General features: G+C 38.7%; 4 protein-coding genes across 8 annotated transcripts in view; all 4 read right to left on the bottom strand.

The window, feature by feature from the left end:
• Positions 1–3890: 3890 nt before the first annotated feature.
• Positions 3891–48744, bottom strand: met (MET proto-oncogene, receptor tyrosine kinase). Of its 3 annotated transcripts, none has more exons than XM_066705145.1 (21): positions 48315–48719; positions 44859–46047; positions 32592–32783; positions 28002–28136; positions 26672–26845; positions 25678–25838; positions 25132–25234; positions 24898–25034; positions 24181–24345; positions 23533–23632; positions 20140–20358; positions 18588–18734; positions 14515–14671; positions 13526–13666; positions 12945–13175; positions 9007–9087; positions 8033–8214; positions 7726–7835; positions 7090–7255; positions 5888–6024; positions 3891–5272 (listed from the first exon to the last, which is right to left on the bottom strand). In XM_066705145.1, the coding sequence occupies exons 2-21, from the start codon at positions 46038–46040 to the stop codon at positions 5062–5064; spliced, it is 4131 nt and encodes a 1376-aa protein (XP_066561242.1). In that variant the 5' UTR covers positions 46041–46047; positions 48315–48719; the 3' UTR covers positions 3891–5061. The 3 variants fall into 3 exon arrangements, with proteins under 3 accessions (XP_066561242.1, XP_066561241.1, XP_066561244.1); XM_066705144.1 differs by having other exon boundaries at positions 48186–48718; XM_066705147.1 differs by lacking the exon at positions 13526–13666 and having other exon boundaries at positions 48186–48744.
• Positions 48745–60289: 11545 nt separating this feature from the next.
• cav1 (caveolin 1) lies at positions 60290–67995 on the bottom strand. Of its 3 annotated transcripts, none has more exons than XM_066705170.1 (3): positions 67849–67995; positions 66637–66804; positions 60290–61959 (listed from the first exon to the last, which is right to left on the bottom strand). In XM_066705170.1, the coding sequence occupies exons 1-3, from the start codon at positions 67873–67875 to the stop codon at positions 61618–61620; spliced, it is 537 nt and encodes a 178-aa protein (XP_066561267.1). In that variant the 5' UTR covers positions 67876–67995; the 3' UTR covers positions 60290–61617. The 3 variants fall into 3 exon arrangements, with proteins under 3 accessions (XP_066561267.1, XP_066561266.1, XP_066561264.1); XM_066705169.1 differs by lacking the exon at positions 67849–67995 and adding an exon at positions 67558–67713; XM_066705167.1 differs by lacking the exon at positions 67849–67995 and adding an exon at positions 67516–67700.
• Positions 67996–69023: 1028 nt separating this feature from the next.
• Positions 69024–73780, bottom strand: cav2 (caveolin 2). Its single transcript, XM_066705171.1, has 3 exons — positions 73500–73780; positions 72783–72970; positions 69024–71079 (listed from the first exon to the last, which is right to left on the bottom strand). Exons 1-3 carry the CDS (start codon positions 73644–73646, stop codon positions 70929–70931), a joined length of 486 nt encoding a protein of 161 aa, XP_066561268.1. The 5' UTR covers positions 73647–73780; the 3' UTR covers positions 69024–70928.
• Positions 73781–120509: 46729 nt separating this feature from the next.
• tes (testis derived transcript (3 LIM domains)) overlaps positions 120510–124925 on the bottom strand; it is a 14547-nt gene continuing 10131 nt past the window's right edge. Inside the window, exon 7 of the mRNA XM_066705159.1 lies at positions 120510–121246. Within this exon, the coding sequence (XP_066561256.1) occupies positions 121055–121246 (192 nt within the window). The 3' untranslated portion in view covers positions 120510–121054. The remainder of the gene's footprint in view (positions 121247–124925) is intronic.

Below are 124925 nucleotides of genomic sequence, written 5' to 3'. Positions count from 1 at the left end.
TCTGGTGCATTTCTGGTGTGTTTCTGGTGTGTTAACCTGTTGTTGCACGATGGTGTCATTGCATGTCTTAAAGAAGTTATACATGTTTTTTTCACAAATTCCACTTCATTGTAAACGTTACAGTAATCAGCGGTTGCTCACTACCACAAGCTCCCAAAGCTAACTGCAGAGCAGGAATGTGTAAGGAGTACAACAGGAGGAGACTGTGAATGGAAACATTAGTCTGGGGAGATGTCTATGGACAATAAAAACTCACATCAGCCTACAGGGAGACATTTAGTTTATCTGCATCTGTCCTGACACCAACACATATTTAACCACACAGTTCTTTAAATTAAATCTCAAACTATGTGTGGAATTAATTTAGGGTTGTAGCACGATGAGCAAGAACAGCTTACCGGAATGTGATAGTTAAGTGGTGTTATAAGAATAATTTTGCGATTTGAGTTTTCCTTTTTCTGCAACACATGTAAATATTCACTTGGATACTTTAAGATCAAATTATCACAATATACAAAGTGTACAAATTCTAGTAACAGGCTCCTGAGCAAATTGAAGAACACTCTGAATAGAACTTTGAAAACAAAATTATTTTCAGAAATAGTCTACTGTATGCTGCTCTTTATGTGTAAGATTAGAATATTCCACTGTTTCAAATATTCAACTGCAGTAATACAGCCAGACCAAAAGAGGGCATTTCTGCACTGAGAGAGTCATACTCTGGCAAACAGATATTGTACTACATAAACAGACACAGATGAAAGTAGTGGCACCCTTCATTAACAATGCTATTTACTAATTAGTTTGCTTATTTCAGTGATATAGAAAATGATCAAATAACATAGATAAAGTAGATAAAGTGCAATATTATGATTAAAAAAGGAAAAACAAATGTATACATATGCACTACCAGTCAAAAGTTTTAGAACACCTCAATTTTTCCAGTTTTTATTGAAATGTACTCTGAAATTAAAGCATAAAACAACCAATTGGGGATAAAAAAACAAATCATGGAATCGTTTTGTTTAACGAAATTTAACCCCTTAAGCTGACAAACCCCTCTGGTACCCTTAAAAGGACACCAAATCCATGAGCTTCTCTTTAATCCCATGTATACTCTTCACTGTTGTGTTGTTTGCCAAGTGTGGATTCTTGGTCTGATTAGGAATACAAAATGTCAGAAAATATTGACAATTATGACATATTCTGGAAGCAGACAGTCTACTGATCAAATAAGACCATCCACGTTTTGGTAGAAGCAACACACAACTCATAGAGAGCTCAAAATGTCAAGATGGAAAACTCTGTTTACAGTGTACTAATACACAATGATTTTACACAAATGGATCTGAACATCTCTGTGTTTGATAGAAGATCAAATAATATATACTGGATTAATCGTTCGGTTGTTCTGGCGCACTTGCAGCCAAGAGAATAAGCTTTCCAACGACTGATGATTCCAACATTGTAGGAATACACTGTAACGTTCGCATAACACTGCTAAATAATGCTTAAGAGGATGTAGTAACACAGTATATAACTCTGAAATGTACATTATTTTTCAGTTTTCAGTATCCTAAACTTTTATTTTTTAACCTTACTGCTTACCTTTCACTGGACTTAAACTGCTTAAATTTTAATAAAAACTGACAAAATGGGCGTGTCCTAAAACTTTTGAACGGAAGTGTAATTGGCTACTGACTGCACGTATGTCCACCAGAGCTGGAGACAGGTCAAGACCCTGGTGAGGACGACGAGCCACAGATGAGCTTCCTGAGACCCTTTCTGACAGTCTGTGCAGAAATTCTTCAGTTGTGCAAACCCCCAGTTTCATCAGCTGTCCATGTGGCTGGTCTCAGATGACCCCGCAGGTGAAGGAGCCAGATGAAGAGGTCCTGGGCTGGCCTGGTTACACATGGTCTGTGGTTGTGAGGTTGGTTGGATGTACTGCCAAATTCTCTAAAACAACATTGGAGGCAGCTTATGGTAGAGAAATTAACATTCAATTCTCTGGCAACAGCTCTGGCGGACATTCCTACAGTTAGCATAGCAATTTAACGCTCCCTCAAAACTTCTGAGACATCTGTGGCCTTGTGTTGTGTAACATAACAGCTCATTTGGCTTTTATTGTCCCCAGCACAAGATGCACCTGCGTAATGATCATACTGTTTAATCAGCCTCTTGATATGCCAAACCTGTTAGGTGGATGGATTATCTTGGCAAAGGAGAAGTGCTCACTAACAGGGATGTGAACACATTTGTGCACTATATATTAGAGATCTAAGCTTTTTGTACACACAGATTTTATTTAAGTCACACTTTTAGGATCAATGTAAAAATTAAAAGGGAACTTTTCTGTACATCTGCTTAGCAGTAATGTTAATTGACACACTTTTAAATTAAGTCAGTTTTTAATTAGTTACTCTCTCTTTACACTACCACATTAGAACAGCCAATTAAAAAAGAACAAAACTTACCTCGGAAGCCATCATGGCAGATCCCTGGTCATGCATTATTACATCGTGTTAACAATCACGTACAGTATTACTGACAGGAAGCTGATCTGTGTCCTGTGCCAAGCACTCAGGTAGAAAATACATTCCTAAGGAAGTGACTTGCTTGATACATTGTATGTGTTCTTTGTTTATATATATAATTATAAATACTAGTGAATTATTTAGATCAGCATTGAAAAAACATAACGGAGCATGATACATATTTAACTACTAGTGTGTTCCTTCAAAAACAATAACTATTGACCCAGTCCTCCATCAGAGTAGGTATGGAAAGTTAAAAAAATAAGGAGTGTTTTTGTTCAGAAACTTTTTACTCTATTTAAATGACAAAATCATGAGTCACTGTGTATTCATGCGAACAGAACCGGAAAAAAACATGTCTGTGTGCGATTCTCAACTGTGAAAAAATACATGTTTGAGCAGATTTACATGCTCCACTTAGTTTTATGATCAACCCAGCTACAGACTTTTTTTTAATCATCAGTGAACAAATAAAATCAATATTTAAGTAGTCTGTTAAACAATCAATTATTAATAAGTTAATTACTGGTGTTGTATACCTGCACAATGATTATGTACATGGATCAAGTGTGTCCTAGGAATAGATTGTTAAGGGACACACTGGGGCCACACAGCAGCAGAGCCCCCAAAAAAGGAAGCGATTCCCCATCTCCATTGCACACTACCTGAGTGGAGGTGCAGGAGGGTGTAAGGAGTGCTGAAAGAGCAATCAGTGTTTGAATTGGTACACCGGATACCCCCTCCACTATGTTTGAGACCCCACATTCACCGACCCTGGACGGTCTAACGACCCGCTTACGGTTACCCGAGCCTGGATTTATTTCTGTGTTTCAGCTTTTTAGAAATATCCTTTATTTTGCCGACAACTGGCAACCAACCCACGGCTTTCAACTCCAATACCAGGACACACCTATCTGGACCAAAAGAATAGGTAATAAAGCACTAGGTATAGGGATTTAATGCTAGGACAAGCAATATATTGGTGTTGTTTACTAAGTGGGTTTCAGAGACTTATGATATTGCATGATATTACATTATCCATGAGTCTGTGAAAGGTATCAATAGCATCCATCAAGGGGACAGTGATTCAAAGAAAGCCAATGATTAAATAAGTGTAATTCCACTGGTCAGTGTCTTCACAGGACATTAAAGGTACTTTTAACACTTTATAGGAAGTATTAATTATTTTTGGTTCAAACAGTAACCTATATCATATTCAGTGAGGCCATGGTTGATTGTTGGAAAGACGATCACTGGTCAACACAAAAACTTTGAAGTGTCATGGCTATAGTCCATTCCTTGACACGCATGTTCTTATTATTCTTAGTCAGATCTTAAAACAAACGTACACTGTTAATGTAATATATATTTTATTACACAAAGTCATACTGAGAACATCATAATAATAATAATAATAATACACCAATGTACCATTATCCATAGATCAGTTGCAAAAACATAATGCAAGCAAAATGTTGTATGTATGTATGCATGTATGTACACATTTGTATATATATCTTCAAACAGTACACACCAAATACAAACTCATAAACCTTTCAATGCAATTATATATCTTTGCATTGCGTAATTCAAATACAGTAGTAATATGTACCACTGCATGTAAAATGCGCACAGTATGCCTGTGGATTGATTTAACTTTTTTCTTAATATAGACTTTGTATTTATTATAAAAAATATACTTCTTGCAGAATGTAAACAAACATTACAAACTTTGACACAATATCGAGCTAAACAAAACAGCAGCAAGCCCAAAAGATGAAGGGAAAATAAAATATATTTTTCACAAGAACACCAGCAATTTCCTTGAAAATCACTAGTGAGTATTTACAAGACGGCACTATTATAAATCGCACATAGAAACCTAGTGACTGTTAATAGTACATATAAAATATCCAGTGTACGTCTGCATATATCTTTTGAAATGCAGTGAACTATTCCAGAAATGTACACTACCTCTACCAGTGCATCATTAACTTCAACTCTGCGACAGAAAACAGAAAACAGGAATCAGTTAGTCTACAGGTACATGCTGCAACATCACTTTTTAGATGTATTCAGGCTAATACGAGCTCATGAAGAACACAATAGTGAAGTCTGTCTCACCAAATACATTCAGTGATGAACACTGTTAGTTGTGCCTCACTGAGGATGAGCCCATGTTGCTCCTTACAGCTTCAATCCGCACAGCTACAATTAGAGTCTGGAGGGTGGCAACACGATCGACAACTACAGCGAACCGCTCGGACAAGGTGGCAGTGATCATGATCTCAATGCGGCCTCCGTGGAGTAAGTTCTCTTGAGGTCGAATGAAATTCTCCAAAGTTCAAGGAAGAAATAGGTCCTCTTTAACAAACACCAATAGCAGTTTTTAGTTACTGTCGCCTCCCATTGGCACAACCTCACATGCCCATCGTTATTCCAGTGTGCACAGGACAGTCAAAACAGGAGTCAGCTCTTGGTATTTCACACACATCTTTATCGCACGTACCAAGGCCTTCCTGCCTCACGTGCAGCATTCTCGGTCCAGGTTGCACTGGGAGGAGATGAGAGACGGGTAGGGGGTGAGCCGGTCGATGTTGACGTAGGTGGTGTTCAGCAGGATGTAGTGCTCTCCACTAAAACTGGAAAAAATAGACAAAATCCTGGACACCAGTTCGGAGAATGTGGGCCGGCGCTCTGGTTTAGGGTGCCAGCACTCGATCATCAGGTTGTACCTGTATGCGAGACAAATAAAACAAGCAAAAACATAATATGGGAAGATCAGATGGTAGAGCGGAGAAGAGAATAACCACGTGAATGACAGCACATTTGTTTTTATTGCGCTCAAATTACAACCCATAATAAATGACAAGTGTGTTTGCATGGCTTACTAAATTGGAGGCAAGCATTTAAATGGCTACAAACAAATCCATATCGCTTTTTCCACCCAACTATTGCATCTCTGGGGCTCAGCACGATAATTATGTAAACTGGTTTGAAGGAGAGAGAAAAAAATAAACTGTCTAAAATACCCTCTTATTACACTTCGTCAAAGTCAATGCAGTAGAGCTGCAGTGATTTCTGCCATGTAAATTGATCAGCAGATTATTTTCTAGATGCCGTCACATACGAGTGATAACGTATGCTTTCCTGTGCTTTCATATAATTTCCGTGTGTTACATTTGAGAAGATTTCAATGCTCCCCTGATTGCCAAATACAACGCACCCTTTCAATTGCCTAACTCCAAGGTCAGCTTTTGCTCAATAAATGCCAAGCAGGAAGGGTGCGTGGAATTTGCCCCAGCCCCCCACCCCTGCATATGCGTCAGCCAGGTTGAAATTATACTTACAGTGAGTCAGGGCAGAACTCAGGCTGCAGGAGCCTCCTACCCTGCAGTAGAAATACAGTGATGTCAAAGGAGTTCACATCGGAGTAAGGAGGGGCTCCCCTTGTCATGAGCTCCCACAGAAGCACGCCGAAGGACCACTACATTGAAAAGAAAGAAAACATGAAAAATAAGAACTTGTATAAGGATCGGTTTTAACTATATAAAAGAGTACAGTTATGCAAAAGGTATTTTGGAATTCAGTATGTGAAAAAGGGCAAAGGGAATTACCCTGACATAAATTAAGTTATGTACAGACATGATAGGACTGTGCCTTGTCTGATGTGTAAAAAGGAATGCTGTTTAGTCCAACACTGCATGTACCTCTTAACAGGTTTAGCCTTCTTAAAGCAAGCAATGACTTAATCCACAGAAATATAGAGACTCAGTTTTTTACAAATGCTATTACATGTTGTTCTTAACATTTCAGTGATCTGTACTGCAGAAATACGCAAACCAGCAGAATAGGTTCTTTCAATTGTAGGGCATAAAACCTCACAGTACTGCACAAAGTTGTCTAATAGTATAATATAATAGTATAGTATAATAGTTACAACAAGATCATTTTGGGCTATGACACTAGACAACAAATCTACAATTAATGTAAGAAAGGACAGACCCATTTGGGGTACTGTGAATTTTGGGCATTATATGTATATGCATATATGTTTATGTGGAGGGAGCTGTATTTATTTATTTATCCACAATAAATTACTTGTTTCTGCTGTGTGTTTTGTGATCTGTTTAGAACAACTGTATAAATGAATTAGCTCTGAGGCTAGAGGCTTTAGCGACAGATAGGACTCTATTCTTACGGATCAATACATGCATTTTCATCTTCAACTTAAAATGGCAATATCAATATCCAAGACTTAATAATAAAGAAAGTGAAACACGTTTCAATTAAATACCCAGCCAATCCTGCCCAAGTACTTTACAATGAGTTATGTCCTTCATACCCAATAAACGATAAAACAATAATTCATCATATAATAATATGAGACCTGATTTTATTGTGCTTTTTAAAAGTAGAATTTAAATCCAACTAATGGGACTACAAGAGCTTTGCGTAAAAGCCATCAACCAAAGTTCAACCAAATAACATTTTCAATTATATACCAGAACATTAATTGTAATGTGAAAGTGCAGGAACTCTAGTGCATTACCACATCAGACTTGGTAGTGAACTTGTGAGTCTGTAGGCTTTCCACAGCCATCCATTTCACAGGCAACTTCACCCCAGTTTTGTTGTGCACGCTGTAATACTCCTTATCATAGACATCTCGCGCAAGACCAAAGTCGGCCACTTTGACAATGTAGTTTTCATCCAGCCTGAGTGAAAAAACACAGACAAGTGATAAGCAGTGTCGGTGTGACATTTGTTTTTTGGTCGTTCTTAGCGGATACAGGCTGAGTGAAGTAGATATATAACACAAAGGAAATATAGCTGCACATAGTAAAAGAGATGAATCAGTAACAAGAAGGTGAACAGCTGTAAGCACTGGCACTGTTTACAGTCTTTGATCCTTTTTCAGAGAATGAAAACAAATATAAACTGCATACATCGTGAGGGAGAGGGAGAGGGGGAAGGAGAGACTTTTCTGTTTTGTTAATTTGAAACTGAAAAGTAAATCTACCTTTAAGACTGTTAGAAAGTAGACATGCATTGTTCATCATTACAAAAGCAAAGCAAGACTAATATTTTTCCAAGAATCAGCCTTGATTGATTAATTTATATGTGTAGCAGCTGAAGATAATTTTCTAACCACATACCATTGGGCTGTTTTAAATGTCATACTTACATGCAATTTCTTGCAGCTAGGTCTCTGTGCACAAACTTCTTGCTGGCAAGATATTCCATACCTTTGGCTACTTGTAACCCAAAGCCCATAAGATCCTTGACTGTTGGATTCTGAAAAATATTTGAAAGTATTAACAAATACAGAGGAATTTATTATGACAATGATTTATAATAATGAAAAGAGAAACATAAATGAGAAGAAAGAGAAGATGAAGAATAAACATAACAGTTAAATTTCCATTTTCAAAAATATGATACTGGTACAGCTACAGGCTGGGTATTGTGGATTTACACTTGATTGTACTTACATGGTGCTCATCTCGAATGAAGTTCCTAAGGTCCCCATGTTTCATGTAGGGCAGTACAACCAGTGGAGACCCTTCACTTGGAAGGCAAATACCCATCAGTGAGAGGACGTTAGGGTGGCTGAAGTCTTTCATGATGATTCCTTCTTTGAGAAACTGAGAGACTTCCTCGAGGTCTGTTATCCCTAATCAAGATAAACAAAGAAACTAAAATAAATCCTTTCTTGCATACCATAGAAGAACCAAATCCTTCTGTGGGTTATTAAAAATGTTTTATTTTCTTCCCAAATAATACTGAATCTATGAATCATCCACATTAAAGGCATTTACATTATTAAAACTGGCCAATGATGTGCTCCTGATGTCAAGGCACATTACCTAAATGTGTTATAATCCCACAGAGAACAATGTAATTCTGCATCACAAAATGGACTTCTCTTTCACCTTCCATTGTAGCTATTACAACCAACCAATTGTAACATACTGCATACAAATTGAGATACACTGCAACTTCTTAAAAGTTTATTCTCTTCTGTAAACATACATTTGGCAGAATTCTTAAAGTAAAATACATACAATTTGATGGTTTTTACTTCACTTGACCTAGATCTAGTATCAAATCCACACAGAACGTTACAAAAGAGAAAATGTGCCTTTTAAACAATTTGGCTGCAGCATTATCACAGAGAATGGAGAAACCCAAAGCAGTAAAGTGTTTTGCCCACAGACAAAAGCTATTTGGTTTATGAAGAAAAATTACTGTATAAAACTTACATCTAGAAGTGACATATTTAAAAATTACAATAAATCACGGCGTAATATCCAAAGAAAATAGGCCATTTGTCACAGAGCTCATTTTCTCGCATACCCCTACTCCAAATTACAGACATTTTAAATACATTAGACATGGAGATTTTGTATAGACTAATCAAATTCAGCACTGCTATAAACATCACATTTCTCAATCTGTTACTTACTGTTAAGAGATTTTACTGCACAGTGAAGTTTCAGTCCGTCTTTATCCAGAAGTGTTCCATGGAAAACACAGCCAAAATGCCCTGTTTCATAAAAGAGAACCAGTCAACATTTTTCAGTAGGAAAAGCCTCCCACATATGTAAATATGAGTTGGCTAGAATTTGACTGTTCAATGCAGAATGATGAAGAAATCTGGCATAAAATACTAAACACACTGAAACGGAAACAGTAAATGTATGTGCATATACACATACAGCACTGTGTAAAAGTTTTAGGCAGGTGTGAAAAAATGCTGTAAAGTAAGAATGCTTTCAAAAACAGACATGTTAATAGATTATATTTATCAATTAACTACATGCAAATTGAGTGAACAGAAGAAAAATCTAAATCAAATCCATATTTGGTGTGACCACCCTTTGCATCAATTCTTCTAGGTACACTTGCCAGATTTTGCAGGCATATAGTCAGGTGTAAGATTAAACAATTATACCAAACAGGTGCTAATGATCATCAATTCAATATGTAGGCTGAAACACAATCATTAACTGACACAGAAACAGCTGTGTAGGAGGAATAAAACTGGGTGAGGAACAGCCAAACTCAGCTAACAAGGTGAGGTTGTTGAAGACAGTTTACTGTCAAATGTCATACACCATTGCAAGACTGAGCACAACAACAAGCAACATAACTACACTGCATCAGCAAGGTCTCTCCCAGGCAGACATTTCAAGGGGTTTCCAGATGTGCTGTCCAAGCCCTTTTGAAAAAGCACAAAGAAACGGGCAACGTTGAGGACCGTAGACGCAGTGGTCGGCCAAGGAAACTTACTGCAGCAGATGAAAGACGCATCACGCTTACTGCCCTTGGCAATCGGAAGATGTCCGATTGGCAGAAAACAGTGGGACCCTGGTACACCCATCTACTGTCCGGAGAAGTCTGGTCAGAAGTGGCCTTCATGGAAGACTTGCGGCCAAAAACCCATACCTCCGACATGGCGACAAGGCCAAGCGACTCAACTATGCATGAAAACACAGGACCTGGGATGCAGAAAAATGGCAGCAGGTGCTCTGGACTGATGAGTCAAAATCGTAAATATTTGGCTGTAGCAGAAGGCAGTTTGTTTGCCGAAGGGCTGGAGAGCGGTACACGAATGAGTGTCTGCAGGCAACAGTGAAGCATGGTGGAGGTTCCTTGTAAGTTTGGGGCTGCATTTCTACAAATGGAGTTGGGGATTTGGTCAGAATGAATGGTCTCCTCAATGCTGAGAAGTACAGGCAGATACTTATCCATCATGCAATACCATCAGGGAGGCATCTAATTAGCCCCAAATTTATTCTGCAGCATGACAACGACCCCAAACATACAGCGACAGTCATTAAGAACCATCTTCAGCATAAAGAATAACAAGGAGTCCTGGAAGTGATGGTATGGCCCCCACAGAGCCCTGATCTCAACATCATCGAGTCTGTCTGGGATTACATGAAGAGAGAGAAGCAACTGAGGCTGCCTAAATCCACAGAAGACCTGTGGTTAGTTCTCCAAGATATTTGGGCCAACCTACCTGCCAAGTTCCTTCAAACACTGTGTGCAAGTGTACCTAGAAAAAGTGATGCTGTTTTGAAGGCAAAGGGTGGTCACACCTAATATTGATTTGATGTAGATTTTTCTTCTGTTCATTATATATATATATATATATATATATATATATATATATATATATATATATATATATATATACACACACATATACACATATATACACACACACACACTACAGTTCAAAAGTTTGGGGTCACTTAGAAATTTCCTTATTTTCGAAAGAAAAGCAAAAGCAAATTTTTAGTACATTAAAATAACATCAAATTGATCAGAAATACAGTGTAGACATTGTTAATGTTGTAAATGACTATTGTAGCTGGAAACAGCTGATATTGTAATGGAATATCTATATAGGCATACAAAGGCCCGTTATCAGCAACCATCAGTCCTGTGTTCCAATGGCACGTTGTGTTTGCTAATCCAAGTTTATCATTTTAAAAGGCTAATTGATCATTAGAAAACCCTTTTGCAATTATGTTAGCACAGCTGAAAACTGTTGTGCTGATTAAAGAAGCAATAAAACTGGCCTTCTTTAGACTAGTTGAGTATCTGGAGCATCAGCATCTCATACAACGCTGTGTACTACTCCCTTCACAGAACAGTGAAAACTGGCTTTAACCAGAATAGAAAGAGGAGTGGGAGGCCCCAGTGCACAACTGAGCAAGATGACAAATACATTAGAGTGTCTAGTTTGAGAAACAGACGCCTCACAGGTCCTCAACTGGCAGCTTCATTAAATAGTCCCCACAAAACACCAGTCTCAACGTCAACAGTGCAGAGGCGACTCTGGGATGCTGGCCTTCTAGGCAGAGTTCCAAAGAAAAAGCCATATCTCAGACTGGCCAATAAAACCAAAAGATTAAGATGGGCAAATGAACACAGACACTGGACAGAGGAAGATTGGAAAAAAGTGTTGTGGACAGACGAATCTAAGTTTGAGGTGTTGGGATCACAAAGAAGAAAATTCGTGAGACGCAGACCAAATGTAAAGATGCTGGAGGAGCGCTTGATGCCATCTGCAGGGGACAGCAATGTGATGGTCTGGGGGTGCTGTGGTGGTGGTAAAGTGGGAGATTTGTACAGGGTAAAAGGGATCTTCAAGAAGGAAAGCTATCACTCCATTTTGCAATGCCATGCCATACCCTGTGGACGGTGCTTGATATGAGATTATAATTATTATTACTACAATAATTGTATTTATTTGGTAGGACATTGTACAAAACAATTTGTCCCCTCACACATTGTTTAGACCAAAGCAAACATCTTAGACAGGGAAAACCCCAATACAGATATGACAAATTAAGTATCATTACTTAATGAATTGAATACCCCTAATACAGGGCATTACAAAATGACACTACTGAAAAAGTGACTCTGTTTTAAAGAATCACACACACAGTCTTTAGAACCATGCACAAAACGAGAAAATAAGTGAAAAATACATTCTTCCAGATGGCTGTGGGATAGGATTACCTCTTTGGAGTACTCAGACCCTAGTCAATGGAGTCGAAATTTAAGACGTGTACAAAACATCTCACACAGAAGAAATGTTTGGATTTCTGACACCAAGCCTTTACATGTCTATGTCATTAATTATTTAACACTTTAGTGAAAAGGAAGAATGCTTTTCAGCACACTGATGTGGATGTGTACACTGGCATTTACATCCAATGGCAACGATAATGCCAGTACTTTCTGCCCACAACTTTAGAAAGGAATGAGCTGACAATTCACAATATACCAGAAAGCTCTTGAAAATGTTAAATATAAAAATATCAACCACTTATTTGCCAGATAAATACTCTCTGTTACACAAATGCATTGGATAAAAAGGATGATAAAAATATACCTAGTTTCTTTCAGGTGTCTACATTTCCTTTAGCAACTGACAAAGTTAAAACATGACAGATGTTTGCATGTATTATTATTTTGCATTCTGGTGCACTGCATCAAACATCTGTCAGTGATAAATAATGAGTCATCTGTATTTTTTGTAATGTTGGCTTGTTGGAGTTTCAATCCTACTTTAAATGTTTGTACGGCTCAGAAAATAAAGCTAAATTACCACCTCCCACCTCTCAATGTATAAAGATTATAGAGGGGGTAAATGACTGATCTACTTTTTTGAAGGTGAGCAACTTCCAGGACACATCTGTAGTGATGGACTTTATAGAAATTAAGAATTAATTAACAGCAGAATTTGATGACGCACACAAAACTTAATACGAAAAAGGAATATTAAGGGGTTCATAATTTTTTTCGGGTGAAAGACGCCAAAGACTTGACAGGGAAGACCGGCCCTTGATCTGGTTTGTGCTTGAGATCAGTCGCTGCACTTGCCTCTTCCTATGACTTCGTTAAGGTGCAAGAGGAGGTCATCTCTGGCTATGACCACATGCTGGACTTCTTTCAGCAGCTCCGGGTTGAGGCTGTTGATGTCGATGTGAACTGAGGAAGGAAGCAGGGGCGTGGCCAAATCCGTGTCTCCACTGGACAAAATGGGAGACAGGTCTGTGTGAGGGTATGGAGGCAGGCGGCAGGATTCGGTCTGCGAGAGGGTCTGACTCTGGTCTGGAACACAAACCACCAAACAGAGTCAGGACACAAAAATCCCTTTAAAAAAAACACCACCACAAAGATGACAGAATACATTGGCACAATTAAATCAAATTAAGTGGATGTGCATCTTTGCACAACTGGAAGTTACTGAATGGCTGTCCTGGTAAAGACCTGAGCTTTCACCCAACCCCCCCTCCCATCCCTGGCTTGAAAATGCAGGAGGATATGGAAAATGGGCATTAGTGATGGATTTGAAATGCATATATGAGAGAGCACAGAATGAAGAAAAATGTTGAAGGTGATCAATTTGATGGTCTAACACCAAAATGGTTTTACTGTCATGAGAAAAAAAAAAAACGTACCCTCGAGCAAGGTAGTTCTATAATCCACTGATTCATGGGAAACCATTTCATTGGTTGGGCTCACACTCCTTGCATTTGCCAGCATGTCCAAGTGTGGAATATGTGCTCGTCCATCATACCAAACCATACCCTCATCTAAATCTATAATTATAAAACAAAAAGGAAGCAGACGTTTTATGGATAATTAAAAAAAAAAAAAAAGACTGCTCCAGCCATGAACGAGTACAAGGGATGTCAGTGATAATTTCTGAACCGAAGCCTCGAAAACTGAGACAAGACGACAAACCTTCTACTGCGGTCAGGTCCCAAAACAATCTTCTTTCATTAAGACTGCAGAACCAAAGTCAATCATAATAAATACGGCTTTAAAAGTTCCCCATAAGTAACATCGTTTTGCAATGGCCAAATAACTAAATTTGAATTGAATCAGACTCGGTGTGCTTATTCTTTCCAGAGACAACGATTCAAATCATTATTTTGAGTGAATGCAAGACTGGCTCTTCAGTTATACACAGACACATACAGAACTGTGTAAAAGCTTCATCTCACATGTACATATGCATGGTATGTAATCTATTGTGGGCACAATGACAACTAATTTACAATACTAAACCAATAGCAATGCAAAACAAAACAGTAATTGATACAATATTGTATACAGCTCTGGAACAAATTTAGAGACCACTCCAAGTTGAGATATCAATGTTAAGTGGTCTACATTTTTTTCCAGAGCTGTATATAATATCTATCTAAATCGATCTATACACATCCATATCTACATATTTGTATCTGTATCTAATATGTACAGCTTTGGCTTGCCACAGGCCTTGTCAATACTTTCCTATGTTGTAAAATGAAAACAATATATTTCTTGTAATCACACTTCTTAAAAATATATATTTTTTAAATCATAAAAAAAATATGACTTGAAAAACACATAAAAAAAAACTTCCACACGTGATTAAGATTAGCATTATAATGCAACATACCTTCAATGTGTTTCTTCTTCCTCATCCACACAAAGAGAGACAAGATGACAAGAAGCAGGATGCTTACGGACATTACACTTGCAATGAGGCTAGTGTAGTCCTGCTCTTTGGCAAGCATTACTTTCCCAAGGACAACGACCGACGTTGCTTGCTTCCACTAATTAGAAAGGAATACAGACAAACACACACACACACAAATAACAAGAACATGTTTAACATACAACTTTCAGTAGGACTAAAAGCTGGATTTAGTGCATAATTCCATATCACTAAGTCATGATCTGATACACAGACTTGTCTCTGGATGCAAGAGGTCATGTGCAAATAAAATCAGAAAAATTGTTCACAGTAAATTGAATATACTGTCAGTTCAATCACTGGTGTGACACTGATGCCAGAATTATATTCCCCATGAACTGGAATGCACACCAAAGGGGGAAATTTGATCAAAGTTATTGCTTTATTTCATATTAAAGAAAACCTTATTATGTTGTTTAGATTTTAAATTACATTTGTTATTATGCATTGCAATGCAGGCACATGGGGCACCCTAAAATCTGAACAGATTACCAAAAGAGCTAATGTCAGGAGGTCTGTTTCGTTCAAATTTCTATCCAGTTCATTGAATATTACCCATTACATAACTGACCTTTTTGCTAGATAATTGTTTTACATTTAAGGTGAGGGCATTTAACATCAGTTCTCTGGGAAAAGCCATTAAGAATTAAACTGTTCTGCCGCATAATTTCACATGACAGGTTTGGACTGCTTAGAGTACAAGTAAACACTAGCTCAAGAAGAGTCTATTTAAAGTATAGTAAAGTTTAACAAGTGACAGCCAACAAATATACACATAGAAAAAAGGAAAATATGAAGGTCATCATATTAAACACGATGATACTTGCACAATTAAAAAAAATTAAAAAGCATATTTCGAAAGTTGAGACACACAAAGAAAACGTAAAGGGGGTGAAGCATCACATAGCTTGAAGTGGGTAGGAAAGGGAGACGGTAACAAAAAAAATTAAAGAACACCAGTAGAAAAAACCAACAGCTGAAATTTTGAATATTTTAGAGTTGGAAACCAGAGAGAAAACCAGCGATGGGCAGAAAGAGATCAACACGTTTGCAATTCTCACTCTCTGCATTCCACCTTTATTTATTTAATTCCCCACATACCATATAGATTAAGTAATACAAATAAATACTCCCTTTGAAAACAGAAATTAGTACAAAATAATATCTAAAAGTGCATGTTTTCCCACCCCTAGTGTGTATATATATATATATATATATATATATATATATATATATATATATATACACACACATACATACATATATATATATATATATACACACACACACACACACACACACTAAAAGGCATCTACTGTGAAATGTTGTGTAAATATTTTGGATATGGAAACTTATGTAGCACTTCCAAAACTAATATGTAAAATATAATCAAATTAATACTCATTTGAATAATTTGTGCCTTTAACTCAGCAGTTATAATGTCAAAGTAAATTAATAAAAACTCAACTGTTTGGAAAATTGACACATTGACAATTGAGTTTTCGAAAAATCAGCACATTTGCCAGATATTACCCAATCAATACGCCCTTTTTCAAACACAACCCAAAACCCCTCCCAAAAAAACAGCCATCCTGGGAAATTAGGAGTAATGTCTTTGCTGATAATAAGTATCCAGTCTTCTGTCTCCTTCTTACAATGAGAGCGCACTTCACGAGATCATTTGATAGCATGACCTCACATACAGGATTATTACCGCTGTATTATTTTCTATGATACATAGCCTATATGCTACGGTACTTCAGAAAGCATGCGCTAAAACACAAAGTTCTTAATATGAATTTGGCCTGTGTCTGTCAACCTTATTACACATGTTTCTAATTGTATAACCAGAAAGATTAATACATGAATAACACCATTGGTAGTCCATCTTGAATGTGTGTCCAGCTCCCTGCAACTGATTGTCTTATTTTCTCATTTTAGTATTGATTTAATTATCTTTGTTAGTTTGTTTTGTTTCGCAATGCATGACTTATCAAACTCTGAAAGGAATAATTTAGACAAGTTTTTATCACCATTTATCATATTTACTTTTGATTAAACATGTAATATCCTCATGGGATAACTCAAAGAAAAACACAAAGATGTATTAGAAGCGAATAACCACAGAGCTACACAAAGCTACTGTTGAATCACACTCGAACACTGTAGGTCAGGACTCCAAGACTCCAAGATTCCAATTCCTCTGTTGCAACTCTGTGGTTTTACTTTATGTTTAAGCAGGTTTTGATGAGATGTTGTACATACTACTAATTTGAACTAACAATAGAACTGTAGGAGATGTTGGCAAATGCAAAAGTATCGTATAACAAACTTTCTGCCTTTCTGGTTGTCTCTTGTTTTTTTTGTTGGTTTCCACCACCTTAAAAAAGGTAAACATTCCAGCTGTGGATTGGCCCAAACATCATTCATTTTACCTTCCCACTTTGCTCCCCACTTTTGTGACACATTTCTCTGCCCCTTTCAAATCATTAAGACATTTGTTTTAGGTTGCGCCAATTCGGACAGGAACCTGGGATAAATTAATTGCCTTTTACCTCAGACACAAAGAGTAAACGCCATGATACATTTACACTTTTATTGTGTTGACCATGTCTCCATGGGCTGATAATGTATTTGTTTTGCATAATGCTATTTTACAAATGTTTTCATTTTATTTTCATGTATTTAGTATTTGCAATTCAATAAAATATATTTTCAGCAACAACATTATATTAATGTTACATACTTTATTATTAATTGTATTATTATTATTATTAATTCATAATGTGATATCATACTACTTGCCTTGCGTTACTAGTACTCTTATTGTTATTTTGATTTCCCCTTTGCTCCCTTTCCCTTGGCCCTTGACTGTGACCTAACATCTTGTCTGCACTTAGCTTTTACAATCCAGGATGTTAGACCTCATATATTGTATACATTTGTGTACATATTGTGTAAATTTGAATTTGAAAAATGTATTATGGTTTGAAATGCACTGTAATATGTAAATATGTGGATAATAATAATGAATGTTTTTGCATCGACCTGAATGGACTTTGTTACAGTTTTATTCCTTTTTCGACCGTATGGAACTGAGTTATCGCTGAGGATTCTTAGATCCCCACCCAGCTAAAGGGAACCAGTGAAACTGCTGATTTTCAACACAAAAGTAGTTGGATTTGATCCCGGGATATTTCACAGGTCTTTTTTTCTTTTGATTTGTTCCTGGGAAAGTGATCGCTTAACTATCACGGCATGCAAAATTTAATTCGGTCTAGGTCTAAGTGTGAAATTATTTTTGTGCATGTTATTTTTGAGTTTATGTGTTTATTGGTTTAAATAATGTTGATAAATCTCTACTTCAATTGATTCCATTTGGGAATAACTTGGAAAAGCCAACCAAATTTAAAGCAGTGGATTAATGCTATCATCATTTACTTCAAGATGTGGTAATCACTAATTAAACTCATATGTCCTTGAGAATACAAATGTAGGTGTGCCCACTACTCAATACACAAAATAAAAAGAAGGATGTGCACACCACAAAAAGCATTAGGCTAAAGTAAAAGAAACACACACAAAAACACATTCAAAAACAAAGTACTTAAAAAATGTATGGAACATTTGTAACTTGAAACTTGTGCGCTGGCATAATCTCTGTTTGTATGAATTTATGCATTTTGTAACATTTTTGTTTTTGCATGATATTTAACCCTTTCTATCTTCTTGCATTGTGTATATTATCATCACTAACCATAACACATTTGGTCAGTTTCTTTAATGAATGTGAAAATGGCATTTCTGTTGCTTTTAAACAACAAAACAAAACCAGAACAATAACGAAACCCCTCCCACCACCAAAAAAAAAGAAGAAAAAGACACATAGTACGGAAAGAAATTCATTTTAGCTTTAAACACTTCATTCACAATGGGCCATTGATTCTTTTACGTGAATACTGAAAAGAAGTGAATCTGAGACAAGAGCCTCTTACCTCCACTTCAAGTTCATTGGTGCCAGCTTGGAGCTCCATGGGAACAGTGCATAGTATACTGTTTCCCACCAGAAAGATATTCTCACAGCTCCTGTTGCTCACTTTAAGCACTTCACCTTGAACAGCCTCAAAGTCCACTTTGGATACCTAAAATAATAACACAAAAAAGCTGCCCTAAGAGTGACTTCATGGAGGGAGAAAGTTTTGCAGTTTTTGATCATGCAAGCTGTACAAAGTCCACTTTTTCCATCTTCGATTCAGTGGTTTTATACTTTATTATACTTGGTTTTGCCAGGAAAATACACTAACACCATATGTATTTATGTAGGAGCAGAAACATTGACAGAATTTGCATGTTACACTACTTTTCATAATAACTGCTATTAAGATGCTTTAAAGGCTGTGCATAGAATACTTCACTAAACTAAACCAGGCAAGGTGGATATAGAAACAAAGTAACAGGAACTTTATTTACAGATACAGAAAATAAAACAGTTGTAGATTCAAATGGCTGTGATCTGTCTGCATGTAGTAGCAGGGAAGTGTACAATGAGTTCACATTCCACACATTACAGCCAAATGTTTTTAAATTAGACACAGAATCCTGAACTGCACCTGTTTTTGAACAGCACAGATCAACTGACGACTTGAAAAACATGTACTGATGACCTTTAAGTGGAGCACTCTGTTCAGAACACGGTCAAATATTTATTAAGGTACAACAGTCTTTGTTTACCAAGATATCTGACATTTAAAAACAACAAAATCTGCAGGAATGACATTGATTCATAGGCTATTAAAATCTGCTCCCTCGGATATGTTAACAGAGTTTACAGTTTTGTTCTCTAAGATATTGTTTGTTTTGGACAAAGGAAAGAAAAGTATCAAGAGACCCTGACATAAAGGAGTTATTATGCATTCTATAATCTGTAATAAAAAAAATGCTTAAGGGTATATTGAGGCTATTTAATTTATTGTGTTTTTTCTTGTTTTATTTAATTTGATCCCCTTGTGGTATGTGGTAAAAAAGAGGCCAAAAACTTAAGCCTAATCTAAATATCAATTTCATCACTCAAGAGTAAGCACAACATACACAAGGTAAAGTCAATTGCGCTATGGGATGTTTCAGTAACCCTGTGGTCATTATTAAACCACCTTATCAGCAAAGTAAATGGGTTTTTCCCTCTAGGGTAATATAAAGGCAATCATGGGCTTAAGATGTCTGTGAGAATATTGGGTAATCATTTGTGGTGGGAAATGTAAGCCCTGCCTGATATTTTATACACTTGTCCTTAGTATACAGCTGTTGTTGGCTGGATTACTATAAAAGGTGTATTAAAGATACCTTTTCACTATCAAAAAGAGAAAGGCAAACTGTAAAACAATAAGTCTATCCTAACTCAGGATAGGATAAACCGTGAGAACTAAAATTCACCGATTTCGCAGTTAAATCATTTCAAAGGCATCTGTTTTGGGTATTTTTTCAGTCATTTCTATTCCCTCACCCAAAAATAACCAGAACTAGCTGAAGCACAATGACACACTGACTTACCTTGATCTCTAAAATGTGTTTATTGCCTTTGGAAGTCACTTTTGGTTTGTCAAACTCTTCAAACTGTGGGTCCTCCACGTAATACAAGTCAAACTGCCCTGTAGTGAACCCATCCAAGGTGAAGAAGACCTTCGTCAGCACAGGCAGGTGAAGATGAAGATCTTTCAATGAGGGTGATGTACAGTGGATCACAAGCTTATCTTCACCTTTTGAGCATTCCTACAGACATACAATCATGTTTGTTTTCAGTTACATCATACTGGTTAAAACAAGCTTAAAAATCTAAGAACCCCTTAAATGTTCATATCCTATCATCTGATTATTTCGAATTTAGTAACCTATCATATAGTAAATCCTATCCTATCCCGAAAAACAGGATTTTTTGCATTGTCATTCGTTACACTTCAGGTTCTGGAATCTCTTGAGGTATTGTACAAGATTCATTTCTGCTGTGGGTGTAGGTAACTTATTTCAGAGGTATTGCAGTCAATGGAGGTTTTAAAGCTAGCCGCTCTATACCAACTTGAAAGGCACACAAATTCACATAATCCTCACCAATCCTTTATTGCCACCCCCTCCTTCCTACAATGGGAAACATTATACAAAATAACACTATGCAACCCCAAAAGCCAGGTTTTTTAGGGATTTTCATAGAGGCCTCTATGCTTTATTAAGAGTTATGAAGAACAATTATATAGCCAACAAAGGAAATTGCAATTGCCTTTATTCCCAGAGGTGAAATTTATAACCGCAGCACAATAACCTGAATAAACGTGCAGTTAGTTTTCCAACATCCTGTCAACATCTTTTAAAGCAAGTCTCAAGACTGTTGTCTAGAAAAATCGACCACGGTTCAAGGACATTTATCCATTGCTTGCTTGCATGCTTTTTTAAGATTTTCCTTTTAAAATTACATTAGAATGATCTATTTTAATCTCAAATTACAGGGGAGGGGAGAACGACCAGAACAAAACAGTTTTCCATGGAGGCCAAGTGAATCCAGAAAAAGAACTCAAGTTACCACCTGAAAAGCAAAACCAAAAGCGATATTTCATCATTGAAGCATTTTTTTTTTTCAGAAGCTCTGATTTTATTTGTTGACATAAAGTTGCTGTTTTTTCCCTTGTTTGCTGTATTGCTAGTTTTGCCTTAAACTGGCTCTGCCTTTAATATAGGAAAAATCTTATAGCACCAAAGGCCTTCTTAAAGATATCTGAAAGATTCAGACATCAGTACTGTGCATTATGGCTTTACATGACCCTTGCCCTCATAGCCAACAGCTTTGTGACCTTTGCCCCACTACATAATGTTTTTTAGTACCCGTCACAACACTTTCAACTGACCACAATCACGGTATTATTTACACTGAAATCTATCTGTAACAAATGTTTAGCCATGCCCCAGTTTTTATTATATCTGGTTCAATTACAGCTACTCACACTACAAATTAAAAAACATTTTGTCTCCATTAAGAAGGCAAAGATCTGTGTTCAGCTATTACTTTGGGAACCCGTGAAGAGACAGGGACCACGCCTCTCCGCAGAAATGAAGGAGGTTGCTGTGGTTACTGTCTACAGAAAGTTCCTCTGATGTTTGCCAGATGTGTGCATGCTATTCAAATGCGGTTACAATCGAGCCTTCTAAAATCAGACCATATAGAATCCATGCAGCGATTTATGACTTTCTGAAGACATATATGCTTGCCCATCACTCACATACATTCTGGTGCATTACTGAGAAACCCAGAATGTTTCTCACATGGCCACTCATCACCTACATTGTTCGACCTTCCAAGAGTCACGAGTGCTACCCAACAACAAACCGAACCTACTGCACAAACTTTCCTTTTATGCACCAGCACATTCCTATGGATTTAACCGAAATTCACTGTAATTGAGAGAACAGATCCAAAATTGGAAATCAAGTGTATTTACTGTTCTGTAAGAATGTCCCGTTTGTAAATCTTTAACAGTAATTTCCTCCAACCTTCCTTATCTCAAAATTTTCCACATGACTGATGCGCAGAAATGAAGAGGAAGTAAAAGCAGTATTTGTTCGGAAAGACTGGCAACCGCTTACAAATCTCCAGGAGTTCAGAGTCACAGGATACGTAAATTGGACAAAAGAAATCAAAAGCTTTCAGAATGATGCTGACTGGAAATGGCCAAAAAGATGAATATATGGGCTTCGGTTAAGCGACAGCAAAACCCCATTCTTGCAGCACAAGAATGAAATCCAATGGATAATCCTCTGTGTGGCTCGGAGAATAATCACGTTATTCATGACTCAAAGCATCATTCATTTCTGTTGTGAGCCAGCCTTGGCGCTGATAAGAAAATTAATGTTTTCAGATGGCAGTTGTGCTCAAGCTTCTCATCACATTCTTTGTGATTTCTTTGAAAATAATTGTATAAGAATATCAACCTTAAAAACAGGAAACAAAGAAAAACACCCTAAGTATAATCTGGTTGGAATATATGCTATGCAATTCGGATGCATTTTAATTATTTAAAATGTCTGAATTTAACTGTCAACAAGGTGGAATTACATTTCTTTATGAACAAAATTGAAGCTTTGATGTTTAAATCTCATGCCACAAAAACACACACATTTTGTTTCCCCCAACTTCGCAGGTACCACTTTTCCTAAGTTGATTAATTGATTTAGAGGATTAAAAATAATTGCACCTCATTCTGCATTCTTTTGCAGGCTGCTCCCATCATCAGCTGGATCTCAGTTAGATAAAGACTGTGTCCTCAGGGCCAAAGCAACCTTTGTTTACTGTTTATACAACAATTAAGCTCTGCATGGCACAGAACTGATGAAAGATGTAATGTGTGGGTGAAGGTTTTCATTGCAAATACCAGTCAAGATTGAAATGTGCCCCAAAGGACGTCACAGCTGATTTAGATAAGGGTTTATGAAAACTTCCCACAAAAGGTGTATCATCCTAATCAAGATGAAGCTTACTTTATAAAAAAAATAAAGACCTTAGGCAAAGACCTAATACAGCCTCCTATAAAAATGAGGTTGAGGTTATACTCAACTTCCATAAACTTTTTTCAGCTAAAGAATGTCAGTATTGGTTTTGTTCGTTTGATACATTGTTTTATACTTTTTGCGTTTGGTTTTCTTGTTTTTGAAGAAAGGGAGCCGTGGGAGTCAGTATTTCACATATGTATCACAACCAACTTCTGCTCAAAAAGCTGTACAAATTAAAGAACTTGATGTTAATTATTTATAGTGACTGCTATAAAGAGACAAGAGGGGATTTCTCCACATTTCCTTCCACTCTGCACTTGAGGCATTTTTGTTCAGGGAGTAATAGTCAGAAGGGTGTGACAGCGTGCGATTGGTATTTGACACAAGTGAATCTTTAACCGATACACTCACCACTCGAAATTCCTTTCCCTCTTGTGGTGGAACAACAATCATCTCTACTGAGCTCACAGAGTCCAGATAGGTTCCATGTGCGGACAGCGTGCTGCCTCCACTGTGCGAAAGGGGATGAAGAAAATTTGCAGTTACAAACTGCCACCTGACTGCTCTGCTGCCTGTGTATTTCAGCAACTGCAACAACCCCAACGGCTCATTTTATAAAATGCATTTGTTTTTGTTTTTTCCTAATGTGGCGCTTTCCCCTCTAAGAATACATCTATTAAAACATGACCTTAAGCCCTCTTCATAATCACACAAGATCCAACAATAGATTTCACTTGAAGAATGGAATGGAATTACAGGATGAAAGATGATTGGAGATCATTTGTAAAACGAAGACCAGATTGCCCTTAATTAGACATGCTAAATTAATGAATCACTGACCCCCATGCATTCCCAGTCTTTAAAGAATGGAGATATAGAATGGCCTATTAATATAAGTGGCTGGGGAGACTCCCAAGTTTGGCTCTCTGTGAAGTAAAACAAAACAATCCAAACAACTGAAAATGTGAGAAACAGTTGATTATGCAAGATAAGACATTTTCTTTAGTTTCTGAACAGCATTCCAGAACAAATCTCTAGATCTCTACTGGCCGAACTCACCTGAAAAAAGTTCTTGATGGTTGAATGCTCGAAATGAAAGGATTTTCAGTACATGTGTAGAGAGTAGGTGCATCAACTACAGTAGAGTCAATCTGTAGCTTCACTGGGTATTTTGCAGGGGCTGACTGGGGTGGAGTTTTACACTTCAACACAGTGTCTGAGACACTAGACAGAAAATAAAATTTGTTTAATTATGGCATGTCAAATTAAATTTAAAAACATTTAAGAACATACTGATTAGCTGCTTTTGGTCTAGTAAAGAGGGATATACCTTATATGTAGTATAAATATAAATACAATACAAATTATTGTAGGATGTGGTCTGGGAAGTTTTATTAAATTACTTATTAGCTTTAAATAAAATGTTTTTAATAATCTAGAGTGGCAGTTAATTAACTATGTCCAATCCACAACTTAATTATTCTAAGGTAACCCCAAATAAACAACTGCACAACACTTGCCAACTCCAAAGTCTAGCTGAACCCTGCAACAATATGATGCATTGAAATCGCTGTTCAATATACCATTCAGAATAGTTTTTCTTCTGGTTTTCTACCAGCAGTGTCCTGGAAATTCCAGTGCAACTCTGAACTGTTTGAAACCCGACATTGAAATACTATGAAGAATATTTGTACAGGAGAGTGCTTCCAATGGATTTCAGTCAGTGCCACAGACTTCCCAATATATTGTCACAAATTACCCAAAAATATGTCTCACCTCTGCAGTGTGCACACGGATTTCCCAATTATGACTTCTGATCTGCTTCCGCTGTCCAAGAAAGCACCTTTCAGGGTTAGCATTGTTCCCCCAAATTTAGGCCCACTGGTTGGAATGATTTCACTGATAACTGGATTCTAAGTGCAAGGGAAACATGCAGGAGGTCAAATGACAAATGTAAAACACTTCCACATACATAGTTTAAGTGCTTTGCAAAGGTTTTTCAAATCTCACCACGTATGAGAATCCTTGTTTTTCAGTGACATGCTTCCCACTGTATACTTTGATGATCGTATTACTGCGATTTGAATTGACTGCACTCAGTAAACAGACCAATCTAGAAAGATCCAGAAAAACTTCAGTGAACACATAACCACAGGCTGATGGATGCTTGTGTGTATATATGTATTTATCCCTTAAATGTCCTGGGTGATGCAAGAATAAATTAAATCCCAGAATGCAGTGAAAGTGACTATCTTGGCCAGTAAATCACCACAAACCAGCACAATACAATGAACACACGGTGAACTTGGGATTCTAAAAATACTGCTTCAGGTTTTGAGTTAGCAGTGATTCACAACTATATGATTCAGCAGTAGATTATGGAAAAGAAAAAGCACAATTTTGAGTCTCGTTTTCCCCCCTTCACCTCACTATAATGTGCTGTCAAATCAAGCATGTGGTACAATGACTCTCCCTCCCTTTTAAGATCGCTTCTAATGAGAGAATTAACTTTACATTTGGGTGCCACAAATAGTATTTGAAATCGTGACCTCTTACCTATTGCTGTTGCTGAGCCCCGGGTCTAGTTTGCAAGGAGATTCTCCCATTTCGATTTTTATTTGACTTGAATCAAATATCTCACTTTTATTGAAACCAAAATCCCTCCCACAGAGTGTTAGCTTTGTTCTGCCTCTTGTGGGAGCTGTAAGGGGGTATATCTAGAAAACAATAACAATACAAATAATGATAATGGAAAAAAGAAAAAAAAGTTGCAAACATTTCAAAAACTTATTAAATCTGACATTTTAAAATGACCCAAATACCAAAGTACTTAAATTTCTGCTCATTTTCTAAACTGAAAAGAATGGCTTTCATTTGCCATTGTGTTCCCCACTTGCGTAAATGATAATATGAGCATTCCATCTAGCTCGTTTCCCAGCCATGTATTTATCTTGTGAATGCTCTTGCGCACAGCATGGGAGCATTCCCATAGAAAACGACACGCCACACAGACTAACAATGCCATTAGGGAGAGAGCTGGCAAAAGTCGACTATTTTACTCCCAGCCTGAAATATATTCAAGAGAAGCAGAGTCATATGGGAGGTTGGAGAGTTCTTCACTGGGTTTTCCTCAATATGAACGCAGGCCAAAAAAAAAAACAGAGCTTCAAGTAATAAAATGTTGCCTTTACAAGAGTCATAAAAATGAGTAGCTAATAAAAACATTTCAAGGAAATCTTGCATTTTAGACAAGGAGAGTGGCTGTGGAATAACATCTAAAGTTGTATTGCTTCCTGAAAGTTAAAGCCCTTGATGTCCCTGTTCCAGTTCTTCCTCTGCGCTTCCTGCTCAACCTGCTTTCTCCTCTATCATTTTTCCTTTTATAAAGTTTTCCATTAAGCTGTACAATGGCAATGTGTAACACTAAATCACCTTCAACACGGAGGACACAAAACGATAGGCATTTCAATATACAATTCAATGCAATGCATCCAAATGTCCAGCCATTCTCAATACATGTACAAAAACGCAGGCAGGTTGTTTTTTTCACCTTTGTGATAGTGGGGCTGCAAGATTCCTGATTCCAGGGACTGGACTTGCACTCCTGGGCTCTGGAGCAGCGGTTAAGACACCACCCGCACTGCATGAATGCCGGGGCTAACAGGCACGTGGTGCATGATGGGAAATGATCGCAGCCTGGTCCTGATAAAGGCATCTTTGAGATCTGGAAGACAAGTAACACAAGATCAAAACACAGCACAGTTCAAACAGCAATTTGAAGCAGACGGGAAAGCTTTTGCGGCCAAGATACAGATAAAGTTTCTTAATGCACTGTTACCTTGACACACACCACTGCAGAGTGTGTAAGCATCTTGCTCATTATGTAAGCCATGTATTCTGTCCATTCACCTCAAAGACTATTATGTATGTTTTGTCCCCTATTCCCCAATCTCTCACCCCACCCCACTATTCTAGTAAGCTCATCCTATAACATTTATGATCAATGGTCTGGAGGGTGGAGGAGGGTGAGGGGGTAGCAAATAAATTATATTCCCCTGTTCCCCTTCGTATGTGGGCAGTTTAGGCTCCATTAGGCTTGGTTTAGGACCATTATCACATTTAAAACACAGTTTCCTTGAGTTTGTGGGACGGCAGTGAAAAACAGAATGATTTTGTCCCTTTACAGTAGCACAACATATTTTACTGTATTCCCTGATAATCTGCAAAACACTTGATGAGGAATATTGGCAGTAAAATGTGTGAATACACATATCCAGTTTTCTGTGAATGAAAAAGATACATTTGACTTTCACAGTACACTTTTAAAGAGGTTTAAAAAGTGCCATTTGTTTCCAATCCTCAAATACAATGCAATTCAAATTATACTAGTATACTTAACTGAAAGTCTATACAATGTATTTGTCTTTTCTGCTACTTTTCTTACATTGTGTGTTGGAAGATTTGTACTTTTAATAGATTCCTGGTATTTTTATCAAATATCAAAGCTTTTTTGCTATAGAACAAAAAAGGCTTTGAAAAAGATAACAGACCATACAGTGTGTTGAAGCAAAACTATAATGTTTTAGCAATATTTAGAATTTAAAAAAATATTCTTGGGAAAGTACACTAATTTCAATTTCAATTTAAAAAATGTCATTTAGTGGGGACAGAAGGATTTAAAAAAAAAAATACATTTCATCTTGAGGAAAACAAATCAACGAGGAAACATTAATAAGGTATTGCAGTCTGTTTTCTGGGAAAGGGCTGATTTTAATACAATACCTCTATTTAAAGCTAATTACTGGCTTGACTAAAGAATTTAAAAAAAACACACTTTAAAAATAATCACAAATGTATTTGAGCTTATCCGATCCAATCACCTTATTTCCTGTGATCAACAATATAAAGCCATCCGGTTTCAAAGGTGATACAAGGGCAACTTCAGGAGATACTGGCAAAGAGTCCAACTGGAAATTCACATGAGGAGTCCTGGATCTTGAGCGCGAGATCACAACCTTAACATTTCAAAACAAAAACAAACTCGCTGTAAGACAGTTTATTTGTCCGTGCAACATATAATATGGATTTTTAATATGTGTAGACCCACAAAGATCAAAAGGGAATGAATGTATGAATAAATAAACAAAAAAAAAAATGAATGTCAGCAAATAAATAGATAAATAAAAGTGATGTAAAGCATCGTCTTGTCAGTCCAATGACTTCTATTTTATCTATCAGTTGGAACCCTGCCTATGTTCCCTAGGCTGAATCAGTGATTGCCAAACTCTGAAAAGATAGCATTTAGAAACATGATCAGACTAATAAATTATATATTCAATCAAATCATTAATCAGATAACACTGATGCACCTGAAGGGTGTGTATAATTTCAAGTACAACTGTACAGCCAAGAGGAAGATACTGAAAACCTTTAGCTTTAGCAAATGTTTTGTAATGGATACCGTATATCCATTACAGATATATGGATCTAACTATAAGTTATAGTGGATTCCCTTTAATACATTTTTCTTCTATTGCAGTGTGAGAATACCAGGAAGTGCTGTGCCTCAAAGCTCAGGATCTCCAAAATCTGAATCAGTAAAACTATTCTGTTACTATAGTTTACATGTGTGACTCTGTTCTTGGATGGACAACATATTTGAGAGCTCCCTTTGCCCCAGTCTTTTGAAAACAACTGCAAGCGTGTAAAGGCACACATCTGGCAAGGGGCAACAGTTATGGATATAAATGCAAATCAGATTGGATCCGCTTAAGCAGTTTTAGGAAAATACGTTGGAATTGACATGGCATTGGATAAAGTGGAGCAAATGTTGGACTGGAGCAAAAATGTTTTTCATATATTCTAGAGGCCAAAATACAATGATTGTTAATAATATATATATGATTTACTTATTTATTTGCTTAATTTAGGGAGTAAGAAACAGCCGCAATGAAACATAGTTATCATTTTAGACACCAGACTGATATCAGACTGAAAGGCAATTCACTATGGTTTGTGAGTTTCCTCCCCCCCCCCCACCCAAAGCACTTACCACAGACCCAATTTGTACAAATGAAATTACTGCCGGGGGCGAGATTTAAGATAATGTCCTCAGATACGAAATCTCATCTGTCAAAGGCTTCTCAAAAGGTAGACCCAAACAAAAAGGTATAGACATGCAACAGCCCTGACCAGAGCACTGTCTGGGAATAACCCCCACAATTCAACAGGACAACATATAAAGAATTCATGATGCAAGACCAAAGCCAAGCAGCTCTGGTAGCCACCCATGGACAGGCAGTTTTGATGGTTCAGGCCTACGATCTGGATTTGAGTTGGCATTCATTCATAGCTGTATTTCCATGGTAAGTTTTAGTAAAATAATAATAATAATATCCAGTTTAGACAATTGTTCGCACAGTGACCAACATGCTTATTATTATCTGAAAAACAGTAATATCCTGACAAAATACTGTATCCTAGCAGTGCATTTGACTTACTAAGCTTCAAAGACTGCTTTAGACTACTTGTTTGTGCCAATGAGGGTTTGGTCATTTACCTAGGGAAGGAACAACCATTGAATATTGAATATGAATATTATCACTTTGAACAGGGAAAGAAGCTCTTGGATAAGTATACAAGTTACACTTATGTGTTGAAAATATAAAAGTCTGTCTTTGAACCAGTAGTTAATTTAACAGTTAACAGAAGTTGAATGGTATTCTTTACTCTTTGAATCCTTTAAGATGTTAACCACACATTTATTCTTTGGACTTTGGTAGACTCGTTACTATTTCTTGGATATAGTATCTTTGTAGGTGGGTATATTTCCACTGAGGTAATGGAAAAGAAAACTCAGTATTGCATCAGAAATCCTTACCCCAGACAGGCTGCGAAGAATGGTAAGGATATCATGCAAATTTTTGGATGCTTACTGAAATAGTCAGTTTTAGATTTATAGGTGATGACAGTGTCACAGAAATATGAGCATATGAAGTAATGACAATTAATAAACTTCTTGAGGGCTTAATTAATGATGTTACATAGCTTTTATCAGATTAATGGTTTGTGTGTACAGCACGTGTTAAGCTTGGTGGGACTATCTGCTCTTAAAACAACCCTCATTTAAACAAGACACAATGACTCCTTTGAAGAAGTCGTCTTTTGCATTGGCATTGTCAAGGTTTACTCCAAATCAGATGTCAGTGATGCATGCAAGTGGTCACTCGTCGCCTTTTCTGAAGTCGGCTACAAAACCAAGCCTTACCATTTTAACAGAGGGTCACAGTTCCTTTTAGAACTGACTCAAAACCTCAGTCTGACAGAGATTTGGGCTTCTTCTAACTGATAGAAAAGAATGCCTGAATCCTTCTACAGTAACAGTTGCCAAAACAAAATCTGCACTGTTCTCCAGGCATAAATACACTAAATACAAAAAATAAAATAAAACAAAAACAGAAGGAAAAATACAACTGGGATTTGGAAGGTCAGCAAACCTTTTTTGTTATTGAATGTATATATGAATACATAAATATGTAGGTATATATGTGGCATTCAATAATACATGTATACATAAATAAAACACACACACAAACACACACACACAAAGTTATATTAAAAAATGTGATTGTAATTTATTTGCCCGGGGGTCTAAATGCAGGAATTATTTATAATGTCAATGTATTTTATTTTCCAGAAGTATAGAAGCTTAACAAATAAGTATGCTTGAAAACTAAAGTGAATTGGTAAGTAATTGAAATCTACAGGTGTTAAGAACTCTCAATTAAAGTACACACATATACACAGTATCTACATGATAATGATACTGATGGGAACGTATCCACTTTGCATTGAAAGTACAGGCTGGTGTGTGATGGTCGCGATTATGCTTGTTGCAATACTGAAAAGACGTTTCTGGAGCTGAATAGAATTTCCTCTGGCTAAATAGAGTCGCATGAGAGAATTTCACAATCATTCTTGTTCTAAAGTTTTTTTGTGTTTTCTTTCCCCCCCTAACAAAAGGGAAATAAATGGCACTGAATCGGGACCGAAACAGTTCCTTGCATTCTCACAATTTTCAAGGCTAAGTTCTGTTTCACTGCTGGAGAGTTCCCTGCACTTAACAGCTGTGCCAATTCTGCTTCCCAAAATCCATCTGAAACAATGGAGAAAAACAGCAACAGCTGCTTGGGTTCTGTAAAATGCAATATGAAAACTTGTCATCAAAGTGTCACACTAACTATTAACACCGCATTAATCTTTAATTCCACTTCCTTGCAGCTGTTCCTTTTTTTTGCCTCCTCATGATTTTTACAAATTTCTAATATTAACAAAATATGAATGAAAAGGGTGCTGAAGGCAAAGTAACCTTGCAAGGAAAAAATCAAGATGTCTTCCCCGTTTGTCACTCAGTCTCAACATTTCTTTCTTTAAAAAAACATTTTTAAAGCACACAATCAAAGCTTGTTTGGGTCACTAATAACATCAGCGTGGGCGTGGAGACATAATTATGCTAAATTGTGCACCGCCTCATCTTCTGAACTCGATTGATAAACAAAATAGCCCAAGATATTGAAATGTATGGTTAGCACACTTTGATTCAAAATATCCTGTGACATGGTCAAAGCATCTTGTGGGCAGGCAAACAGGAAGTGTATGGTTCCTCACCGTGCACCTGGTCATGTTTATTCCTTTGATTGAGTCAAGATCGTCACACAAAAAAGCAACAACAAAAAATAAAAATGCAAAAACAAGGAGCAGCATCCTGTTCATTTACATATAACAATCTAAAAGGCAAACTACACATGGTCTCATAAGCTTTGGGTTTCGCGTGTGGTTTGAGAGCAATCTAGCCACAGTAAGGCCGGTGCATTGTTATACTTGAAACCCTTTATTTACAAAATGGGCAACATTTGTCATCTAGAGTGGTGCTTCCTTCCTAATTTTACTTTTCTCAGAAGGTCATGCCTGGAGATTTGTTGTTTTCACAGCTCAGCTAAAGAGATATGTTTTCCTCTCCACTTGTGCACTACTTAATAATCCCACAATGTGTTATATAAGATTGCAAAAGCTGTGTTTAAATAATTAATCTCTCTTTCAGCCTGGTCACAGTGAGTTGCTAAAAGTAACTATTTATTGGTCAATTAAATCTATCCTCCATTGTAAATTTACACTCAAAGTTCAAAAAGGTAGCTCAGATTTCCTAAAGGTGGTAGAACCATAGAGAACAGAAAACTTTTGACTAATTACATATTCTTTATTTTCTTATAACTACTTTTGGTAATTTTTATTTTCATTATTGTGATGAAGCTGTATTGATTCTCAAGCATCTTTCAAACATGCACAGATTGTATTGTAGTTTAAGAAGGCCACAATAGCTGTATGATCTGAATCAAACTCCTGGTCATTTCAAGGAATGTGGTGTTCAGTTATTCAGATCTGGCAAGGGAATCCCAAATTGGAATATTTACCTGAATTACTCTGCCTTCGGATGTGCCCAGATTGGCTAAGGTGAGATCCCCTCTGGTGAAGACAGCGATGGACGTCAGCAGGACGTTACTGAACTTTCCCAGGAACAGGTCGAGGCGCCGCAACACTGTGGAGACTTCCAGCTGGTACCCCTCTCCGTGTTTTCCACACCCAGATGCATCATCAGGCGAACTCTGCAAAACAACACATCAAATCACTATTCTTCAACTCAGACCAGTGAACACTGTTTTTGAAGATTTACTATACTTTTATTTATTATCATCATCATCATCATTAGTAGTAGTAGAAGTATTTACAAGACAATGGGAATACAAATGCTCTGAAGAGTCATTTTAAAACTAGTCTATGTCTCCGGACTGTTTTAGGTTTCAGAACTGACCTGAACTTTTATCAAAAGTCATGCTGTTCCCTACTGGGAATGGACTATACCAAAGGTCATGTGCAAATGTGAAAAGTTATATATTTATTTTGCAGGAGGCACAAAGACTGCCAGTAAATATTGCAATATTGTGCACAGTGTTCTGCAAGCATGGCTGGAATGTTATGATCAGCGCCCATATAACGAAATAGCAGCATAGCTGGGAGTGAACAAACAATGATTCAAAAAGACTTAAGTATTGAAGACAGCTGTTTGTTCCCTTAACTAGCATACGGACTTCAATGTGCCGAGGAACTGTGGACAACACCCTTGAATCCAAATATTAAGGGGAATACAAATGGGAAACTTCTCTTAAGAGGTTTTTTTCAACTGGTAACAGACCTCTAAATAGTGCTGTGGGAGGACTGGCACAGTAGTCGTCATGTATCACAAGCACTGGAGCCATCATCCAGGCCAACACCCTATTAAATACATTGCGAACAGCTGGCATTTGGTTATTTTTTCTGTTGTACTAATACTTCTGGTACTATATAGTACCCGTGGGTATCAGACTGCTGCAGTTCAGTCAGAATGCATCAAAATGTCCCTCTGCTCCTTGTATATTTGCTCAACAAACTGTGTCGGAGAAGTGTTTGTTGACCTGTCAAATATTAAGACTTTTCCCTTTTGTAAAGTTCAATGACTGACTAAAGATTTCTGCGGATCTGTGTGAAATGCAGTAAACAAATATAGTGTTCATTCACTTTGCACAGAGTTCCATAATGCAGCTCATATTTCCCTCTTGACTTGTAATTAAGATGTTTGGGAGATGCTAAAAATAAATAAATGGATAACTATTAAAATTTAAATCAAAGGGATCATGAAGAACTGGCGCAAAACTACAGAAGAAAAAAGAACTTTCATATGATAGATGTGGAAAAAAGTACTGTAGCCAAGCACTTCCTGTAGAAGACTTCATTAAGGAAACACAAGTTATCAAATAATTAATGGATTAAAGGCAATCGCAGCAAAGAATCGACCGATTAAACAGAAAGACTAGAGCTTTCAGCACAATACACAAAAAGTTAATGATTAAGTGGTAACAAAAAAAAGGCATGTCCTAGATTATCTTTGCAAAACAATCTCTACTCAACTGATATGGAACAGAGTAAAAACAACTATTTATTGGCATTGATTTCAAAACACATCAGTAATAATCAAATGACTAATACCTCTAAAGAAGACTTATCGGGTGTTAATTTGCACAGGGTTTAATACTAGGGAATTGGCTTACAGTACAACAAAGAAAGTTTCCTTGAGGAAAAAAAACACCTTTATCTTTTTATAACTGCTGGTAGAGAAAATAATGACTAAGATGTGTGACTCAGTACATATTTGTGGTTGGACAAAACACCAGGCTGCTATGCATATTGTATTATTCCAAGCCAGACTGAAATTATCTTTGTAACCATATATTAATACTGCAGTTATTACACATGAGCATAAAATTGAGCTATTACATGGCAAAATCAGTTTACGCTGCTTGAAGGCAAGACAGAAAATTGAATGGTTAGATAGGCTTAATGTATTCATGTTCTAATTAGATAACTCTACTTAGAAGTGTAAAGCTACAAAGCTGTTGTGAATCAATAATGTGGGTGGCCTTGAAGAAATGTGTCATTGACAAACTTACACCCGAGAAGGTTGGGAAAGTTACTTCTGCAAAGCACATGGGAGCGCAGAGAGATGTTCAGAGGATGTACAAAAAGGAATCTCAATCCACTAGTGAAACATCCGATTTTAATTTAAGTAATATAGTCAAACTTAGAAGAATTTCTGAAGACACATCAACCTTAGCTACGAAACTCCTGTTTTTTGAATATGAATAATACAATTATTTCCTTGTTCTACTCCTACTCCTTCTACTCCTGTCCTTAGTTTTTAAAATTACAGCTGGCTAAAAAAAATAAGTTTGCCCGGAAACGTTATACCAAAGGCTCAAAGGTAGACAAAATAAAGCACTAATGTCTAATACAGCCTGTTGTCTCCTTCTACGCTTCCGTGAAGGATCTGTGGTTCTCCGGTTGGCTCCATCTTATGTAGTGGAGCCGGTGACACAGCCTAGTTATATAATTCTGCTCATGCCGGTCTTCTCAAGACATTAATAAGCTCCCAACTATGCCACAGATTTCTCATATGAGTCTGTTTCCAAGACACACACAAAAAAGGACAATTTATTTATTTGGCATTCATTTTAAGTTGGATAATTTTTTTGCCATTCCCTTGCTGTGAGGTGAATCTTTTTGACATATACATTTATATGTAATGTAATTTTTTGTTATAATAATTTTTAAATACTTGTATGTATATATATATATGTATTATATATTATACATTATATATATTGTCATACATAGAGGTTTGAAAACAAACAAAGGATAACTCAAATAACACAACAACTTGTTCATGGTTGTAAGAATTGGTACAACATTGAAATTTCCCAACCACATCTTATGAATAAAACCTGCAGATGAGTCAATAAATAACTTAATAAATCATGTAAATATTTGTACCCTTTCATTTAAACTTCAAATGTAGAGAAACTAGAGAAATAAGTTTACCAATTGCAAAATAACTGGCAACTTTTACTCTCAAAGTTTCCAATGGGTATAACTGCGATCAAAATCAACATTGTGATGGTCCTTATTCTGTCATTGTGATTAAACAACTTTTGTATAGGAGGGGGGGTTAATTTTGAAGTCTGAAATAAAATTACAGTCATTCCTTCAGGATGGTAAGGTCATTAATTGCAATTGAACAGGAGTGTGCAATTTGGTTGGGGTTTTGTCCAGTCTATGAGGAATTTATAGAAGAAATTGAATCCTACGACTCCCAATTCAACGTAGTGATTATGATGAACTGGCGAGACAAGTCTAGCTTTCATAGAAGGTTTCAAAACCGAAATCATTCTTAAGAACAATACCGTACCAGTGTTTCATTGAGATGCAGTTTATTTATGGAAACATCAACACCATCAGAAAGCTGAGCCATATGTCTTCAAGGCATCACAAACAAAGAGGTGATTTAGTGTGAGGAATTGTGAGCATATTAAACCCTCAGGACAAAAAGGTAACTGTGAACAAACGTGACCTAAGATGCTAGTTACAATTGTGTACATTTGTATACAAGTAAAGACTCAAGATAAAAAACCAAAAAGTTTTTCACCAACTGTTCTGTCCATATAGAAGTGAAAACGTTCAGAGTTCTTGCCATTTTAAACCAATCATGCTGAATATACATGACAAACAGTATTTATTAAACTAAATCTGTCCCTGAATAACAGTTTCAAATGCAGGGAGTAATATAATTTGACTACATCTGTAGCTGCTCAATTAACAGAGAAACCTAGGCCCAAAAGAAGCCTTCCACATCTACCGTGGAATCTGCAGGGAAGTACAATAAGCAACCATGCAAAAACAAAATATGGCAGCAGTGTAGATATTAATTATTCTTTCATTTATTTTAAGGTGCACTACTGCTTCAAATCTACAATCTACTAGTGCTGTGAATAGTTCCAGGACTATCAACACAAAGGTAAATTTTTTCTTTCATGTTTGACTTTTTTTCATCCCCCTTCTTTGGCAGAAGTTAAACATTTAAAGAAAAACAAACGATGGCAGAACAAATCTGCAGGATGACCTTCCACAGTGTTGTCTTTTATTATTTAAATGCAATTCCAAGCTGAACTATTCCAAGTGACCTGTTGCCTGTAAGGGGATTCTTACAGACAAATAGCTTTTTTTCTTTTCTGCTCTCATTTCTTTCAGCTTATCAACCGATCTCTGGAATTCCTTGTAATGTATTAGATAAACACATCAAACAGTCAAAGTAGTTTCAAATTCATATTACTTGTCAAAAAAAAACGTTAAATCCCCATTTTAAGATTTGTCACAAATAAAAATTGCACGATCAGCCTAAAATAGAAGACTTGTGCCATTATGATGCACTCTCGTATGGCTGGAAATGGATGTTGCTGGTAGAAGGGACAGTTTCAGCAGCCCACCTGGCTTGTGAATTGCACGTTATATTGCAACTTGATTCCTGAACTGTGCTCGGGCTGGGGTCATTTTATGTAATTGCAAAGGCATAGGGTTATTACTGAAGAGGGAATTGGAGAACCTGACAATAATGGCAGATTAGGCCCTGCTAACTGAGCAGCTGCTTTTGGATTGTCCTGCGGTATGCAACTCTCATAACGGAACATACTGGCAGGATATGGCCAAATGGATTACAAAAAAAAAAAAAAAAAAGGAAAAGACTTGACACAAAAGAGACGTACTCATGAGAACAATATTACAATTTTCTACTTTTTTTCTGAATTGCAGGAAAATTATCAAAAATAATGGTTATGTGTTCGAAGCCCACAATGCACCTGCTGCAAGGAGTTTAAATTGAGCCACTATTATGATATTTCTTAGTAGACGCCCTTATCCAGGGTGACTTACAATTGTTACAATACATCACATTTTATGAGTCCCCCACTGAACCAACGACCCTCCACTCTGTTGCCTAGTATATACATGCACGCACGCACAATGTCCATTCTTATTCTTACCCGATCTTCTGTCAAGTCTAGAACTCACTCTGATCACTCATCTCCATGTTTATTTCTTTAAGGTAAAATGCAGATGGATGTTGTACCACAGGCAAACTTTTTGTTCTTATGAACATTATTTTAAGAGAAAAATTACTTATTTTGTCCTAAGAAAGATTTAAAACTTTGATATTTTTCTTTGCTTTTGCATTTGTATACAGTAGTGTGTGTTGAGATAAGAATTAAAATTGTATCTGTATCAATGGAGCTCTTTTTAGTGTGTAGCTTCCTTAAGTCCATGGGCTATACATGCTAATTAAATTGGGGGGGGGGGGGGGGGGGTATAGGAATTGTCCATAATTCACTGTCACGACCATTGTGAGTTATTCATTTTCATTATTTACTACTGCTTCCTCAGTCTTCTCTGTACATTAGTAGCAAATCCTATTGATTCGGACGGAAGCAGCAAGGGTACTGAATCATTCTCATGATGCATTGCTTCCCACAAAACGAAAAAGAAAGCCTTTGTTGTTTTGACGCATCAAAAGAAGACCTGTACCAGTTAAGTCTTGTTGAAATGCAAGAGATTATACCCACTTTATTATGATTCAAATGCACAAAATTGCCCATTACCACTGCCAGTGTAGCACCACCTCTCAATGGGGTAATGAAACAGAACTGACTCACTCTCTCTCACGCTCGCTCAAAACATAAGCTAATTATTCTCTAAGCAATAAACATATCTGGTTTGCTTCGCATATCTTTACAAGAGAGGGGAAAAAATCCATTACGGCCTGACACAAAAGAAAATGCCTGCTTACATTTTCTGAATCAAATGGAAGAAATTAAACCAGTCCATCAACATACTGTAGCACTATCAACTACCGCCAGAGACCACAGGAACACCCCTCTCGATACACAAGGGATCAAGGACTCAATTACTGCAATCTGGTCCCTCATAGTTTGGATGAGCAGCTTATCAAAGGAAAAACAGCAGCTTCAGTATCATTCAGAACAGATTCTAACAACAGTCCCTTGTTTTTAACATTATAATCAGTTAGGTTAAAAAAAAAAAATCTGCCCTAGGGCACTTGATTTTTTGAGCAACTGCTGCATGACTGCTTTTTGATACTCATGCGAAAATACAGACCAGTGCCAAAACATTACCCAAAAAAACAATACATATAAATAAATAAGCCACAGGGCACAGCTGAAAAAAAAAAAAAAAAAAAAATTCTGCCACTCAAAACAGGCTTGGCAGAAGTGTGCTAAAGACAAAATCCTCCCCCCATCGGCAATAAAATCATAACAACAAAAAAAAATGAAGAAAATAGGACAAGGAGCTTTGGGCAGGCAGACAAGAATGGCGCAAGAAAAACCTGAGAATCAGGGGGAAAGGAAAATACTTTCAAGTACTCACAGACACACACACAAATTAAAACAATGCTTTACAGTGCACTCACAAGGGCCTGTAATTGTAGCAGGAAATGGATAAGGGGGCCAACCTGTTTTTGTGGTCCTGTGATACAAACTTTTTTTGACAGGGCTTTAGCAGCAGGAGCCACTCAGACCATGCAGAAAACATTTTAAACCAAATAACTTGCATCAGAGCAGTCAAACAGAGGTGAGGGTCACTAAGGAAATAAGGAGGCTGTTTCTGAAATGAGTTCACAAACATTGCATGGTACATTTAAGACTGTGAGCTACAAACATGTATGAACAGAGACCGTTATGAAAAAATAAAGTGCTTTGCAGTTTTAGAGATTGGGACAGCGTGAGGCAAATTAGGAATCCGAATTCTAGAAGATCGTTCGGGTGCGTTAATGATCTCCTACAAAATGGTTTATATAAAATGTATAATATCTACTTTCTTCAGCACATTAATAAATGAAGTGAAATAAATTACTTTGCAGTTACATTTCTATTATGTGCCTTTTCAAAATCATGCTGGGAGTGCACAGGTGTGTATACAGTATTTGGTATGTAAATTACCCTGTTGCGCAATTTTATTTTATTTTTAACTGCAAGCTACACTTTAAAGTGTCCATTATCTAACAAAGCAATCAGCAGCTGTAACCTGGAGTATTAAAAACCAGTGTAAGCAAAATTGAAAATACAGCTGTAGATCCCTCTGGTGAAAAGTTATTCTAGGTTATTTTGTATGCAAGTTTAAATTAAGCAAATGCCTTATATGAAAAGCATCAGGTTTGTTTGTTCATCTTTACCGTTTAATTTAAACTATTTAAAAATAGGCTGAGTTTTTTTTTCCTTCCACAACTTCAATGCAAGGAGACTGAAACCAAAGAATATAACTCAAAATATTTGAGGCCAAAACATGCTATTGATTCAATGCTGCAGCTTTCTTAATATACCATTTATTATAGTATTAAATTAGTATTAGCTTGCTAACGATAATCATAATCATTCTAAAGGCTTTAAACATTGTAACAAAGGTCTTGTCTAAAGTCAAAGATCAAAGACACATGAGTACTGAAGAACTTCTTTTTAGCCTTGCCAGTTGTATGGCAAGAATGCCTGCTAATTCAGTGGGATGTGTTTCGATGCCTCTGAAGTAATGTAATAGCTGAGGGTTTTTGTATGTTTTAACACTGATTGAAACTTGGTATATTGTATTTTTTTTTTCTTACAGTCATTATTTAACACAAGCCAGCAAATAAGTATACCACAAGGGATTATTCAGAAAAGACAGGAAACAGAGAGGAAAAAAACAATGTTTTACAACAAATTTACCCACCTGAGGTGTGACACTCAGGAAATACACAATGCTTACATGTTCTATGAGCTTCTGTGGGTTTCCTATTGGAAATTTATAAAAATACAAATCTGAAAAGGAACCTATCAGCTAACACCCACACACAAATTGAAAAGGGTCCGGGACTCTTTTGTCCTCAACTTTACTTCCTAACTACCAACAAATGACACTAGAGCTGTATTCAATCTTCACTTGAGGCGTCCCTTTAAGGTTTACTCGCACAGGTTGAGTTTACTGGATTTACTAGTGCAAGGCTGCATATGCTTTAGTAATGTTTAATCAGGGCAGCATAAAGTGACAGAAGACATTGCCAACAGTGTGAACAATGGGAAATCTATATGTAGCTGCTCCCACAACACTGTGTGATTGTTCTCTGAGGGGCAGTGAGCTTTGCAGGGCTTGTTTGGGCATTCTGATATTAAACCAGGATGTAGGCGATAGTAAATGGTTGCAGTTAGTTTCCCTTGCCTTTAGGAGTCTCCCACTTCTTCTGTTTGCTTCATGTCCATGCAATGAACAGAATAAAGAGTAATAAACTAAAAAACAAAATAGCTTTTCAGGTGATACCAGCTGCTTTTAGTTCACCTTTAGTGTACCTAGACGTTTTGTTCTTGTCAAGGCAAGGGAGTTTGATGATACAAAATGAATCATTAAAAGACATCCTTGAACATACTTGTCTGGCTAAACCTTAGGGTTTTAGGAGTTTTTGAATTACGGTCTTTCTAGGTGACTCATAAAAAAAAAAAATACTGCAAAAAAAAAAAAAAAAAAGCGAGGGCAGGGTGATCTGTAGAAAATATAAATTTAAAAGAAAATTATGTCATAAAATAGGTTGGTTCTGTCAATTCCAGACAGACAATGATTTGATGCTTGTCAGTAGTTAAGCAGCTTTAAAGAAAAAACAAATTGGAATGTATAGGATACTATGTGCAATACATCTACATTGCAAAATATAGGCTAGATGCGGTTTTTAAGAACATACATTTTTCAGAAAGTTCTTATTGGACAAAATGTACATTGCACTAGTTAATTAAATATTCCAAAAAATGTTTTTGGAAGATTAAAAGAAACATTATCATTAAAAATATATTTCAAGTGATAAAAATGGAAGTGTAACAAGGGAGAAAATAGATGTATATCGATTCTTTTTTTTAAATATTCGAATTTACCGGGCCGTTTTGTTTTTACCACTACATAAAACATCTTAATTTACATGGCAAAATGGACATAATTAAAATATTTGCTGATCAAAAAACTCTTCTGTTGGAATTACATTACAAACTCCAATCAATCAAGCTTCAGATTTCATTTAAATTCAATAAGGCCATGGTTGTTTTTAGAAATCAATTGTAATTAAATGATAATTTTGACCTTAAATGTGGCTGTTTGTTATTTTGAGACCAATGCAACCCCCCACCCCCACCCCACATGAAAATGCACTGGTCTTTTGGTAAGATTCCAACTTTTAAGCCTCTGTAGCATGCAATTATGCTCCAAATCGAGGTATATTTCTGTCTGTTTATTTTATTAACTGATCCTGCCAGAGACCCAGAGAGACTTTAGGATCAATAGTCCTTTTAAGAGACCCTTGCATTCTCCCACCACCATCCCCCGCCCCTTCTTCCCAACGCAGTATGTAACTCAATTACAAAGACATTTAATTTAGCTTTCATTAGTATTCATAATGAATTTGGGTTTCATGCTAACAAGCACAACCTGTTATGTCAAATGAAGGAAAAATATGTAATCGGTTTCCAACCAACCTGTTTTCTGATTACAAGAAATAAAAATATTAAGAATATTGGAATGAACTTTTACTAAAAAGGTGAAACATGGGATTGAGCACTGATGAGATGCACTGAAAAACCAACAAGCCTCTTCTGGCCTCAGTTATCATGTTATTCTATCCTAATATGGCTCATCAATACTGACTTTAAGCAAAGGAGTGCTGTACAAGACACCTAACATGATAAGGAGTCTTTTATTAAGATCTCAATATTAATCTAACTGGATAGCTTTGGGAACATAAGACAATACTCTTTCCTAAACAATCTAAAGTAATGATTTATTAATCTCCCATCACACATTTAGTGGTAAATTACTTATCTACCATTATCTGCTTTCCCTCCGCAATCTCTCACAGCACATACTTCAGCTCATTTCCCCGAATGTCGGCAGGGTGAGACAAGTGCAGTTTCAAAATACAGCCTGCATCTTGACTCATCTGGGAGCATTGCTATTTCGATGACAGCGAGCCAAGGATCGTCCGTACGAACTCACATTGTGTGGTAAGATTGAGACCATCAAATGTCATGTCTAGATCAATGGGGATCATCTTCTAAGGCAGGGATGTCACTCTCCAGTCCTGGGGGGCTGCAGTGTCTGCTAGGTTCTGTTCCAACAGGAGGTCTCCAATATTCAATTAAATCGGACAGACTTATCAAAGACTTTCACAATTTAGTTTTACAGCTGATATCTTACAAATATGTTGATTACTCATAATAATGTCCGCACAGAACATTTCAGAGCCTGATGAGAAGTGTGAAATTCATCCATTTAGTGAAAACCAACAGAGCCAAGAGCTTGGCTGGAACAAAAACCAAGAGACACCCTACCCCCGGGACTATGCCCCGTTTGCTTGTGATGGCACAGGTGTGGGGAAAAAAACTGTCAGCTGTGCATTGTTTGGAATTTTCTCTGTGGGTGTGGTGTTGGGATGGCCTTGTTAGGGTTCAGACTAGGTTCCTTTGTTTTCGGCGAATGGCACCATGACTGCATGTACGTGACGTGATGTTTCAGACAGCACTGTCCAGCCAGGACTGATGGAATTGTCCAATGGCCTCAGCATGGACCAGCCTGATAGTCATGTCACGAAGCTGGGAAAGCAGCACCACGGGTCAAGAACAAGGCCAGAAACACTGCATGGTTCTCACCTCAGTCTCTCAACCACAGGCCACTTCTAGCATGACATGGGGGGGTCACAAAGACCACCATTTCCTTCTGCAATAGAAACTGTGCTGCATAAGGAATGGGGGGAATAGGGCAGACTGACACTATGTGATTCAGTGATTCAGTTAAGCTACCTCCTCCCCGTAGTCCAGTACTAGGTAAGAAGCAGGGCCAAAAATTCACAGCCTGGTTCCAGGTCTGGTCAGATATGTCAGTAGAAAAGGGGTAACAGAACCAAGAGTGGGCCTTGCCTAAACCCTGTTAAATTCACTGTGACCATTGTGTCTTATCTGGTTAATGTGTTGTCTCAATACACTGAAACATACAATATCTGTAATGATCTGAAGTTCATAGTGCTGCCCTACTATCAACCCTGATCCACAAAAATCCACACAGACTATTTATTTTTATCCACCAGGATAAATAATGCAACCCCCTGCCTCCATGTAAATATGTTTCTAATTAATTATCAAAACAGAAAAAATGCAAAGTATTCGGGGCAGTAAAAAAACAACAAAGTGAATTTTCCTTGCTAAGGATTTGCCCAGAAATCGTTTTCCTCCACAACCTCATTTTACACATCCATTTAGCACATTTCTGCTGACCACTAAGAATGATGATAAGTGATGGAAAAGCTTTCGAGGTCAGGAGTAGTGCAGCCTTCAGTAGAGGACCTACTCCTGCCATTAGCATATGGTAGCCAGACCCATAGAGCACCCCAACAATAATTAACCTCAAAACCCCCTTCACTTTATACTCAATCTCTCTGTGACAGTTCAGGGTTAATGACTTTCAGTTATTCCGAGCTTGGATACATTTTCATCTCCGGGTATAGTCTTCCTGTAGAGATTATCCTATAATAAGTAATTTTGTCTCAATTTCTCAATTTTGATTTGATTCCGAAATTATAACTGTCAATTCATACATGTTCTCTAATTCTCTGTAAATATCTCAACTCTTTGAACAAGTTAAATACTTTCAAACTGGGGGAAATCATTACTCAAATTCTACCTACAGTGAGTTTCCTCATTTGGTTTCCATGGATCCACATAACTCACCTTCTTGATTTGTAATCATTAAAATCATTGCTATTTTCAATTAATGGAGCGAAGATAAATGGAACTCTGAACTGCTTACACCTATATATCAAAAGATACATGGTTTGAAATACTACAGAAGCCAGGAGTCGACAGCAGTTAAATTCATGTCGTTATTGATCTGATCGTTTAAAGATTTGTGGGATCAATAGTGATGTATGGGAGAAACAGAGCAAATGTACAAGGAAATATTAAACAATCCCTCCCAGGGGCTGATTCACTTCTTTAAAGAGGGTCTGGTGATTTAGCTTGGCACTCTAATGAGGAAGGAGAGTCATTGCAAAGTGTTCTTATCTGTTCTGTTCCCTTCCCTGCAGAATTCCTCTACTAATCAAATCCAGCTGCTTTGCTGTATTGACACTGTATACTGATTAACCTATGTGCATTTGGAAGATAGTTAAGCTGTACATCCATGTCAACTGAACACAATAATCAACAGAGCCACATGGTTACCCCTGGTTTACCATATCATCTTACCCTGTTGTAGCACTGCTTCTCATCGGAGCCACTGAAATGGTAAGGTTGCTTGGTGTGACACCGTTTCATGTGATCGTTGATTAAGTCATTGGCGACTTTGAGGGGTAAGGCGCAAACCGCAGACCTGGCGATAGGCTCTGGGGAGTCGGGCTTGCTTTGGGAAAAGACGCCAAAGAGCACGTCCTCATCTGGGGAGAGACCCATCTGTTCAGCAAGGGCCGCCCCCGGTTTGGTGACATACGCAGCCTGCATGATGTTGAACACTTCAATGCCCGTGGAGCGCTTCCTCCGCTTGTCCGTCATGATGCACTCCAGGGGCATCTCCACGTACCGGCGCAGCTCCGGGTCGGAAGAGCACATTCGGACGAGCCTGGTGTGGAAGGACTGTGGCCCGATCAGCTGCTTCTGAACGGTCAGGAAGAAAGCATAGGGCCCACTCTGAAAGGCGTGCACGTATTTAATGAGGTAGCTGTCCCGCAGTGGGGGGACAATGTCCAAATAGGACTGGTCCGAGAAAAAGCGAAAACCGTCCTGCGTTTCTTTCATTTGCCGCACCGAGATGGAATGGTGCTGGGGCGAGGACGAGGTCACCGTGTTCCCCACAAAGAACTTCACGATCCCTTCGCTTTCGATGTTCAACACCTGCGCTCCCGACGGGCTCACGATGCAGTCGGGGCAGCCCAGTGTTCCCCTGTTGGTCTTGGGAGAATACATGCATTCTACTTCCACGTCGGCAAGGCCGTCCGCTAGCACGCGGCGCTGACACACTCCACTGCTGACCGTACCGCAGCTGAAGAGTTCGTCGTCATAGTACGTCTCGACAAGCAGGGCGACGTTAATGTTGTCCCGCCAAACGCCAGCTGTGGAATTGCTCTTATCTTTACAATCTCTGCACGGCAGACAGTCTGGGCTCTCGAACACAGGCCCGGTCTTGTAATCCGAGAGCAGCTGGAGGTCCTCAGTCAAGGTGTAAATTCTGTTCACAGCTCCCACGTAGATGCGATCCTTGAAGACCACAAGTTTCTGTATTGAGGTGTCCGCCACAAAACTACGGAGGTCGTACTTTACAGTCAAGTTTAGGTTGGAGTTTCTCGCTACCTCTTTGCATTCCCTCTCATTTGGCACCACCGAATCCCAGAACACAAGAAACATACAAGCGGCATGTAAAAGGCGACGCCTCATTTTGCTCCTGCAGAGAGAAACAAACAAATACAAACAATACATAACATAATATATACATACAATATTTGATTACATTCAGCATGGTGTGATTGAGGACAGAATACTTGGCATGGAAAGTAAGCCAACTACACTAGACTATCACTTACTTTGCATTTCTAATATGACTTTTGGGTTTCTAAGATATGTATGGCTATAAAATACTGACCTCTAAAAGCAAGTTTGTCTTCTCTTTTCTCTTTTGTAAGAAAAAAATAACAGTGCATGGCGATTAATATTTTTGGGTAGTTTATATGTAGAAAGCCAATTATTGCATCAGAATGTTGTCAGCACTGTGGGGGGAAACAAAATGCAATGCCTACTCCACTGCATCAACATTGCAACATTTGATGTGAAACAATCTTATTTTATATTTTAAGAAATCAGTTGGATTTCTGTACATTTTCCCATCCCAGCTATGTGGCATGGTTTAGAAACAGCCAAGGACAGCAGTCAGTAGCAGTAATAACCCACTTATATTAACCAAGCAACTCCGCTCTGGCTGCTTTCCTTTGCTCTGGTTTGCACCACAGTGCAGAGTGAATCACCAGGGACATTGTCCTTTTTAGTGTACTGTAACCACAAAGCTAAGTTTAGAAGTCATCCTAGGGGGAAAACAGAATAAACTGAATTAACAGCAGAAGCCTGAATATTTCCTAAAATGATCGATTGGAGGTCTGAGAAGATGCAGCAATGATATACAGTTTTCTAAGATTGGACCTGACTGTAGGCGCAGTGCACTATAACAAGCTCATATTAATCCATAACCACCCCTGTGATCAAGCGGAGCTGCAAGAACACGGTTCCATCAAGATTTCTGCACTAAAGCATCATAACCGGCATTTCATTTGAGGGAATGCAAATCCATAACGTTCATCATAAATATATACACATGTATTTGTTCTATTTCACAAAGACACTGGTTTACATTAAACTTTGAAACGAAGTATATCAGCCGTCCAATGCTTAAAAGACAAGAATCTCTAGGAAAGGAAGGCTCTTATATTTAATTACAAATATACCAGATAGTCAAGGAATATGCTGAAGGATTAACGATGTTCATATAACTTTTCCTATATTTCAGTAAGTGAAACTATGCTATTCCCTCTTCTGGGGATTGTAAATATTTTACAAATCTCAGTGATCATCTGTCCCTACTATGTATAGCAGTACAAATCACACATTTATTCTTCAACTCAATTTATATATTATACACACACACACATATCTGCTTTATGGTTTCATTCAGAAGTAAATATAGCATAGCATAGCTGAAATAGCATGTGCAGGGAAATGAATAAGAGAAGCTTTGCAAAAACCATTACTGAGGTCAAAAGAAAACAATAGCAGATGTCAGTATTTTGGGTACTTTCAGAACCAAATGAAAGTGTGAGTCAGCCTGCTCAACACACATTTCATGTCCTAGTGCAAGAATGCACCTGTGTGCGGAAGACATTTACTACACAACGCTAAAGCATGCCTACAAAAGAGGGGGGAGAGAAAAACAACCCCTTCAAACAGGAACCCTGATAGGATTTCTTTCCATGAATGCGCATTAGTTGGATGGACCGAAAAGTAAGGAAGGTGACTCATTCAGGGCAAATGTTGCTGGCACTGCCGGCATGCTTTGTGAGATTAAAAAAAAAAACTCCACATAGTAAGAAGTTTGACGCGTTTTTTGTTTGGTTTTGTTTTTTTAACCAAAGTTAACCGAAGTAAACTGAAGGAGACATAACACATAAGAGGCATGCAGTCCCTGGAAAATCAAAAACACAGTGCCGCAGCCAACGCGAAACGGGTTATCACTATGCAAACCTCTTGCTTTTCAGAAAGACGACGCCAACATTTGATTGCGTTTCAGTGCTCTGTATTTATAAACCAAAAAAATACATCACCAACACCTCGATGGTTAAAAACAAATCCATGACACTAAAAAGACACTGCATCCACTCCTCAACTGCGCAGGTTGCTTTATAAATAACGAGGCATCTGTGCGGCAGTGCAAGCGCACCTTCAGCCCAGGTACCTCTGAACACTTACACGCGTCTTATAATGCTCCGGCTCCCCCTCGAAGCGGACATGCGGTAAATACGCCACAAACACGTTTACCTGTTTCCGCAACCGTCTCCCCCAAGTTCAAACCATGTCAGCTAATCCACATGCCCAGCTCAGTGCGCCCGCAGACCCTCAGTGGGAGCACGGCCCCTCGGGATGCGCTTCCCCCGCCGGCTTGCCCACCTCCGTGCGGGGAAAAGTTGCCCCTTATTCCCGGCGCCGCGGCGAGTCCTTCTGCTTCACAGGATGCGGACCTGTGACTCAAGCTGATTCGTGCTGGCTCTGCGAGTTACCCCGACCGGCTGTTTCCCCGAGTCTGAGCTGGAGGAGGACACAAGTGCGGGCTGAATTAGCGTGGGCTGCGGCGCTGTCCCCCCGGCCCCGGAGCTCCCGTCTGCGGCGCAGTCTCAGGTGTGTGGCACAGGTTTCCGTGCCGGGCTGACGTCACGGCGGGTGAAGCGCTGGCCCGGGTCCGGTGGGCGTATTTGAGTAGGAAACTGCTGCGGTCACTGCTCTGGGAGGATTGCGACCCCGATACCGGTAATGACAACAGTAACATACACATCTTAACTTGACAAAAACAACTTTGGGTATGTTGTGAACGCCATCCATACCATGGTTTTCTTTGGGATGTCATTCCGATGGTGGAGGAACCCATAGCAGGTCGTACTGTTGGCTGCTCCTCAAGGGGTGGAACAATTACGCGGTTTCAAAGGAGTAATGAGCACACACTTATATTTCAAATTGCTGTGACACTTCTTTGGGAAACTTACTGTGAGGCTTGATGTGCAGCTGATAGGGATGTGGTGGTAAGAAACCACGACTGTAATGTATGTATCTGGCAGTGTGCTTGTATAGCTATAGGCTATATATTGTATGACTTTAGACAGTCAGTTAATCCTACAGTACTTGGACTGGAAAACAGTAAGTAAATACTTGATTCATAAGTAAAAATGTATGTAAAGATTCCTTGTTGTTTTTTTCCTTGACCTTTTGAAGAAAACCAGTTTCAGATAACTAACTAATATTAAACTATGAGTATCCAAGTATTTGTGGGGGGTGAGGAAAAGGGAAACATACGGGGGGGGGGAAAAAACAAGCTCAGAATTGAAGGTTAAAAAAGGCAGGTTGTGTCACCTTTTCAAGGTCCCATTCTGGCAGAAATCAAAAGTACTTGTGTGGTCCAGTTATTTACTGACTGTGTCACCCAAGGACTTTAATCTTTATTCCTCCGTACTACACAGGTGGAAAAACAAGGGCTGATAATTGGGTGGATGGGTGGGTAAATAGGCTAAAACACAAGCACTTTGTCTGGACAAGGGCTTAGAGGCCTTACTCAAGTAACGACTGCAGTAAAAGTCTTCAGTTCGAGAATGAAAACAGACCGTCACAGTTTTGAGATGCAATAAAGCCCTCCATAAATGCAAACAAACAATCTCAACTCAAGCAGAAGTGTATGTGTCAGGCCTGATTCATCACTGAACCCTCACCCCTCAGCAACCTGAAATAGATCAAACGAAAGCACCCTGCTCTACTCGACAAGGCAGTATAATGAAACGTATTAATCTACTGCAAGTAACCGCATGAATTAAATAGTTGTGCCCCAAAGACTTTACCATCTGCTGAAGTCCAGATCTTGACAGCCGTTCTCCGCCATCACACCTCGGGATCGGACGCAGCCTGAAAGAAAAGCAAAGCTGGACAAGGCATCTGCATTTTATAAGAGAATTAGTCAGGGTGCTGAGAATAAAGGCAGGTCAGATTTACAGCCACCCTCTGTAAGACTAGCTCTCTACTCCTTTCAAAGCAGGTGGAATAGTATCAAAGCTTTTATTTATAAAAGTGCAGTCTAAAGATGGGGAAGAGGGGGCAAAGCTGCAGTTACTACAGGAGGATTGCATCTGTAAATGACCTATAAACTGTGTTGCCTTTGGAGCCTGTGCATTTGTATATCTCCATATCCAAGCAAGTGATGGTCTTTGATGTAAAGACTTCAATGGTAAAAAAGAAACCACCAAAATTGAACTTCTAGTTGTGCTTTTACTAGCCTGATGTAGTCAATGACATTTTAACTATTGTTTTTCTCTGAATTGCTACTGCAAGTGTGCCAAGTGGTAATTTGTTTTACATTGCTTAGTAATCAATGGGGTATGATGTACATGCAAACATGCATTCATTTCTAATAATCAAAGACATATGAGCATTTTTGGTTTAATTGATTATACTGCCCCCTGCTGGTCACAAGATACCTCACTAAAAATTAAGGAACTGGGTAATTGGCTGCTCCTGGGGGAAGTACACTCTGAGTAATAATGGAACACCAATAAGCATAACACAGCACTATTCTGATTAGACTTAATTAACAGGCTTAGGATCTATCTTTAGCAACTAACTAGAATTACCAGTATTATTTATCACCCGAATGTCAATAGACACCTGAATTAACTGCTGACAACGGGGAATATACCTCTGTCCTAAAGACTAGATTAATGTTTTAACCTTTAGCAGCTTTGTGCGAATTCTCTGCCCCTTTAACCTATCAGTATGCCATTTACTGGGGTATTTTGTTTCAGTGAATGACAGCAAGGAAAGCCATTTTAAGTGGCTTCTTAGACAAACGACTGGAAAGAAAAGATAGGTATCAATGATCTGATTATACAAAATATCAGTTCGGATCATTTTCCCATTTCAGATTTTATTAACTGTCTTCACAAAATTGCAGGAAGGTGTTCTACTAACAACTGGGAAACGAGACAAGGTCATACGATGGGTAGGAAATGTCAAGATGAACAAGAATTTAATATTTTATACCTGGTGAAATGTTACTCCTATCTTTCATGCCTGTAATGGATAGGAAATTAGGTGATACTTATCTGCAGATCCATATAAAAATATCGGCTTGAGAATACAAGCAAGTTTTTATATTATACTCGCTATCTCAGTGTGCACATTCTGGAGTTCATTTTAACTTCCCCCTCCCATACCTGACCACAAAACAATATATATAATAAAGGTTTCATTACAGCCTGTGTCACAATAATCTCCCCTTTTATCTGACCACTGAGGGAATCAAAATGTAGGCAATGTTAAGGGTCATATTCATATATCCATAAGCACAACCATGTCAATAAACATAACTACCATAGCACATAGCACATATAGTGAGATCTCTTTTTTTAATAATTTTTTTAAGTCTGTTCACATATCGATGAGAAGGCTATGAATACCCACATTTGTTTAACAAACTTTTTAATGGAAACTGTCAGCTTGGAGGACATTCCTCCTCATGTGATTATGAGGCGAAGTAGCAGAGGGATTTATTATGGAGAAGTGTGAAGGAAATGTTGTTTGAATTAAATAGCTGAGGTTTAACAGGCAGGAAATCTCAGGGTTTTAGCTTGAACAAAGGAGTAGCTCCTTTTATTCGTTGTGAAGTGCTTTTGGGCCAGAGGGGAATCCTGTGAGATAACATGGATTGTTCTCCAGCAGTTTCTCCCCACCTTACCCAGCCTGTCAAAACTAATACATTTTGTTGTACAAAGTGCACATTTCCATGTTTGGTAGGTAGGTAATCTATTGATGTAATATGACGAGGCAGACTTACTTAATCTAAAATGTTTTGTAGCATATCAAACTTTGTTTTATTTGTCATTTATTACTGATTTTCTTCTCATGTGAGAATTGTCAATATCATTCCATAATTCCATATCACACAGATTTATCCCTGAGGGTACACCAGTAATATTAATTAGATTCCTTAGGATTTCAATTTAGCATTTGCTCTGTCATTTAAATTTGTACCCAGTATGTGGCCTGTTGACAGATTCATGAAGGTTAATTGGGCTGATGCCTTTATTTAAAAGCAAATAAATAAGTACCTATTTTTTTTTTTTTTTACTGGAGCATTCAAAGGTACAACAACACCTCTGCTAGGTTTTTAACTTCCACCCCTATATAGGTCACAAACCCAGAGCTCTAACAGATTACTCCCTCCAAGATTTGATAAAGGGTGTGACTAAATTGCAGGATTCCCTTCTACAACTAGAGAAAACATGTTAATTTTCATCACATTCTCCTGGACAGGCTCTTTGTCTGATTGAAGCACAGAAGTTAGTCTGTGAAATTGACGCTTAGCTGATTGGAACTTTTAGGAACAGATGTGTCCCCAGGAGTAGCCGTTACCTTTGATTTGACCTCATCTTCTTTCCGCGTCTTCTTTGTTGGACAGCTGCTCATCAACCCAGAGAACAGCTGTTACTGCCCAAGCTGACTACCATAGTTACCTCATAGAGGATAAAAAAAGCACATTACCTTAATTTTCCAGGCTGTGTGTCTGGCCCGGTCCTATTAATTTGCCTGCAGCATTTTGTACAAATAAGTGAGAACATAAATCACAGGGAAACAGTGCTTGAGGAGGTACGCCAATTGCAGACAGAACACACCTTGTACAAACCCATGGATAAATGAACAATACTTTGCAAATGATGTGTTTTCAGCCATGTAGCTTCAGGTAATAAAACATAGGTGCAGACTTGGTGTTGTTCTTGTTTCATTTTGTGGGTATTTTATATAAAAAGATGTATTCATGATTTCAAACATTTCAAAGAGACCTTTTTGGAAATGTATGATGTATTATATTTATTGTAAATATTATAAAACATCTTGAAATTGAAGTGCACTTTCCTTTTTCTGATGTTTGTCATTTTGTACCCTGATATAATTACTTTCCTGGTAAAACTTTCCACTCTTTAAATTCTATCTTTCCTTTCCATATTACAGATTCAGTATATTGACAGCTCTGATTATTTACTTTCCTCATCCCTGGAGTATGAACATTGCTTTATAAGGCAACCCTTCCATGCCTTTGCCACAACACTGTGATGATACTCTCATCTCGTGAAAATCAAATATTCTGCACACTTATATTATATCTATAATATAAACTAGACTGTGATAATGAGCGTTATTATTGTAGTCCAATAATGACCTAACCAGTTTCTGTTGTTATACATGATATACATGTTATAATGAAATTTGTATTTGCAGTTTTATTTTCCACTGACTCTCCAACAAAGAAAGATACCTTTCTGATGCTCTTGACACAACAGTGTAAGGGATTCTTTCACTGGGAACAAGAAAGCATGTCTGTGTCAGTATAATTGGTTTGGACTGGCCTAGAACTTCTTAAACAATCTCACTTCAATGGATCTACAATTACAGAGCATGTGTGCTGGACAACTGGACCCTCTGACAGCCACAGATGGATGCCTCTCAGTTTTGATGCTATTCAAAAGCCTAGTGATATTTTAAGTACTATGAAGGCATTTATCCAGAATAAAATTAAAGAAAAAAAATAGAAAAAAAAACATTTTCAAAAGACAATAAAAGAAAGATACTTGGACAAACACAAGAAAGGATGATATAAGACAACAATAAAGTCAAGTCCAAATCCACAGGGTTCTCTTACCCTCCCAGTGCACACACACACACACACACACACATCCTCACAGGCTGTACTAGAAACTGTGCTATGCAAGAAAGACACAGTATTAAAAAGCTTGTAATATGTATGAACAAAAAGACAGACCCTCCATCCTATTGAATGCATTGTGAGCAGCCACCTCTGGTATTGTGTCCATTGACAGAAAACCTTTGCTAATATGTACTGTGTTTACAGCAACAGAAGAACTGTTGAAAATAAAATAGGATAGGGATAGGCTCTGAACATTCAAAAGGTGGGGCGAAATTTACCCGTTTTGTTTTAGAAAAGGAGATTACTGTTTGCTGTGATATCCCTGTCAAATATAATAGAGTGCGGTGGGACTGAGTTTGTAATTACCCAGAAGATGGCGCCAATCATCAAGTTTAACAGGCGAGAGAAGTGCCACAGGAAGCCAGATTTGACTTGATAAACTCGCAATCTGTGCCTTTAAAGGGACATGTATTTGAATGAGGAGATGATTAAAGCCAGAGATATAAATATAAATGAATGATACTGTACGTTGATTGCTGTAATTGCTGACCTTTAGTATTTGAGTATTATTTTTATGTTTGATATGTCATGAAGCTGTGAACTGGAGGGTTCTCAATTTGGAGTAAAAGGTTCATTGAAGTATGCAGGGTATTACAGAAGGCATCTCCTTGTTCCATGTACTCTATCTATTTACATGTAACATTTCAACAGCCAGTGTAGTCTCTACTTTGCTGAGCCTCTTTCATATGGGGGGCCAAACAGGCCATAATATATCGGTTTGCGTGTGTACTATGTTGGTTTGTGTGCATATTGGTTTGTGTATGTGTGTGCGTGTGTAACATATCGGTTGTTCACATGACTCAGGTGGGCGGAGCAGGACTAGGGACGAAGAGAAACCCAGGTGGAAGCAGCAGTGACTTAACTGAAAGACTTAACCATATCATCTGAGCAAAACATTACATATGACTTTGTATGTATTGATCACACCGTGTCCATGGCTGACACTTATAGGGGGCTGTTTGTGTCATACATAATTCTGTGCACACAATAGGGCTCCATTTTTACCTCTGAAGGTTCGGAACAGATTACCGAACGAAGGTTCTTTAGCTTCATTGGTGATAATTTGCATAATTTAACTATGACGTCACAATAGCTACTAGTGTATAGTCGTCAGGGCTGATCAGCTGACAGAGTAAAAACACAAACTCGAGCGAATGAGTCCTGTACACTGTGAGAAACGTTCGATTTCGCCAGCTGTAGCTCAGGCCAGGAAGCCCCTACATCGTTTGAAAGCTCCCGGTCTATAATTTATCTAGTCTCTAGTGTATTTTGTAGTTTTGATAAACTAAATTTCTACAATGATCTGAAAATTAGTGTAAAGTGTTAAGTTTAATTAATTAGTATGCATTTTTATATCAAAAATAAATGCATTTTTGACATCAACAATTCAATTTCTGATATGAAAAATACAATTGATACCAAGAATACAATATTTGATATCAACAATTGGCAGTTAATTCTTTATCTGCAATTGTATTTCTGATATCAGCAATTATGGATTAAAAGTCACAACAACTTACCATACATTCATACTTAAAAAGTAATCTGTAATGTATTGCTCAGATGACATGGTTAGGTCACTCAGTAATGACGTGTTGCTTGAGGACAAAGCTTGCACTGCTGATTCCACCTTGGTTTCCCTTCGTCCCTAGTCCTGCCCCACTTGAGTCACGAAAACAACTAACACACACAAACCAATATAGTATAGTTTATTCCAGGTCTGAAGGGAATGTCCTACTGAGATACTGAGGTACTGAACCTTTTCACCCTGGAACAGATGAGACTACGTGGGGACTTGATTCAAGTCTTCAAAATCATGAAAGGCATCGACCACATCAAACCAGAGGAGCTTTTCCAGATCAGCAGGGACACACGCACCCGGGGATACAAATGGAAATTGGCCTTCAAGGCATTCAAGATGGAAAACAGGAGACACTTCCTCACAGAGAGTTGTCACAATCTGAACAAACTCCCCAGCGATGTGGTTGAAGCTGAAAATTTGGGAACATTAGAAAATAGACTGGATAGGATCCTTGGATCACTTAGTTATTGATGGACACCAAACGAGCACGATGGGTCGAATGGCCTCCTCTCGTTTGTAAATTTTCTTATGTATGCATGTGAAGTTGTGAACCAATATAGTATGCAAGCAATCCAATGTATTATGGCCTGTTTGGCCCCCCATAATTTAAATTATTTGACTGAATATCCTTGAAGTGGAGCAGTATAATTGAGACTAATACACACAACACACAATGCTCACAAAAGCAACAAAAGAGCCCTCCTATTAGTATTATTTTCATATTACCTCTATAAAACTCTTTCTTAAACTCATCACTCTGATCACAGTATTGATGATTGATTCATTTATTAACTGTTTACACTCAAAGCATTTTAAAGGTACAGTAGTAATCCGTCTGTTTAGTTGTAAACACCTGCAGCGGTCTTTTAAATTAAATTAACTTTCTGAAGTATAAAATAGTGGCAAATTCTGTGTATAAACTTTGCCCCTAACCTCTTCAGATTGAAACCAGTTCCTTTTATTGACAAGGTGTCAATTTCACTCGCTTCAAATGCGATGCCTGTTTTATTAAAAAAATTAAAATAATAATTATATATATATATATATATTGCACAGGAGTCTGGAAGGAAGTCTTTCAAAGAGATTGCATGTTGTAGCTTCTTATTTGACAAACAAAGAGGGTTTTAAAGAATTATTCTGTTTCCTGTAGGATATCCTCATGGCATTGCCTGCCCCTGATTGCTCTAAATTCATCATATCTTGACTTTTGGTATCTCCCAATAAAGACAATAAAGAATAAAGTTACTGCCGATAGCGCAGTGGTAACTAGCTGTAATTATAAGCTCCTGCAGAGGGACTTTATAGGCTGGGTGAGCAGAGATAGCGGGTCCATGTTAATCAGATCCTCTGATTCATGTGGCAGATGAACTTTAAGCATTCTGGGATAGCAGTGTGGAAAACAGTACACAGCTTTTGGCAGTCTCTTTTCACCCCTCCTGTAGAAGTACTGAAGATATATTTCAGTTCCAGAATTTGACTCCAAAATCATGAAGAAAAATAATTGGAGATTCTAAAGTGGATTTCAATGTGTGTCTCTTGATTTGGTATTTGAAGTCTGACAGGCAGGGAAACTACTGAATACGACTACCTTTTTTGGGGAAAGAAATACTATTAATAAAATGTCTCTGGTGTTTTCATATCCATGTTGCTTTTTAAACAATGCGCGGTGGGGCACAATGTTGACTCATATAGCACAATAGCAGATGTAGTCAGTACAATTCTGATGACTGTTACTTCAGCTGCATGTTGAGCGACAGTCACAACAAAACATCCAGACGGGCACCAGGGATAGGCAACTCCATCAATTCCTACATTTGTGGAATTCACTTGGACTTGATTTAGAATTGACTTTGAACTTTTAAATATCTAAGTGAGTGTTCTTTAGTACAGACAGAATAATATAGACTTCTAAATATATACATACACACTCTCAAAATTATTTCTATATAATTCCACCCAAAAAAATTCCATCTTGAATCAAATTCCCTATTCCCTAGTAATAGTATTGCTGAATTACATTAGTCCTATCCTTCATGTGATCTAACATTGCCTCTAACATTTACTTTCCCTCATTACAGATAAACATGCGATACAAACAAAGTTACAACATGAAAAGTGAAACTAGAATTTAAAATATCTGAAGATCCTTTGTCTGCATTTGACAGTAGTAGTTGTTTCATGATATATCATTGGATATGTATTGTATGGCAGTGTGCAGGTTAATGTTGGTGATAGTTTGCACTCGAAGTTGTAGTAAAATGTAGGTTAGAAGTAGTATGCATCAGCAATAGTATTACATATTAAGCAGGTTAGTAACTGTAGTATAATAGCAGGTAGTTTACCGATTACTATGAAAACCACTACTTACAGCAAGGTAGCCCAAGTGCTGCGGCGGAGGTATTTATATTTAAGAAACCATTACATGTAAGAGTGATCTGGTGAAGTTTGACAATGCAATAAAGCCAATCAACTGGGACGAACTCCTGTCAGGGGAGAGTGTAGAATTCAACATCAGTGTGTTGAAAACGATTAAAAACTCACTAGTAACATTTACCAGGAAAGTAAAAGGCAGCAAGGTCAAAAGGACAGCCTGTCATGGTTGAACTCAGATTTATGGAAGCTAATGAGGGAGCGACACTTTGCACTAAAAAAGGCAATGAAGTCCGAAGTAGAGTACGATAAACAAATATTTACATTGCTAAGGAATAAGGTTGTTGCGGAGTTGAGGAAAGCTAAGGTTAACTTTTTCATTAATATTATTAGTGAGACCAAGGGCAGTGCTAAACTGATATGGGAACAGATGAAGAAGCTTGCAGGGAAAGAGCATAAAGCAGGAAAACAGCTAGAACTGAACCTGAATGGTAATCTGACACAAGACCCAGCTAAATTAGCAGAGGCCTCTAACAACTATTTAATTGACTCTTTTGCCAGTGTCGCACAGATTTTTTTTTCTAGTCATCGAGATCTTGTCCCAATTGATGTAAATAGAGCGACTTTCAAACTAACTGTGAATGCAAGGTACTAGATATCATCAGTTCACTTAAATTATCAAAAGCTAAAGATGTTTATGGGATGGACTCTTTTTATGCTTAAAACCCATAAAGAGATCACTAAGGTCATCAACAGTTTTATCCCAAGGGATTTTCCCAAGTGTCTGGACGTCTATAGTGACACCCATTTTTAAAACTAGTGACTCCATAGATGTTTGCAATTACCGATCCGTCTGGGTCCATACTTGGGCCTCTTCAGTTCAGTTTATGTCTTGGTTTTAAAAATCCTACATGGACTGGCTCCACCTCCACTTGGGGCCTTCATAACACAGAAGTCACACAAAAATCAAACAACCAGAGATGTATCTAGAGGGGATTGCGTCATACCACTCAGAAAAAGGGCATTTTGTCTTCTCTGTCAGAGACTCTAAGCAATGGAATACCTTACCAGTCACCATAAGAGATCTCGCCAGCTTCCAGTCATTCAAAAAACAGTTGAAATTTTGGCTCATTGAGAACCAAGCATGTGAACACTAACAGCAGCACACTAACAACCATTTTCCATTCAGCTGTGTAGTCATTCGTACCATATCTTGTCCACGGTAATGTCTCTGTAATATAATTGGTCTCGGTCTAGTGTCATAATACTGTCCTAAGTTTGGTTTGAGGTTTAATGTTATGTCATTGTTTGTGTGTTTGTTTTTCAACTTTGTTATGATTAGTAATTCAGTGTATGAATATTTGATCACAGATACCTGCCTTTTTTTAAACTGGTGAGGGTCAACGTATGAAAATTTACATTTATTTCAATGTTGATTAATGTGTACTGTCCCTGTGAAATAAATAAACCAAAATAAAAAATAAAGTGTAATGTGGTCTAGTATGGTAAACATGTGGTGGTAAAGTATAGTTTACCATGGTAAAATGTGGTAGTATATGGTAATATGTAGCATGGTAAAACATTTTGGTAAAATTGGGTACAAAATGTGATACAATAATGTTAAAAATATGGTAAAATCCTGGTAAAACCAATGGTAAAAATGTGCTAGAATCATAGTTAAAATGTACCATTTCAACTTCATCAGTAACATGGCCTGTTGAATACTAGTATTGTTTTGCTTTTGCAAGGAACGCAAGGTGTGAACATTGACACTGTAAATGTATGCAAAGTATTTAAACCCTGATTTGTTTACATTACGTAGTACTTTATATGGCTAAACACAGCACAGTAACGATAAAAATATTTACTTTAGTGTTTCCTAATGGTTCAACTCCTGACATCTCAGTTTTTCTAGCCACTCTCAATGCTGAATAAATGGCAACGATATTCCCATTGTTTGGAGATACAGTTCATCAGTGGGACACAAAGCAGAAACCCAGGAAATCTGAGCAAAGAGCTTCTCATTGTATGTGGTGGATGGATGTGGTTTCACTTTCAGTGCAGAAACTGCCACCTGCTGGCTGTATGTTAAAAAGCAAAAGCATGTCTAGGATACAAAAAGAAGGATTAGCCTCAGGCTTGGGAGGTTATACACAAAAAGGTAAACAGCAACTTAACTGGTGAACTGAAAAGAAAAATCTAAAGAACAACAAGAACAGAACAACAACAAAAAAACATCTACTGGACTTCATTACATTTAGTCATCTTTTAGAACTATATGTAGGAACAAAATTTAGTATACCTAGGACAAACAAAATGCTATTGACAACTTTTACATGTTAAATACTCAGTATAGCATAAAACATTCCTGTTTTGCTGTCAAGACTCAACCTGCCTGTTCTATAAATATTCCCAGTTTATCCTTATTCTTTTCACTTTCCTTTTCTGTGTAAACTGAATATACACACACTCACATCAATCAAATTACTCACTTTAGAAAGGCCAATGTTAAAAGAAACATTAGTACACCATTTCATCAATTTCATGTGACATTGCTGTACATATTTAAGATGTGTGTGCCTATTACTTATTTTACAAAACAATATTTGCTATTTTTACAGTCATTATGAAAACAACCTCGACAACAAAAAAACACCAAAGCCAACAAAACCATGGGTTTGTTATTAATTTATTTATATTTGTAATGTGTTCAGCATGATATAAGATTTTACAGTAAAAGCAGGGAAAGGAAAATTGCATTATATATCAAAAATATTAACTTTCTATGTGAAAAATGCTTTCAAACAACGTGTTATAGAGCAGAGACAGCAGTTAGTCAACCATGACCATGTCAAATTGAGCTTGCATCACCAGTATAAAATATTGTTGTCCTGTTAGATGGTTCAGAATGCAAAATTTCAATTCCTTTACATGTACAGATTCTCTGTGCCAGTGTGTATCTTAGAGTAAATTGGGAAGTCATGAAAACTGGAGACTGTGGGATATTTAAAAATATTACATATTATAGATACAATGAATAACTTCAGGGTGTTTTAGCTCATTCATACATATTAGAAGGCTGGAGAAACTGAAACAAACTCGAAGTTATTAAATACAATTCATTTGCCTAGTATGATTTTCGTGGAAACAACAAAAATAAAATGCATTCCATTCCATAAATTCAGCATTTCATTGTACTGTGTTCATATATTCTAATACCTAGCTATGGGTATACAGTTCAAGGGTAATTTGTGGGAAAACAACAATAACAAAAAACAATCATTGTCACATAATTGCTTATGCTGTAAACTATGCCTGGTAGTTATCATAAAGCTGTTTAAAATGTTCTTGGAGTCAAAAATGTGAAATGCATGATGTGCAAGTTTCATCCAGCGTCCGGTGACATTCTGTTGGCTATGTGTCTGTTTATTAAAACCACCATGAATAAAAACAACAGCATGCAGCACACCAGCCAGCAGGATGGCAAAAAGAACAAGGAAAAGAAAAACAAAAGTTCTCCTCAAAGCTGCCAATCTGAAAGATCACAATGCTGTGGTGGCATAATCCACAGGCATCAGCACCAACAGTCGCCTGCCTAGTGTCGCACGCTAAAGGAGCTCTTCCTCTAAATACACCTCTGGACATCTGACAGAACTAAATGAACGGTATTGTACACATTCAGAGAACGATGGAATGAGAGAGTTAAAAAAAAATAATAATATACTGAGCAGTCTCCAAAGGCAAGCTACCAAAAAAGGAGAGCACTCATTCCTGCAGACATAAACAACAGGGTAAAAATCTACGCAAGCCAGGCATTTTATTTGTATATTTTTTCATTTCTTTTCCTGTGCCAGTGTTCAAAAGAATGGTTGCTGGAGAGCAACTGTGAGCTTGTAGGAGGCAGCAGGGTGCTGGAGCCTTACTAGCTTGGGAGCCTTGGCTCGAAGTGTCCTCTTTATTGTTAAATATTATATATCTATATAGATACATAGATATATAAATTAAATCTCTTTGGTGATAGAAATCTTGACGCTGCTGAAGACTTTCCCCATGGCTTCGAATAGCGGGTCGCAGAATGTGTGGATGCAGATGGAATAGACTCGGCTGATGCACTGGATCTCGATCAGGTAGCTCTTGACGCAGGGCACCACGGCCCATATGTGGATGAAGGAAAGGATGGCGAAGTATATTCCCCAGATAAGAGCCAGTGGGATGCCCACTAGCATGGTGAGGAGGCGGTAGCACCAGTACTTGGTCACAGTGAAGGTGGTAAAGCTGGCTTTCCACACACCATCAAAGCTGTAGGTCCCCTCGGGTTCCGCGATCACATCCTCGAAGTCCACCTACGTACACAGAGAGAGGTGGGGGTGTTGAGAAGCCAAAGACTTGTTACGACACCACAAAACAGGGGGGCACACGTATGGTCCTGGTATTTAGATTTTATCCCATCCGAGAAGTAGATGTACCATGAGTCTGATTTTCCAAAGCTGGCAAATGATTAGCTTATGACCAGCAGTTTAATTTGATTTATTAGATTTTTTTATTTTTTTCTAAATTAAGATAATTAATGCGGGAGGGGCATCCATTTTGTAAGTACACACGTTATCAATATGTTACAGTAACTCTACTAAACATATGTACTGCCCCCACTAATAAATCCTATATGTACTTGGCATGTCATAATACCACAGAAGGCGTCGCCTATTAACATTCCCTTTATCTGCATGACATCTTAAATTCGGCTGCATTTACACTATCTTCAGGAGTGAAGATGGCAGTGACTGTTTAGACCACCCTAAACTGGTTTATAATCATTCCAGATACCCTGTATAAACCCACCAAAAGAGACAAACTATAGTAGAATTTTTTTTTAAGTAAACTGTCTCTACAAGAGAACAATGCATGTTATACACCTTTTATCAGTTATATTTGTAGTTTATTGTACAGGAACATCCATACAATGCTAAGCAATGAATTGAGTACACAAACCACACTCTTTAAAGTCAATATTGAATCTTTCCGGCACAAGCATTTTGACATTGCATCAGCATTTGCCTTCGTCCTTCTATTATATGGGAATTTTGCACACATCAATACGAAGAAGACAGGGAAGGGAAGGCTAAGAGGTCAGACTAAAGCACAACAATCCCCTCAAAGTAAGCCAAAAAGCAGATTGACTGGAGGGATTTGTCTGTGCTGTACCTGCACTCAGTAAAAATGTGTCCAGATTAACATGCTCTTCAACCAGTTATTGAAGAGACCTATAAACCTGGGTGTGCTCTCTGTCCCTGGGTGGGTACTTCAGCTAAATTTGAGCTCACACTGTTTGTTTCATAGTCTGCACTAATACAAAATGGCAGTTGCAAGACAAGGCCAGTTTTTTTTAATTGGTTTAAAGAGTCCCAGAGCTCCTGCTCAATGCAGTAACAGATAACTAGGCCTTAAGGCAGCTCTTTTCTCCCTTTTCACACAAACTGACTGTGGCTGGAGTTAGTCATACCTCTGCTGTAACCAACACATCCTACAGGTACATTATTAATGATAATGATTAATTTAACTGGCAGTAATTTAAATTCTTTCTACTACTGGGAAATACCACTGCTGTCCTACCACCTGGATAATTTATTCTTCTTATTCACTTATCCATAACATTTAATTAACCAAACCCCACAGTTTTTAACTTGCCCTTGGATTGCTGTGGAAGCTGTGCTTTCCTAAAGCATTAACTTAAACAAACACAGTTTTTTGGTAGATTACACATGAAATGAGACTGAAATTGACTTTGGTGATTTTTATATCAACTTTCCCTTACACATTCTAGAACTGGAAAATGACAAAATTACAGAAATTAACTTGCAAGAATACAAGCTTCAAAGACAACAAAAACTGTGTATGTGTATATAATATGTACATATATATTTGATGTATGTATGTGTGTACTTATTCATATATAGACATTTAAACAGTAGCTATATTCATATGAAGTAACTGCAATATTTCAGCCTTAATGATACCATTACAGAGCCAAAAACGAGTCACTTATCCATTTGTATTTTTCTGACACCTTTCACCCTGCCTCCAAACAAAACTCTGCTTGGGGTGCTGTTATGCGTATCAATTCTAGCTAACTTTTTCAGGCCCCGTGTCCTTCTGGCCCTCTAGCTGTCGCGTGCCCCTTGCATTGTGCTGCCTCTCTTGTGTTTCCGGATGGACTGCAGACTCTTCTTCCACTCACATTCTTCACATCACCACTGTCTCTCATCTATGGAGTCCTACGACTAAATATCTCCATTAAAAAAGGATCTGGATCCCCCCCCATAAAGGAAATTTTATTTATTCTTTCTTGACTGCATTGGTGACATTTTTATTTCTAGCAACATGACACTTGCCTGCCTTCCCCTTCATTCCATGACATACAGTTTGTGTCCATATGTATTTCCCATCATGCAATTCAGTAACAATGCCAGTGGTGTTGCTCAAGAGCTGTTGTCTGCCCTTGACATTTCTGTTTGCCTTAGTTTTCTGTTTGCTTTTGTACTTGTACTCAAATTACTATCCTGTTTCTTTGGCTGTAACTTTCATGTGATAAGATTACTTCCTGCATGTAAGCTGCATAGCCCTTGGTTCCTCTCACCATTTTAAGGCAAAACTATATTCTGAAAATAGTAACTCAGACTAACTTGAGTCCCATTATTCTGCCTAATTTCCTTAAAGAATTGATACAGTATTTTTAAAATGTGTTAAGCGGTTCTTTCAACCCTTTTAGCAGAGAATTCTTAAAACTCACTTGGTTAACTTGTTCCATCCGTCACATTCCAATTTCTAGTGAATACAGGCATTTCCCAAGTCATCTGCATGCATTATGTCATACTAATATGAAACACGTGGTTGACTTTCATGCAAGAACTAAAAGACATAAGAAATGTGCAAACAACAGATCATTCTGTCATGGAAAATTGTTTACAAGTGTAGTTACCACATGAATTCATATCCTCCCCCGCTGCCGAAACAACACATCGACTATATTTCATATTGTATTTTATTTGGGTTATATCTGTATAATAATTTGTGTTGCCCCAGCTTTCACTACCTATGAAATGCAAGTTTAGAAGTCAGAGAAGTCCTACTCAGCTCTCTGATTGTGTGGCTAAAAAGCAGACAGGAAGCCAAGTCTTATACAGAGCATGCGTTAGCTGTCCCTGACCACTGCCTGCAAAAACTGGCCCAGTATTTCCATCGCCTGGGACTCCAACATACAGATGATGTGCCAAGAGTGAACTGCAATTACACAGAAAAGCATTGCTGATCTCATTCCCACTCTGCACAAGCACGCTGCTGTATTGGCTCAAGCAAAGTCCAACACCACAAAGTATTAACGTTTGTATTAACAATATATTAGTGTATGTGGCTCCAACATAAACAGGTGTTCTCTACAAATAAGGGATTATTGAAACCTTGTTCTAGTGTATAGAAAAATAGTTATGTGTGTTTTTTATTTATATTTATGACATTTATATAGTGTTATGAAGATTCTAGATTATTTTAAATGATGAAAATACACACTGAATTAAATAAACTAGGCTGCCCTTTATTGTTTCAAGTTCTTCGCCCAAATTACAGGTTGGGTAATCTTTAAATATACATCTGCAAAACAAATACAGAAGTGTTTCCTTACTCCTACAGCTGAAGCCAACCTAATCTTGAAGTTTAAATATGAAATAGACTGACATATGACTTGCAGTGCCTGTTGAAACTCAGACTTGACTAACTTGTCCCTGGTTTATAAATTCTCTTTCATCATTTCACTTGCATTCACTTTAGAAGGAACATGTCGGTTGTTGCATTATTTATTTTTTTCCATGACAGACTCAAATAAAATATACACTTACTGTAGTTATATAAAATATAAAACAAAATAATAGTGAACTGCGCTTAGCCCCATTTCTGTAGTGTTTGTATTCTTCACCTGGGTGTGTCACTTAGGAAATATTCAAGAACAGTCAACTTATTGTTGAAAGGAAAAGGAAACATCTGATTACATTTGTAATGCAGAAAAAAAAGGCTTCCAAATAAATAATAATGTGATATTCACCGGATGTCAAAATAGGCATTTTTCCATTGTGTGCCTTCAATTGCAAATACTCAACTAATTTGCAATCCGTAAAACCCCAGGCTGTTGGACTGCTGCCGACGTCACAGCAATCAAATCCTGAAGCCTATAGACTGCGGCTTTACTCTCGATTAACCCTTACTTCTCCGAATGCAGCTCACAACGCATCTTCACATTTTCACACGGGCCAAAGTGAATATAAATATAGCCATCCAATATATATATATATATATATATTACAGCGTGATAGAATGGAAATGTGTAAATCAAGGTGGTCGTCGTTGTATTGCAAAATGACTGCATTGTCACCGGGATGCTCGGACGCGCTGCGCGGTGGAGCGTCTTTTCACTGCGTTGCTTACAGCGCACTTTTATACTCCGCTGCTGAATAGCGCATTAGTTCATGGGCGATTTGCATCCTCTTTTCTATCATTTCTTTCTCACTGACAACTGACTAGCAGCAGAGATGCGCACTGACAACCCGTTTTGATTGACAGCTCGTATGCAACAAGCTAATAAAAGATGTTGTCAAGATGAATGTCTGATCTCAAAGGCAACCTGTTGATGGACTAGTCGAGCTGCATACGTATTGGAAAGAACAGAAAAATCAACCTACTGAACACATCCGCCTAGAAAAGCGCACCTAGGAATAAATGCCATCGTCACATGCTGGCTGTGCAATGAAACTGAAGTGCAGAAGAGCTCACAAACTATCCTACCAGTTCAATCCGGCACGTTTTATTACATTAAACACACTCACACTGCAGCACGGCTGGTTTCAAACACAATTCAACCACGACTATGAAATAACCCCTATAATACATATTTCATTAAACACGTTGACAGATGTCGGAATGCATACGAAGAAACACGCAAAGCTGAAGCTGAAAACACGATTCATCCCACCCACCTTCACAACATCGTCATTCAAGTGTTTGGGGTCCCGGTTTACCAAGTCGATTTCCTTGGTGTGGACATCATGCATTGCCTTTTCGTTCATACTGTCGTTATCCATGTCCTTGTTGTTCGGTTTGTAGATATTTCCTTGTTTCCTGATGAAGGGCGACTGCAGAAATCCCTGTAAATCCCGGTGCACGAAGAGGAGAGGAAAGGAAACACAGAAAGAGGTGTATGAGCGGACAGCTGGCAGACCGGAGCAATAGTTTGCAGCTTGTCCCAGGCTGGGATGGTTTTAAATGAATAAAGGGGCAGCACCACACCCCTCTGGTCTACCCTTCCCCGGCTCTCGCCACAAGGGGTCCTCAACCAGCACTGCAGGCAATAGAAACCTGCACCCGTTTGCATGCCCACGAAGCAAACCTGATTCAAAGTAACAACCTTTGATTTCAACAAATCACTTTTTTTCCCCCCTCTATCTGAAATATGTCGCACATGCGTTTTTGGCACTCTTGGGTGACGGGTGTGTGTTGTTGGGTTAGGTGCGTACCTGACGTAATGATTAAAAAACTGTTTTAGCGAAATGTACGAAATAACAGATACAAATGTGACACTTTCACTATAAGTCAATAGGTCAGCAACTGCATAGCATAAATCTATAGCAAGCACAGTAACAGTAACAGTAAAGTAGCCACTATGAATTCATTTGCAAAGAATAAACCAGGGCTGCATGCTCCGAGCCCCAAAGGTCAAAAAACGTTTAGATGACCTAAACGGAAGTCTGTTCATATCTAAAAACCCAATTCTCTATAAGAAATGCATCAGGTGTATCATCTGACGAAGGCAAGAGCACTTCTCGGATGCGAGTCTACTTCGTCTCCTGGAAGCGCACTTGTGCGACTCGAACCCCGGCTGCGGCACAAAGCGAGCAAACCTCCGATTCCTCGTCCTTGATCCCTCCAGTCATGCTGTCCAAGGCTCAGCCTGCAATGCGACCTGGTTAGGGGTGCGAGGCACTCTTACAATCACTTTTTAGGAAGCAAGACCGCCACACACACACACACACACACACACACAAAAAGCAAGGAAAGAAAAAAAAAAGAAAAAAAAAGGCGTGGGGCTGAGTAACCTGGCAGCACTCCAGTTCTAGTGCTGTGCAGTCTGGACGACAGCAGAGAAAAGCACATTGTACAGACGGCCAGACGCAGGATGCTCAGCTCTGTACCTCATAGACACCAACTGCAAACGCCATCAGGATCCTGTCACTCACCAGCGCCGCATATAAACCACTACGTGAGATTCACGAAACTGAGCTGCCGTGCCCTCGATTGGTGTCTGTAACACAGTGTGATCAGAGGTTCACATGTTAATAAACCTCTTGCACTTCGACCTCGCTGTGTATCAAGTGTTTTCTTTTCTTTTCTTTCCTTGTTGCTCCACTGGTGCGGCCACTTTTACCTTTGTCCTCTTTCTCTTTTCTCTAACATGCCTGAAAAGTGGTTGCTACCCAAATGTGCCCCATGTTTTCCTGCTTACATCGATTGACGTCTTTTAATCATCACCAGATGATCTGATATCAGATGATCAGGATCGCAATAAATTCGATTGTGTTTAATTGCAGTGAGGCGTATCAATGTGAGACAGCTTGTTGTTTCTTTCATTTTCATTGGTTGTGGATGGTAAATGTAGCTAACAATCCTGGGCTATGTTAAAATAACCCTAGATGTTTAAATATGACGTGTGAGTTTGAATCAAATAATGCAATACACAGTCACTGATGATACAATGCATAGGACTTTTATTATACCTTTGTTATTAATATAATTCTCACAAATTAGTTGGAACAGAATACAGTCACTCTATGGATTGGTTCAGCATAATGCAATTCAGTTGTCGAAGAAAGGCTAAACTTAATTTTCAGTTATGAATCAGTAATTATTTTGATGTCTAACCTGGAAGTGCCCCAATAGCTGCACAGTTGAACATGAATATGCACGGGAAAGAGAGAGAGGTGTGTTTCAGTATTAGCCACACATTAAATCAGTGAATATGTAAACAAATAAATACTTTTCCTATATTTATTTCCTGTAAGTATAATTAATAACACATTTTCAAACCTAATTCACTCAAAATGTCATAGATTAATTTAGCCCATGTATACAATGGGAAAAACAATTAAAGTAATTTATTCAAACATTATTCTAGCCTAAGCTGGTGAACTACTTTTGTTCAGTCTATGAAAGAGGGGTGAGATATCTAATCAAAAGATCAACACAATATTCAAAATCTGGACAGAAAGTGTGAAGAACTTTAAAACCATAAAACTAAAAATATAGTTTCACCTAAACATGCAGTATATACAGAAGAAATCAACAAAACGACAATACACCAACACACACATTCATTGAAATTAATAATTTATTTGGTTTATAAAAGGCATTGTGACTTACAATACTCGTGAACATTATATTCTTTACAGATAAACTTTAAAGATAAACTTCCACTGTAATATACACACCTGACTGATAAGAGCATTTGATCTTGGAGTCTTATGTTAAGCTATTTGGCTTTATAGCACTAGCTTTAATATTAGCATGATTACAAAATGTAAAATTAAATGAGTAGTTATACAAAATAAGAAAGCACAGCAATCTGTTTTGTATTAGTCTACCAAGATAAACTGACTTTAACTCAGAGAAAAACTAGGCCAAAAAATAACTGTCCAATTTGGGAAGTCTTCCTACTCTTATAGCAAACTGGTGTGCAGTTTATTCACATTGAAATACAAAAATAAAATGGTACAAATATAAAGTCAAATCATTCCCCCTTGTTAATTTGCACAAAATAATACCCTTCTTCCCCATGTGGACCTGAGTACTAATAATGTGAGCTCTGCAGACATTGTACCTTGGGTGAACAATAATTTTTAATTGTTAATTGTATTTATCAAGTTAGTAGCCATTACCTTTATTTTTTTCATATATCCCCAACAGATGCAACAAGTATCATTCTGGCTTACAAGATGTTCTTGTTGAGATTTCATAGTTAGCTACTATAAACACCCATGCACTGCAAAATTGCCATGAATGTTTCATCAGGTGTCATTGCCACAGATCCAACTTAAAATAATGCTGCAATCAAAAAACAACACATACTCGCAGCAAACCGGCAACCTAACGTAGGCATAACATTTCCTGGCCATGTTCACACCCTACAGACATTTTACTGATGCTTATTATCCGAGAGCTCAGTTTTGTACCAACCTGTGTTTGTTATATTCTTATTATTCAAACTCAGACTACTTGGTACTCTTTAAATGGCATAGCAGATCAGTTGCAGAACAAACATTACAGTTTAAAGGCTTGAGGATCTCAGAAAAAAATGAAATAATAAAATTATATATATATATATATATATATATATATATATATATATATATATATATACACACACACACACAAACACACATATATCACAATGTAATATCCCTGTATTTGAATGGCTAGGTCCATATTAAAAACTCACATTTTAAGCATGGAGCCTAGAACATTCTGTTTGTGTAGACTCTGTTGGGCCCAATGGTAAGAAAAGATCGGTTATAAAATGTATGTTCTGTAGGCCACTCATACTAGCAAAAGTATATCAATATTTGTATAGAAATAATACCAAATACAAATAAATAAAATTGCTGTAAAAACAAAACAACTAAAAGCAAACACCCTGGTATTATTGTATTCTGCCGCACTCCCTTGTGTCTCTAATTAATTTAGACGGCATACATTCAGATTTTTAAATGCTATTCCTTAATTTGAGGGTAGTCAATGTGCTAGGTCTGTTGATACATGAATACCAAATATTTTGTTTTCCCAATACAGAACAAAGAAAACAAAACACACCATGTTGTCCACCCACGTTTCATTCAAATGTATTTGTAAAATCAACACAGTAACAACAAAAAGATGTCCGAATCTGATCTATAGGAAATACTAAATATATTAAATTATACATCAGCATACAGTGGATTCAATATTTACAGTCTTTAACAGAAAACCTCTTCACACATCCATAACCAGCCCATGTCTCCAAATAATATTAATAAGAACTCAAAGCTGCTCATTCCAGTATTGCACACATTATAAACTTCTGGCACTTGTTTCCATGAGCCGCACTTTCACTGACATCAACCACAGTGCCCATGTCAATGAAAATGCTACCTGCTTCAAAACAAGGGAACGAGAAGTTCTTGGTCACAAATGAAAGATTCAACCAAAAAAGGTCGCAATTAATTATCTTAGTGGGATTTGCTTATTGGTGCAAAACCTGGACATTGACAGCTGAGAGACACTTGGCCATGCTTCGGAACACAGGGGTAATAAACATGTCCACCACACTCCTCCAGACAAACTGAACAGAGGGCAGCGCCATCATACAGCTCTTCACTAATGGCATCACGATCCTGCAAAACAAAATACTGTATTAAAATCAATGGCCAAAATGATACTGGATACTTTAAGGCTACAGCTTGATCATATTATGTCAATGATAAAAGCTAACAAAGACCCTTTGCCCTGAAGGAAGATGTCTCTGTGAAGCTGTATTGCAGATGAGATGAAGATCTAGTTAAATTATGCACATCACCCGCAACTGATTTACTGCACTTTTGTAATGCTTTAAATCTAATTTTGTATTGATTGTATTACTGCACTCTTGTTCTACTTTACAATGCATATTGTGTTAACTGTAGGTTGCCCTGGATAAGGGAGTCTTTTAATAAATACATAATAATAATAATAATAATAATAATAATAATAATAATAATAATAATAATAATGCAGCCCAATCCCAAACAAATGAAGAATGCAAACCTGTATTAAATAATAATCCTTACATGTATGTACTGAACCTGCCTAGCTTAATCGGATATTAAAAGCAGGGCTGAGATACTTTATAGACAAAGGTAAAGGGCGAGGACCCGGATCATTGTGATACAAGTCTGTGATGTTTTTTCATGGATTATGAAGAAAAATACTACGTGACATTGTAATACAAGTACTATGTAGTACTGGCTTGTTTTTACACGAGGACTTGAACACGAAATGTGAAGTGAGGACGTAAGAACTCAACAGGAGAGTCTCTTTGGGTATCAGAGACTAGGCACGAGGGAGGTTGTGTTTAGGGAGAGAGGCGGGGGGATGGGAAACATTAAAAACGAAATCCTGAGGCTAGGTTCTCAAAATGATACACCCAAAGGTACTGCATAAACAGCAATGGTGAGCCAAACCTTAGTTACCACGTAAGTCACCTGGGATAAAGTAAATAGTAAATGGCATTATATCAGTAATTATTCTACCACTAGTACTACTACTACTAGTAATAATAATTGCATGTAGATGATTTTAAATATTTAAATTGTGCAGAATATCCCAAGTACCTCCCCAGCTTAACAAGGATGTACTGTACAGTCAAAATAAATTATGCATGTTGAAATCTGCTGTACAAAAACCCTAGCTTATCTTTTGGTGCCTATTTCCTATTACATATTTGTAAATAACAGACAAGTGTTTTTTCAGGCTCGATTACTGGAACATGGCCACATTTAAGATTGTTTTAAAGTAATATATTATTTTATGTTAAATAAATATTTCTTAATCCATCGTTTGTTCTCAATGAATCCTGGTGATTGGCACTCAAATATGTTGCACATAGAAATGCTTACGGCTGAGCTGTTTAAAAGTAAAGTTTTTTAAATTCACATATCTAATTAATTAAAAACATTACATTGGAAAGCCTTGATGTACATATATGGTTGAAGATCAATCCCTTATCTAGAATCCAATTTAATTTTTCAATTTTTCAATTCCTAATTTTTCAACACTACATGTTGATGCATATATCTACATGTCTCATATACCTTAGGATCTTGTATTTTTAATTCTGTTTACAGTCAGCAAGAAAATGTCTGATTAAGATGTCAGACATGGTAATCCTATTCTTTAAAGAGCCAATTGCTTTTTTTTAAACTATTTTTCCAACTTTATTTCTCCTGGGCCTTCCTGTATCAGGTTCTGTGAACAACTCAAGTGAATAAGTAGTAAATTACACTACAGGGAAAATGCCTTAGAGTGTGCCAGCTAAAACAACAAGATAAAGCATTCATACCAAATATGTATCGAGCTCAGGACTGCGAACAAAATCCCAGCCACGAATGCCAGGGGGACTGCGAGCAGCGCAGTCAGCAGCCGGTAGAGCCCGTATTTAACCAGCTCAAACACAGCATGACTGCCGATCCACACTTTATCAAAACTGTGTGAAGTGCTGGGCTCCCCGATGACATCCTCGAAGCCGACCTGCAGAGACAGAAGCACACTGCACTGTCAAACTGCGTTATTGTAGCGCAGCTGTCCGCAGTTCTGCGCAGATCTGCAGCCCCACCGATCCCATTGGTGGAGCCGCGCAGAACTGCGGACATCTGCGCTTCCACTGCGGGTATAAAATGTCATAAGCTATATATATATATATATATATATATATATATATATATATATATATATATACAAAAGTTACAAACTGCTGCAGTCCAACAGCATTGCACACTTTGGTCTGTATGACGAAGCTAAGCTTAAGTTAAACGCGAACCTGCAAAACCTTCAAAAACTTGCCCATTGATTATGGTATGCAAAACGTGCCCTGCTGGACATTATTGTGAAGGCGGTATTAAATAATAACGAATATCAAATGCGTAAAACAATCACGATGTACTTGTATTTGTATTTGTAGTAACGGGTGAGTATTAAAAGACTATGTTAAACAGAGCTAGTGAATTGCATTAGCAGACACTTGCAGCTGTCCGGCTCAGCTGCGCTCCTGCCCTCTTACCTTCAGGTGCGAGTTGATGTCATGGGGATCCCGGGTTGGAGCCGGGCGGACTTTATCCTTCTTCGGGAGAATCGGCTCGATGGATCTGTTGAACTCCTCCTCGTCCATCATAATACTGGTCTCCCGTTTCTCCTTTTCGACACCCATTTCCCCCGTGAACAGTGCAAAAGCAGAGTGAGCTGTGCGCGGTAGCTGCTTTGGCACTGTGGCTGCTGGTACGCAAGCTCTGTCCAGGCCGGCCCACGCCCCGTGAGGGAAGCAGCGCCGTGTGAGGCAGACACAGCATGAGCCCAGTGCCAGGATCGAGCTCGCAAACAGGCTTTTTTCCCCCCTCTTTCTCTTTGGGATGCACGCAGTACATCATAAAGGGTGTATGATGCACAGCTGGAAGTCATTGCATTTATAAACTAAGACACCTAGCATAACTATTTGTAATCAAACAGGGCAACGCAAGACGCAACTTTGATTGAACACTTCATCTGCATCTTGATTTGCAAGACATATAGGCCCTGAAATAGTGATCCAGATGAGGATTTACAATTCATGTTTCCGTTTTATTACCTGATCACCCTTTAAAACCAGTCTGTGACTTGTTTCACCTCCTTAAAGAAAATAAAGCATTAATTTGGTAACACTTTAAATAATGGTCACCAATTCTTAAGGAATCCCCCAATAACATATGAATGCCTCATGCACTTCCACTGAGTTCTGTTGATCACATGTATGAGCCCTGATACTCACCTTGTTATATATGTGATTAACAGCAGAGCTCAGATAAAGTACATGAAGCATTCATGTGTTATTCCTGTGGTATTCATACATCAGTTCATCAAGAAGTTGTGCCTGTTATTGTAAAATGTGACAATTTTAAAGCAATAACAATATGGAATGGAGAGAATAATGTCAAATGAGAAAAAATGTAGAACAGGAACACAATAAAAACATTATTTTACAACTATAAAGTAAAACGATCCTCCTCATTCAAATAACCAGTTTGTTTTTAAGTTTGCCTTAACTTTATTTTCTGCTTTGGGAAGGAAAACCAAAAGTTCCTGGTTGATTATCAAGACACTTGGGTTGAATATACTGCAAGTACTTCGCAAAAACCTATTATCACATAAAACAAGTATTTCTCAAGACTTTTAGATAAACTTACATTCCAAGGGAAACTACAAGTATGCACACAATCCAGAATAGGGAATATGCTGAACAGGTGAGTATCATGATCTTTCAAAACCTGTTGACTACCATGACACGTCTCACTGCCCTTCCTTCCTATTTCCTAGCGTGAGTGTGTTTTCACTGTGTCATATCTCTTCATGTGGGACTGGTGCTTTTTATAGATTGGATTTAACCGTTAAGCATTAAACACTTAATTGTACACTGAATTGAGTGTGTTGGTGCCACTGATAGTAGATGGCATTCCGTTAATGGATTAATATTTATGGTGCTTTGCTTATCTTCTCCAAATGCTTCCTTGAACTGAAGGTAATCAAACAGTTATTACATAGAAAAAGTGTGTATCCCAATCAAGTCTGAGCTCAGCTGCTTATTTATGTACAGTACAGAACAGTACAGCAAACTAATGTAATGAAATTTCTGGGAAATCCACTGGAATGTGAACTGCAGATTATTTGCTGTTGCAAGTAGTTTTTGTACTTGTCAATAAATTCAGTGGCGTCCAGTGACGTAGGTAAACAAACTGATACACTGCGATTCATTGTAAACATTAACGGGATGGTGTATAACCCACAAGCACAGTCTGGGTCTGGGTGCGTGCCTGGTTGTCTGTTCCTGTGCATTACTTTGCTCACTGGAGTGAGAAAAAATGTCCCCCCCCAATACAGAACAAAAGCTCTGAACAACAACAATCAAATACTATTGCAAAGTACATCAGGGGTACCATACCACACAGGCAGTCATCTTTCTCTTACATCAACTCTGAGGATTTTCCATTCTGATAGCTCGGTGGGTGTTTGTACAGCTTAGACACACGAGGTCTTTGTGCCAGGCCTGTGTGGGTTTCCTTTCCTTACAAAACAGAGACCACTTTGGTTAGGCTAAGCTATATTTGGGATCCTGATGGCATCTTTTCGAGGAGCTCCTGCTTCCTAAATGAGGGTCTGGTAAAAAGAGCTCTAAAAAAAGCAGGCGCTGTCAAGTGTAGTCAATAAGCGTAATGAATGTTCGGAGCATAAAACGCCTCAAGGTTTGTGATTGAGCCGACTGCAAAATCTCCATTACATGTAGAAATAAGGCACATTTGGAAGTATTTTGTGTCTGTAAAGTTACTATTTTATTTGTAAGTATGGATTAATCTAAAACCTTCCTCTGCCACACATTATAAACCTGTGATTTTTAAATCTACACGTGTGCACAGTGGGTTATACATCAATAGAGGTCAATCTCAGCACAGTGTGGGGATATGGACCTGCTCTCTGTTGGATGTACAGATTTACCAGTTAACCTGAGGCAGGAATAATAAGTGGTTTCATGGGTGACAAGATTCATTGTTTCAAGTCTCATGGTTCAATACAGGTTACACACACACACACACACACACACACACACACACACACACACACACACACACACAGTAATGTATTCTTAATGAAAGGCAAAGAAAAGTGCCCCTTAGTTACTGGAAACTGAAAAATACAGCAGATCATGACAGCAAAGCAAAAATAGAACAGCACACACACAAGACTGTCTTTTTGCAGCATTTCACACAAAGAGAGCGGGAATCCCATGGGATTATGTCGTGCAGTGTTGTGAATACAAACCATTCAGGCAGCATGGGGGAAAGAATAGCTCGTTGGCAGCCAAAGTTAGGGAAGCCAGTGGCCTCATGCAGACTCGACAGCAGGGCTGAAAATGCATTGGCCCAGCACATTGGTTTTCAGAAAGGCTGGTAATGAAGTATCCATATAAAAGGCAATAAGGAGCCAGGGAGTTGGAGGAATCGCTTGAGTGAAACCACTTGCGTTTGAACCTTACATGAGATTTAGCAGGGGATTATTGGCTGACAGTTCAAGGACTTTGTTTGGGGTATAATGATAGTGACAATACTAAAAGATCAACAGTAGGACACAAAACACAGGACATGTTTTCGTACCACGTTGCAATTAAAAGAACCTGTTGGCCTGCATAGTTGAAGGAAATTAATGTGAAATACCATCACAAAAGTTAAATGTTGTGCCATTTTTTTCTTACTGCCTTTGAGGCTAATTTTAAATGAGGTTTAAACACATTGCTATTTTGCAGGTAGCCTATACACACCACAATGCAGCGTGTTACATTTGCAAGGTCAGGAGATGGGATGTATTGCTGTGTGGTTGTACCCTGGCGTAGGTCACAAGAAAATATCTAAATCATTGCAGGAATTAGGCAGAATGTGTAACATCCATTCAGTAAAGCCTCAGTCATTACAAAGATGTTGTGTGGCATTTCAATTCATGTTTGTGTTATAGTGCCGTATAGAAGTATGACTAATGAATCCAAGGTCATTAAGTTTATGATCATAATTATAAATGTTGTGAAAGAGTCACACAAGTCAACAAATAATTAAATTAAAGGTGAACTTTGTTTTGTGTAAACTTGCTTTACAGTTTGTTTGTTTTTTCTGGTAATGCATTTACCAAACTGGTGCATTCCTAAGACTCTACGTAGCAGGCAAATAGATCTGTGGAAAGTATTAAATGCGTCCTTTTGTCGTAATGAGGAAACAAACAATCATTAGCATTTGTGGCAACAATGCTATCAGCTCGTTCCCCATTAACGATTTCCTGCTGCACACATGCAAAATTAGCTATCAAGAGCATAGACTTGCCCATTTATGTCTTGGTCTTCTTTTCTTCCCAGGTAATGTTATTATTTGCATACAATAAAAACAAAATACACACAAGCTTTATTCTTGTTTCTGTATATTTTAGGGTCTTAAAGATGCAGCAATCATATACTTACTTCACAATTCATTTAAAGTTTTGTGCTCTGGGCTCAGTGCTCCATCATGGCAAAGGAGAAGCTAAGAAAAGTCCCAAAGGCTTCTCTATGCAATTTGAATAAATAAGACTTCAAAATACTTATGTCAATCTTGATTTGGTTCTGTAAAAGTCACCCTAGAGCTACAGGAGACAATCCCAGATACAGGCATATATGAATATGACAATTGAGAGTCAGAGAAGTAATGTGTTAAATATATTATATATATATATTAAATGGATTTGCATGTCTAATGTTCTCTGGCCACAAAACAAAACAAAACAAAACAAAACAAAACACTGCAATAAAGATTCAGGTGAGAATGGGTTCTTAAGTGGTAAGAAGTGAAAGGCGTGTTTTTAAGGCTGAATATGTGGGCTTCTTTCCCTTGTGCATGCCAGTCTGTTATTTACTACTCAATTACTTCTTAGGTACTGACGTAGGTAAATTCTTTCCAATAATAATTGCAGCATCTGGTTGGGCTTGATGACTTCTTGAGCTTAAAGCCAATGAAAGAATGAAAAAAACAGAATCATGAAGTCTCCACTACCCGCAGTTTAGAAGAGCATGTGCATGCAAGGTAGGAATTTGGAGATGAATAAATCAAAATAAATCATTACACATTCGCAGGTATGTGGAATTAGGAGGGGTTTGTATTACACAATCATTTCTTCCACAAGGAATGGTTAAGTGTGAACCTAAAGCTAAATAAATAATCTGTTTAGGGTTAGAAGAATTGAAAGTAGCTCATTTGTCAACAACAAAGGACCTTATTGATCAAATTACAATATATATATAGAATGTTATGTCCTCTGCTAAGGGTTGCAGCTGTTTCATTTTTATATGTACAATACATTTTTTTCCAGATCAAATGTCTACATGGTATTCTTGCTGCTTCATAAACCCCCCTGATTTCTTCACTTGAGCACAATTAACTTTTTATACCATAAAAAACAATTTCAGCTGTCTTTGATTCTACTTCAAAACCTGGATTATCCATTTGCATTCAGAAAAATTGTGACTGTGACTTTTTTGTGTGCACATTGATAGAGGTTCAATATTTCAATGTACATCAGAAAGATGAATGAAAGGACATCATTTAGAGCACATTTCTTTAATTCTACAAACACATTTATCATTATGCAAGTAATGGCAGGAATTACTGAAGGATTTCTACACTACATGTTACAGAAATGTCAAAAGCCAGCTCAGTGCATTGTGAGTGACTATCATTTACCATCTCTTCATGATATGAACTGCATAAGGCAGAAAATATTGCCTTTAACAGACAGATCTATGGTCAACACACCTGGGCCACACCTGTTGCCTCAGGCATTGAAACATGATAAAGGATATATCTTTCAAGAAGAAACAGTGCTATTGCATGGTAAACAAGAGTCACTGGAGGGGAATTTCTTATTTTGCAGCAGCATCTTCTTTCTGAAGCCCAAGACTGCTGTTGGAACAAGCCTTGGAGCAGTCTGCATAGCAATCTCATGACAGACTCACAAATGTACAAGTTTACAAGTCTACACAATGTTAAACGTTCATGCATAATAAATAAATAAATACATACATACATACATACATACATACATACATACATACACAAAGTTAAAGACTCTTAAACCCTCTTATACAATCATCAGGGTTATAACTGTTTTTATACATATACAGTATATTATTTTAATTATATATGTACATTAATATACATCAAATACAAGTTTTCAAAATATGTGAAGTATAAGAGTTCATCCAAAACAAATTAAACATGTATGTGCAGGCCTTTAATCCAGGTCTTAAATGTGCATGCAATTACACTTCCACTTGCCATTATGTATTTTCTTTACTTGGCATGATCGTAATTGATTCCTGCACCCTTCATTAAAGCCAGAGTATTGAAATATAAAGCATTTTAAAATCACATTTATGAATATCTGAAAAGAGTGAACAGACAGGCTTTGGTGCAATATCAACAAGAACATTGTGATGGATATGAAAACGTAAAATGCTTGGGGAAAAAGTATTGTTAAAAAGAAATTGCTGCTTATGAAATATCTTCAGTGTGCAAGATGATGCACAGAGCATTGGACAAGGGTGTCATCCATTGCTCACCCAAGAACCAGGCAAACCGTGTCCCCCACCTGAGACTGAACCCACAACTCCATACTGTATATTTTGCTAAGGTCAGACTTGAAGTGTCACTTCAGCGCAAATTAATACCTAATGAATCTAACATCAATAACAACCAAAATAACAATCATCAGAAAATTAATAATAATAAAATAATATAAAAAATGCAATGGTTTTATAAACAGCTGGAAGAATGTCTAGAGAGGTTATTTTTGTAGATTTCTGCAATAGTATACAGCTGCCCAGACGGTTACCAAGAAAACTGGGACACAATTCTTGTTTTTATCTTCACAAACTGAACTCTCAGCTGATATAGCATGACAAAAGAAGACACGGATTGGTTCATGGATGGGAGGAAAAGCAGGTCTCTGGAGAAGTCCTGTTATATGCTTTCCAATAATCGTTTGTGAAAACAATCTTTAGAGACTTTTATAGATACAGTTAATTAAGATGACTCAGAATTAATCAGGAATTATGTTTTTGTGTAACTGGAATAGGGGACATACTGTACTTATCGCTTACCTTCATCCCAATTCTCTTTTACTCACAATTTGTACAATGAAAACAACCTTACAGAATGTGTGGCTTTCGTAGTCAAAGATTTAAAGCCCTAGTATCTAATAATCTACTGATACACTTTCTTTCACTGTTCCAGTAGTAAAAAAGCCTACTTTTTCATATACAAAATAAAAGAAAGCTAGCAAAGACAGCCATTGGAAAGCAACAACTAAACACTTACCTAACCATCAATCATAAATAACAAACTTGTACATTTTGGAGTATGAGTTAAAAGCAGCAGAAAGTGACTTATGCGATATCTGTAATATTCAAGAATAACTCAATCTAAAGCCTTTAGAAAAAGGTAGAATATATAGAACTATCTATTCTGAGATTTATGTTGATCCTATCTCCAATCATGTATATATAAAGGCAAGTATATATGAAATGAAACATTGTTTTCCATTTGAAACTTTGAAGAATTTTAAAACGCAAGTCCATGACACAAATAAATCAAATGCCAGTATACCAAAATAATGTTTAAGAGATAATAAATCCATTGCCTTATTCGAGAGCCATATACTCGTTCTACACTTCTGAGCAAACTAATTAAAACATATATTTTTCTGAACCATGCCAGAAAGTGTGAGTTTTCAACCTCTTTCCCTGTTGTCACATCAGTTTATAAATGTATTGCCTCACAGCTGTATACATTTATTCCAAAACCACAGAGTTTGAAAATAAAACAACCAGCACTATTCAGTCAGTAAGTGTTTAAAGATGTCTGTTTTAATTGCATGACCTCTGTACTGTCTCCTTGTTAGACAGAGGAATGTAAAATATTAAAGTGAAATGCCTGCAGTTTTGCTGTAGTACAACTTATATCTACTTAAATTGTTTCCTCTTTGATTATTATAATTATGATTATTATTTAATGTAATCTAAGTCTTGGTTTTACAAAGCTTTTTGCTCCAAGAGAAGATATATACCATGGCTTAAAGGTGCAAATCCAGAAAGAGATGATAGAGGCAAGGAAAAGAGAACTCTTCTACACTAACATACAAGCAGTTTGACTTCATTGAACTATTAGGAACAAACTCCAGATTTCAGAAGATGTAAAGACTTAAAAAGTAAACCTGTGGTTAAAACAAGAATAAACATTTTGGCTGAAATTCTTTATTTAAATATTGCGATTAAATATTTTTAGGAGACTGTGTGGAAAAGATAAGATAAGTGCCTTGAAAAATGGTCACACCTCAGTCAAAAACAGTTTTGTTCTTGTTGAAAACTAGGTTTTGTCACTTCTGAAAAAGTAAAAGAATGCGATTGCCCTCAAATAGAAAAATCAGGCTTCACACTGTAGCATAATTTGGTGTAGTTGCCTTATTACCCTTTATCGGTAACTGTTCATTATTGTTTGATTTTTGCATTTTGTATAAATCAAAGTCAGTTTATCTTAATCCGTAAATGACCGATAAATCACTTATGACATTCGATTCAATGTCTATTGCTGTTCAGAGCTGCCTCTCTGCTGCACAGGGTAATTCAACACCAGTATTTATGCTTCAAAAGGGGTTATGCTTAATGTGCATGTCAGTTAATTTCAGTTTCAAAGCAACATAAAACTTCACCCATCTTGCTCACAGACCCAACAGCAGCTGACAGAAATACTTCCCCTATGAATCACAGCAATTCTCAAATGTGGAATTCCCTCTCTGAATCCTGCAGAGCCTGTGCTAGCCTCTAATTACCAACCGAGGCAATTTATTTCCAACTTAACTAATTACACACAAAAGGGGTGTCTGTATCCTTTGAAGATGAGTGCAGACACACAAGATTCACACACTTTTCTTTGTGTTATTCAGGTGGAAGTTATTAAATTGTTCCAGAGAATATTTTTAGGTCACTTGCCTCTTTTATACTGCTCTACAAAACAACCCCATCCAGCCCTGGAAACAATTTCACTCACTGCATGTTTATTTCCTCCAATCTACCATCGAGCTGGTATACTTTTTCCCATTAAAGCCACAGACCCAAAAGTGGTCTCAGACTGAGACCGCTTACAAGCAGTGTTTGAAATTCCCCTTTGAATTGTTTCAATATAACATACTGCCTACTGGCTCAATGGGAAATAGTTTTTTCGCAGGTAGGGCACTATAGTCCAGATCATACTGGTTTGAATCCCTGCTATGTCAAAGCCAACCATAGCTGGGATTCCCCACAGGATGGTCTGCAATTGGCTGAGGAATGCTATGTGAACTGTGAAGTGTCAAAAGAAGTGAATGTCTTGATAGCACATGTTTCAGAGTACTGTTAGCCTGACTCCCATGCTAATACAGAGGAGATTCATAGATTAATAACTGGCAGTTACAAACTGATAGGGTATAATAAGGTGAAATTATTGGAAATGTCAATTTAAAAGATGGAGAAAAAGAAGAAGAAAAAACAGTTCCATGTCATTCCAGCAACTGCGAGCAGATGCAAGGGTTTGTTGTGTTTAAGTGGATTGTAAAAAGCAACTCAGCGTACTGAAGTCACTGTGCAAGGTAAGGGAAAAGCTACTATATTAAGCATGTATGTTAGTCAATACATAATGTTTCATGCATCTGGCCTGCTATCTGAATTTGGGTATCAGGTGAAAGTTGTAGCCCTGACAAGACTTGATGGAGTTTATAGAGACAGTATCTCTACAAATGCAAATACAGCCAACATTATCGGTATGAACGCAGGGAAACTGTTCATGGAAAACCTCGCCACAGTGTTGTACATTAGTATGGCCTGTAAATTCTGTCCTCAACCAACAATCCAGCATGCATCTTTCATTGTTGGTCGTGTGTCCCTGTTATGACCTTTTCATTAAAACTATAACCTGCCAAGATCCATCGCCAAACCAGACAGCAGTGGGTTATTTTGTAATGTTAAAATACTCAAATATGTGTAGTTCTGAAGGATTCCTTTGTACTTGTGTTAGTTGGATAGACTGCATGGATCATGCAACTTTCATAACTCAGTCATGATTCATGTCAACAAACAGAATATGAACTAGGGCTAGATAAGTACAGCGGTGCAGGTAGGACTTAGATACTGTGCTTCTTGTTGAAAGTTCACAAGGTCACACTGTGTCCAACTTAGTCAAGAAGCATTTCATCACTTAGAGCTCGCGAATGGTTTCGTGTGTGGGCTGTTAAGCAGATGGAATGGATTGGAGAAATGAGTGAAGCCAAGTTCAATTTTCCACAGTTGCAAAAGTACAGTTTGAGGGAAGAGAGTCCTCCAACAGGGAGGAGAAAAACTGCAGGCAAAGAAAGGTCAAACGGCACCTGATTGGGAAGCTTAGTTCCGATCATTTTGCAAGCACATACTGGTTCAAACTGCCACAGCAGGATACTCAGTATATTTCTGGAAAAAAAACATACATATCACTATTCCCAGGGGTTTTGCAGGTTTTTGTGCTCAATAATACACTTTCTAATTATTACTGGGAGGAGACTAGCAGGAAACAGGTTAGGGGCTTGCCTTCGGAAAAAGAGAGTAAGAAATTCCTGCAGAAGAAATCAGACCACGCAATTGCTTATTTTTCTAACCTGTGTTCACATCCACCGGGTTTGCTTGTGCTTGAAACCCTACAGAAGCTCTTCTAATCACTTAACAAAAGTAACATAACAGAATGGTTTTGTTTGCTGTCAGTGATTAGGTTTACTTATTTTTGTAATGATTTTAACATAAACAATCACATGAAAACAATCATTTGGAGAGAAAAAAAAAAGGCCCAAGACTAAACAATTTTTTGTAGGGTGTGTAGTACAGTGAACAAAAGCTTTTGCCTTTAGAAAGATGCACAGGAAATGCAGTCTTTAAAAAATGAATATTCATGTTATTTTGCTTTCTAGTTTCTTTGTTGAATATATTCAGTATAAACTTAGTATTACAGCTTAAGTTTCTTTGGCTTTCAGGTCTACCAAAAGGGATTTAGTATCTGGTTACATTGCGGAGCTATAGAGCCTGTTGATAACTTTCAAAGCAAAAAATTGATGTCATAAAGCAGGTGACTTTTTCAGGAGAAATGTACATTTTGATTGAAAAATATCTATTTTGTAAAAGCTGCTTGATTAGTTTCCTTCCAGTTGTGATAGCAAAACTCAGTCTATCCTTCCTCTGGTTTGATTAATCTACTGTTTTTATCTGTAACATCTATTGAATATACACATATTCATCAATATGGACACTATCAGTATATTTGGAAATAGTTTCTGAAATACTTTGTTTGAAGTCAATATTTCAATGGAGAAGGGATTTTTAAAGAACCGATTACCACTTCCAAGAGGAGAATTATACAAGTTATGAGTTTCCAGGAGTTAATTTATTTTGTTATAATTCATTTTTAATATGAAAGCAAGTTTGTTTTTAGTTTGAATGCACTTTTCATTTAATGACTGAATTTGCATAAAGCCTTTATCAACCATGATGAAAAAAAATAAATGTTTTTGCATGTGTGGGAACAGGTGCAGATAATACAAATGGCAAATTCTATAATCCAGAGGATAGTCTCTGCCAGCAATTGGAAGATAGTGAACTACAAAGCATTTGTACTTTGGCCAAGAGTGCAAGGTGAACCAAACAAGGGTCTTTAAGTTAATATATACCACATGGCTCTGCTGGAGAATCTATGTCAGATTCTTGGCTCAAGAAGTAGAACTCAACTCTTCCCTGTGACCTGTTCAAAAAGCTCTGCCTGTTTTAGCATTATAGCACGGAGGGTGCTGGTTCAAGCCCAGGATATGGTATGAATCACTTGTAGCTGAGAGATGTCAGTGAGCAGAACGCAACAGGCCAAGTATTGACAAAACTGATTAGGGTTGGGCTGGCTGAGAGGTGACAGGGACATCTGACATTCAGAGATTCACTGCACATCAGCAAGCACCTGTGGTATCAGTAGGCAGAGCTGTGTCTGTCCCCTCCAAGCCAAAAGCCCCACTGAAGATAGCTTAATTTTATACATGTTCCAGGGCAGTCATGGTAGATGTCTCTTCTCTCTTGGGCTGGTGTGTGTAGTTTAGTGGGTAGGCCTAGTCAGGCTGGTCTAAGCAGACAAGTGGATTTGGAGAAATAGTTGGCGATTCTAAACTTGTATTGAAAAAAAACACCCCTGTTTGAGCAATCACTGTTCCCTTCCTGTCTAAAAAGACTGTCACCAGTAAGGGAAGAAAGCTTGGCAGATTTGAGAAAGCTATGAATGCTTTTATTCTGTGCACTCAACATTAGCAAGATTATGATCTAATGTCAAGATGGTTCAAACAGCCTAACTCTGAAATGCAAAAGGCAATAATTGCTTATCTCTGAACTACATATCTCCAGAGATGTGTGCACATCTTATTAAAAGAATAATTAAAAGATTAATCCTAACAATTGTTTTATTGCTTGAATTGTAGGTTTACAAGCTTGTTGACAATCAAGAATTGGAATTGGACTTTTTTAATACATCTAGCCTACCATTATTTAACTTTGGTGTAAATAGCTACCCACTGTTAGAGATACTAAATATGTCCAAAAATGCTGATGTCTGAATGACCATGTATCCTCTATACCAGTGGTTCCCAAACCGGTCCTGGGGGACCCCCTACCCTGCTGGTTTTTGTTCCAACCGAGCTCTCAATTACTTAATTGAACCCTTAATTGAACTAATAATTTCCTAAATCAGAGAATTTTAATTATTTTAAACAGTAGGGGTTTTAAGTTAAGTATAGAATTATATTAAAAAACATATTGAAGAAACAACTATTTTCTTACACAATTTAAAAAGTAAAATCTAAGCAGATTGTTACTTCAATTAAGGTTCAATTAAGTAATTGAGTGCTCGGTTGGAACAAAAACCAGCAGGGTAGGGGGTCCCCCAGGACCGGTTTGGGAACATTTTGCGTACACCCTTCGATAATTTATGAACGTATATTAAATATTTAATCGTGCAGACAAATATCTGCTACTCTCCCATGGCCACACTTACATTGCATGCAAGAATGGTACCGCTAATTGAAAGTACAATAAATGTTGGCACATGGAGGAATTCTATCTGTCCATAGTGCTTTTGATAATTTTATATTGCGGTTTGGTTTATTGGTATGCTTGCCAATAAAATAAATATAAATATTGTTTTAAAAAGTTGCCATTTAACCCCTGTATCAATATTTACATCCTTAATTAATCATTGGGATCCTTGGTACTTAGTGACATACATATATTAAACAAACCAGACTTTGGATACTCCAGCCAAAAAAGGTTGATTTCCATATTGCCATGCAGTAGCAGCCACTTAGATAGAAAAGCAAAAAGCAGGTGGTGGTGGAGGAGGATTAGCTAGAAGTAAATTAACAGCAGAACAGGACTTGTGAAGTAAGTGTACATATCCCTTGGTTGCAGTTCATTGGATGTTTTGGCCTTTTATTATGAAACCATAACTAAGCCAGCTATGTAGTGATGCCTCTAGTAAAGTAATTCATGATGTCTCGATGGTGTCTGAATGTTCTCTGTAGTCTTGTTGGATTAAAGCGAGTTCCCTGCCTGAACCATTGCTTTGCTACATTTCCTGGCAATCAATGTGAAGTTTAAAAAATATATATACAGCTCTGAAAAAATTAAGAGACCACTCCAAGCTGAAAAATCAATGTTAAGTGGTCTCTTAATTTTTTACAAAGCTGTATTTATTAGATTGTAGCACAAGGAGTTTATTTCTTCTATTTTTCTTAACAAAAGGTTAAGGTTAAGGTTTTAAAGGTTTTGACTGAGAGTACACTTCATAAATATGGCCTCCCGATTTGAAATGGGTGAATGCAGACAAATACCCAAAGGTGTCTGCTCACTTTTGGGCATGGGGTTTGTTACCATTTTCTCTTATATTAATTTGTGCACAGAGGGAAATATAATGTATAATACACAAGGTGAAGCACCAAATAGAGCAGACTAAAACACAGCAGTATCTGGTAGCTTGGGCGTGTGACTCATGTAGGTTCTGATGCAGATATTAATACAGAAGAAATACTTGGGGAATCTCCTAGTGTTTAGGGTTGCTCATTTTGACATTACAGTGTATTCATAGCTGAATGAGTGTCCTCGCCAAGTGGAGTTTGAGTTCAAAGGGCAGATATTAATGTTTCTCCTGAGGGCTTTGCTGGCAGGAGAAGCACAAGCAGCAATCTTCTGAACTTCTTTGCTTTTCTGGAGGGTTCTTAACATTTGAGAACACCATCCGACATGTAGTTCAGAGCCAAAGCGCTGCCTGTTGTGATCGTCCTTTTAATCACAAATGTAAACCTGGCAGCCAGGACGGTTCCAAATCCTGAGAGAACACTTCATTACGATACTCTGGGAAGGCGTATATACCGAATCCGTCAATTCCATGGTAGACTGCTAAATCCTAAAAAGGAAATCTTCAGTGTATTAATGCCACATCACACTGCAAAAATGCAACAAGCCTATTAACTGCACAACAGCTGGTATCAAGGAGTCCCAAAGCTTCAGACTATAATTAGGCCCAACAATATCAATGCATAGTCATGAACAGAGAATGTTATGTTATTTTGCTAGGTCTAATTCCCAGGACTTGTGAAGGAAAAAAGATACTTTCACAATCCAAGATATTCAACCAATGTTTTTTATTTTAGATTTTGTTTTGTACTTAGAAAAGATTTAACTTTTCAGCATATTTCTTTAACATCTCTTACTTGCTTACATACCTGCTTGATAGATACACACAGTTAGTGCTGTTCTTGGATTTTGTGGATTTGCCTGCAAGAAGTACACTTTCACGATCAAATGGTAGAAAGATTTTCATGGTTAACCATATATCAAATAAACAAGTAAAAAAGGCAGCAGATTCTTCCACTGATTAAAGTACATTAACCCATTTTTGCATGCAAACCAGAAATACAGCCTATTCCAGACTTATTAACCACAGTTACCAATGCAGCTGTTTTCCTGTGTGCTATGAAGAGTTCCTGACCAATAAACCAAATAGATTCAGATAGCTATGGCAGTTTGAAGCTGATTGGCTGATTGAGCAGCCAATCAGCCAATGGCATTTCTCAATCTCTCGTTAAGCTCATGTCTGCCCAACCCCAACGGCAGCCACACATTGCTTGTGCAGGTGCTTATTCTTGGTTCAGTCCTGTATGCAAATAGAGACTGCAATTGTCCTTTACATCCAGAAAGAAATAGCTTTCTTTTGTGTGTTTCAATGGCACAGTGGTTTCCCTTCCTGGTTCTGAGTTGTAGGTGTCTTCAGTCAAGGGTCAAACAGTATATTCCTCTGGACCAGTGGTTTCCAACCCCAGTCCTAAAGCGCCCCATATCACTGCCCCACGCTGACTGTTGATAAACTAAGGAAATCACTTGTTTAATTAAAGAAACAGTGGTCCTTAAGAGCTGAAGAGGCAATTGAAGTTATAAACCTCCTGACAAGCTACTGACACAGTTTGTGGCAATACATAGTGCTTTATATTTTGTCTATGTTGACTTACTGTAGTTATGATGAATTGTATTATGGGTTGGTAATAAGCAAGAGAAGGAAAATAATTGAAGACTGTGTAAATAAACAGCAGTGAACTGAGCCACGTTTCACTTCTATTATTAATTACACAACACATAGCTTTGTATACCCCTACATGCTCTTGTACCAGTCATCACATTTACTGTTAGGAAGAGAATCTCTGACATTTTTCCAAAGGAGTTTGAGAAAATACTTATTTAATTGAATTGATATAAGAAAAGCAACCCCCTAAAATATACCAAGTTTATTATTGATATAATTATTTTCCATAAACAGACACCTAATTACGCCTAACTACATTCAGTATAACACAAAGGCAGCTATCATTACTATGAGCTAAGCTACCTTTTGAGTTAGATTGTGCTAAATGCAACAGGAAATGTGCAGTTGCTCAAACTCACATCACAGCCTCTGGCCACATCTTAGGCGGAACACATTACCAGTGGTGATTTCTTTCACATTTGTGCGGGGTTTTCTTCATGCTGGGTGGAATAAATATTTAAATTCTTGTTCAGAGTTCAGACAATCTATTCTAGGCCCTGACAGGAGAGAAAAAAATAAAAGGAATAAAAGCTACTTCAAAACAGCAGTTTGCTGAAGGAACAAAGGTTTTATTGAAATTAAGTGCTGCAGGTTTGTCAGAAATGTAACATATAAAACATGAGAGACTACTCAGAGCAGAGCCACTCTGGGGTTCCAGAGTTAGAATTTAAGTCTTACCTGTAAAAATTTGCCTTCACCAAGGGAAACCAAATGTCAAATAAGCAACTGATGCAAATGTGTGATACCAGCCTTTTACACTTACACATGTGCGCTCCCTCTAGCTGATAATAAAAGATGAATGCTTACCTTTGTTTAATCAAGGGCTGGTTACCCCAGTTCCTTTTTTCAAAATGCTCTGGCTGATGCTACATCCAAAGCAATACAAATAAAATACTGTACACCATTCCTGTCTCAGTGTTGTTTGTCTTTATTCTGAAGTTTATGAAAGCATTACATTGCCTACCTTACTGAGCTGGTAACTTAAATGCTCATAATCACATTCTTAGAATAAAAAAATTGATGTCATTTTTGTTCTTTGTGCAGATTTTGAAATCACTTTAATACAACTTGGCACAGACCTCTTTATAATGTTATGTAAGGTGTTTCAGTCCAGAAGTGTTTATATAGATATTGAATAATTTGTCATCACCGTGGCCTGCATAGCCTCCTTTCCTTGGCTGCTTTACTTATCCTGGGGGTTCAATTAGACACCATAAAACTATACTAGAGTGTGTGTGTATATATATATATATATATATACACTCACCTAAAGGATTATTAGGAACACCTGTTCAATTTCTCATTAATGCAATTATCTAACCAACCAATCACATGGCAGTTGCTTCAATGCATTTAGGGGTGTGGTCCTGGTCAAGACAATCTCCTGAACTCCAAACTGAATGTCTGAATGGGAAAGAAAGGTGATTTAAGCAATTTTGAGCGTGGCATGGTTGTTGGTGCCAGACGGGCCGGTCTGAGTATTTCACAATCTGCTCAGTTACTGGGATTTTCACGCACAACCATTTCTAGGGATTACAAAGAATGGTGTGAAAAGGGAAAAACATCCAGTATGCGGCAGTCCTGTGGGCGAAAATGCCTTGTTGATGCTAGAGGTCAGAGGAGAATGGGCCGACTGATTCAAGCTGATAGAAGAGCAACTTTGACTGAAATAAGCACTCGTTACAACCGAGGTATGCAGCAAAGCATTTGTGAAGCCACAACACGTACAACCTTGAGGCGGATGGGCTACAACAGCAGAAGACCCCACCGGGTACCACTCATCTCCACTACAAATAGGAAAAAGAGGCTACAATTTGCACTAGCTCACCAAAATTGGACAGTTGAAGACTGGAAAAATGTCGCCTGGTCTGATGAGTCTCGATTTCTGTTGAGACATTCAGATGGTAGAGTCAGAATTTGGTGTAAACAGAATGAGAACATGGATACATCATGCCTTGTTACCACTGTGCAGGCTGGTGGTGGTGGTGTAATGGTGTGGGGGATGTTTTCTTGGCACACTTTAGGCCCCTTAGTGCCAATTGGGCATCGTTTAAATGCCACGGCCCACCTGAGCATTGTTTCTGACCATGTCCATCCCTTTATGACCACCATGTACCCATCCTCTGATGGCTACTTCCAGCAGGATAATGCACCATGTCACAAAGGTCGAATCATTTCAAATTGGTTTCTTGAACATGACAATGAGTTCACTGTACTAAACTGGCCCCCACAGTCACCAGATCTCAACCCAATAGAGCATCTTTGGGATGTGGTGGAACGGGAGCTTCGTGCCCTGGATGTGCATCCCACAAATCTCCATCAACTGCAAGATGCTATCCTATCAATATGGGCCAACATTTCTAAAGAATGCTTTCAGCACCTTGTTGAATCAATGCCACATAGAATTAAGGCAGTTCTGAAGGCGAAAGGGGGTCAAACACAGTATTAGTATGGTGTTCCTAATAATCCTTTAGGTGAGTGTATATATACATATATATATATATACATATACATATACATATATATACATATATATATATATATATACATATACATATATATATATATATATATATATATATATATATATATATATATATATATATATATATATATATCATGGACACACCTGGCTTACCTGCCAAAAATTCAGCTCCTTCTGAAGCGATAAATTGAAAGTTTGTATGATCGTGCACAAACCTTATATGCAATTAAAACAAACAAAAAAAACTCTCACACCAGTGTTGTGGAACTCCATATGCTTCCCATATTCATTCTGTAAGTTGTTCCATTCTGTCAGGAAAAGGCAGCAACAAAGTGCAAGCTGACGGCACGCACCGCCTTGGCTTTTGAGGAACTGCTGTTCATAAGATACAAAGGCAAAAGAGGGAGACCCATTCCACAAACTTTTGACATGGAAACTCACTGTAGCCACCAATTAATAAAGGGCAGGAAACACTTTTGTTTTCTTTTTGCAGCTGAACATTAAATTACGGCTTTATCTCACTTCGGCAGGCAGTACCCTTGGGGAGCCAAAATAAATGGAGGGGGCCAAATTACATGCTTAACCGTCTGAGCATTAACACTCCGATTCAAAACAAGGACCTGGGGTAATTGCCTTTCCATCTGCGAAATAATAATGTCATACCTGCCAAAATCCTGGCCTGTAATGGAATCCCCGGGTCTCTTTACAATGGAGGCTGATTTTGATCTTTTTTTTTTTTTTTGCTCTTTTTGTGTTAGGCTGCAGCTTTCAAACAAAGGAAGGTGTTTCAGTGCACTAGCTATATAAAGCGCTTTGCCTCAGAACTTAGGCAGTTCTTGCCATAGTCTTCCCACAGTCTCTCTGCCAAGCCTACACAGTTTTTCCTGGCTGCGTTTCAGGAAAGTACAGCTTTGAGCAGTAGGATGGAAACTTAGAGGGCTTTTTGCTTGGATACAATAAAACATATACAAACACAGCCCCTGATGATTCAGTTCAGGCACACAGACCTTTCTTTATCATAAAGCATGCAGTCTAAGACCTCTATTATCAGATGCAAAATTCTTTGTATCTTCTTTGTAGTTACACAGACCAGCAATACAGCCCTTGCTTACAATAACAGCTGACTGTCAGCCGCCCCAATGTCAGAGCAGAACCGTACAGAGAGAGCGAATTACTATTCCCAGTTTTGCTGTACTTAAAGGCAAAAAAAAGGAAAATTCATGCAAATGTTTATTTTTATTTTTATTCTGCTGCTTTCTCTGCAGCAATGACTCACTCTTGCCCTCAACAAACTGAATTTCTCTACCCCTCCTCGCGGAGGGGGTCTCTGTGGTGATTTTGGAAAACACATGCAGTGAATCAGTCAGAACGTTTTGCTCAACTGGATGAAGCCACATTAACCTGAACTACACCTGGGAGAACAAATAATTGGCAAAGGAATCAAATATGACCTACAAAGAAATAAGTGACATGGGGAGGAGTAAATAAACCAAGACCAAATCAGAAGCGGACCACATTGGTAATCTTGAAAGTCCTTGTGCATCCCTTTGTTTATGTCATCAGTTATAGGAAAATCTGAGAGACCCAATCAAACCATTGTTATTCTTTGGACATAAAGAAAGACATAATTTGCAAGACAGAAATAATAAGGGTGAAGCCTTGTCTCAAAATCATTGGCAAGCAGCTCCTTTAGCCAGAAGTACGGTATGTAACAAATAGCAAAATTGGACCAATGGGAAATGTGACATTCACTGCCTTCCAGCCAGCATGACCTCAGAAAATAACTTAAGTGCTCTCCAGCACTTTGTCTGTGTTTAAATTCCCTGCTGCAGGTCTTTCCTCCTGTAAGTAGTTTGTATGTCACTGAATTCCTCCCTGCTTCCTGATTTTAACTGAAGAATGGGGACTGCCTCTTCCTGTTGCTCAGTCAACACATGGCATATGCCAGTTGATGACAACTACAATATTTTGCTGTATTATTATTATTTAGTCTCTGCACCTTTTTTTGACCTTCCAGGAACCTCAAGCTCATGAGGAAAAATGAATTCAGGTAATTTCTTTTGTTTGTTCATTTCATAATTATATGTTTTTAATACTCTTACATTTTGGCTTTGGCACTTGTTCCCTGCCCTTCCCTGTGCTAGTACCAATGCAGAGGCTCAGAAGGCAGATTACACCAACACTGAGGAATGTGCGGCGCTTTGAAAACACAACCCTGTAGTGACTCCCCACTGCAGAAACTATTTACTACAAAAGACACAGTTCGTAAGTAACAACACAGTTAGAAACAACAACATATATAGTAAGTTGGACAGTGTCAAATGTAGTTTCCTGTTTAAAAACTGTTCATCTGTGTTGAAATGGGTATAAATCACACAAGACTGATTCCCTGTAGTTTTCTCAGTACAAGCTGGCTTCAACTGGTTGAGCCCCTCCATTCCTCTACCTTTCCACACCCATTTGACTATGGACGTCTAGGAGCCCAATCTGCTAGTGCAGCATGAGTAATTTTTGCACACTGGCACTGTAGACAATGAGCACAAAGCATGGAAGCAGAAACCTCAAATGACACAGTTTTGTCTGCTGTGTGAAAATCTGAAATTGGTAACACTAAACAGTGACATGTGATGGGCCTGGCTGGCTTGGCTATCTGCCTGTGCTTTGTCACAAATCAAGGGGCAGCCCATTCTGAAGCATGCAAATATACCGTAGCCCTGGAAAGCTTGTTCCCATAATGTTGCACAAAGAAAGCAATGTCTTTCTTTTATGCCACCTTGCAAGAGCATCGTTGGAGTAGCAAATGATCAGCTATCTAGACAGTTATTTTGCCTGGTTAAATAGAAAAGGTAACACTACCCTGCAATGTTACCATGAGATTGAACAGTTTTAATTTTTAGGCATCACTTTTTTGTTTCTGGAGGCATGTGCTGACTACAGGGTCTATACTGTCCTAACATGAATTCACACAAACAGCTTTATTAGCCAGTTGATCAAAGACTGTGGACCTAAAGAGTCTCTCTTATTGGTGTTACATTTAGATGTACATAGTGAGGGACTGTATTATATAGAGAACCTTGAAGGAAGATAACATAACTCTGATATGACATCTTTGATCTCAATTACAAACTATCCACATAACACTCAAAGAAACATATAAGGAATTCACTTTAAGCTGAACAAATCATATTATTAATAATAACTTTAGCCAAGCTCTTTCTGATTGCAAACTGCATTGGAAATATAGTGAACTGGGACCATGTTATTTAAATGATAACCCTAAGTCTCCAACAGTGGTGGTTTTATGACGTTTTGCAAAACATCTGGTGCAGGATTTTACTGTAAGAAAGGGACATGAAAAAAAGCTTTGAAAGAAAATATAAGAATGCAATGCCAAACATTTGCACTGTTTATGAGAAAAAAAGGATGTTGTTGAAAACTTACGTCAGAATCTAAAAATAAGAGGACATCCCCAACGCTGTGTGGCCCAGCTGTGTGCGGGAGGATTCATCTGGCACAAAATGCAATTCACATCATGGGACTTCCTCTGCTACTTGATCAAGGCCATAAAGATAAAAAAATAATCAAATAAATATTTTCTTTTCCATTGAGAACCTTGTCTTTCAGTCAGTCTCACATTTACATTGGGACGGGCCACAGTTGTTTTTTTGCAGATTTTTTGGTTGGGTGTACACTAAAGGGGATATTGAACCAGAAGAACATCAGATGCTACAGACTTTCCTTTACCTTTCACCGCATTTACACAACTTCAAATGTTGGGAGGACAGGCCAAGATTTGTTGGCCAGGCAGGGGTAAGAGTCATTCTCGGGGAAAAAAAGAAACGGAGAAGTGAGACCAAAGGCAAACTGTTTCACAATTCCTCACCTCCTCTCTCAGACTGGAGCGACTCAAGAGAAGCGGCATGCACTGTGTAGGGTCCAGACAGCAACGTGTGAAGCATGAGAAGTTTCTTACAGCCCTACAGAGTTGACAAACATGCAGGTTGAAGTAAAGATACGATTTAAAATGGCATCTCCTTGAAGGACTTCAATTAAATACAGATTGCTGCAGAACTTGGCACAGCAATAAAGCAGGAAAGTATAAAGTTCCTCCCAGACTCAGTAAGACAGCTATTACCACAATCTGACATTAAATGTCTACTGAGTAGTATTTCATGAACAAAATATGTATTTACACTAACTGCTGTTTCCTTATTAAAATGAAGATGGTGTGTCAATTGTTGGCTCCGTTTTTAAAGCTTAGGAATGATTAAGTGCCAGTATTAGGTAACACTTAAATGAGGTGGTGTGATTCCTCATGAATTAAGCTATGAATACCACAGGATTAAAACATCAATACCTCATACATATCATCTGAGTTCTGAACTTTGACCCTAACCCTGTTATACATGTGATTAACATCAGAACTCAGATGAAGTGCATGACATATTCATGTGTTAATCCTGCGGTATTTATATATTAATTCATGAGGAATCACACCACCTTATTGTAAAGTGTGACCCCAAATTATTTCTTGTACTTGCCTGCTATCCTTCGTTACAGGTAGGTTGTGGCATGTTGAGCAAGGCCTGAAACCTACCCTAAACTATAACTCAAAACCCAGGCCTGCTCTTGCTTTTCCATAACATTTTCCCAGTGCGGCTTTCAGTGACAGCGAGACAATATTCATGACTCACGTCAGTCACAGATCTGCAGAAACTGTCCAACTAAAGAAAGGGCCGGACTCTCCCAATCAAAGGAGAAAGGAGGCATTCCATTCAAAGCTTTAACTTCTAACCTAATGCCCTTTGGTTAGACAAAGGTTACAGAGAAAAAGAGAGAGAGAGAGAGAGAGAGAGAGAGAGAGAGAGAGAGAGAGAGAGAGAGAGAGAAAGAGAGAGAGGGGGGAAGAGAGAAATAAAATAAAGCTGTCTGACAAGTAAGTGTATCCTGTTCTTCAGGATTCTGATTGGTTCTAGGTCACTATCTGCATCTTAGCTCTTACATACATATACAGCTGTTAGTAATGAGTGTGCATTTTCATTGCTTTCAGTCATTTTCACTGTTTACATTCATATGAATGATTAAGATTGCATCTGCACAAAAACAAATACAATTTTTTAATCAAAGCGGTGTACTTTATGGACTTTATACATATTGTGCCTATTTAGTGATAGTGTTTGAAATTGAATTACGTTGAACTGTACTCTTTTTATGTATACCTTAATGTGAATGGAAATTGTTTGTATTTATTTTAATTATATTGGTCTGAAACCTATATATTGTGACGTGTATGTTCTTCACTCTGCTGTAAGCTAGCTTTGAAATGGGTTTGGTGAAAATGTGCTCTGTAAAAAACAGATTGATTGGTTACTTTAATGTATTGTATACATCCGTTTGTTGTGAATTATTATCAACAGTATTTCTCGGTTTTTCTGAGGTGTTGGGGATCTGTTTAAAAAGCTCTTGTCAAAAAGGAATGCTGTTATACAGGTTTTAGAACACTAGCCGTTGAACAAGCTGCATTTAAAAAGGTCCTGAATTATTTATGTATTATCACTGATTGCATAATAATGATAAATACTCAGGCATCACAAACACATAGTGAAAGGAAAAATAAATGTTTTTCAGATCTCTCAGCATTGAGCAGTTTGTTAATGACTCCTAAGTAATTGAGGTTTAATATTGTGATCTTTGAGAGACAAGTGTAGCATTATAATATGCTCATTATGAGAGAGCAAGTGTAATCTGGGGTGAAGATCAACAGGTGTAACTTGTTTTTCATAAATTAAGCTCACTCTGTATCTGCCTGTGTTATAGTCAAGATCCCCTCAAGATAAACCCAAATAAAATAGATGTACAGCGTGTGCCCTTTGCACATATGTGAAAACTTTGTACATCCAAATAATACTGTAACACCCTCTGCTGGTGTGATCCAGCAGGGAGAGCTGGAGCCCAGCAGCAGTGGATCGCAAGGGCTCATGGAAGTGGCCCCTGCAACTCTTGGTGGACTGTGCTACCGCCTGCAAATAGTTGCCCTAGGGCCTCTTATGTGTGGACTAGTTATCCTGTATATTCCCCTCCTGCTATGTGTCCCTGTGTCTGTCCATGGTAAGTGACCATCACAGCCCTCCTTCCCTTTTCACTGTGACTGTATGTCAGCCTGCTGTCTATAGCTCTTGTAAGAGCTGTGGCTAAATAAAGAGCAGTAACTGTTTTGAGTCTTGTGTTTTGTGAGCTGTATATACATGAACAAACTATTGCATTGGTGTCAGTAGTGGGATAGCATGAAAGACCAGCAGAGAACTGCAAAGCGGCATCGAGGACTACACAGTGAAGATAAAGCCCAAGGGGTGGTCTTCACAAAGAGTCCATTCTGGGACCTCCTGCTTGAAAGCGACACAGAAGCTACCAGATGAAGCTCCTTCGACAGTGACGGGCCTCCAGGGACTGCTACGCCACATGACCGCAACCAAACCACTGTCGGGAAAGGCTACATGAGGGAAGGTGGGAATGACAACAGGGGTAGAGATGTGGAGATCCTACCCTGACATCCCAGTCAAATTCCAGGCCGAGATAGCCCTGCAGTGCTTCTTGAGCGCTCCACATGCAAGGTAAAAGCCAAACTTTTTCTAATTGCCAACCCTTTCAAAAACAGTAGTTGTTTTCAAAGCTCCTGAAACAGATTTGCTGATGTTTTTTATGTTACAGTTTAAAAGGCAATTAAACAATCCATAAACATTCCTGCATAGTATCAGTGTACCAGTGACTAATGGAGCCACATGTTCTCCCAATCAAAGAGTGATATTAGTTTTTTTCCTATACAGACATTCTGAACAACATGGTTCACTGATAAAAGTAAAAAACTCCACAAAAAAGCATACTTCAGAAAGTCAACATTAAAAAAGCAACAAGGCATCACTGATCTAAACATCAGTACAACAGGGCAGCAGTGGTTGGGGCTCTGGGCTCTTTAGCGGACAGTTGTGGGTTTAATTCTGTGTGGGGTACTGTTGTACCCTTGAGCAACGTACTTTCCCTAGATTTCTCCAGTAAAAACCCAGCTGTAGAAATGGGTAATTGTATGTTAAACTAATGCAATACATTGTATATTAGATAAGGGTGTTGATTCCATATATTAGCCCCCATCTTCACTCCCTATAATACAGGGTAATCCCAGCTTCACCTGTGTCCTGTTCCAAAACAGACATTTTCATTAGCAAGGACTTTCTCTCCATGGTTCACCTGTCAAGTAAAAGTGCAGCAGGTGTTTGATTTGTTTGTGGCATCTAATCTGCATATCTATACCTTCCGGTTGGGTGTCACAATACATTGCAATGGCACAATACCCTGTTCTATCCTGTTGCTGCTGCTGTTGCAAAAGCTTTCTGTAGTACTCTGGCTGCATGTGTACTACACATGTTGGGATGTGTTAAAGACTCAGGACAGCTGATAGTATTTTTAAAATACTGGGGATTTGCCAAAAACTAAAAATCAATGTATCAAAAACTTCCCAAAAAACAACCATCCTCTGACAGACAGCTAACATCAATCTTGCTTTTTCCATCCAGGCAGAACATATTGAATGAATTTAGCACATTGCTCTGGTTAACATATTTGCATTGGGTGTGTCTGTAACACTCAGCATAGATGTGCACCATAGAGATGTATTATTTTATTTCAATATGCAATATATATATGAAAATGCATCCTCAGTGGTAGGAAAACCTGAAAATCTGTCATATTTTTTGTTTATATTGGTGGGACCACATTTTAGTTGTAGACTAACTACTGAATGGCAAAGCACAGTGTTTCACTACCCTTCTCTGTCCCATGGAATACTATCTTGGTTTTTAAAACAGACAAACAAACAAACCCTGTTCTTATTCAAGTCTTCCAGGGTTAGATTAGAAAGAGATTCAATTACATACAGTATATGCATGAGTTGCAAAGAAATATGCTTCAAAAAGGTGTGCTTTTCCTAACTATTTCAATATAGTGTCCTGAAATATTACCAGTCCAGTACATAAAACACCAAAGCTTTCAGACAAAAGGTCTCTTTGTGGCATTAGCCACCCACCTTCTTTCCATTCTTATTCCAACTCAACCAATATAGAAGACATTTTAGCGAGTCATTTCAGCTGAAAGGAAACAGGACTGAAAGAACTGAACGCTTTCACAGCAGAGGATTGTGAAAATACAGTGTAGTCTTGCACTAATAGGTACAAAAAATGTGTGCATTCTGAGACCCATAGATCACTGCCTTGTCACCCTGGTTATTCCAGCTGCAAGGAGTTTCCATAAGGTTTTTTTTTTTTTTTTTCTCTCCTCTCCCAAGCACTGTCAGACCAGCAGTGGAACGGTCTCTCCATGCTCCCAGCCATGTCAGTGTGCTATCTGTGAATCACTAATGTGGAATGTAGCACACTGGGGCTGGCGCTGCCAGACCAAGGGTCACATATTTTACTTTAAGGAGGTGGGCTATGCAGAGGTTGCTGGCAGATTTGTTTTAGCCTATCCTTCACAGATGCAAAAGGGAGGGAACAGCTTAGAGGGAATACCTTTCAAAAAAACAAAACACTGTATTGAGGAATTTTCCAACTTACTTTTAAATCTCCCACAAGCCTGCTTCTGAAGTCTGATGTTTGGTTCAGTTAGTGTTGAGGGGTGGGTGGTTAATTCAGTTGTTGACATGGATTAGTTAATTTTGCTCTTCACTCAGCATGGGCTTGCTGGCAGAGGCAGGTGGTAAATGAGTCAATGAGAGGGGTGCCATTGTAAGGGTTATCTTTCTGAAGGCCACAATCAACAGTCTGAGGGCTGGGGATGTTGAGAAACCAGTCAAAGCCAAGGGCCCACTTTCTGCAGTTACACAAACCAAGCTGAATCTCTTTCTCGGGGACAGAGCGAGAGGCTACTCCAGTATAGCAAACATCGTAGTTGCCGAATGCTACTTTTTGTGCACACAGAACAGCTTCACGATGCCTCTGAAACACTGTTCTTCTCACCACTGCAGCACTGACAGAAATCATGCATCATTATGGGGAAAATACATGAATACTACCAAACTGACTATATTGCCAAAATAGGCCAAAATCTGTTCTTTAGCACTTTAAAAAGGTCTACTGAGCAGTATTTTATAAAAAATGATAATAACACTAGCCACTCTACTTCACTAGTAAACCCATTACACATAGCCTTGGATGTGTGAATAAACTAATCTTCGACGTGTCTCTGTAAGCCAATTAAAGGAATGTAAGATAACAACTAACAACTGTACTGCCATGTGCCATCCCCTCCAAACACAATGGAAAGCAGTTGGTAAAAAAATAAACACATGCTATATATTTCCGAGCTCACAAAGGGTTTCTTGTTCAGTAGCAGAAAGAGAGAAGAAAAACAGTCTGTTCTCGACCTCTCAAGGTTCATTAAATGATAAGTCAGATGCTCTTTTCATACTGAGTCACACAAGACTAGCTTTCCAAGTTTTGAAGGAAGCATGGCAAGAAGTTAACTGTGGACAAATTGTGAAAATGTTAGGACATCAGTGTTCTTATGCCAGCAGACTTTCCACATCCTGTATGAATGCCAGGGTATCACAACCACCCCCAGGAGCTCGACCTTATTAAACCGATGGAAACACAGCAAGAGATGAGCAAAATGTGCACCCATATTGTTGGGAGAGGCAGAGGGCTTCTATATGCAAAGGCAAAAGGACAATGCAACTGAAGTACAAATACAAAGTTTTAGAAGTAGCATGCTCACATGGTGGGCACCTGCCTGTCTCTTGAATCCTTTTAGGGATTTTATTTGCATGCTCTATTGTATGCATTAAACCTAATTCTTGTAATGTTTTTCCTTCTTTCCTTTGGCAAAAACAACAACATGATACAAGTGTAATATTGCCAGCATACCATATCTCAGAAGAAAACACTCCTTTCCCTAGCTGAGGAATGTGACCACATATGAAAACAACTGCGGTGGTAAGCATGACTGGATTCTCATTACTGTTACTCGTTGTTCTTCATCTGGTGTATTTTGAAATCAAGGTAATCTGCTCTATGTAGCTCAGGACAAAAGCGTTCATACAAAATCTTTTCACGAGCAGGGCTTAATCACTTATTTAATTATTGTTTGTTGGGTTTCTTCTTCACTAATTATTAAGTGCACTAAATTATCTTATTTTATGGTTCCTCCTTGTTATTTCCACTTATCAATAACCTTTATTCTTTATTACTTAATTGTTTTTGAATTGGTTAATTGATTCACTTGTGTTATTTAAGTTAACAGCAAACCATACGCCCCCCGGCCGCATTCTCTCATGGACTTCCCCGTATCACCTCCTTGATTACTGTCACCTGCACCCCTGACCCTTTTGTTCTGCCTATAAAAGCAGGAAGCTCTATTCACTAGGCAGCCATAGACACACCAGCAAGTGCATTGCACTTTGAGCTGTTAGCATGTGCTGGAGGAAGAGGCGGGTGGGCAGGTGGGCGGGGACGACGACGACGACGGCGACGACGGCGACGGCGACGACGGCGACGGCGACGGCGACAACGACGACGACAGTGAAGCAGCAGACAGTGAAGCAGCAGACAGTGAAGCAGCAGACAGTGAAGCAGCAGACGCCGAGGACCTGTAAAGAAGGAAGAGCTGTGGAACCTGACTAACAGTGGACCAGAGATGTGATGTTCGGAGGCTGTGGGAGAAATACGGACCTGCCCAGTGTGAAGAGGTGCTTTGTTACCCTGTAGATGGAAAAGAGATTGAGACAATAATAGATTTAAACATGGCACTTTGTGCACTTTATTTTGAACACCACGGAAAGTGATAGAGGATGGTAAGAGTCCTTTTGGAAGCAATTGCATTGTTTAACCACTGCTGTCCTCCCTCACCCTCCTCCCGGGACTTACAACCTGTAATGAAAAAGGAAAGACATTCATATTTGCTTATTTTGCACAGACCGTTTTTCAAATACAACTGACCTGTATCTCTCCTAGAATCTAGGGAGTTGGTGCCGAGCTGGTCAGAGCTTCTGCCTGGCCCAAAATGGCTACAGTTTGAAGTAAATTTAACAGTATCCCTGATTGTGTGTAATTGTCACTTGTCTTGCAGAGCCTTTGTGCCCTTTGCATGTTACATCAAACCTGCTTAAATAAACAAACAATTACTTACCTCCTGCTGTTGTCTTGGGGTCCGATCAAGCCTGCGTGGGGAGAGAATTTGAAGGGGGGTTGCAAGTTCCTCTCTCGCTCAGCACTTGGGGTGGCATAGTTGGTCATATGTTTCACACTGAGCCCCCTCAGCTGTGACAATCAGATGCACAAAATGTAAGAACCAAGCTTGTGTATACTAAACAATTGCCCAGAGTACCGACAAGTAAATCTGGGTTAAACCGATTCACTTCTCATTGAATCAAAACATTTTAGCACATATGGCCTGAATTGTGGCAAGATTGATTTTGAAGTAATTTAAGAAGTGACACCTACTGCAATCTATCCATCCACCCATTTTCAATTCATCCAGTACAGGGTCATGGTCAACCAGACTTACACAGCAGGCACGGGGGACACCAGGTTTACACAATCAGAAAAACTATAAAATAAAAAGCAAGCTGTGTGTCTTACAGGAGACTTCCAGAAGAAATTTGATTAAAAAAAAAACAAGAACTGGCTTTGTTTCTTTTATTGTCTGTCAGCATAGGATGGTATTGCTGTTTTGCCAGTTCAGAGATGTGGGCAATGATTTAAAAAACCCAAAGCACTTGCTGTGGTTTGTTTCTTCAAATCATTTTTTCTGGAACTGGATGAGAGGAAACCCTAGAGCAGCTTGCCACACCCCTGCTTTCCATAGCAAGCACACAGAGCAGACAGCTTGAACACTATCAGATAAGTTGACCATTGTAATTTGGCAGTTTTCCTTTGGTTTTGCTTTTATTATACATTTATATAACAATTATGTATGTGGCTTAGTCGTGGTTGGTATTATGGTTCACTGTGCCATCCATCTTTTGAGCTAGTCCCACTGAATAAATCTAACACATTATGTATCAAAAGTGATATTTGATTTAGGTGTCCAGAGTCTTAAATGGGATACAATATATTAACAGTAAAAACTAGTACAAAGCTCATTGAACATAAGGACCTAAGGCCGCAAGTGAAACTTCAGGTTTCAAAATGGAAAATAGGACAGTACTTGGCCACACAAAGAGTAGCAGGGGTCTGGAACAACCTTCCCAGCCATACCTCTATGGCTGACTTCATGGGCTACTTCGGGGCTGGGTTAATGAACTACTTAAAGTAGCAAAATGGGCCAAATAGCCTCCTCTTGCCTGTACATTTTCTTAAGATCTTATGAAGAGTTGAAAATAGCCTGGATCTCCCTGAGGGATGTGGAAAAAGCAGGGAGTTTTGAATCAGTCCAGCTGTTTTCAAGTAGTTATCAGAGATGGAATTATATAATATTTGGGAGGGTGATCTCCCTTGACTCTCTATGGTCGTGGAGAATCAGAGTGGGGTGGGGAGCAGGGCAGGGAGAAACTGGAAATAAACTCAGGCCTGCGGAGGGAGTCTGTACCAGTAGGGAGGGCTTACCTCCCGAATAACCCGTCCGCATTCCTCAGCAGTTCATGTGTACACTTTACAAGTCAGCGTCAATAGCATTTTAAACCCTTCACTGAACAGGTCATGTCAGGGAGACTGAAAACTTTAGAAAATGTCTCACCATCCGATGTCTTCTAATATAAAACAGGAGGAAAGTGTTGGCCTCTTGGGAGCTTTTGGCAGGCTACCAAGAGTCTGACAGGGACACGTCTCTGGCAGATCAAGCATGAAAAACATGCTTATTCACCTTTAATGCAGCAAATAAAGGGTCCTCAGCACCACTGCAGTGCAATGGATTATTCTCATGTTTCCGTAGATTAATGTACCAGTATGAATTTTTATTACCATACAAGGCAGCTATGCATTTTTCTTCGGCAATATTTATGACCTTGGAAAATGTTTCCATAGCTTTGTCAAACTCTTGTCTGAAGCTTATCAGGTTCTGTAACTCAGAGTTCCTAACCAAAGAAAAAGGCTTATTTTTCATATGAAGGTTAATTAGGGGAAATCAGCGACGGGATCATATATAACCAGGAGATCAGTTCAACATTTCCTTGATTTGCTTAATGTGCAGATGAATTGAAATGCGCAAGAGGATGGTGTCTGCAGCTCACTTCTGCAATGAAACTATGAACGACACGTGGCAATTTATAGGCACATTTGTTCAACTTAATTCCTACTGACAAGATACAAAGTTAAAGTATGAAACAAATTACTCTACTTTGTTTACAGCTGTAGTCCTCATGTGTATACAAGTTTATTTGTGTGGGCATTTTTTTTTTTTTATTTTTTTTTTTAAGTGAACAGACGTTGCCAATAAAATGATTTCACTGTTCTACCAGACTGAACAGAACTATGGAAAATGTGATTCACTCACTTAAAAATATAAATTTTAAAAAGTCTATCCTAAAGGGAATCTTTTTTTAATTAAACAGCACTTAATCCAAAGAAGGGAAGTATATACATTTACCTCCATAGAAGGGGGATGACAGAAAAGCAACCATCATATTCCCAGTTGGATCTGACAGTTGTGCAAGAGAACTTCAGAGAGTTCCTGTGTAGTAAACATGACTCACAATTTTTTTTCATGCAGTGGCAAAACAAACAGTACTCTATAATGCAGATCGGCAAGGGGGGCTTTTCTCAGTCAACAGCAAAAAATATGCACACAAATGCTGGGAGGCAGTAATGATAATGTCACGGGTGGCAGTGACCACTGGGTCCCACTGTAGTCTCACTTTACCACCCCAGTTTAGTTATGCGAGATGGGGAATCACTACCACCCTAGTAGTCCCCTGTGCAGGTTCACCAAAATCTCAGGACATACACCAAGGACACAAGGCAGTCAATAAAACAAGTGTTTTATTCTAATTAGTTAAATGATATCCACAATACACGATCACAGCAGGGGCAAATAGCAGGGCACGAAGTCTGTCAGTCCCCTCAGTATTTTTCCAAACAGTTAAAATTGCTTTTAATTGGTCTGGGCAATACAAATATTAAAACCTATACAAAACCTAAAAATAGAAAAATAAACTATACTAAAACCCTACTAAAAACTATGCCCAAAACCATACCCCCCGAGTTCACTAAGAACATAAGAAAGTTTACATTCGACCCATCGTGCTCGTTTGGTGTCCATTAATAACCGAGTGATCCAAGGATCATATCCAGTTTATTTTTAAATGTTCCCAAATGTTCAACTTCTATCACAACGCTGGGGAGTTTGTTCCTGATTGAGACAACTCTCTGTGTAAAGAAGTGTCTCCTGTTTTCCGTCTTGAATGCCCAATTTCCATTTGTGTCCCCGGGTGCGTGTGTCCCTGCTGATCTGGAAAAGCTCTTAACATTACTTCCCTTGTTTTAAATTCTACACTTTTGACAATATACCCTAACATTGTTTGCATTTTTGATTGCTTCCCCAAATTGCTTGGATGGAGAAAGTGAGGAGTCCACATAGACTCCTAGATCTTTCTCATGCATTACTTAATCTAGATCTGTACCTCCCATAGTGTAATTATAGTGGACATTTTTGTTACCTGCATGTATTACCTTGCACTTGTCCACATTGAATTTCATTTGCCAGGTGTCGGCCCACAACTGAATATTATCTAAATTCCTTTGAATAGCCTGTGCTGCCAATATTGTATCTGCTGAGCCACCTATTTTAGTATCATCTGCAAATTTGACAAGTTTGCTAACTATCCCAGAGTCCAGATCATTAATGTAGATTAGAAAAAGCAAAGTCCCTAGTACTGATCCCTGTGGAACTCCACTAACAACCTCACTCCAGTTAGAAGCGACTCCTCTAATCGACACCCTCTGTTTCCTATACGTCAACCAGTTCATAATCCATCTACTTACATTACCCTGAATGCCTACAGCTTCCAATTTGAGGATCAGTCTTTGGTGTGGAACCTTATCAAAAGCTTTATGGAAATCTAAGTATATCATATCATATGCTTTCACGTGATCTACAGCTGCAGTTGCATGTTCAAAATTTTTTAATAAATTAGTAAGACATGATCTGCCTCGTCTAAACCCATGTTGACTATCTCCAAGAATATGGTTTCATTAAGATGCTCCTCTATTTTCTGTCTAATAATTTTTTCCAACATTTTACAGGTGATGCAGGTGAGACTGATTGGTCTGTAATTTCCTGGCTCAGTTTTGTCCCCTTTCTTGTGGATTGGTATGACATTTGCTCTTCCAGTCAGTTGGCACATCCCCTGTTCTAAGTGTCATTTAGAATAATCGAGTTAGCGGCCTATAAATCATTTTCCTCATTTCTTTAAGTACTGTTGGAAATATCCCATCTGGCCCAGGTGATTTGTTTGTTTTTAATTCTGCTAGTCCCTTTAGTACCTTCTCCTCATTTATCCTGATCTCTCTTAGGGTTTGACTGGACTGATTGTCAACCTGTGGCATGTCATCTGTTTTTTCTTTTGTAAAAACCTCTGTGAAATACTCATTTAGAATATTTGCCACATCTTGTACGTTTTCCAAGATACCTCCATTTTTGCCCTTTATCTGTTTCACTTCCTCCTTTATTGACCTCTTGCTGTTGTAGTATTGAAAAAAGCTCTTTGCATTGGTTTTAGCTCCAAGAGCTGTTTCTTTCTATTTCCCTCTTTGCTTTCCTGATCCCTTTCTTCAGATCTCTTTGCAGCTCAACATATTCTATGTATTTTGTTTCGTCACCATCCCTTTTGTATGCGCTATACAACATTTTCGTTCTCTTGATATTTTTTTTGCATACTTCTATTAAACCATTTTGGACAGTGTTTTTTGTTCCTCGATTTGCTAAGTTTTGGTACAAATTGCTCCTGAGCCTCAAGTAGTATATTCTTAAAATATACCCATCCATTTTCAACTAACTCTATCCAGTGTGCTCCAGTCTAACTCTTCTAAGTGCCGTCTCATACCTTCAAGGTTTGCTTTTCTAAAATTGTAGATCATTGTTTTAGACTTGGACCTTGTTTTTTGAAAGAATGCCTCAAAGCTAACCATATTGTGATCACAATTTGCCATTGGTTCTCTAACTACTGTCCCCCTGACTCTATCTTGGTCATTTTAAAAGATCAAGTCAATACATGTGCTCTCTCTGGTTGGTTCCCTGACAAATTGAGTTAGAAAGCAGTCATTTACCATCTCAACCATTTCTATTTCTGCTTCTGTAGTCCCAACTGGGTTTTCCCAGTATATGTTTGGGAAATTGAAGTCCCCCATTATAACACCCACATCCTTGCTACATGCAGTCCTGATTACATTGTACAATGCAACACCTTGCTTAATATCTGAGTTGGGTGGTCTGTAACACACTCCTACCACTAATCCTCCAGATCTTTTATTCAAAAGTTTGACCCACGAAGATTCTGTTCCATTACTGGGATGTAATTTTAGTTCTTCTGCCTCAATGTCTTTTTTCACATATAATGCTACCCCACCCCCTCTAAGATTTTGCCTGTCTCTCCTAAACTGTGTGTATCCTTCCAACTTGTATTCATCCCCATCATTTTCTGTAAGCCATGTTTCTGTCACTCCTACAACATCATAGTCACACACCAGCACTGTGGCTTCCAGGTCTAACATCTTGTTCCTTATACTCCTGGCATTGAGGTACAAACATTTCAGGACTTTCCTACTAGCAGTTTCCCTTAGTTTTCTTTCCTTAGTGGAACATCTCCCATTGTCAGAGCTCCCTGCCCCACTGGTCCCTAGTTTAAAAGATTCTCAATTACTCTGCACATTCGCTCTCCCAATGCATTAGCCCCCATCTGTTTAGATGTAGACCGTCCGGTTTGTACAGGTCCCATCTATCCTAGGAGAAAGACCAATGCTCCATAAACCTAAACCCCTCTTCCCTACACCAAGCTTTCAACCACAAGCTAAACTTTCTAATCTCAGCCTGTCTCCCTGGCCTGACATGTGGTACCGGAAGTATTTCAGATGAAAACTACCGTGTAGGTTCTGCTCTTTAGTTACTTTCCTAACTCTTTAAATTTGTCTTGCAGAACCTCTTATCTACCTTTTCCTATGTCATTGGTTTCAGTGTGGACCATGACCAGTGGATTCCCACCGGCTTTGGCCAGTAGCCTGTCTACTAGTTTATGGAGATCTGCAACCTGAGCACCAGGCAGGCAAGATACCATGCGGGTCTCCTTGTCACTAGAACACACTGTGTGATCTACGCCTCTAAGAATTGAATCTCCTACTATAACTACCTCCTTCTTCTGGGGGGGAGTGGGCATCATGGTGCTCTGGTGCTCAACTGCCCTTCCATCACCCTCTGAGCTGTCACTGTCCAACTCGGTGTCCAGCAGTTGGAATCTGTTGGGCAATTCAAGCTCTTGGGGTGTCTCTAGGGGTTGTGCATGCCCTTTTCTGCAGTTACGACCTACTGTAACCCAGCAGTTCTCTACGCTGTCCTGCTCTAAGGTCTCAACTCTCCTAGGTTTTGGCGTGCACACCATCTCTCTCATGGGCTGATTGACCAATTCTTCTATATTACTAATACAGTGCAGATCAACAAGCTGAGCCTCAAGATCACTAACCTTGATCTCTAGGATTTTAACCTGCCGACAACGTTCACAAATGAAACCTTCTTGGATGAGTTCATCCAGGAAGGCAATCATTCTGCAAACCTGACACTGTAGTGGCCACATGCTTCTAAATGTTAGATTTTTTTTTTTTTTTTTTTTTTCCCTCTAAGTCTCTTAGTTTCATACCCCTAGTCAACTGCTTAACTTTGTGATCAAGAAACAGCACAGCCCTTTCTCAACAGCTGCTTTAAGTAGCTTTTGTCTACCTGCGCCCAGTTCACACCTAACTGGCCCCACCTGGCTCCTCCTGCAACAGAATTCCTGCTAGTCCTCAACTAAATCTCCTTTCTACAGCCTATTTACTTTAACCAACTCAGAACTGAAGTGACTTCAAGTTAGGCAAACTACAGACAATGCTAACTTCAATTAAGGCAAACTTAAAACAAAATGAGCAATGCTAAGACTGGTCTGAAACTAGTCAAACTAGTCTGTCTGTGGCAACTTGTAAATACTTCTGTTTCTGTTTCACTAATAGCAATGTCCAACCAAAAAAGAAAAGAGGATAAATAGTCCCAATGCACAGTCGTATATGCGATAATTGCCACCAGTCACAGCCCGGCTCAACACACAGCTCCTGTCCCAGGCTGGGGATGAAGTTCCTTGCAGTGGCACTCTCTTCCAATCAAACCTGCTCGTCCACGCAACCAGTGCCGATTTAGAAAAGAGGGACAGAGAAAGAATGGAACAGGCTCGGGGAAAGGACACGCTCGCTCAAAGGTAAGTAAAAACATCCCTTTCTCGCTGTTTACTATACTCCTCTCCCTCTGTGCTGCTTGATCCGGAGCCCAAGGTGCAGTCTACCGCCGCAGAACTGGAAGTCCAGAGCCTGCAAGGTAAATACGATTCCCCAAAATATACCATTGATTTAAATGTCTTTCGGCAATTATAAACCACTATGTTCTTTGACCACACTAGACAGCGTTCAGCAGCCAATGTTTCTCTAACCAAGGACCTGCTCCAACCCACGGAGACTCAGTTCCCACCGGCTGGCAACCTCACAGCTGGTATATGGTGCTCCACAGCCTGTCCTGCGGTCATGGTCCTTGCTGGTGTTCAAAAGCTGCCTTTCTGTTCTGCTTCTCCACTCCCCCCCATTGTTCTCATCAGGGCAGCTTTTATCCAATGCTGAGTGCTAACAGGTGTGGCTGTAAGTGAAGGGTGGGGCACTGTTTAGTGAAACAGGTGTGCCGCATTAGCTGTCAAAGTCCCGTGTATTCATCCATAAGTGAAAACAAGTGGAAATAATCAATTAGTGGAAAACAAACAATTAAGAATAATCAAACAATTAATACAAATAAATCAATCAGTGAATAACAGAAATAAAATCAACAAACAATAAAGAATAATATAGGTACAATGAAAAGAAAATAAGGAATTACACGGAGTCTTGGCACCCTCTTTGACACTAATACCACATCACGTTGCATCTATAAACTAGCCTGTTGGGCCTTGCACTGATCTCCATGAATGAATGCCAAAATAAAAGGCTTGCACACCATAATGTATTCTATTGTGTAGCATGTAAAATGGTAAGAATAGAGTGTGTGTTGTCACCGTTATTGTTTTGAGCCTTTTAGCATGTGGAGAGAGGAAACTGCAGCCTGGGCAACCAAGGGACCAACTCCAGCTTCCAGTCTCGGCAAATGTGTGGCCGAGGCAGTGCCTGATGTTGACCATGCAATATGAATGGAAGACAAAACCAGCAGAGCCAAAATTAATGTGTATTACTTTATTTCATAAGTAGTAGTAGTAATAGTAGTAGTATACTTATTTAGCGGATATCTTTATATAAGGTTATCTGCTTACATGTGTAAATAATCCCTAACATACCATGTTCTACACAGAGACAATATGACAAAAGTAAAAACACCACTATAACAAATACTGTTACAGTTTTCCAATAAATAAAATCAAGGTATAAGAGAAGATTTTAATGGTTTAACACTTTGTACAGGCTTCAAACTATCACTTTGCTGGATTAGTCAAGGTCTAATGTTGCAGATGAAGACAACAGGAGGATCAAATTTGTGTTGCCAACTGGAATCTAGCTAGGAGTTTAAAATTATAGTGGGCCATTTGGTTTTGTTAAAACTCAGTGGGAGACGAAAATGCTGTTTGAAGGATTTAACTAGTTTTTTCTGAAGTTAATCTTCCTTGTCAAAAGTCATTTGCAACCCTTGACAGTAATTTCACAAGTTTTCTTATCCAGGAATAATATGTCAAGAAAAGTATTCCGAATTGCCTGAAAGGGCTGGATTAATTTTTGTTTTGTTTTGTTTCTTGTTGGAAGTCAAGTACTACGGCTCCTCATAAAACAACAATGTTCTTAACTGACACTAACAACATTAATTTACCTGTTGTACAGTATAAGACTTTGTTGTTTGAGGGGGGCTTTCTTTTCTACAGGAAAGGAAAAATGCTGCTTAGGACAGGATATGACAGGATCTGGCACTTATTCTTTTATTTGCTAATGCGGCAGAGAAATTTGCTGGAGGAAATAAGGAAGTGCGTTGAGACACAATTGCAGGAAATGCAGGAAAGGTCGATGCTTAAAGCTGTACAAATGCAGCACAGTAACCCTATTCATATTGTAACTGTTGCCCTGGTACAGAACAGGTAAAATAATCACATTTGCTCACTACTGTATTATCTAGACATGCTGCCCCTGTTTCAGGAAAATGTTACTTTCCCTATATGCAACTGCAATCAAAGAATGGAGAAAGACTTTCAGGGAGCAGATCTGCGAATTCCAGGTGGACATTTGATGTCTGTACTCGTTGGCAAACTTCCAGATCTTGTTATCATGTTATATGAGAAAGTATTGACTTTTAAGCTTATGAGCTTTAAACATTTCTCTGCAACCAGTTACATCAATTGAAATGTTCCCTTGAGCTGGCAGCTGCAATAACTATAATTGCAGTGTGATGTATTCCAATTGAGCAGAAAAGCATTTGCCAGATGCTGCACAAAAAGTGATCCATCACACATTAAGAATCCAATATGAATCATACCCAAATTTATTTAAAATTAGTCAGTATTATAAATGCTATAAATGTTTTCTGTATTATACTTCTACAATTATATAGAAGTCTGACAAGAAGTTTGTCAGGACTGACAAAAGCCGTAAAAAGTCAAAAGCGCAAATTGAATCACATTTTGAATTAAGTAGTAGAATCACGTGCAGTTTAGTTTCTATATTGCATTCTGATGAATTGTAGGACATTGTATTGTCAGTGTTTGATATAGCAAGTTCTCAATACACTACATGGCCAAAAGTATGTGGACACCATCTCGTCGAACATCACATTCGAAAATCACGGGCATTAATATGGAGTTGGTCTCCCCTTTGCTGCTATAAAAGCCTCCACTCTTCTGGCAAGGCTTTCCACTAGATGTTGAAACATTGCTGTGGGGATTTGCTTCCATTCAGACACAAGAGCATCAGTGAGGTCGGGCACTGATGTTGGGAGATTAGGTCTGGCTTGCAGTCGGCGTTCAACTCATCCCAAAATAGTTTGATAGGGTTGAGGTCAGGGCTCTATGCAGGCCACTCAAGTTCTTCCACACCAATCTCAACAAACCATTTCTGTATCGAACTCGCTATGTACACGGGTGCATTGTCATGCTGAAACAAGAAAGGGCCATCCCCAAACTGTTGCCACAAAGTTGGGAGCACAAAATCATCTAGATTGTCATTGTATGCTATAGCGTTAAAGAACTAGGGGGCCAAGCCCTAACCATGAAAAACAGCCCCAAATCATTATTCCTCCTTGTGGCAGGGAGGGGGTTAATTGTCCCTCCCTGCCTGCTCATGGACTGCAGGTGGCTGGGGCGATTGATCAATTAAGGTCAATCAACCCCAGCCACCTGCTATATAAGGAGGCCTCAGCCTCCCATTAAGGGAGTTGGAGAGTTGGGTGTGGGAGGAAACCTGCCCTGTGGAATGTGCTGTTTTGGTTGGACTTGTGGTTTTGTTTAGTGTTCTTTTTACACAGTGAAGTCCTTGGACTAGCCTGTGGGTATTTTGGAGTCTTTTTGGTTATCTGTTTTGTGGACCGTTTTTGTTGGCCCTCGTGCCGGTTTATTTTGTTTATTTAATAAGTCTGTTTTTTGTTTACCCTTAGTCTGCCTCCAAGCCTCCATTACTGGCTACCCCGCCACACTCCTCCACCGAACTTTACAGTTGCCACTATGCATTCGGACAGGTAGCATTCTCCTGGCATCTGCCAAACCCAGAGTCGTCTGTCAGACTGCCAGATTGTGTAGTGTGATTCATCACTCCAGAGAACATGTTTCCATTTCCACTGCTCCAGAGCCCAATGGTGGCGAGCTTTACACCACTCCAGCTGATGATTGGCATTGTGCATGGTGATCTTAGGCTTGTGAGCTGCTGCTTGGCAATGGAAACTTGTTCTTGTGCCGACATTGCTTCCAGAGGCTGTTTGGAACTCGGTAGTGATCGTTGCATCCGAGGACAGAAACTTTTTACGGGCTACGAACTTCAGCACTCGGTGGTCCCATTCTGTTAGCATGTGTGCCCTAGCTACCACTTTGCAGCTTCATAATAACTACACTTACAGTTGACCAGAAAAGCTGTAGCAGGGCAGACATTTTACCAACTGACTTGTTGGAAATGTGGCATTGACAAGACAAGACATGACCGAGACAGGAACAAGAGGGATGGAACCGACCAGAAGAAGCCTCTGCCCAGTCGGTGGCCTCAACTGCCCCCGAGAAAGGTACCCCTCGTAACACTACTGATTGGAGGGAAGATTTTAAAAGTGAGCTCCGAGTAGAAATGCACCAACAGTTGAAAGAACTGGGCAAAATGTTAAGAGAAGAGCTGCGGGGGCCCCCCATTAGAGAGGCTGCCCATTTTGGACCCAGAGCTCAGTGCCTCCGAGGCTCCAAGGGGGGCAGGTTGTAACCGACCCTGTTGGGATGAGTTTGGGTGCCCTATTTGTTTACAGTGTGCCACTGCCCCCAGAGGAGGCAAAGTGAACCAGCTTTAAACTACTGCCCCCGACCATGTTAGGGCACGTGGGAGGGAGGCAGATGCAAGCAGCAGGCCCGAATTGGTGGGAGACTGCCCGCGGACAGAAGTGGTAGTGCAGGGGGTAAGATTACCCTGCATTTTAGATACTGGGTCCCAAGTCACTTTATTTAGTGAGTCATTCTTTTCTAAATATCTAGGACACCAGACAGTTTGGGATATGGAAGAGGTCCCAAGGCTTAAGCTCCGGGGGCGGTAGATGGGTTAAGGATCCCATATGTAGGATATGTGGTGTTAGAATTTACTGTAGGGGGAGTTACAGTATTGAATAAAGGAGTAGTATTGCTGATCATGATATGATTACGAAAGAAGGTATTCTGGGAATTAATGTGATTGGGGCAGTATGGGAACAACTTTTTAGATGACACTGGGAGCTGGGTTAACTTTCATGGGGCAGCTGGGGCGCCGAGGTCGGGGCACTGGGAGCAGGCATTTGGCATTTGTCGGAAGATGGAGGTAGAGAAAGAGACCCTCCACCCGCATGGGACAGCCCAACTAACCAAGCAGTCCCCGATACAGATTCCAGCCTACAGTGAGGTAGTCCTGTAGACTTCATGCCTGAACATCCATTCACAAAGACCCACTGTGTGTTGATAGAGGCCATGGAAGAAGGGCGGACTGCCAAGTGGTGCACTCCGTGGGCTGGGTGCAGCAAGGTACATCCTTTTCCGGTTGCAGTACCCCATTGGCAATTAGCCCAGGGGATGTGTACCCTGACAAGGATCCAGCCTTGCAGTACTGCACCCCCTGATGTGTTAGAAGTAGGGGTCCACCTGGTTCAAGCCACTCAGGTGGGGGGTGTGACGGATTGGGATGGAGAGCAGAGGGCTATTGACGGTTCATTCCCAAGTTTTCAAAGGTTGCTGGTCCCTTGCACGGACTGCTGGTGGGCACCATGGTGATGAAGAAGACTGCCCCCATCCACTGGATGGTGGAGTGCCAACAGGCATTCGACCAATTAAAGACTGTGCTTGTGAGTGAGCCCATTCTTGCCTATGCAAACTTTTCAGAGCCATTTTGTCTATATGCTGATGCTAGTTTGGATGGGCTTGGCACAGTGTTGGCACAAGTAATTGCCTACGCAAGTCGTGCCTACAACCACCTGAGCATTAAGACCAGAACTACAGCTTATTCAAGCTCAAGCTGTTGGCTTTAAAGTGGGTAGTTATGGAAAAATTCTGGGACTATTTGTGGGGGACCATGTTTGTGGTCTTCACCGATAATAACCCACTTGTACACCTACAGACGGCTAATTTAGGAGCCACGGAGCAGAGGTGGGTGGCTCAGTTGGTAAATTTTGATTTTGATATTAAGTATCGACCCGGCAGAACTAATCAAAATGCAGATGTGCTGTCTAGGTTAACGGGAGACCTTGTGGAGGAGACAGCCCGTCAGGTGGGAACTGTGACTGAAGCCTCAGAATTAAGGGACGAGGGAGCTGGCATAACTGAAGAATCTTCATTGGTCCAATGGCAGCAGGAAGATCTGGTCATTTAACAGATCCGTGAGTGGGTGAAGGGAAGTGGGCTGCCTCCAGTTGACGCCCAGAAGGCCATGTCCGATTCTGCAGGAGTGGCTACGACTGTGGATACACGAGGAACTGTTAGTTAGGGGGCGGCCACCAGCCCCAGAGGAGAAGAAGAAAAGGGGGAGCAGATCGTGGTGCCCCAGTCCCGGGGTAAGCAGTTATGGGAGGAGTACCACAAGGTTGCTGGTCATGCGAGTGGGACAGACTTTGTCAGTGTTGCATCAGCGGTACTTCTGGTATGGCATAGGGCAAGACGTGAAGATGTGGGCCACGGATTCTGTGCAGTGTTCCTGGACTAAGGCATGACCAGGAGTGGGAGCCCCCTTGGTCTCGGTGACAACTTCGTACCCCCTTGCGTTAATAGCTGTCAATCACCTGTTGCTAGGTAGATCCAGTGATTATTACCCATATATTTAAGTAATTATTGATGTTTTCTCCAGATTCGCATGGACAGCCCCCACTATGGTCCGGGCCATCTGGAAGGCGATGATTCAGCCCTTCGGGTGCCCTGAGAGGAGGACAGAGAGCCAGGAGAGGGTACAGCAAGTACCACAAGGACGTGCCTATTTGTCAAGATCTCCCCTCCCCCTATCCATGACGCAATCCACAACTTGGTACTTGGACCACACCTCGGCAGCTATCCTACCCCCGGACCGCACTTTGCCAGCACCCTCCCCAACCACACTCCTGACTACGCCCCTGACCATGATATATTGCAAATTACTAACTAGGTGATTGTTCTATTACAGTGTATTAAAATGTCAAAAAGCTGCGTAGTCCACTTCCTTTTCCACTTCAAAATAACTACACTTACTGTCGACCGGGGCAGCTTTAGCAGGGCAGAAATTTGATCTACTGACTTGTGGTGGCATCCTATATGACAGTGACATGTTGAAAACCACTGAGCTTTCAGTATGGACCATTCTACTGCCAATGTTTGTCTATTGAGATTGCCATGCTGTGTGCTTGATTTTATACACCTGTCAGCAATGGGTGTTACTGAAATTGCCAACTCCACTAATTAGAAGGGGTATCCACATACATTTGGCCATGTACTATAAATGTGTCTATTATAATGACATTATTGACCATTGACAACAAGGCCACAAGCCTAGGAGATTTTGGTGCATTATGGGTTGGGTGTGACATCCGTAAAAAATTCGCTGGCCTGTGAGACTACCTGTTTGTCAGGATTTAGTGAGTCCTCCAGTTCAGTTGAAATTGGGCATGCAGAACCATAACACCTCTTGGAGTATGTCGGAGTGCGCGATCTTGACCTCTAGCAGGTTAGTGTGGGTTGTAGCACGTAGGTCAAAGGCTGACTCAGAATATGACTATTCCAAATTAGTGGATATAGAGGGAGTTTTAGATGCTAATGCTAAATTGATCAAAGCACATTCTTGCAGCTCCAGGTATGTGTTGTGACAATCTGAGAGGTTTTGGGTTTTCATAAGGATGAATCTTGTGACAAGATTTGCAGGAAAATTAATAATAAAGGCAAATTATTCTAATTCAATCTGTTTGCAATGAAGGGACTATTAGACAGCTAAACAGTGACCATAAAGCTCTTGCATATAAAACAGACTATTCCTGTGTTTAAAAATATTTCTGTTCATTTAAAGTTTTAACCACATTTCAAAGGGGTTTATATTAATTGTAATGTATGGGTTGAAATGGAGTTCAAATAAACAAAAGCCCAACTACGCAAACTATTCATGGAACCATTTCACACTGTTGTGAGTAATGATCTGTGATTGCTTCTCATAGTAGTATGTTTGATGCCTTGTACTGGACTGTATTTTTGCACTTTGTATTGCATTTATATTTGTTGTCCTGGATAAGGGCATCTGCCAATAAATAAATACAAATAATAATGTGCCAGCCAGGGTCCTGTGCTATCACCTGGCATCATCTTTGTGTTTTTTATAACTTCTGAATCTCTATAGAAACCACAGCAAAAAATAAAAGAAAAAGAGACATACATCTTTACACTGGCACAGTATGTTATAAAACTCAGTAGGTGAGTAATGCGATCTTTGCAATGTGTAGCCAAGAAATGTGCAAGAACACAGGGGTGCGTTTCATTCCCCTATCTCTGTGGGTAAGCACTATTTTATCTCCTTATTCTTATGACTAAACATCATAGTCAAGAGACCTGCACAAGGTAGCACTTTGTCAAAGAGGATTAAAGTGCTGCCGAATGCAGGAATCCCAAGATCAGTGCATAACTGAAGGCTTGCACCATGGATACCACCTGAAAAACAAACAGCTCTCCAGCTCCGCAAATGTAATAAAATAATGAAACTGTTTAAGCAGCATGAAGTTGTTTTAGGGCTTTTTCACCTGGACTGCCTCCAAAATAAAATGTTTTCAATGTACAACTATATATGTTTTGCTGCCATGCTCAGCAATATAAATTATTTGAGCTCTGACAATCTGATATGTAAAAACCCAGAACAAGATGAATCCAGTCACATTCAACTTGGTTTCATGATTTGATCTTTACTGAATTCTTGGGTGATGTCTAGGGGAAGAGAGAAAACAAATATATAGCCATTTCTCAGCTTTTGGAACAAAACAAAAAATAATGTTTAACAGATTTCTATCTATAATTAGATCAAGGCCAAGCAGAGAGAGATCAAGCTTTGCCCCAGTGACTGAGAAACAATGGATGGGAAAAATGCTCACGGACTTGCATTGTATGACCATGAGCTTAAACAAATACAGGAGAATGCCGTTCAGCTAGGATTAAATATAGATGTTTTGGCTCAATATCCCAACAGACTAAGTGTAAATTAGTTCATGGTTAAGGAAGTCCACAGCCCAAATAATATGGAACTGGTTTTCTCACAGGAAACACCAGTCCACATTGGAAACCAGCTCTAAGCTGAGGGTAACCAGCACAGAGAATGTCTCCTTGCCTTTGCCTTCCCATGATGCACAAAGCCTTTCAAGCTGTGGTCAGAAATAGAGATGCAGTCTGAAAGATGCCTAATGCAGAGAGACAAGGCCTTAAAATGTCTATAGTCGACTTCATATGTTTTGTACTCCTGCTGTTACTGCCAAGAACAGGAAGAGGAGAACTAACAACTGCTATGAATGAAAATATTACAACTGTCCTTTTTACAGTAATAGCAATGTTAAATTTCATACACTTTTGGAAAAATATTCTTTTTGTTGGAGGGGGGGTGGGGTCACCTTTAATTACATACCTAAGCACTTTGTGCACTTGAAGGACTTTTGAGAGTAGACTTTTCACTGCTATGATAGTGCCTCTGTAACAGGGCAAGGGAAAAGAATGACCCTCTTGCTCTCTGAGGTTCATCTCCAGGTGTATCTGAACTGGGGGTCAGATGGCTGCTGAAAACAGATTACAGAACAGCACGTTTGATGAATGGCTTGGCTGGAGCGGTAGATGGATTGCTACTGCTCTTCTCTAGCATATAAATCTCTGTTCTACATTCCACAGAAATCACCTTATCGCACTCGAGAAGGGAATCTCATTCCTTATCGCTTCTTCACACCACAGCAGCCCATGAAAAATGCAGCCTTCGGTCTGCCTTAGGTTACAAAATGGATTCAATTTCCAAGAGTTTCATGTGCATGCGTTTACATGTCCAATGGCTTCGGATTTAAACGCTCCTCTTCCTAATTTAACACCCTCCCTGTCATCATTGTTCGCTGCCACCGATCTGAAGATGCTTTTGAATAATATCTAGAGCATGATTCCCCAGCTCATGATTTTAATTTAACTTTTCCATGTGACTTTAAAAATAATTAGTCCAACAGTTTCTATTGAATTATAGAAGTCTGAATTAGATTAGTCTTTATTATGGTTTTAATTTATTGCAATGTACAGAATGGGAATTGGGAAACCATATTTCACCCACCTTCTGCAGATACCTGCTACTGCACAGGAATTTTGCACAGGTCTGCTCATTTTCTCAGTCACAGAGAAAATGTTCTGCGATGTGTTTGAAGTATAAAAAGGGAGTCACCAGTCACCTCTTTTTCTACAGTACAGCCCTACCACAAGTTTTTGTAGTTTGTGTTTTTAATTATATTGTTAGAAATTGTTGCAAAGTTATTGTGTAATGTAAAATGAGGTTGGTAACAAAATACAGATAGCTGTGATGCTCATTTAATTACATTAAATTTACATTAAATTAATGAATAGCAGAAGCCACTTTCCTTGTTACTCATAAGTTCATGTAAATTATTTTAAGTAGGCAATATATTTTACTCAAAGGGAATTCGAAAATATTAAAATCAGAAAAAAAAAAAGTGTTTTTGCAACATTTCTGGAAACAGGAAACATCATTCTTGGCCCTAACCTTTGTCACAAATAAACATGACCTGATTTCTTCCTTGGTGGAAAATTGATTTTAGTAGAAGTTAGCAGGAGCTTTCATAAGGATGCTGGAAATGAAAACCATTTAAGAATTAAAAAAAAAAAAAAAGTGTGTGTGCGCGTGTGTGTGCGTGAGGAGTATAAACCAGAAATGAAACACTATGTTTACTGTTGCTGGTGCTCTTATACTTTATTTTGGACATTTTACTGAATAACTAAATCTGACCAAAAAAAAGAGGTATTGTTAATTACATATATAAAAAAAAAAATGAAGCACATATGAACTCTTCTTAATCATTATCTCACTAAAACACAAACTGCTGCCACCCCCCACCATTATTACACCAGAGGTTGATTAGTTTTATTTCCACAAAGAAAACAGTTCAGCACTGGCTTGACATATTGCATCAAAGCAGGGTGTCCCCAGAACATTTCCAGGTAGATTTTTTTTATAGCCAAAGACGAAAGTGGCAGTAATCGGACACCAAACGTTATATAAGGTTGTTAGTCAAAACAGTGAGGCAGTGGAAATTATTTGGTCAGTTTGGGTCGACGCCATCACAGACAATAGCCGTTACTTTAGTGGGGCTTCCTTGAATTGTGTGCAAGATTTCCATGTTAGAACTGACCATGTATAATATGTTTTCAGAGAACATACTGTCAAGAAAACACCAAAAAAACAAATCAAAAAGCCATTGCCCAAATTTATAAAATTTATTAAGGTTATAGAGTGCATTCAGAGAACAATAAAGTGCGATTAATCACACAAAGTGTATATGTAATGGCACTTAATGGATCTGCAATGAAAATTAAATCTCTGCTAAGTTTAATAAGCCATTCATGAACTGCTTGGGTAATTAAGCACCAGTCCCAAAGTGACCTTACTTGGATTGAAGCATATACTGGCACTACCATAGTCTTATCCCTTTGCATTGTTAGTTTACCTTTTCCTTCAAAGGGGAATAATACTGACAAGATCAAACTTAAGCAGGAATGGGGACTAGAGTTTATCGAAGCAGGTTTGTTTAGAATTAAATTCAGTAGTATCACTACAGATTAAAAAAAAAACAGGAAAGTGACTTAAAGTGAGCATTTAGATTTAGATGTTTTACCCTCAGTCTCTCCACTAATGAAAGGGAAAGCCTGGTAGCAAAACCTTATGTTTTCATGAAATCTTCAGTTGATCGTTATCCGCGGTGTCTATAATTTCTGATCAGCTACCACTGATTTCTTATTTCTTTATTTTACGACATGGTTTTCTTTTTACACTCAACTGAGCAGAAGAGCATCCCCTGGACCGCCATGAAGCGCTGGCCAATCAGACACTTGGAGCAGCAGGAGCACTGGAAGCAGCCCGGCTCGGCATGCCAGTTGAATTCTCCGTAGGTGACCCTCTGAGCCTCGGGGTCCACGGTGTTGTTGCAGCTGCGGCAGAGCTGGGCACAGAGACAAGGCAGGTCACAGTCTATACGCACCGCAAAGACAACCGAACCGAGATGCACTCGTTTACTCTGCTACCGTGCGGACAGTCCGAGAGTAAACTGTTCCTGATGGAGCAAATGTGAAGCGCAAACAGGTAGTTGGAAACATCGGCATGGATGCAACCAGAGGATAATCCATTTCAGAAACATATGCTTTAAAATGGTATCAGTATCTACTCTATAATTTGCATGGAAGTACACTATATACAGGAAATGTGTTTTGTCTGATTAATCTTAACTTTTAGATCTGGAGATAAAGCAAAACATTAAGAACAATTATTAAAACTGCATATATATTACACACACAGCATAAAATGTGTATATATATCTACACATATTTATTTATATATAAATACATATATGTATTTATATATTTAATTAATACTTATTTATATATACACACTTATTTATATTTATTTATAAATCTATATAAATGTATAAAGATAAATATAAATTGATATATAACTAATTGTATATATGTATTTATGTATAACTAAATATGTGTGTGTATATACACTCACCTAAAGGATTATTAGGAACACCATACTAATACTGTGTTTGACCCCCTTTCGCCTTCAGAACTGCCTTAATTCTACGTGGCATTGATTCAACAAGGTGCTGAAAGCATTCTTTAGAAATGTTGGCCCATATTGATAGGATAGCATCTTGCAGTTGATGGAGATTTGTGGGATGCACATCCAGGGCACGAAGCTCCCGTTCCACCACATCCCGAACATGCTCTATTGGGTTGAGATCTGGTGACTGTGGGGGCCAGTTTAGTACAGTGAACTCATTGTCATGTTCAAGAAACCAATTTGAAATGATTCGACCTTTGTGACATGGTGCATTATCCTGCTGGAAGTAGCCATCAGAGGATGGGTACATGGTGGTCATAAAGGGATGGACATGGTCAGAAACAATGCTCAGGTAGGCCGTGGCATTTAAACGATGCCCAATTGGCACTAAGGGGCCTAAAGTGTGCCAAGAAAACATCCCCCACACCATTACACCACCACCACCAGCCTGCACAGTGGTAACAAGGCATGATGGATCCATGTTCTCATTCTGTTTACGCCAAATTCTGACTCTACCATCTGAATGTCTCAACAGAAATCAAGACTCATCAGACCAGGCAACATTTTTCCAGTCTTCAACTGTCCAATTTTGGTGAGCTTGTGCAAATTGTAGCCTCTTTTTCCTATTTGTAGTGGAGATGAGTGGTACCCGGTGGGGTCTTCTGCTGTTGTAGCCCATCCGCCTCAAGGTTGTACGTGTTGTGGCTTCACAAATGCTTTGCTGCATACCTCGGTTGTAACGAGTGGTTATTTCAGTCAAAGTTGCTCTTCTATCAGCTTGAATCAGTCGGCCCATTCTCCTCTGACCTCTAGCATCAACAAGGCATTTTCGCACACAGGACTGCCGCATACTGGATGTTTTTCCCTTTTCACACCATTCTTTGTAATCCCTAGAAATGGTTGTGCGTGAAAATCCCAGTAACTGAGCAGATTGTGAAATACTCAGACCGGCCCGTCTGGCACCAACAACCATGCCACGCTCAAAATTGCTTAAATCACCTTTCTTTCCCATTCAGACATTCAGTTTGGAGTTCAGGAGATTGTCTTGACCAGGACCACACCCCTAAATGCATTGAAGCAACTGCCATGTGATTGGTTGGTTAGATAATTGCATTAATGAGAAATTGAACAGGTGTTCCTAATAATGCTTTAGGTGAGTGTACATACATACATACATACATACATACATACATACATATGTGGCCGAAAGTATTGGTACCCCTTTTCACTTATTTAGTGGTTTGTTTTGGGTCATGATCCTGATGTAAGACCCATGACCTGTGACTGAGACACAGCTTTCTGACAATGGGCTGTACGTTTTGCTCCAAAATGCCTTGATAGTCTTTTGATTTCATTGTGCCCTGCATAGATTCAAGGCACTCTGTGCCAGAGGCAGCAAAGCAACCTCAAAACATCATCCCTACCGTGAAACACGGAGGAGGCTCAGTGATGTTTTCTTTGGAAGCTTAATTTTTTTTCCTGCAAACATGGAGTTGTTACGATTTACCAAAAAGCTCTACTTTTGTTTTTGTTTTGGCAAACTTCAGTCAGTCTTTTTTGTGTTTCTCTCTTAGAGAGGTCTTCTACCACGGAGCCCATTTTCATTCAGACAGGGACGGATGGTGCGACTTGAAACTGTTGCACCTTGAGCTTGAACGTCGGCTTTGATCCGTTTTGAGGTCTTCCTTGGTTCTTTCTCTTCATTCTTGGGTCAATTTCCCTCTTGCAGCCACATCCAGGGATGTTGGCTACAGTCCCATGGGACTTAAACGTTTTAATAATATTGACAACAGTGCTCACAGGAACATCAAGCTCTTTAGAGATGGTCTTGAGATGGAACCATGCTTGGCTATTATCTTCTTTCTAACCTCCTCAGACAACTCTCTGGTTTTCCTCCTCTTTTCCATGTTCAGTGTGATACACACAGTGACACAAACAGCAGAGCGAGTACTTTTCTCCATTTAAACTGTCCGAATGAGTGATAATGTGATTGAAGACATCTGTGATACTAATTTAAAGAGAATGGTCTGCTTGAGGTATCACTACAATACAATTATTTCATATAACTTCTAGCAAAGGTACCGATACTTTCGGCCAAGTCTGTGTGTATATATATTTCTCATTAATGCAATTATCTAACCAACCAATCACATGGCAGTTGCTTCAATGCATTTAGGGGTGTGGTCCTGGTCAAGACAATCTCCTGAACTCCAAACTGAATGTCTGAATGGGAAAGAAAGGTGATTTAAGCAATTTTGAGCGTGGCATGGTTGTTGGTGCCAGACGGGCCGGTCTGAGTATTTCACAATCTGCTCAGTTACTGGGATTTTCACGCACAACCATTTCTAGGGATTACAAAGAATGGTGTGAAAAGGGAAAAACATCCAGTATGCGGCAGTCCTGTGGGCGAAAATGCCTTGTTGATGCTAGAGGTCAGAGGAGAATGGGCCGACTGATTCAAGCTGATAGAAGAGCAACTTTGACTGAAATAACCACTCGTTACAACCGAGGTATGCAGCAAAGCATTTGTGAAGCCACAACACGTACAAACTTGAGGCGGATGGGCTACAACAGCAGAAGACCCCACCGGGTACCACTCATCTCCACTACAAATAGGAAAAAGAGGCTACAATTTGCACTAGCTCACCAAAATTGGACAGTTGAAGACTGGAAAAATGTCGCCTGGTCTGATGAGTCTCGATTTCTGTTGAGACATTCAGATGGTAGAGTCAGAATTTGGTGTAAACAGAATGAGAACATGGATCCATCATGCCTTGTTACCACTGTGCAGGCTGGTGGTGGTGGTGTAATGGTGTGGGGGATGTTTTCTTGGCACACTTTAGGCCCCTTAGTGCCAATTGGGCATCGTTTAAATGCCACGGCCTACCTGAGCATTGTTTCTGACCATGTCCATCCCTTTATGACCACCATGTACCCATCCTCTGATGGCTACTTCCAGCAGGATAATGCACCATGTCACAAAGGTCGAATCATTTCAAATTGGTTTCTTGAACATGACAATGAGTTCACTGTACTAAACTGGCCCCCACAGTCACCAG

This window comes from Amia ocellicauda, chromosome 5, assembly GCF_036373705.1.
Source record: "Amia ocellicauda isolate fAmiCal2 chromosome 5, fAmiCal2.hap1, whole genome shotgun sequence".
In the NCBI taxonomy this organism is placed as follows: domain Eukaryota; kingdom Metazoa; phylum Chordata; class Actinopteri; order Amiiformes; family Amiidae; genus Amia; species Amia ocellicauda.
The sequence above is the reverse complement of the archived record's forward strand: the minus strand, read 5'-3'. Positions and strand labels throughout refer to the sequence as shown.

Bases quoted from the DNA above. Each gene is read 5' to 3' on its own strand.
- met (XM_066705145.1), bottom strand. From the start codon at position 46,040: ATGAGGCGTCGCCTTTTACATGCCGCTTGTATGTTTCTTGTGTTCTGG. The intron at 25,035-25,131 runs GTGAGATTTGAA...CCTTGCACTTAG, and splicing joins AACAAGGATTCTCATACGTG to AATCCAGTTATCAGTGAAAT. The intron at 6,025-7,089 runs GTAATGCACTAG...TTTTCAATGTAG, and splicing joins TCACTACCAAGTCTGATGTG to TGGTCCTTCGGCGTGCTTCT.
- cav1 (XM_066705167.1), bottom strand. From the start codon at position 67,590: ATGACTGGAGGGATCAAGGACGAGGAATCGGAGGTTTGCTCGCTTTGT. The intron at 66,805-67,515 runs GTGCGCTTCCAG...CGGGATTTACAG, and splicing joins CCGGGGTTCGAGTCGCACAA to GGATTTCTGCAGTCGCCCTT. The intron at 61,960-66,636 runs GTGGGTGGGATG...CTGTGTACGTAG, and splicing joins TGAATGACGATGTTGTGAAG to GTGGACTTCGAGGATGTGAT.
- cav2 (XM_066705171.1), bottom strand. From the start codon at position 73,646: ATGGGTGTCGAAAAGGAGAAACGGGAGACCAGTATTATGATGGACGAG. The intron at 72,971-73,499 runs GTAAGAGGGCAG...CTGTCTCTGCAG, and splicing joins ACATCAACTCGCACCTGAAG to GTCGGCTTCGAGGATGTCAT. The intron at 71,080-72,782 runs GTATGAATGCTT...TTTGTTTTGCAG, and splicing joins CTGAGCTCGATACATATTTG to GATCGTGATGCCATTAGTGA.